The 133405-nt window shown below is 45.9% G+C and overlaps 1 protein-coding gene across 1 annotated transcript; it reads right to left on the reverse strand.

The window, feature by feature from the left end:
* Positions 1 to 18504: 18504 nt before the first annotated feature.
* On the reverse strand, positions 18505 to 96140 carry adgrl3.1 (adhesion G protein-coupled receptor L3.1; the record flags this gene model as incomplete). The annotated part of the gene is made up of 23 exons (XM_079219251.1): positions 95941 to 96140; positions 82910 to 83019; positions 75516 to 75530; positions 73582 to 74370; positions 59691 to 60131; positions 58731 to 58834; positions 57654 to 57839; positions 56355 to 56393; positions 48809 to 48992; positions 44511 to 44633; positions 44132 to 44337; positions 41925 to 42101; positions 40719 to 40928; positions 34399 to 34619; positions 31332 to 31398; positions 30301 to 30392; positions 26855 to 27023; positions 24914 to 25042; positions 23782 to 23875; positions 21634 to 21762; positions 20894 to 20911; positions 20048 to 20350; positions 18505 to 19079 (listed from the first exon to the last, which is right to left on the reverse strand). The coding sequence occupies exons 1-23, from the start codon at positions 96129 to 96131 to the stop codon at positions 18505 to 18507; spliced, it is 4572 nt and encodes a 1523-aa protein (XP_079075377.1). The 5' UTR covers positions 96132 to 96140.
* Positions 96141 to 133405: the final 37265 nt, after the last annotated feature.

Genomic DNA, 133405 nt, shown 5'->3' on the forward strand with positions numbered 1-133405 from the left:
CAACGATGCCTTGCGGTCAACACGTCACACAGATTGGTGCAGTGGCAGCTTTTGTAAGCTCTTCCTTCAAGGCCATTTACGGCCAACACTGTCTCAAGCAGAAAAAGCTGAAAATGTGATTTCCGCAGCCTTGTCTCCTAAAAATGACCTTCCTATAAAATGAAACTGCAATGTGAATTATGTTTCAAGGGAAACCCATTTTGTCCTGGACTACGTTTGCTTGTGACATAATCACAAATTAGTTTCAAACGAGTCCGCTTAAGCAGGAGGTCAGAGTGGTGGAGGAGTCAAAAAACACAGATGATTTTCTTGAACCGAGTAGTTTTTCTGCAGAAATTTAACCGAGTACTTTTGCTCCCTCGACCTAACCAAGTACCTTTGCTCAATAGAACTAACCGAATACTTTTACTCCCTAAACCTAACCGAGTCGTTTTCACAGTAATATTACCGTATACTGGCCATTTTCTTACTGTAGAATTCCTATACAGCATGTTGCTGTGAATCACAATGCAGTAATTTTGAGAGGAAATACATCACAATCCGTTTTAACTTTACTTTCTCACAGATGTTAGGTTAGCTATCACGCAGACAGAGGGGGAAAGCGACATTGTTGTCCTCCGTTGTGTTACACAAAGATAACACTAACTATAATGTTGTGTGCCGATGGACACTTGCTTCTCTCAACACAATTTTGGAGCAAGAGCTACAACATTTCTGACCAGAGTCCAGACTTCAACTTCAGCAACAGCAAGGTAGCAAAGCTCATTGTTATTCCTTCATGTTTCCTTTTTGCCAGGCATTTTTCAAATGTACATTAATTACAGGCAGCACAGTCTTCTCAAGTAAAGTCACTGTGTAACGCTACGTGACTTTAAGAGGGAAGTAGGGACACTTTCCTGCACTAGTAAGCTAACGTTAGTGTTACTAATATGACCAAACTATAGTATTTGTTAATTACATTGTGATATAAATCATTTGGCTTTGTATAGTTGATAAATGGAATGCGTTTAGTGTAACTTGTAAATTAATTGGAATCGTTTATGTGTGACGCCGTCGCCGTGTACGTGTGTGTGTTGGTGAGCTAGTTAGCTAAGGCTAGCTCCGTTTGGAGAAGTTTCGACTCGTTTCTCTCTTGCTAGCTACCGTGCGGCACAACGTGGCACGAGTAACGTTACCGAGCACCACTGAAGGTGAACCAGAACGTTGTGAGTGAACCAGAACGCCACAACAGGTCAGACTTTTACACAGCACATCATGGCGTGTGTTTTCTGCGCTACATGGTAGCAGACTGCACCAGCTGGTATAACGTTGAACATTGTTGCTAGTTTAACCCTTCTGTCGTGTTCGGATCTAATTTGACCGATTTACAACTTTAATAAATCATAAATATTGTATTTTACATCAGATTGCCTCAAGACCTTAGGACAGGGGTGTCAAACATACGGCCCGAGGGGCCGGATTCGGCCCGCCAGGGGGTCCAGTCCGGCCCGCGGTCTAATTCTTAAAATAGAAAAGATTTAAAATTAAGAAAAAATAAAAATCACTTAGCTGGGATTCAAACCACTGATCCTCTGATTGAAAGTCAGGCATGCGAACATCTGGAATGTTTCCCAACTGCAAGGGAATCTGCAGAGGAGAGACAGGTAAACAGTGGGCTGATGTCTGAATTTTTGTTTCTAGTTTAATGTAGAAAGACCTTAAAATAGGGTTTATCATGCAAAACCTAAAGATATATTGTCATTATGTATGCGTTATTATGCTATGATTTTACTGGTCCGGCCCACTTGAGATCACTAAAATGAGTTAGACACCCCTGCCTTAGGATATCCTCCACACTAGGCATTTGAACATATAACATTGCTGATCACATCCCCTCCACCCCCCCTCTCTCTCTCTCTCTCTCTCTCTCTCTCACACACACACACACACACACACACACGCACACACAGCCCCATATATAAAGTTGTACACATTTCAAACTTCAAACCATAAATGCAGGTGTTATGGAAACCATCTCTGTCCTGCTTCATGTGCCTGTCCCCCCACGTGAACCACACCTTCCAGACTAAACAATGCTTATTTTCTCACTTTCCCCCTAAATACACCAGGAACATCAAAGTAACGGTTTCTTTCATGTCTCTCCTAATAAATACAGTACTATTGTCTGTTTATTTTGTGTTGCAGGAAACCTCCACCAGGCTGATGTTGAGGCCCAGGTGTTCCTGCTGAGCGCTCCCAGGCTCATCATGCTGGTGAGATCCCAGTACCAGACAAAACACCACATAGGCTGACATCGTCAGTAGTAGAAACATATTGTGGTATTTCTAATGGGGATCTTTTGCTCCCAAGAACTAAACGAGTACTTCTCTTTCACTTTGTTTGAATTTTCTCAACTTGAAGCCATGATGTTTCGTACTAAACCAGGCCTGGCCAACCCGCGGCTCCCGAGCCGCATGCGGCTCTTTGCCTGGTTTCATACGGCTCTTGCGTTCATATCGAAGTTTTTTTTTGTTTGTTTTTTTAAAATCTTTTTATTGATTTTGCAAATACTTTAGACCACTGGTGTCGAAATCAAGGCGCGACGGCTTGAAAGACATGAAATCGCGGACCCGTTTTCAGTCATTTGCGACCCGTTTTCAGTCATTTGCGACCCGTTTTCAGTCATTCGCGGACCCGTTTTCAGTCCGTCAGGACGGTCATTTTACATGGGCAAAAAAAAAAAAAAATCCTGTGCTTTTATTTTGAAGGGATTTTTTAATGCGGCAGAGTGCAATTTATTCAATTTCAGTCATATTGATGTCATGTGTTGTAACTCTGTTACGTTGTTCATTCTGGTCACATGACATCTATTGCTTCTGTCCATCCGGGGAGAGGGATCCTCCTCTGTTGCTCTCCTGAAGGGTTCTTCCTGTTTTCCCTGTGAAATGGTTTTTACTATCTTTATTTGGGGAGTTTTTCCTGATCTGATGTGAGGTCCCGGGACAGGATGTTATTTGTACAGATTGCACATTTTAATTTGTGATTTTGGGCTATATAAAATAAACTGAATTGAATTGAATATTCACACACTCCTCAATGCTGCGTTCACAACACACTTTACTTGCGTGAGTTTACACATCGGACTATTTGTGATAGTTTGCTTCATTCCCAACCTTTTTTTTGTTATGTTCAAAAAGGCTGAAGTTATAACATTATTATGTGTGTTGTATTACCTTGTATCCTTAAGAAGCACTTTTGGGTTTTTAATTGAGTGTGAAAGGGAATATTTCTGTTTTGCATACTGTGATACTATCTCAGGTTCAAACCTAGGTGCCATATTTTCATTAAATCAAATTGAGAAGTTGAAAATGTTCCTCGCATTGGTCGCGGCTTGTCATTCAGGGTGATGGTGGGTCCTGCAGCCAGATCAGTTAAACCACTGCCCCAGACCACATGCATGTTCTTAGAGTTATGTCCTTCTCAACTGTGACAAAAAAGCTTTGAACAAAGTTAATATAATAACGTGTGTTAACCACATGTTTCAAGACGTTTCAAGACGTTTCAAACTGCGACCGTAATCCGAGAGTAAACATGTTTGCGAGTGCATTTCAGTTGAATGAGAACGTAACGCTGCTACACTATGTACACTGCTTCTGTGTGGTTGCTTTGTATTCATTGTTATTATCTATCACCGTCTGAAAGTCCAGCCAGGTTAATTTGAATAGCCTAATATGCTCTCCCAAGAAGAGCCTCCCAAGAAAAAAAACAATTGAGCATCAGGGAAAAAATGGAAGTAACCTTAGGGAATGCAGTTCAAAGAGATCCCCTCTATGGACATCATTAGGAGCAATATCAAAGTTATTACAATTCATCCAGAGGGCAACATGAATGTTTGTGCCAGATTTCACAGCAACCCATTCAAAATCCTCAAGATATTTCAGTCTGAACCAAAACTGTCAACCTGCTGGTGGCAACACGCTCTCATCCCAACTCGTCAAAAGCTGACGCTTGGTTAGTGGCCCCGCGCTTCAAACTATGTCACTCTAGGTTCCCCTCAAGCGTCAGTTTTGGATGTGTCGAGGGACGGTGGTTCAATTTCGGCTCGTTACAGCATAATGTATTTTCAAAGTAAACTTTTGTGTGCACAGGAAACATAGTTTCGGCTTGGTTTATGCATAGGGTCTTTTCTAAATAAATCTGTGTTCAAAGGAAACGTACAATTTCTGCTTGTGACGTCTGTAGTGTCTTTTCAAAAATAAATCTGTGTTCACGGGAAATGCATAGGGTCTTTTAAAAATAAACTTCTGTGTTCACAGAAAACGTAGTGTCTACTCGTTACATACATGGTGTCTTTTCAAAATAAACTTCTAACGTAAGTTTTTACTTTTTCTTTTAGGTTGAGTTGCGCAACAAAACTACTTGTAGACTTAGGACAAGTTTGTGGTTTGGTTTAAAATAAGTATGGGTTAAGTTTGTAAGTTATGCATGGGATGGACAAAGTCAGTTGGCTTTATCCTCTGGGGACCATGACCAGTGCAACGCATCATGACAATCCAGCCAATGTTGGTGAGATGGATTGATAGACTGATACGTCTCCCGAGCCACATCGCTAGTGTGGCTAAGAAGTGAACAAGCCTCAGATGAGCAGAGGAGGCAATTAAAAGATACACCCCCGTCAGATAGCTATATGAACCATAAGTAGAAAAAAGCAATTAGAAAAAGAAAGACATTAAATTGTGACAGTATATGTTCATCTAATTATATAACAAAGGAATTACAAAGCAACTTTGTACTGTCGGTATTTCTACTTCTTATTTCGACATCTGTTGAAGACATAAACAGGTCACATCTATGTGGAAGCACCTGTTTCCTTCTCATTGGTATTCAGCCCGGTCTCCTCAGACGGATACAACCGGATGATATTGGTATTCAGCCCAGCCGTCTGAATTCCGGGTATCGGTACACAGCCCAGCAGTCTGCTGCCCCCGACCTGATGAGCTGAGACGGCTGTCCGTCCAGATGAGAGCTCGGATCCTTTGGGCTGGATTTGTTCTGATGACGGTGCAATCCCCAGATTGTCGTCCTGTTGCCAGGCCCTATATGATTGGATCAGCAAGCATGGATGAAGAACTGTGTGTGTCTTTGTGGATGTGTGTGTGCGTGCGTGTGTAGGTGTGTATCTGATGTGCCGGTGGGAGTTTGCATGACCTGAAGGCAAAAACCCCCGTGTTTCCCCTGCTGCGTTTCTTTCCTTGCTGGGGTTTAACAGTTTTCTTTCATTCTTGTATTTTCGCAAAAATAAGCTTGATACGTGGTAGCAACCATAGAAAAAAGTAGACTGACTTGGAATCACATTGAAAACAGAAGTCTGAGCTCAGTTATTAATTATACATTTGATTTTGGTTGGGAAATTGAGCTTGTTGGCGAGGTTTATAATTGATTGTTTACACCACAGAAACAAAATGGGTACATAACGAAAACAGACAATTCGTGCAAAATCCAAAGTTTAATATATATATATATATTTAGAGAAGGAGTTAAAAGGGAATAATTAAATATGTCATTATTTTAGTGGCTTAGCTTATGCTAGATAAATGACTGTCAATGAATGTACAAATTAAAATCCAGTTAATTTAGCTTCTCTAAGTTTTTTTCTCTGATTGTAAGCTTCTTAAGTCGCAAATATACAATTTTGGGAAACTGCAAAAGGCTGACAAACCAATGTGCACACCTTGGGCCCTGTTGCCAGAGCTTTTCATTTGAAATGTTCAACAATTATATTCTCATCTTCAACAGAAATGACCCGTGGCTAAGCCCCACCTCCTGCTGCTACTCCGTCAAGCTGTTAGGGCTACCATGGAGCCCACACTGTCACTAACTGCACTCCCTGAATTAATCCCTGGAAAAAAACGCAAAAGATTTCAGAAGGTTTTACAATATGTTTGAAGGCGTGCAGGATTCAGCAACAAAAACAGGTGAAAACGATAAAGATGGAAGCTAAAGCCCACGGATCACAGTGCAAACTATCAAACAACGTTTAACCACGTCGAGTTCTGAATCCACTAAACCAGCCTGATGATGAAGAAAAGTCTGAAACGACTGCATGAGAGTCTGTGGAGAAGAGCCGGATCGTTGTCGGACCCTGGTCAGAGCTGGCTGATGCGACGCTATGACTGGCCAGTCTGCATTCAAGAGGCGGGACTTAGCAAAAGGTAAATTCCTCCACCCACTTCTTTCACTTTCTTGGAGCATTTTCTGCAATTTGTTCAGCAAATGAATCTTCAAGAATACTATATGTGGTCCTGAAGTTTAACAGAAGCCGCCTCCTTGTTTTCCAATAAAACAACCCCGGCGCCCGTCCTTGAGAGGCTCTTCTCAGTCAAACAGCCAAGAGATCAAACGCCCCTCATGCCATCCCTCGACATACAGCGTTTGCATTTGTACAAAGCGATCCTCAATCAAAAGCTTGAGATACGCTTGTAGATCTGAGGGTTAGGAGTCCGTGTGCGCGCATGTGTGTGTGTGTGTGTGCGTGTGTGCGTGCATCCGAATGAGGGGTAATCGAGGCGCTTCATCCTTTAGTTTTGATAAGGGGACTAATGGTGCATGCGGTTGCTGTGGAAACCTTTGTTTGAACATAACAGTACAAGGATCTTCATTCCTGCACACAACACACACACATAGTCTCTCTCTCTTCCTCTCTCTCCCTCTCTCTCTCTCTCTCTGTCATATGAGAGCGTACTTCTTGCATCAGTGATTTGAAAAGAGGCAGGAGATACATAATGAAGAGTCCTTGGATGTTGCAGCAAACAGCCAGCTTTTTAATCCTTTTCCTGCCTTTGAGGGTTGCGTTTCGACCAACACGTAGCAGTATCGGGGGCTTGAGTCGGGCCACGTCTCGGGAGGATGTTGAACAAGTGCACACAAAAAAAAGCGTCACAGCTCATCAAAACACATGGCAAAATGAATGTAGTGATTGCACAATATAACCCAGACGCACTTTATCTTCCCGGGTGACCCGGCATTCACGCTGAGAGCGTGTTGGTAAATTGTTAATATTGCGAGGTGCATTGCACCTTATACATTTGAATGGTTCTTAAATTACATTTTAAATTTAGATGAGCTGCTCCGGTTAGCTGACAAATGTGTTGTCCTGTTCGCTGAGGGAGGGCTCGGGGCATCTCGCTCCCACGGAGGCAATTGAGGAAGGACCGAGCAGCCAATGGAAACGCACAAAACATATTTTTTCTTTCAGCATGTGCCTGTGTAATGTTTAAGTCTTTGGGCCGTGGAAATTAATTAACAGTCTTTCAATCAGGCACATCCATTATGGCAGATATTCATGCTAGCAGAAAATATCATCAAATTGAATGTTTGATGATGCTTCCCCAATTTCTTCTGCAAACTCCCAACATTTGCACAGACACTTCTCGCACAAAACCCCTTAACGGTTATTGTCAACAGCCTACTGTACCAGCCCCGGCCCACCCACCGCCTCTATGCAAATATCTACGATCTATGCAAATCATGCAGGTACGTGCAGGATGGAGATATGAGCCTGTAAATGTTTGCACCCAAAATTCAGCCCACATACTCAGGCAGCAGTGCACCCAAAAGCCAAACACTTTGTTTCCAGGATCCTTGTGTAGGTGCTCCGTATTCTTGCATTCACTGATTTATGTGAGCTAACTATAGCTCACATAAATCTCCAGACTGGAGTTTGAGATTCAGAGCCCTGGTGCTGCATACTGAATATATATATATATATATATATATATATATATATATATATATATATATATATATATATATATATATATATATATATATATGCATACCAGCATGCCCGACTTATTATGTTTTTCAAGTATGTGTTCAATCACTTAACAGAAAAAATAAATAGATAAATAAAAAGGGAAACCTTGAAAATGGGGCTGAATCAACCTTGGGCTTGAACCTCACAATACTCACTCAACTTAAGGTCTATTCACGTGGCGCTGAAGAGCGGACGATGTCAAGGGCGTCCTGGATTGGCGTCCGCGTGAAGGGGGGAAAGACGGACTAAAGAAATAAGTCTCACCGGTCAAATCTATCTCGCAAGGTGTCTCTCTGAGCCACGATGTGCTGTAGCCATAGCAACTGGCGCCCAAGCATCTCCTGAAAAGAAATACGACGAAGAAGAAGAAAAAAAGGATCGGTGATTCATAGTCCAACAACAACAGCCTGAGAATCCAAATGTACTGAGGTAAACTGCCACCCCCAGACAGTCGAGCTGACAGCTGTGAGGAGGCGGGGCCAAGCAGGAAAAAACAAACAAACAAGAACAATCGTCCTCCGTTCGCTTCACTCGTGGTCATTGTTTTCCGTTCGCCTCTCGTGATCTCCGCCGTGTTGACTCGTTGACTCTGAAACTGTATGATGGACAGAAGTAATAACTTCGTCATGCCGGCAGAGCGGAATGGCTTCCAGTCAGAGAACGGGGCCTTGCAGCAGCCCGGGGGCGCTTTTTTAGGGGTCGCTCAAACGTCACATTTTAATTTTTGCCCCCATAAATGCATCGTATTTGATGCAGCGTTCCTAAGGGTCTATTTTTTAAGTTACGCCCCCGAGATGAAAAATAGTTCAACTTAGTTCAAGGAGTAGTTAATCATTGTGGTTCAGGATTAATCGGAGCTTTACTATCCGTCAAACGGAACGTTTTACTTGCTTCACCCTCGCCGTCGAAGGACGTCGCAGCGTCCGCTTGAAAGGTCAGACGAGGACGAATCAAGCAAGTAAAGCCGCTGCGAGGGCTTCATGGTGCCGGAAATCCATTCATCTTTGTCAGTGAGACTTACTGCTAAATTACCGCAACTTCATCATCATTATCCTCATCCTCCTCATCGCAAGCCTGAATCGATGAAAGCGTCGCATCGGAAAAAAACCGCAGTGACTGAATTGTTTTCAATGACAGTGAAGCGTTTTGCATCGCAGAGTGCCACGTCTTTTTTTTATTCCACTCCATGCGCTTTCTGCAGGAATGCCCTGAACGCCTTGCGCTGAAAAATAAAATTCATCTCGTAGCGGGAGGGCTCCCAACATCATTAGCGCTACCCGGAGCTGTATGACGAAACCGAGCGTAGTGACCGTGAGCCGAGCACAAACAGCCGGCCTGGAGGGAAATCAGCGCGCTACTTGAGATGTCGGGTTAGTGGTTTTCATTCATTTAAAGCCCACTATCAAATATTAAGGTAGGGTACTGTTCATGGTTTGGGTCAAGCTAACGCGAGCGCTCATTCGTCGGTTGCCTAGCAACAATAAAGTAAAAAGAAGAAGCAAAAAAAGAGTTTGATGCGAGTCACATATCGTTCTATGTTCACCATTCGAAAGAATAACCGTCGACATCCAACTACAGCTGCTTCCCCCACGTTCAGCCACGCAGCAGTGCAACGGTCCATATTTATTTTTACAAAACCACGAGCCAGACAGAACATCCATGTTTACAGCCTTCACCACCCTAAAAAAAAAAAAAAGGTATTTTGTATAGAGCTGAGAATACCGTTCTGAATCATAACAATAAAGATTGGGATATTTTCATTAGCAAAAGTCCCCCATTCTCTCACACACACAACACACACACACCACACACACACACACACACACACACACACACACACACACACACACACACACACACACACACACACACACACACACACACACACACAGCAATCAGAGCCCTGCCTGCCGGGCCCACTGCATGGCAGCTGTGCCTCATTACCAGTCAACCAGAAGCAAGAAGAGGACACCTGTTGGGTGTGAGGAGACACACCCGTTCTTCGGACTGCGGTGCGACAGCATGAGGAGTTAAAGCACGCAGGTTGCTCTTCTGCATGTCATTCGCATCGCTCTGTTGCCAGGTAGCTTTGACTCTTCTCACTCTCCGCTTTCTTTGTTTCCACCTTTCTTCAAGCTTTTTTTTTGCGTTCATTTATCACGGTGTTGTTCTTTTCCCATCACTATTTTACGTTGAACACCCCAAGAAGCATCTGTCACAGTAAGAAGCTACTTCTGTCTGCTCTATTGCAGATATGCCCTACTAAGAAAAGCATTAAAACACAGTCACATTGCTGCTTTACCTGATTTAATACATCAAGGCGAACAGAGCCTGGGGTACTTGTGAGGGTTCTTACTGGATATTTAAAAATCATAGGCATGCCGATTCTCCATCACATTCTAAAATCACCCTCTCAAAGTATTTATTATTCATAATTATTATTATTTAATTACTCTTGTCGAATGCTTCTGACATCCTTTTTTATGGCTTATCTTGCGTTTCTTTCCTTGCTTGTGTATTTACATTTCTACGTCTGGTGCAAAGGAACCAACAAACCGACAGCTCATTGGACGACAGACGATTGTTGCGTACGTATTTCAAACTAGCGCACGCCGAGTCGAAGGCGAAGACGGAGTGAGCGCGGCTTCAAAGACTCTCCAAATGAAGACGTGGAAGATAAAGAGAAGCGGTGAGGAAATAAGAAGTAGAGGTTATCTCGGTTCCAGTGCGTGCCGTTCCAACAGGCGCTGCACTACAATAGAGAACACGTGGACAGAGACAGCTTTTCTTCTCTCTTTTGAGAGGCTTTTTACTTTTGTCAGCTGGGGAAATAAATAAAAAAATCACTAAAGTTCTAATGAATTAACTTTGGACCAGACCTGGTCATGCCATCAGCGACAATTCCTATTACAGCTTAGTGATGCATGCAATTACCTAGCATTGGTGTTTAAAATCATACCAATTATGTGTAATTTAATTTAATTATCGCGAGAGGTAGATCAAGAGCGAGGTGGAAAGGGCACAGAGGAGGCAGACGCACTGTTTAGCATCCAGAAGAAATATAAGTGGAACAGTCTGTGCATTGTTTATATTGGCTGGATAGAACACGCCTCCATTGTCAAGTCACTTTAGGCCTAAAAAGGGGGGCTTAAATGTTCAACTAAATGACAGCAGCTCCCCAAGGATGTATATTCAAAAGGAAGGTGGTGCGTCATCACAGGAAGTGCACGGCCTAGGGTTTAAAATGCACTCCGATACCTCGCCACAGCAAAAATGTGCCGCGAGACCTGGCGGTAAATCTCTTCGTCGGCCACATATTATTAATTGGAATTGGTGCTTCCTCATCCCAACCTTTTGGCTCTGCTGTGTCCTTTAGAATTAAGTGCAATTCGCACATTCAGGACGATGCAATCAGCTCTTTTGCTGGGGAAGCTGGCTCCGCTTTAACAGACGCAAATGAATCCATGTCAGGAAGTAATTTGACACGGGTCTGGCCTACTGTACTGGCTCCCCTGCAACTCCCCCCCCCCCCCATCCTGCCTGTCACGTACACTAGGGACTAGACCTCTCCCAAGCCATCCCGGCGATCGTCTAAATGTCAGTGTTTTCCGGGGCTCCTAATGCGTTCCTAAAATAGCATCGCCATCGCTGAGCCTACGTGGAAAAAGGCGCGCGCTCCAGAAAAAGGCACGGGGAGGCTGACTCACAGCAGAGGCAGCAGGAACACCATGCCATCCCAAAGCCAATTAAACATGCATGGGTGTCTGTGTGTGACCTCAAAAAAAAAAAAAATTTATTCAACGAATGGCCAGTCTCTTCCCCCGTCTTTCTCACTCTACATCTCACCCTTCTGTCACTCTTCTTCTGGAGCCCTCTTTTTTTTTTGCCAATTAGAGTGAATTATTCAAGGTGTCCTGCATGTACCTGTTGAATGTTTTTTTTCCAATGAGCACTCTCAGGTCGCAGACACGGCCGCGCAGGCACACGCACACAGCGGAGGGACCCCGGCCATTTCGGTGCGTCTTCGTAGGTCAGGGCGAGGCGAGAAGCTAATGTGACGGCCTGGAGGAAGACTAATTAGCCTCCTCTCGCGGCGAGCTCTCTAGTCAACTGAGCCACGGCCGCGTGACGAATGATGGAATTCCCGCACGGCACAATTAAAATCCTGTATATTGATCCAATAAATAAATTCCAATGACAGGAATTCTAGAATGTGAGGTCATGTGTTCCATTCCGTTGTCTTCCATCATTACCTAAACTGGACCGCCGGAACGGGGAAATGTGCCTCTTGAGCTTCATAATGCTTAACAGCGCAGAAGAAGGGAAATGGGATGGAAGTCTTGAAATGTCATACCGTATATGGATGGGCTGATTTTCCGCATTTAATCAAATTCAAACTCGGCCTTAAATGTCATAGTTGCCTTAATTAACGGGGACCACAATGTAATATCCGTTTCACAATGGGGGCTGCTTGATGCCGTGCCATTCATTCGCATTCATCGCCGACGGTGGATTGCACCCGCGCGGCAGGTTGCATTTTCTGGGGGGGGGAGAGGAGCGAGCAAACTGATCGGTGTCTGAGCCAATTAATCAACCTTTTGCTTCCATAAAGCTCAAGTAGGAGACGAGCGGCCTCTCATCGCGAGCCGTGAAATAGCCACGGAAAAAATGCAATGTACTGGTTTTGTGCGGATGGACGTGTGCCGTTAGGGATGAAAATTAATGCCAAATGGAAAGCCAACTGGGATCCTTTTTTCTTTGTGGTTGACACGCAAATAAAATGCATCCATGTGACTGAGCAGCAGACGGAGCAAGTGAGTTTTTAATAACCGAAAAAGGCCGCTCGTGGTATGTACCGCAGGACTTTCAACCACGAGACCGGTGTTCGACGCTGCGTTGAAGTTTTATGGTTGTGGTTTTGTTGCCGAAACTCTAACATTCATGACAGGTTTTAAACTTAACTATACATCTTCATGCTAAGCCCAACCATGATGTTTTTACATCATGTGTGTTGAAAAAGACGGACAATTGGTGTCCCTGCACTATTTCACAAACGGCATGTACTGAATTCAAACTAGTCTTCCTCACCAACTGATACCTGACTGAATTTCTGAAACATGAATATGTCTTCTAATTGTGCTCTGTGACATCCTGGCTTGCTTGAGCTCCTATTGCTATTTCTCAGCCTTGTCTAAAAGAACATTTGTGAACCTCTCAGGACTATTTTAAGCGACGAGCGGCTTTCCAGGAAGAATTTGCTGTCGTGCGCTCTTTGCTCCGCTTGGCTATTTTTTTTTAGTCCCTGCATTGTAGGTGTCTCATTTAGATTCCCCACCAGCTTGCCACAGTCATTAATTAATCATACACAATAAACACATTGATTTCCCCTTTTAATTCACAGCCCCTGCTCATCCTTGCAGCAGTCTCCTGCCTCTCGGTTCGGCAGCTGAGTCTGAGAGACGTGTCACCTTGTAAGACACACTGAATGCCTTCCCTTGAAGGAGGGAAACAGAGAGAGCGGGGAAGATAGCACAGCCAGGCAGCACTAACCGATCAGAGCACTCCAGCAGAGATATGACCCACATAGGCCGACGCTGGTTCAATCAGCCTGCTGCTGGCGGCGTGGCGGGGAAAGAGGGAGAGAGAGTGAAGGGGGAGTGTCAGGTGGCTCCAGTTAGTTAGAAAGTAAATCCAGTTTGTTCTCCGAAGAAAAAACCAATGCGCAAACATGCACGCAGGACTCATTATTTACAAAGCTACTACTAGATAAGTCAAATGTGTTCATTTGCTCGTCAATATATTTTTTCCAGCTGTTGTTTTTCCCATAAATACTTTCACACAGAAGCGTGGATACAACAAGGACAGTTTTACAGAGCTTTTCGTGCTGCGACTGAAGGCATTGTCCAATCACGTCGCTGGAAACAGGAGGTGAGTTTGTGGATCGACAGCGCGGAGACAAAGAAAGCTAACGCACACCAGATCCACTCCCTCCGGTCCTTCCTCTCACAATTAAAGAGGAAGTAAATTACTGCCACACACGAGTACCGCCGCTTCCAGCTAATGCGTCGCATGCGACCAAGGTGCTTGCCAATCTCGCCAGGCACTACCGCCAAGAGAAAGGAACCCAGAGGCGGCTCGCTCCTCCCCTCAAGAGGGAGAAAAAACTAATGGAAAGGGTAACTCGCCATCCCTCATGTGGGAATTACAACAGTCCACCCAGGGAATCATTAAGACTGGTTAGTGCTGGGCAACGCCAAGCCCCTGCTCCCCAAAGGAGGTCTCTACCGCCGCAGTACATTAAGCAGGTAGTTCTGTGTGAATGTTGAGTCGACAGACCGAGTGGAAGAGGCACATGTCTCGGCTAGAGTGTACCCTATACTGTATATAATGCCCATGATGCCATGGGGGACGAATGACCTGTGGGAGATACAAAGACCTGTTGTGTAAGGTCCAGTGAGGAGTGATGAAAGAGACCAAGGAAACGGTCTGAACAGCAAGAGAGCTGCCTCATATGAGTGATATTTTTGCAATTCTCGCAATTACCTTTTTAGTCAGCATTTGCTCAAGATTATAATGGGGAGGAAACTCTTGAACAAAAACGCAGGATCACCAGCCAGTTGTCATTCCTAGGGAGAGAATTATCGATGCTCTGTCTGATACCGATGGACAAGGCACCCTGTAGTGTAATTATTCAATTAAGTTTGTGATGTTTCTGACAATTCTTTTGTAATTATGTTCCGCTTTTTACGTTTTACTTGGTTTGGTTTAAAATAAGGATGTAAACTATGATGTTTTTCTGAAGTGGTATTGTTGCCTCAACCTCAGCAAAGACACGTTTTAAGTACGTTTTAATTCACAGCGTTTACCACGTGTTTACTGCGACCGTGCGTTTGGCAACCCGATGGGTGAGAAAGTGAAGCCAAGGGGTCGGACAAAGCCTCGCCATGTGAGGTTGGAACGAGGATGTGGATGTCCAAAGTCTCCACCTCCATGTGGCCACCACTCAGAGGCCAGGTTCCAAATCCGAATACAACCTGCTCGGAGGGTACTCAGTGGTATTGTTGCCTAAACCTGTTCGGAGCATGACTCCATATATGTCGAACAACAGCACAGTCAATAGCCCACCTCCTCTCTGCACAGGGGGGAGGAAAGAAAGGACAGGCATACAAGGCTGTGCCTTCCTCTTCCAAGGCGGATCGTTCCCTAGAGAGGAGGATTGTCTGTCCTTCCGGATTATTGGATTGTCCCCGCACATGGACCACCCTCGGCGATGCAAAGTGATCTGTGGGCCATTTTGCAGAAGCTTGGGGAGGGCACCTGAACAACCCAGTTGACAATGCTGCAGTCGTGTCTTTCAGAGACGGAGGGAAACGACATAGACATAAGCATATGGTTTCCCTCTATTTCAACAAGTCTCATAATTTAAACGTATTATTTACCAAACCAAGAGCACAGCTGTAGATTTGACCCTCGTTTCATCACTATCCAGAAGCCCAAACTAGAATGCTATACCTTTGATGGCTTTCATTATTCTTGAGGCGACTGGGGAGAAATAGACCCAGAGATCATACCTGTCCCATAATATGCACGATGCACAGGCGAACAAATGGAACCTTGGGTTGCGATACGCCTTGCTTTTATTTAGTACCCAACTGTTGTGTCATCGGGGTATAAATTACATTCTGCAAGGTGCATTGCTCCAGATGAAAACTGCTCCACCATTTTTGACCTCTGACACAAACATACGCCTATTACCACAACCCGCTCTCAACCGAACCCTCAAGTGACCACAGAAAACCTCTTCACAGGTGGTTCGTGTGAAAGTAATTATACTCATCAACTGATCCTTTGGGGTCAGTCCTCCATACATATTCAACATGTTAATAGATCGGAGAGTTAGTCTTAAAGGGACAGAAAATAAAATACATATTTTCTTACCTGTAGTGCTGTTTATCTAATAGATAGCTAATATGTAGATTGTTTTGGTGTGAGTTGCCTGGTTTTGGGGATATTTGCCACAAAGATGTCTGCCTTCTCTCCAATAAAATGGGACTATATGGCACATGGCTTGTGGCGCACATATACAAATGAATTTGAACAACTCAACAGCAATGTCTCGTTCCCGAAATTGTGACGCAGTTATTGAAGGTAACCCACAGACCTGGTTGTGATCAGTTTCATGGAGGAACTATTTTCTTTCAACCATCGTTCTTTGGCGCTTTGAGCGCGGCACGCTGAGCGCCACATAGTCCCGTTATATTTGAGAGAAGGCGTATATCTCTTCGGCCGATATCTCCAAAACTAGACACCGAAACAATCTGGACAGATGAATAGCGCTACAGTTAGAAAGACCAATAAATTGTGTTGATTTGTTGGTGAACTGTCCCTTCAATGCATTGGAGAACTGTGGCATAAACACTTGCCAGACAGACAAAAATGATTCCGCAAATAATTTGCTCAACATTAATCTATAAAGGTTTGATTCCCCATAGAGCCAGGAGTCTTATCCCTGAATGAAAGCGAAATGTAGCAAAGTGTCGACATACCAACATCAACTCATCTTCCGAAATGACTGCAGTGGAAATGAATATCTGAAGTGGAAACACTGTTGGGTTTAACATTCGTGTTGGAATGTTTGCATTCAATTTCAATAATGACTGATAAACACTCAAGAGGCGGGAAAACCGCAAAGCTATGTCAGTAATTTATTTGTTGGCAAACAACTTTCACTGTTACAACAAATATTAGTTATGAGATCATTCAACTTGGAACCCATACAAAAAGAATAAATAATTAGCAATAATATTGTAATTATAGTCATGATCATAATAATTTAAAAGAAAAAGAACCATAAAACAAACCCAGTGCCATTGTATTTACTCCTGTCTGAAGCCAGCGTTCTTTCCTCCAAGCCTGTTTTGCCGCCTTCAAACCAATAAACAGATAAATAAATAATTTCTCTCGGGGACATGGAGGGGGCTTGTGGGATACATGTGCAAGCTACACTTCATACACTTATGATATTTTTTTCTTCTTCTCCTAAATAAGTAAACATTGGCTTTCCACATTGGACAGTGCTACCGAGTGCAGAGTTTTCACATCTTCAGTTCACATATATACGGTGTGTTTATGGCATTCTTTCAAATAGCGGATATTTTCTTCCTTTTTAGTTTTGATAATGACATTTCTTTATTCTCAGCATTCTTCTTCTGTACAATCTCAACCAGCACAGCAAGGTAATATCAATTGGTAGAACATTTGGCAATAGAGAGGATATGCTTCATAAACCATTCTTGTGTTGCTCCAAATATCTGCAATCTCTGGTAAAAAAAAACAACCTTCACCCAGACTTGTGCCTAAAGGAAGGAAACGCTTTATTCAAGAACAAATGAGATGAGACCCACTTCCAGCAAAGACTAAATGGCAGCATTTCCATAGCAACCGCCTCTTTCATAACTTAGCCACTTCATTGCCCCTTTAGTTTCCCATCTACACAGTGGTAAAGTATATGATAATAGCTGATTTGCAAAATGTAAGTGACAGTGCTGTTGCTATAAAAGGACCAGAATGAAGTGTGCGTGGGGTATATGCGTATTAATTAAGGAATGCTTAAATGTCTCTGCATTTACGAAGGAACGACAAACTGTTCCTCGCTCGTTCCGCCATCTACACGTGGCCAGAACGCATCGACTCCTCGGACAAAAGTTTGGCAACTTAAAAAAATAAAAAATAAAAAGACTTGGTCGTACGCAACATTTGTATCTGTATCTGTATTCTGTACAATACATAGAAACAGTTTGTGAATTCTTTATAATCCTTTGATAACTGAAAACTTTTACAGAAGAAAGGAGAAGAAACGCAACCCATTCTTTTTTTCCTTTTTTTTTGTTTTTATCCAGTCTCTTGTGATATGATCTTCCTTCTTTGTTTTCGGTGAAGTACACAGTAGCCGCAGTCACTACCACTTGCAGGAATGTTACACCAGCCCAGACACAACTCCAGTTTAGCAGATACGAACGTGGAGGGGAATTCAGAACATCGGCGTGATATGGTTACAGTTCGGTCACCCAGTAAAATAGTTCTGGGGATGATCGGTCGCGAGGGCGTATATCGTACATCCTCCACTTGATTGGCAGGTAGTGGGGCGGGGCCTCTTCAAGGCCAGTTTATGTTGCGAACACCGGAGTTCTATACCCTGCTCTGAGGTGGAATCGTCATCCCAGCACGTGTCTTCAAGAGTGAGACGGAGAGACAGACGGACAGACGGACAGACAGGCAGCTCCTTTTTGAACCAGGGCCGGTAGTGGAGACTATACGCTATGATCTGCTAGAGGTCCATATTGGGGAACTTGTAGGGCTACGGTCAATCCAAGATTCCGTATCAAAGTGGCAGGTAGAGTGACATTACAGAGTCCCTCCCCCTTCCGCTCCTTTCCAGGGTTTAAAGTTCCGTTTCTGTTTGAAAAAAAGTCTCTTCAGCGCCGGCCTTTCGCTCGGCACCATTTGTGACAATACATTCAGTCCCCGCTTCCATCAGACCGGCGAATTCCCAACCCAATTGTCAAGAGCCACAGTTAATGTCACACACAGTATATCGATCCAGGGGTGGGCCAGCTCAGTCCGTCGGTCAACAACACAGAATGTTTTATCGTTGGAAAGTTGGAAGTGTGAGAATGGGCTGGGGAGGGAGAGAAGTCTCTGGATCGGCTCTATAGACTGGTGACCAGGTGGGAAGGGTCTATTGGCGGCTCCTCGGGTGACGAGTCGGACTCGTCCTTGTTGCCGGACACCATGTATCCATCGCTGCCACCGCGGCCCATGTGGTAGTAGGTCTGCAGCTCGTGGAGGTGATTCCTGGAGCCCAGGTTTGGCATGCTCTTGTAATAGACGTCGTCCAGCTCGGGAGCGGTGGCGCTCTTACAGGGCTGCAGCTCGCCGGAGCTTTCCTCCTCCCCGTCCGTTAAGCCGTTCACCTGCCCGTCCGGAAGGTCCGTCAGCACCGGCATGCTGGTGTACAGCGAGTCTCTGTGGTTGGGCGAATGCGTGTGCTCGTCGGTGTGCTCGTTGGTCAGCAGGGGGAAGAAGCTCTCGCTGGTCTCTTGGGGGATGCGCCGCGGCCGGGAGAAGCTGTGCGGCGGTGGCGGAGGCGGCGGGTGGCTGTCGGGCGGAGGGGGCCGCGGCGGCAGGAGCGGGGCGTTGGACTCCTCCCTGATGATCTCCAGACCCAGGTTCTCCTCGTGGGGGAAGGCCGCCGGGTTGTCCAGCACCATGGGCCCGTTGTCCTCTTTGCCGTTGCCCACGCACCCACCAACTCCACTGCTGCTGCTGCTGCTGCTGCCTCCCGCCATGCTCCCTGAAAATGAACCAGGCAGGAAGAATAGTTGCAGCATGTTTCCACAAGGAGCAGTGCTATGGCTAGTAAACTAGAACATATTCATACTGAAAGCGGATACAATGTGTCACGTGAAAAGGGGTTGCTCGTACGAACCCAAAGAAAATCTTCCCCTCAGCTTTTCGGCCCACAATTTAACCATTTTGGCTGAGCTCGCCGCGCTCATCCGCAGCAAGCAGCTGTTATAAAACCACTGTGCGCTCCCTGCTCAGCACCGAGCGGTAGACGGGCTAATTTAGCGACTGTAGCTGGTGAACATAGTGGAGCATTTGGAAGCTTATGAGACATATTTCCTTTTGGAGTTGGCGGAGATCAGCTTAGAGGAGAGGGAATATTGGACTTTCATTTGGCTAGAAACACAACTCCAAATAAATGCTGCTGTTTCTCAGTGTCTGCTGGATTGTAAATAGGCGACTTTACGTGAACAAGTTTTTAAATTTTCTTTCAATTTTTCAGTTCATTTTAATTTTTTTACTTTTTGCTGTTTTTTGCTGTTTTGTTATTAATGCTTAATGATTTCTCAGTGGGACTATCCTGGATAAATAGGATTTGAATACAAATCTATTTGAAAAAAGGTGTTCAGCTGCGAGCTGCAAGTGGCCCCAAAAAAAGTATTATTAGTTATTGCTGTTTTAAAGCCACTGAACACCCACACAGGTATTTTCAGATTAGACTGATTAGAGCAGTCATGTCAGTTACTTCATAGCTTAAAAAACACGTTTTGCAACACATACATGTGTGTATAAAGAGTATAACTGTTGCCAGTAAAACGCATACAAAGCACATACAATGCAAAGTTGGTAGCCTTCTCCTGGTTTGTAACATTTTGACTTAGCTAGAAGTGAAACCAAAGCAGTCACCTCCGTTGGCCATGCTGCTGTTCACCAGCTTGTTCATCAGGTTGTGGTTGCGCTCGGTGGTGCCCCTCTCGTGGTTGTTGAGGTATGACGGGATGTAGTTGGAGGTCAGCTCCTTGAGGATCTTCTTCTCCAGGGTGGTCTCCTTGTGGTTGCTGTGGGTGCCGTAGCCGCCGCTACGGTCCAGAATCTGGACGCAGTCGCTCAAGTACTCGCTGCTGGCCATGCTGTAGTTGTTGGCGTGGTTGCCATTGAGAGGGAGTGTATCCATCACACTGGAGTCCCTCGCGTTGTTGAGGATACCCTCTGAGGAACAACCAGTCAAAATAAAAAGTTATTTATGAGGATTAATTATTAGGATTTCTCAAATAAACTAATTGGAATCCTCACGAGATTTTAATTATTGTTTGATATCGTAGCGTGTGCTGTGAAGTGAGGATTAAAAAGTAGCAAGGGTAATTTTCTTGGAGGGAGAAGCGCTCCGAGCGTCCATAATTCTTTTATGGGAACCCTCAGATGTACTTTTTATTTTCTCAATTACTGCCAGCACGACAGCGACACGCAGAAGAAGAGTGAGAACGTCACGGCAAAATAAGTACTTTTAAAGTGTTTACACTGCCAGTAATTTTGAGAAAATTGCATCTCATTGATAACCATTTGCACATTTGATTAGCAATACTTCAGTTAAATGAGATTCAAATGTAATGCTTTTCTTGTTGTTGTATGTATATATTGTCCTGAAATGTTATTTCCCAGAAAATAAATCTGCGACAGATCTAATAAGACCGAACAAAAGAAGGAGGGAGAAGTCGATGTTATCGAAGCAGTGGTATTAAATTTAGCCCGTACTTGTGTCTCGGTACGGTGCTAATGGGCAGCATGAGGGAGAAGAGAGAAAACAAACAGACGTGAGTTCAAACACGGAGAGACACAACTTCCACAGCAACCGAATCAACAGTTGGACAGTAATTGGATGGCATGATGGAAAATGTCTTAACAAAGAAACCCTGTCTGTCTACTTCATATCAAAGTCTGCTTTCCGAGGCCTCATTGGTAACTTGCTATTATACGATTCATTAGTTCTTTAATACAGAGAAAAACATTCAAATAAACATTCAAAAAGACATTCCAAACATAGTGTGCTGCGTATACAGTAGACGTGCACTAAGCCAAGCAATGCAAGTCCCAACAGACGCACAGAAAATGGCGTTGGATACGAAGCGCATGCTGCATGAAATTGACCATTAACACAAAATAATGCAAACACATCATGGCTCCCAAGTAGCTTATAAAACCGCAACCAGCGACACATGCGGCGTGATGCACGTTTCCATAAATCATAGGGGGATTCTTGTTCCCCGTCTCCTGCGGTGGTAAGAGCCGCCCCGGTGGGTGTCCTTTGTGATTGAGATTGTTGCAGTGTGATTGATCGCCTCCACTCGGGAGCCACAATGAGGCGGGATCAGACGGGCGGCCAGAAAGTGTATCACAGGAGCAAAGCGCTTAACAATGAAATCCCCATGCAAAAGCAATGTAGTGCAAAAATAAAAAATATATATATATGTTAATAGTAGGAACATCAGGCACACCTTGGGTGTTGTACATGCCCACGGCTGGGTTGTTATAGACTGCCGAGTCCCCGAGGAGAGTGTTATAAGGATTGTTAGTACCATGGGGACGAAGGAGAGCATTAGTTATAAGATGATTAGCCGAGGCTCCTGGTACAGGCAGATAGAGAAAAGGGAGAGGGAGAGCGACAGACGGAGTGGAGAGAGGAGGAAGAGAGAGAGAGAGAGAGAGAGAGAGAGAGAAGAAAATTGACAGCCAAGTCAAGTGAGAGAAAGAGAGAAGCACTCGAGAAAAAGAACAAAAAAGAGGGCAGAGCGGAGAGGTTGAAGGAGAGAGCGTGTAGACGTTGCAGAGTGGAGGTAAGTGAGAGGGAGGAGGTAAAGAGAGAGAGAGGGAGAGGGAGATGGAAAGGTGAGTGTGTGGAAGAAGGAGGGAGAGAAGAGGACAAGTAAATCAAACAAGCAAACACAGTTTGAGTGTGAAAGCCAAGAAAAAAAGCTTGACAAGTCGTTCTCGCAGCCGCATACCAAGCCGAGGGAGGGGACGAGAGAGAGAGAGAGAGAGAGAGAGAGAGACAAAGACAGAGCAGTGGGGCTTGGAGAAGACTGTGCTGCAGTTCAATATGCTTGAGCAGAGCAGCAGCATGACTACAGGATAGTTAATGGCCAGAGAGGCCACAGTCATGGTGCGTTTCCTTCCCCAGGTGGAGACAGATCATGTCCACATGAAGACGCTGCAGAGGAGCAGAAGACGAATGGCCGCGTCGGGGTCGCGTCAGACGGCGCCCCGCCTGTCCCGCCGCTCTCCTCCGAAGCGTCTGTCAGGCGGCAGAGTGTCGCGGTGTTTAGCTCAAAGGAAACGCCCCAACATTTAAGTTGTCGTGGAATGTTTTAGGACGCCACAGGTTTGGTTCGTATTCGTGGGAATTCATTACTATTTGGGAAACGAGAAAGTTGGCCGGCCGCCCCGGACTTGACAGCTCCGAGGAGGATAAATTAGAACGGATGGAGAAAGCACCATCAGAGATAATTATCTGGTTAAAGATAAATAGGTACATCAATAATTAAATAAATAAAATAATAAATGGGTAGCTAAATTAACAAATAAAGTAATTAATTAATTAATAGATAAATACAAAAGTAAAATAATAAATGGAGAATTAAATAGACTAATACATTAACAAATTAATGAACAAATAAATACGTAAATAAATAAATGTGAATGCACTTATATACTTTATATATACGGTTCTAATTTCCACCCCCACACAACTCAAATTAATGAAGATTATGTTTAATATATAGTACGCAAACACATTTTACTCCCTCCCAATTTCAACAAATCAATCTCCCATCAGCCAATTCATTCCATCCTTTTATTAAGCCGCAGTACATGGACATTTAAAATCTACTGGCTAAGTAGCACCATACTTTAAAGTGTGAGGGAGGGTGGGAGGGGGGGTCTTAAGCCCTGCCTCGCTAAGTGTGTGATAATTCAGGAGCTGACACACACCGTGTCTGCTCAAGCATCAATCTGTCATGCTAACAGCTTATTAGTGGCCCGAAGGAAGCGAGGGCCACACCTCGACTTGGAGACTAACAAATGGCTGTGTGTGCGCGTGTGTTGCGTGTGTGTGCGCGTGTGTTGCGTGTGTGTGCATGCGCGTTTAAAAAATGTCTAGGTGTCTCTGTCCTCGTTACCCTCGCCCCCAGACAGCTATGCTGATGGAATCCATTCTTCCAGCGACTTTCTCTGGAGGGGCAGCTCAGAATACAGTGGGAATACAGCGAGCTGAGCCCGGTGCAGACTTTAAAAAGCTCTGTAACTCACAGAGAGTGAGATGGACACGCGGTACTTTCCTACCCATTTAGGCTACATTTGAGAATCGGGGACGCGACTCGTTTTGGGTCATATTAATAAAGTATTATTTCTAAAACTTGACACAAATGCTTCAAAAGATGACCCATAACAGTCAACCTTTTTAAAAAGTATTGAGTGATATTCACAGTCTGTTCTGCTAACCTTCCTCTCTCCAAGAACACAACACCATTATCAGGAGTGTGTAGGCCTCCTACCACTTTCCTAAATGCAGGAGCGTCCCCACCATTAAATAAAGCAGATATAGTGACAGTGATGAGGGTGTGAAAGCCGGGCTATCCCGCGGTTACCTCTGTTGAGCGTGGCGGAGCTGTTGATGTCTCCGGTGATGAAGGAGGACTCCTGCTTCCTCACGGTGTCGTTCCACATCCGCCTGATGCGACTCTATACGCGGGAGAAAGGATGCGAAGGAGAGAGAGAGAGAGAGGGGGGAAAGGGAAGGAGTGGACAAAAGACAGAGAGGAGTAGCAATAATGAGAGGGAGAAGGAGTAGAAGTAGAAGAAGAAAAAAAAGGAAGGAAGGAGCGAGAGCAAAGTCAGTGGAGGGAGAAGAAACGTGGCCAGAAACGTAATATATGAAGGTGTGACGTGCAAAAAGAGGGCAGGTAGAGAGGCAGTGAGGGGAGAAAGCAAAGAGACGGCCACAGGTGAGGGGAGGTGGGTGGGGGGGAATAATCACCCGTCAATGTGACTTATACTCCATCTGTCAGCATCAATATGTGAAGGTGTAAGTCAGGGTTTGGGCTTTCTCATTTCCACATGTTTTTAAAGGAACAGTGTGTAACACACTATGGAACCAAATACCCATAACTATGTTTTTAATCAGCGCATAATCACAGAAACTAAGAATCTGTGGTGTTTTAGTCAGCTTAGAAAAAGGCATTTATATCTCACGGAGTCCGCCATGTTGCATCAACATGTTGGCGAGAGTTTAACGTCATCTGAAGGTCGCGATGCGTTCTGAAACCCCGTACTAAACTATTAAAGGCCGGGGTATTAATAAGCCCCGATGTTACTGGTGCTTTTTATTAGTACTTTTTAAATGTTTTGGTGTCATTTATCATCTCACTGCTCTGCACACACACACACACACGCAGACAAACACACACACAGAGCGAGCAGAGAGGCCGCTGTGGTGAGGGGACCCAGGTGACATAAAGGACCCTCCAGTTGCAACCGCCCTTGTTAGTGCGTGCAATACAATATTTGGACTAAAGGAGGAGTTTAGCATCATTGTGTTTCCCGCTATCTGCAACCTCACCACTAGACGCCCCTACATCTTACACACTGTTCCTTTAAACTCGTCGTTTTCGCTCACATCGTTTCATTAGAAGCTAGCCCCTCCCCCCCCATGGCGCTCTCCGGCCTCACCTGAGAGTCTGCCGTGCTGTAGCGTCCAGGTGTGCAGGCAGGTAAGCTCACCTGTGAGCCCGTGGAGTAGCGGCCCGGCGTCCGCGACGTGGTGGTCTTGCTGGAGGAGGAGATGGACGTCTCCACGCTCTTGCCGCTGCAGCAGTGGGTGCGCAGGCATTTGCCGTACTCTTTGCGCACCTGGGGCGGCGAGAGAGGCGGGGCAGGGTTACGGACGGGCACGCGTACGTACAGTATGTATTCAAAAAGCATGACATGTTCCAATTGAACTCTCTCTAGCTGAAGCATATTTCAAAGATGACGCACCAGAAAAAGTCTGGAACGGCTTAACCTGATACAGCGACCCCCTTTAACTTCTTGTACTCAAATTCCTTGTGCAAACACTAACTCCACAGAAAAAAAGATGTGGACATTAACAGATTAACTTTATTACCCCCCCCACACACACACACATCAACATCCACCCCAAATGTTATTACTGCCACAAATCCATCTGAAATGTGTCTCCCTCTCCCCTCCCCCCCAGAGGGAGACACCCGATGCGGCGCGTACACACTGAACATCTGCATTTAGATCCCAATCAAGTTTCGAACAAACAGGGCCCGTGATTGCTTTTTAACAAGCTCGGCGGGCCGGCGGGGCGGGCGTGGTGTTTGCCGCGCGCTCTGTTTGAACAGCTGTGCGCTGAGCTGCTCCATGCGTCTTGGGAGAAAAACGGTGTTGGATCGCGGCCAAAGAAAACCTCAGCACTGTTCTGAGGACATCTCTCTCAGGACACCTGATCCCATGGCCTAACACATACTTAAGTGCACACACACACACACACAGTGCAATTGTTTACTGGTTGTACACTTAAAGAATAAAAACTCTCGCCGGGGCTGCAGCAAGACAAGAGTATTAAGCGTCTGATGAAGCATCTTTCCGTGTCCTACTCCCCGGCACTGACAGTGTGTGGGAGACTCCCAGAAATATCCCAGGATGTGTTTAGGCGTCCCTTGGAGTCCACATGTAATTCAAATACATAATTTATGACAGAAGTGATAGGCATGTGCTCACAACAACTCCTTGAGGCCAATCAAACGCTGAACATATATAAAAGGGATCATCTTTTTCTGTGGGTGGGTGATCTTTGCATCAATGTGAGCGAGGTTCAACATGGAAATCGTGCATTGAACCACCAAAACAGGCACGTGTGTCCTCTGCCTGTGTCCAGGTTTTGAACAAGCTAGTGCATGCGAGGGAACAACAAACTAAACAAAAGAAATCGCCGAAAGTGGCAAATTTACGAGAAAAAAAAAAAAAATTCAAATTTTTGAGATTACAAATTTGCGAGATTATTGAGTCGTATTTTTCCAAAAGACAAAGCAAAAACTCGGATCGCAAAAAAAAGCGGTATTAAAAAACAGAAACCAAAGTTAAACGACAGATGCCACATGGCATTCTCTCTCTCTCTCTCTCTCTCTCTCTCTCTCTCTCTCGCTCTCTCTCGCTCGCTCTCTGCAACAAACTCTAACAACATAATTGACCATAATCTGTGCTTCATAACACAAGCAGTGATGTCATTCATGACTTTATAATCCTGTAATTCTTTGATTTTCTTTTCGTAAATATATTTCCTTAATCTTATTATCTCCCTTCCCTTAGCTCTGTAATTACATTTTCTTTTCATTTTCACCAACAGTGGTCCTAACACGGTGTCCTAATTTCAGGCCTGATCTTGGAATTTGTCATTTTCTGTGGGGGGTACGACAGAAACACTGCTTGTTACCTGCTGCCAGGAGGCCAGGCAGACAGTTTAACGAGAGAGAGAGAGAGAGAGAGAGAGAGAGAGAGAGAGAGAGAGAGAGAGAGAGAGAGAGAGTCGAAAACATGAGAGCATCGAGCAGAGCCGCTGGGGGTTCCTGATCAAACCCGTGACAGCTCCCCTGGTGTTCAACCCCCCCGCTGATCAATGCTATAGAACGTGTCTGCGCAGCTTCGTCTATCGCTCACCTTCTTCTGCAGTATGCAGTGGAAGATGAAGATGAACATGCCCTGCAGGGAGTTGAAGATGGTGAAGAGGTAGGCCATGATGACGGTGCTCTCGTTGATGTACATCAGGCCGAAGGCCCAGGTGAGGCCCAGCAGACACAGCAGGGCTATGGCCCCGATCACCCAGGACCTGGAGGAAGAGGAGACACGGGTTAACAATGTCCTACAGTCTTGACATCTGCTACGTCGGATAATACGTTAAGTACATATTGCAATTTGTAACATGTGAGGCTTTTTCCTGGAGCGGAAAAGCTGTTCAGCCAAGTTTAATGCACGTGGGATCACGAGGCGGGAGAAAGTGGGTTAGCGAAGGGTTCACTCGGAGTCCCAACACCGCGGGAGTGGGATGGAGTAACACAGCGGGAGGTTTTTGCCCAAAAAGAATCCTGCTCTTACGAAAAAAAAGGACGAGAGAGAGACAGAACAGAGAGAAAAAGCGCACTCGATACCATCTCAAGAGAGGGAGGCGGAGGTCAGAAGCCGGCTGACGTCAGCCAGCCTCAAGCGCAGGGAGGGGGAGGGGGGGGGAGACGTCTTTACATCCGAGCTCCATCGCTTTGGAAGGGGTCAGAAGGTGGGTTTTCTTTACAGGCAGAAGTGGGTGCTGGAGTCCGTTAGTGCAACTGCGACTGTAACACTTTAATGGAACGGACTTTAATCCAAGTTTTCAAGGCGGTGAACCTCCGTTTCTTATAAAGCCTAATATGCAGGAGTGAGTCATTAGGGCCAAATGTCAGAGGAATGTGGTCGTGTCGAGGCATGTGTATGCATCGTCAGTCCCTGTCTGAGCGCGTGCACGTGCACGTGCGTGCGTGGGCTCCACTGGGCAGTAAGTAGAGGGACATTACAGCCATTATAAATGACATTTCATCGCTAAAGGTCACCGTTTTCTGGTCTGCCGAGGCCGCGATGATAGCTGTTAATTTGATTGGCTGACTGGACAGCGATCACCTCTCATGTGAGGGATGGGAGACGAAAGGGTGGAAGGGAGGGAGGGAGGGAGGGAGGGAGGGCAGGGGTCCAAGAGGAGGGAAGAGGGTGAGATATTAGAAGAGTTAGCAGGAAGGAAGAGAGAAAGAGGAGGAGAGTAAGTGAGCGAGACCGCCGGTGATTGATTCGATGTTGCCCTCTATGGCACCGCTCAGGCGAGACAGAACTTCCAATAAAGCTCGTCTGACGACCCTCTTCGATAAAGGGTACACTCATCCCTCACTTCTCCCCCCTCATCCCTCTGTTCTCCCTCTTCCTTCGCCTCTCCCAACACAGTTTTCCCCCTCGGTTCCCGTCGCGCCATTATAATATTTCAATAGCGCGTCGGGTTTATGGGTCAGAGGGGGCTCACAAATCACACATCAACACATAGTCCATTTCACAAGGCAGGTTAATGGTTAATTTAGGGATATGCTACGAACTCTGGGCGGGTTCTACGGACAAACACGACGGCAAGCAAACCGATGAAACATGTCTCCGAGAAGACGAGAAGGCATCCTGGGTGGAGGGAGGCCTTACCGGAGCCAATCCACAACAAAGACAACTTGTGGTGGCTTGGAGTCAGAAGGAAACAAAAGCAAGAAAGAAAATAATAAGACAAAAAGGGGCACAATGATGATGATGATGATGATGATTAACAAGTAAATGAACCGCCATAAAGACATGACTAATGTAGTGAAATAGATTAAAATCTACTCAGCCTTTCGTGTGCTCAAAGAGACAAACGAAAGTCATTAAGAAAGGGGGCAAATAAAATGCGTCATGATCTTGAGTCTTTGATTGTCCGTCTTTCATATGGGCCTTTTTTTTTTTTATCCAGCTCTCTCTGCTTTCACACAGAAGCGAAGATCAGAAGGTTTCATGAAACTTGCTTCCCACTTGGAAGTCCAACTCCAGACTGCCGTGTTTAAATATATATACGGCAGTAATCTGTAAATGATAAATCAAACGGGATAAGCCACTGCGTGATTTACACGACAGATTCCGAGCGGCGCCTCGGCCGGGCGTCGCGCTAAAGCCACGACACCCTGTTTGAATTAGATCGGGCCTTTTGTCTCCAGCTGCACTGGAACGAGACACAACACGGTCCTGATTGGTCGGCTTAGCAGACAAGAGTTCAGTGGGAATGAAGTCATATTTCAGTTCTCTGAGGGCGCTGTGAGTAATGACATGACTGGGAATAATAACATGATGGATTCAATGAGGAGCATCTTGAACTGATGTCAGACAAAAGTCTGCTTCATGTTGCCGCTAACATACAAAGGAAATAAATAAAAAATAGGACGACGAACATTGGATTTAAAGGAACAGTACGACACTTGGGGAATGCGCTTTCTTGCATTCTTGCTGAGAGCTTGATGAGAAGATGGATGCCACTCTTAAGTCTGCAAGATACAGAAGAAGTTGGAGCCAGCAGCTTGGTTTAGCATAAGGACTGGAAACAGCTTACATCTTGTTTGTTTGATTATATTTTATTTGCTATCCTACATGAGGTTGAGGGCAGGGCTGTTTCTCTCCCGGCTAACATGGTCTGGCACATAAACGTCCGTATATCCACCGCTTGTTGTTTTTACTCTTTGGTTACTTGTGCAGATGAAACAAACGCGTTCATTATTTGTTTTTTAAGGTAGGTCCTGGCAGGGGTATTTTTTGGCAACCATCAGGTCTAAAAAGGGAAGACAATGCAGAAGTGCCTTTAACTTGCATTCTCTCTTATAGCCACCAGAGGGCGCCTCCTCTGGTTTCAAAAATAAGTCTGATTGTAGAAGTCTCTACTTCTCTCTTGATTTATTCCCTCAGTGAACATTGTAAATATGAGTTTATGGTCTCAATCATTAGTTTCAAGTCTTCTTTAATACAGCATGATGCTCATTTCGTAAATTATGGTCCATTTAGAGTCAAATAGGCCATAAAGCAGGGTACGTTTAGGGCGGAGCTACCTTGTGATTGACCTGTGACCACAGCGCTGTCCAGTCTGAGAGTATCTGGGCGCCTAACTTAGCTCCACCTCTTGCTTCACTGGTTGCATAAAACAAGATGGCAACGGCCCAAAACCAAGATGGCGTCGGCCAGACTGTCAAACACGAGGCTTCAGAACTTGAATAGTCACAGCCACTAAACAACCACTTCTGTACAGTGTTTGATTCCAACAGCGTTTGGCCAGTTTTACCCTGTTTCCAGTGTTTATGCTTAGCTAACATACTGCTGGCTCTATATCAGCACATTGAACAAACATACACAAGACCTCTCCATCTTCTGATTTACACTCGGCACGAAAGCAAACAAGCACATTTCCCAAAATGGTGAATTATTCCTTTAACTCCCCCCACAAACTCACACACACAAGCATGCATAATACTAATAATAACACCGCACTCTGGCGTGACGGCAGAACTGCATGCAGACATGTTACTTACTTGATGTTGTCCAGACATCCAGAGTCTGGCTTGAGAATGGCCGTGTGATGGAACATCTTATAAAGAGCGATGCCGAGGAAGATTACATTCAGCTGAAACACACGGGCGCACAAGTTAATATTCTGCAGCAACAAGCCTAATTAAAGACACAATGTCACCACAACAATTCACTCGGTCAGTCATGCACACACACACACACACACACACAGTGCATATCCTTTTATTTCCCCCCATCCAGCAGTAATTGACTCGGGGACACAGTATCAGCCCACAATCAACAGCCCTTTATGTGCCCAAAATACTGCAGCTCGGGCATCGGGGAGAGAACAGCAGTCATTACATCCACCGAGGATCGTCGTTACGACAGGAAGTCCAATGCAGCCCATTCTATCGGCCTGGTAACGCACAGATAAGGGCGGTCTGACAACGGCTGTGTTCGTTCCCAATGGGCGTTCCAGTCGGAGCCGAGCGGTCCCACCTGCACCGCTCCCACTTAGATCAGCGATGGCCCGCCTGACATTGCCCTAAAAAAGTGTTTTGTTGCAGAGCGTCGGCGTGCTGACATTCACCTAATTGGGAAACATGTCCTCGTTGCTTTCATTCTCTTTCAGATATTCTGTTGTCGGCCTGTGTGTATGAGGGCCTCAGAAGAGTTTGTCAACCAGGAAAACGGTCAAACTGAGCTCCTTCCTCCTCCTCATGCTGTGTAACAGGCTGCTTCGTAATAAAGTAGCTAGGCCCGGCGGGAGGAAGCCCGGTGCCTGGATCAGCAAATAAGTGGCAACATGACTCCTGGAGAGTTCTTATCGTGATCTGCGTCTTTTTTCTCCATTCGAAGGTTCCCAGCTCGTTGGGAGGCGTGTCCACGAGCGGGATTTATTCAACCTGACACGCGAGGTTCCATCGAACACTTTATATGTTCCCACGCGGACATGTGGCGGTCTACTACTACTACTGCGCATATGGAGCGCGTGCATGTGTGTGTGTGTGTGTGTGTGTGTGTGTGTGTGTGTGTGTGTGGTGTATCTCACCATAATGATGAGCGTAGCAGGGCCTATAAAGCTCCAGATAAAGTACGTGTCCAATCGCAGCCAGCACCTAGAGAGAGAGAGAGAGAGAGAGAGAGAGAGAGAGTTAGAGGGAGAACCACCGTGCACGAGAAACAGACGGGGGGGATTAAAAACATGCTCCGGTCTCCAGATGGATGTAAGGTAGCAAGGATTTACCATCGGAGGACAGGGCATGCATCATAGTTACACACACACACACACACACGCACACACACACACACACACACACACACACACACACACAGGAGGCAAGGTGGGGAGAGAGAGAAAAATAGCACATCACTTTACGGCATTCATCAAATGAATCACGATGGAGGGAGGACAAAAGAAAAAGTGAGGAGAGAGTTGTGGGATGAAGTGAACAGACTAAACGCACATTACACACAGAAAGGGGAGGAGGGGGGGGGATGAGCGCCTGTGATAAATTCATCTTTACTCCCCCCCCCCCTCTTAGGGCACAGATATATGGATACGACACGGCCATCATCCGCACGGTCGCAAAAATATGACGCGATGCCGTTCATTTGAATAGTGAGTTATGAATGCAGCCCTCGCACATCACCGGGGCTATTTATGGAGTCTGGGAATGGGCTGAGGGTGAGGTTAAAGGAGAGAGGGGGGCATGCATGAACACACACACACACACACACACACATTCACTCAATCTCTGGCCACAAGGTTAGCATTTGGTCGGAGAAGATATACTGCTCTGTGCTAAATCATATCACCTCAACATCTTTACTCGTCAGTCGCAGCAAGCAGGTGAGGAAAAAAATACCTTCCCCCCCCCCTCCTCCTCCTCCTCCTCCTCCTCCCCCGAGTGCCCTCCACTGAGGTCAGACCCAACAGGGTTGCAGTGGGAAAGGCGCGGAGAGAGAAGAAGAAGAAGAAAAAAAAAGCCGGTGGAGCAAAAATGGCCGACTGATTCATGACCAGCTGCTTTTGCATTATTAATCTTTCAATTTCCAGCACATTAGAGAGCCCTCCATTACGGGTCCCCGGCCGTGTCACTGTATCCTCCATTAGGGCTCCTTTGCGAAGTCACTGCCACCTTCATTATGGGAGGCGAATGGGACTCAGCGCCACTGGCTAATAAGTGGGAGAGGGCGGGGGGTGCGTTATGTGACAAGGTGACACAGCAGGCATGGCAGATGATATTTCCAGAGGTTTTCGTCTCGTGTCGCGCCGTGTCAGACGTGACGAGTCGCGCCATTTTCAGGGGGGGGGGGGGGGGGGGGGACCGATGAGTGAGTCACAAAACGTATTTCTGGATTTTACTTTTTTTTTGTCCATTAACGGAAGAAAATGGATTGCTTGGGTGAATTTTTCTTGTTGTGCCTTTTATCCGTTTAAACTCCCACTGATTTGAGTGTGACTCAAGTGTGACTATTTTGATTTAGATTTTCTTACGCCAAACCTCAGCTACCGTCTCAAGGCAAGTCTCCCAGTCTGTTAGCTGATGGCACGCGAGTTGATTATTCATCCCGAGCTTGGCATTCAGACTCTCATGTTTTAGTGATCATCGCCACGATGAAATATTGATCTAAGTGGCATACGGATTGGCGCGGCTTGACGGTTAAACAGTGCTAACTTCAACCCCCCGCGTCTTCAGAACCTCTGAGATCTGATGTGTATCTTAGCGGAGAGCCACCAGGTCTGGAATACATAAGGCCTCACAGAGCACGTGAATAATGTAACAGTCCTATAGTGTGCTGTCATTATTTTATTTTGTCTTTCCTCCTCTTTCTATACGGAGCCGCTCATTTATTAGTCATCAAAGTGTGGGGTGAGATGTTTTTGCAAGTTTTGAAACGCAACATCCACATTGGTAATGTCCCCCATTACTCATTATATGCACATTATGCCCGCAACATGCATATGCATTTTTTTCTTCTTGTTTCTTTTCTTTCCAAGAGACCCCCTCCAAACGGTTCGCGCATGTGAAAGGCTTATTATGTTAACCCCGGTGTATTTATAGGTGGTCTATTATGCATGTGCTTCGTACTTCTCTTGGATCCGCCGCGTGTCTCGGGGTTGGACAAGTCAAGCATGCATGAATAGGCAACCATGCGTGCTCTTAATGCTTAATGTATATGCCCCCCGTCCCCTCTTGCTTCCTCTGGGTGGGAGCTATAGCATGGACGTGTACACACACCCTGATAGGCTATTCCATCACTTTATTATTTTTTTTCCCTGTTCACACCGGACGCGGCGTGAAATTTCGCGCCGCTATCGACCATGGAATAATAACCACTGGTTCTGCTTTATATTTGTTGTGGAAGTCCCAAACATGTGGGAACATGAAACGCCCTCGTATTTGGGTTCATAACATCATCCGTAGTCCCACAACAGCGTCTCAATGAAGCCGCTGTCAGCGCTGGTTCAGGCGGAGCAGCAGCAGTTTGATTCAGAAACGGGGAGGCGGCGGTGGTGACGGGCGGAGCTTCTCAACGCTGATTCTCAACGCTGATTCTCAACGCTGATTGGCTGCCGCAACTTTGTGTCGCGCGATTTCTCCGCCAGAGTTGGGAGAATTCAACTCACGCGAATTCGCTTTGTTCGCCCCAGGTCAAACGCTCTGTTCGCGCCGCCTCAAACGTGTCTATCCCGCGAATAAATCAACAATTCGCGTCGCAGCGCGTCTGTGGATTGACTTTACATGTAATCTGGTCGCGCCGCAAATTCGCGCCACGTCCGGTGTGAACACGGCATTACTCCTTTATTTTCTCCCTCAATCCGCTCCCATCCTTGCATCCCACCCTTTAAATCCTTCCATATTCACACATCCTCACTGCTGTGCTCACGCAGGCACTCTGCGGCACATCATCCCCTGCTTGTCCGCATGCCGCTCCCCCCCCTCACACACACACACACACACTTCTCCTCCGCCTCGCCGTATTGACTCCTCAGAAGTGCCACGGCTCGCGGAGTCCACTGTGGCAGCCAAAATGACAGCAGGCACTCCAGCCTCCCTTCCTCCCCCCCCTCTTTTCCTCCCTTCACGCTATACGCTCTCCTCCATCCTTACACTCGGTCGGTGCCGTAGCTCCTGTAGTCCACCGCCGCGGAGACGGCCACTATGACAGCAGGCACGCCGTAGCCTGCCAGGTAGAAGTACTTAGTCCTGGAGTGTTCGCTCTCGAACACCTCCACCAGCATGATGTAGAGCTGCACCCCTTCCAGGAACATCCAGGTGAACGCTGCCAAGAAGAAGAAATGGAGCAGGGCCGCGAAGACCGCACAGGCAATCTGGTGAGGGAGAGAGAGAGCGAGAAAGAGAGAGAGATGAGGGGATTTAAAAAAACACTCACACTTCACACAAGAAATGCACAGGAAGTGTTTAATCTGAGCGAGTTAGAAAGCAGAAAAAATATAAACACAAACAGTAATAATTTTTCACGTTAAAAGAAGGAAATGTGAGGGATTAAGAAGTGGGTCGCCAATACTGGAATAGACAGCTGAGGGAGGGGTGAGGCAAATAGAAAGGGGAACGCACAATCATCGCACACGAAAACAACAATTACAGGCGACAGACGGACTCAAAATCGCTTTATAGATAGCGGTGTTAGTTGAGCCCCCCTTTCACATTTCACTCCATGTCTACATCTTCGAGTCATCTAAGAAGATAAATGAGGAAATAGAAGTGACAAGTCGGTGCCGCCGCCGCCGCCGCTGATTGTCCACATTTCAAACAGAAGTGGAAAAGCACTTCTGTTTGAAATGGGCCGAGAGAGAAGGAGAGAAGAGGGGGGGCTCAGCATTGTTTAAAATACAATGTGATTTTTATTTGTATTCGTCAATGCCAACAATGAACAAAACTGAGTGGAACTACAGCAAAAATGACTCAGCGGCTCGGCGTGAAAGAGACGAAGCACTCACGAAATGTGGCACATTGTTGGGAAAGGCCATCGGTTTACATAATACTGGACAGTTTGGGGATTTTATGCCATCATTAGTGATGAACTGTATGTTTTAAGTGAGCTACATGATCATAATACTGAGAGCTAATTGTCCAATGTATTAAAAAACAAAACAAAATTGTACCATTGGCACCCACCTGTACCAAGCAGCGGTGACACGTTCACACTGAAAGTGAGTAAGTGGATTTTGAAATTGCATTGTTAGTAGCCAGCGGAAAGTGATGGATGAAAGGAATGTGAACGAGTTAGAGAGGCGGATGATAGAATACCGAAGAGCTTCCTGAATGTATAAAAAAAAGATGAGCAGCAAGAAAAAAAGAAATTGACAATGTTGGCGTTAGGATGGGAAGAAAAGAGAGGGCTGCGTAAGGAAGGCAGGCCGGGAGAGAGCGAGATGCGGCCCGCCACGTTCATGGCGACGTCTCTCCTGGAGCCAACCGACAGACTTTCATGAGTGAGGGGTTTGCAGCGAGAGACAATTACCTAATGTCTGAGAGACAATGAGTTTAGGGGGCGAGGGAGTCACTCATTTCCATTTCTAATGATCGCACAGTGTAGCTTACACACACAGAGGCGCGCGCACGCACGCACATGCAGGTAAAAAAAAAAAACAGAAAGAAACCGAGTGGCTGCTCATGCAAAGTCATTTCATCTTTCCCTCATGGAATTACTGGCTTAACCGTCTGCGAGCTAAGAGACGCCGAAGATGTTAATGGGGGTCACAAATAGTCACCGGTAATTAACGTCACACACAAGTATGGTGGCGCACGTACATGTGAAGCCACATGATCCCTCTCACGCAAACACACACACACACACGGACATACACACACGGAGAATTAAGCGAAACTCAGGGTCAAAGCAAGTAAATGATGTTTTCTCCTGAAGGTTGCTCCGCGGCTTCAGACGGCGGGTATAAGGGATACGGACGTGAGCACTTCCTGCCTCAGAGACTCCCAGTTCGTAATGATTCACACAGCTCACACGAAACAAAGGCTACTTAGCACTAAGACGTCAACAATGTCCTAGACTGCCTTGTTTCCAGTAAGACCATGACAGCACACATCAAGGTTTCCTACAGTATCTGTTGACTATGGTTGGTTACCTTGATCAGTGGAATTAAAGGAATATGACCCATATGACTTTTGTGTAAGTGCTTGCATCCAAGTGAGGTTTGAAGCACTGGTGGACTCAAGGTTTGTCCCCCTTTACGCTTGTTTGAAAGAAATACAGCAGTAGTGCCCTCTTGAACACCCCTATTGTAGACAGAATATGAGGAAGTGCCCTCTTGATTGCCCTTCTAGTGGAGAAAACACGATGAGGGGCGTTCTTGGATGCTCCTACTGTAGAGAAAACATGATAATGTGCCCTCTAAGGCGTCCTTCCAGTGGAGAAAATATGATGAGGTTCCCTCTCAGATGCCCCTATAGTAGATAAAACATGATACAGTGCTCTCTAGATGCCCCCTATAGTAGATAAAACATGATACAGTGCTCTCTAGGATGCCCTTACAGTGGAGAAAACATGATAAAGAGCTTTCAAAGGTGCCTCTTCAGTGGAAAAAACAAGATACCATGCACTAATGGGAGCCCGTAAATGGAGAAAATGTGTTGAAGTTCCCTCGAGGATGCCCCTATAGTAGATAAAACATTATAAAGTGCTCTCTAGGATGCCCCTATAGTAGATAAAACATGATACAGTGCTCTCTAGGATGCTCCTATAGTATATACAACATGATAAAGTGCTCTCTAGGATGCTCCTATAGTAGATCAAACATTATAAAGTGCTCTCTAGGATGCCCCTATAGTAGATAAAACATGATACAGTGCTCTCTAGGATGCCCCTATAGTAGATAAAACATGATACAGTGCTCTCTAGGATGCTCCTATAGTATATGCAACATGATAAAGTGCTCTCTAGGATGCTCCTATAGTAGATCAAACAATATAAAGTGCTTTCTAGGATGCCCCTATATTAGATAAAACATGATAAAGTGCTCTCTAGGATGCTCCTATAGTATATACAACATGATAAAGTGTTCTCTAGGATGCTCCTATAGTAGATACAACATGATAAAGTGCTATCTAGAATGCTCCTATAGTAGATGCAACATGATAAAGTGCTCTTTAGGACGCTCCTATAGTAGATACAACTATAGTATATACAACATGATAAAGTGCTCTCTAGGATGCTCCTATAGTAGATCAAACATTATAAAGTGCTCTCTAGGATGCCCCTATAGTAGATACAACATGATACAGTGCTCTCTAGGATGCTCCTATAGTATATGCAACATGATAAAGTGCTCTCTAGGATGCTCCTATAGTAGATAAAACATGATACAGGGCTCTCTAGGATGCTCCTATAGTATATGCAACATGATAAAGTGCTCTCTAGGATGCTCCTATAGTAGATAAAACATGATAAAGTGCTCTCTAGGATGCTCCTATAGTAGATACAACTATAGTAGATACAACATGATAAAGTGCTTTTTAGGATGCTCCTATAGTATATACAACATGATAAAGTGTTCTCTAGGATGCTCCTATAGTAGATACAACTATAGTAGATACAACATGATAAAGTGCTATCTAGGATGCTCCTATAGTAGATACAACATGATAAAGTGCTTTCTAGGACGCTCCTATAGTAGATACAACTATAGTAGATACAACATGATAAAGTGCTATCTAGGATGCTCCTATAGTAGATGCAACATGATAAAGTGCTTTCTAGGATGCTCCTATAGTAGATACAACATGATAAAGTGCTTTCTAGGACGCTCCTATAGTAGATACAACTATAGTAGATACAACATGATAAAGTGCTATCTAGGATGCTCCTATAGTAGATACAACATGATAAAGTGCTCTCTAGGATGCTCCTATAGTAGATACAACATGATAAAGTGCTTTCTAGGATGCTCCTATAGTAGATACAACATGATAAAGTGCTATCTAGGACGCTCCTATAGTAGATACAACATGATAAAGTGCTATCTAGGACGCTCCTATAGTAGATACAACATGATAAAGTGCTCTCTAGGACGCTCCTATAGTAGATACAACATGATACAGTGACCTCTAGGATGCTTTTCCAGTAGAGAAAACCAGATGCCATGCACTAATCGGAGCCCGTAAATGGAGAAAATGTGATGCAGGACCATAAAGGCGCTCTACATGTGTTCTGGTGCCCCACCGCATGCAGCTGATGCCCTTTTTATTTCATTTTTTTCTCCCCTGCCCCTCAGACAGCCTGACTGGTTTAAAACATTGGATGCGGACCATACGGATTATACTGGAATGCACACCATGTGCACCCTGAGGGTCGAGCCCAAACTGCGCTGTGCATCATTACGGACGGAGCTTTGTATGGGTTGGATCTTTTCCCCTCAAAGCTTAAGATTTTTGTTTTTGTTCCTCCTCATCTTCCGCGTTTTTGACTTGCAAAAGCGGAGCGCAATTCCACACGAGCGGCAGAGGCCATGCATCATTAACCGTAATAGAAAGTCCAATCTGGTACGGTTTGGGTAGCGGGAGTGAAACATAGAAAGTGAGCAATTAGGTGAAAACTAGGGAAGTCATTTTCGCTCCATTTTTTTTTGCACAGGCATCAATGACTGCAGAGAGCCCTGTTGGAATCAAATTGAGTCCACTTAAACCAGTCAACCTGCTACTCTGAAGAAGGCATCGGCAGAGGGCTGATCAGCCACTCGGTGCATCGAGATGTGGAGCATCTGCAGTCATGAACAGGCTTTACTTGAGTGCATAGCTGACTCAGAAGAATGAGGATCATTGTATTACTTCCTTGACATTTTGATGCACACAATGACACACATCCAATTCAGAGTGACAGAGACCCAGAAATAACCCCAAGGTTAGTCTGAATGTCAACATGCATCATCTGGACTGGCCGGGTCCGGCTCGTGAGTCGTTTACAACACACTGTATGTTGCTGGCTCAGGTTTTGAGGGGTTGAATTCATGTGAAACACATTCCATGTCTATAATGCATTATAAACATAGGAATAATGCGTTAATACCTGCTTATAGCACTGAGTAATTGTAGTTATAAGCACTCCTGAATATTCAGAAAACTTTATAACAATAATTAAAACATTGCAATATGTAACGATTTAAAAGGTACATTATCATACTATTTTATAATAGTAAAAATGTTTTGCAAGGATATAATACATTATCAATTAAAGTAAAAAATAAGAAAAAAATGTTTCATGTGTTGTTCTTGCATAGGTTTAATTATGTAATTTTTGGTTATTAATTATGTATATTTATCAGTGTTTATAACTGTACTATACTTTCCTCTCACTACAGCGCAATAAGCAGATTATAACACATTAAAGTGTGTTATTACGTTATTATCACACTAGGTAATGCTGCAGGTTTGGCAGTGGTGTGTGTGCACACTCTCCAGTCTTGTGTGAAACTCTAATATCAATGGTCAAACACAGGTTGAACTCCTCATGTGGGCTTTGTTTGTGAACGTTATATTTTTCTACAAACATCCCCCTCATAACCAACATGGTTCCGTGGCAAGAGATAGACTGCAGCTTCTTTAGCCTGAGGGGGGAGCACAGCATAAACATCAGCTAAACTACAACAAAGCAAATACACAAGCCGCACTGCATTATCCACCCAATAAGGAAGTCTCTGTAATATGCACTGTGCATTGGAAATCCCTTGCTCTGCAACTGGAGACTCCAAAGAACAGGCAACCCTGCATATTTAGGTCAACTTGCCAGTCAGGGAGTCTAACAACCTGACTGTGCTCGTAACCTTAAAGTCAGAGCAATGCTGTCGTCTGCGTTTATGCCTTTTGTCGGCAATCCTTACTGTGGAGTGGTTCATATGATATAGTTACTTTGGCTTTAGCTGAATAATATAAATTAGTTACTTTGGCTTTAGCTGAATAATATAATTTGGTTACTTTAGCTTAGTTAACTGACGTCCCAGGTCACATGAGGGCTCTAATGCTCAGTACAGTGATGATGTCACTGCAAACTGTATGAGCAGTGCAAACAAGCCAGCAAGCCTCCTCCCCTTTTTTTGACAACAAAAGTTGCATAATCCAGTCTAGTTAGAAGCTAGCTAGAATACAAAGATTTTTTTTTTTTTACAGCCTCTCAAAGAGGAATTTTCAGTTTATTCTTGGAACACTTAAATGTAGCAAATCTGTCATTTCTTATTCATGTGGCTGCGATGCGGTCAACCATTGACTGCAACCGCTTCCTCAGCCAGCGATGCAGTACGATGGGTGGTACTGGTCAGTTATGCTACACAGCATGAGTGAAAACACTTCAAAAAAGCAGCCTGTGTGTGAAATATTTGCTTGTATTCATCTATTCCATCCCCATTCCAACAACGATGGGACTAACCTACGGCTCGCTGCCAAAAGGATGATTTGCCTACCGGTTGATCGGCCCTGTTGATCCCCACCAGGAAAAGCGACTCGGCGATGAAGAGGCTGATGCAGAGGTTCTTGTGGATGGTGTTGCGGTCGCTCTGCAGCCCGCGGAAGAAGCAAAAGGTGAAGATGCAGATGAGCAGGCACACCAGCGACAGCAGGATCCCCACCCACGTGATGACGTCCAGGAGCAGGTCGTGCATGCTGTCCGCTTTCTGTGGCGAGAGAAGAGCTCGTTGTGGATTATTCGATTCGCCGTCATCGGCGATGTGTCGCTCGGGGCTTTTGCTGGAAACATACGTGAGTCATGCTGTTGTGGCACTGAAGCATACTGCAGGAACAGACAACACTCCCACCCCCATCCCCTCCCCTGACTGAGGTCTGTGGCTGAGAGTCGCAGAGCGTTCAGGGCCGCAGCGCTACGCCGCGTTGCACAGGTGTGCCGGCTCCATCCATCAGTGTCCCCCGGCAACCTGGCAGGCGGAGAGCAATGTTCAACACAGCGCCGCTGTGATGGATCTACTTCTCAAACCCCTCACACCGTGTTCACAAAAGGGCCGCCGAGCTAGCTCTGACCATGACCCCCACTCCCTTAAGAAGCAACACACGTCCCCGCCCCGCCCCCCGGAGGGAGCGATCGGGTGTCACGCGACACCCAGAGGTACCGGAGCCGATTTGTGAGGAAGGAACCTAACGCGACAAAAGAGAGGAGACAAAGAGGGCTTATCCCACACACGGCGGGACAATACGGTTTTCATCCACCGCCCACAGAGGCTCATGGGTATCGAAATAAACGGGCCCACTTTCACCTTCTGATCAGGCCTGTTCACAATAAAACAGGACCTGCCGCTTTTGTCTCCCTCGTTTCTGCTTTGGAACCTCCAGAGACTGAATGTTTGAAGTGCGGTTTTTCTTCTTTTGGTCAACCCAATGTCATCATCTGGCATGACAAATCAATTGTAAAAAGTTTCTCCTGCCAAGTATGATTACTCAGTACTGGAGAGTCTGGAGAGGTCTAATCTATTTTCCAGATGTTGTGGCCTCTTTTCTTTTCCTTCCTCCTTTCCCCCCACACTCCTTCCTTTTCTTGTTCTTTTTCTTCTTTTTTTCAGACCAGCCTTTTGCCAGCCACCGCTAATCGAATGATGAACAACTGACCCTTTGATCCTGCCCATCCCCGGCCTGGAAGGCGCCGCAGAAAGAACGCCTACCTTCACCTCAACGTGGGCCATGAGCACCGCGAAGCTGGTGAGGTGTGTGCAGGAGCAGCTGGTGTGTGTGCGATTGGTGGCCAGCAGACGACAGTCCTGTGTAGACCAGATTCCCGTCATGGTGCGCTTGGAGTAGCTCCAGAACGAACAGTTGGGATTGAAGTTCTCCTCCGAATGCTGGGGGTTGAGGGAAGAGGGAGAAAGCGAGAAATTAAAAAATTGAGAGAGAGGGACAAAAGGGAGGAGGGGTGGTGGGAGCAGAGAGCGGATACTTAGTCATGGGGAGGTGGGAGGTAGAAAAGATGGAGCGTTGGGAGAGCCAAGGAAAGTGAGAAAACGGTGGGAGGAATTGATGGAGAAAGGGATGGAGAGGAAGGAACACCGAGAGGGGAGTCAAGCACGCACAACAACAAAGCGACAAACAGAAGGGACGGAACGCAGCAACAAATAAACATGGAGCCGAGGCAGGAGGCGCCGCGTCCGTGATTGCTGTGTGAGATTCTGAAGTGTAGGAGCCGCTTGTGTTGTGTAAACTGATGGAGCTGTGTGTGCGTGTGTGTGTGTGTGTGTGGTTTTTTAAGTTACTCTCAAAATAAGCCAGTGAAACAGCGAGGATTTCTTTTGCTGCCAACAAGCTGGATCACCAACTGGATCAACATTTGCTTGGTGAATGAGCAACACAACATAAAAGTGTCGCATCGAGCACCGCAACGGATGAGGGGCCGTGCACTTATTCCAAATAGTTTTTTGGGGGGGCAAAGTCAAGCAGTGTCAAAGCAATTCACTAGTCTCATTTCAGTGTTAAGTGCAAGTCAATCGCGAGAGTTTCAGATTGCCACATTTTAGTCGATTATTATTATTTTTTTTTAACATAACTACGACCGATAGCTTTCATGATGTAATGCACAATAATGGAATATGCCCACAGCTATGAAAAGCAATTGAAATGTCCTAACTTGTGTGAGTCTCAAGAGTCTGTGAAAGGATTTCGTTATTCAGTATTGTTGTTGTGAAAGACCGAACCCAACAGTGCATTTGTCCATTGCTCAGTGCTTTCCGACTTCCCCGACCTGTCTGTGGCACTTAAACCCAAGCCGACTCATAACGTAATCCCAGAGCAGCTGGGGCGCTGTAGATCTCAGCAAACGTTACTCAGACAGGAGTAAATAGTGCATTTGCCGGGAACTATTCTCAGCTGTGGATTAACACACATTTGGTGCTCTGGTGAGTATTTATAGCACCAGAACGGCATGTGTGAAATTGAATCAAAATACGCCACAGTGGCCCGCGTTCATTCTGGTGAAGGAACAAGTCAACCAGTTCCACTGTGTGCCAAGTTTGTGTGTGTGTGTGTGTGTTTTTTTTTTTTACGTTTTTGGGTGGCAGTAGAGGCCTATGGCGGAGAGGAAGAAAGTATTTCAAGTACAAATAAAAAGCAGTGACAGTCCAGCTTCTGAGTGAAGGGAGCTCTTGGTATTGGTGGGCAGTCTGAAAAATACCAAAGGCCCTCTTATTGTATGTTAAACATTAACATGTTTTAAAACTCAATGGGTCATGTGACCTGTGTCACATGGCATGAGAGTACTGGCCACTTTAAACACTTATAAGACATGACAGTGAGGAAAAATTAATGCAAACATGTACTGAAACTGACTAATTGGGTTAGCAATTGTGGGTTGAATTCATTAAATCACACAGTACTGCAGTGGCACACCTGGTGGAGATATTCACTCAAGTGAGGGCACCTTTCTCGAAATATATTACATCTTAAATTTAACTCAATAACTGGGGAAAAAACCTGTGTAAAGAAATTGCAAATATAAGCTCTAATGCTCACAAATATATTGGCAAAATAGAGAGTAATGTGAAGCAAATAAGTACATTAAGGAAAGTGTAAACTGACAACAGCCTTATTGAGCCCTTCAATGTGAAAATAGTCACAAAGGATCCCCCTAAAGTCTTAGCGGTGCCGTTTAAACTGTGTACTTGACTGCTTGCCCTGTCCTTAAAGAGCAACTGATTTTGTGCTTTAACATTACCGACATGGAGCTTGACCCAGTGCAGCGCTCTCTATTTCTTTATTAAAGGCTTCCGCTGCACAGACACTATCAGCCTCGTCCTGCAACCTCCACTTTGGTCCCATTATCCGCCCCAAAAGTTATCCCTTCATTGATCGCAAAAACAAGTCAAGTGCGAACCCTCCTCACCTGCAGGTGTTTGACCGTGAAGATCACGGGCTCAGACAGGTACACCTTGTTGCTCTCCTTGTTGATGGACGCCGTGATGACCGGGGAGTTGACGATGACGGAGTAATTGGGGTAGACCGCCTCGCTGCTCAGCCGGACGCTGGCGTTCTCCGTGGACAGGTAGGCCCCCAGGTTCCTGTAGAGGACGAAGGCCATCCGGATCTCGCCTGCGGGGAGAACACACAGGGGATGGGGTCGATTATCGTGGGCTCGGAGCGCAACGATGACAGCAAGAGAGAGAGAGACGGGCGGATGTGAGAGAGAACACATTGCAAGAGGGTTGGACAGGGAGAAGGAGCGGGGTCACAGACATCGGAGACAGAGAGTGTGAGATTTCTACCGTTTCTGCCGTGCTGCTTGAGAGTGCTGGCTGACAGCTGGATGGAGTTTCCATGTAGCTCTGACTGAGGGAACGTCAGGTCGGCAAGGTTCCCCTCCGTGCTCAGCCTGGCCACTTCTAGCTCTGGAATACACACACACACACACACACACACACACACACACAATGTCAAGTCGGAGCGTAGCGCACATCAGGTTTGTTTTGCAGCCTTGTGTAATAACCATGTTTTCTCACTAAGTGCTTCACAGCCGAACAAAGAAAAAAAAAGGGGGGGAAAAAGCTGACAGACATCAAAGTGAAATAACTTTTGTCTCCAGGCAACTGGGTCCAACACATCGAGGTAGATAATCCAGCCTTTTCTCCCTCTCTTGCTCTCTCTCTCACATCGTGGGAATCACATTTCTCCATCCAGGTTCGTTAGCACGTTTTCCGATCACGGCGGTGTAATGTATTAGATAGAGTTTCTAATTAAGGACTAATTACACCTCCGTCGTATCGCTTGTGCTTGTGAGTGATTTGGTGATTTAGACACCGCTTTCGGGGTAAAAACAGCTCCTTCATCGAATAAACAACGCGGGGATGTGCTCGGATGGAAATGAGAGCAGAGGAGGAGGAGGAGGAGGAGGAAGATGGGGAGGAGGAGTGGACAGAAAAGGAAGTTGAGGTGGTGAGAGGAGGACGAGAGTGGCATTGGGCGAAGAGGAAGTGGATGCAGAGAGAGGCAGGCAGACATAAACACAGACACTGATATATGCAAATACAGCGAGGAAGAGAAACACTTGCTTAAGTGTCCCTTCCTTGCGCAGGAGCCAAACTAAACACACACACACACACATGCACGCGCAGTGGGGCGTCAAAAACACGCTGAGTCTAATCTAATTAAAGCATCCTTGTCATGACAATCCTCCTGCTCTGAAGAAGAACACACACTCGTTCATTATCGTTATCACACGTGTGCGCTGTTACCGCCGTGTTATCCCTTCAAATCATTGTTTTGGTTCTAATAATAAAACTATTTATTCCTCTGCCGGATACTGCGGCGCGCAGTCACACAAACAAATCTAACACGATTATATCACCTGCAGTGGCTTCTTTAAAACGTGTCATTCGAGGTAATTTATTCCTGTCGCTCAGCCTGCTCTGAAAGAATTGTGAAACGGGGGGTTGAGGGGAGGAAGTGAGGATGGGAGGAGAGGAGAATGGGAGGAGAGGAGGAGAGAGATGAGAGGCGGTTGTGAATAAAAGGGAGAGATAATCATGCTGGATCTGCCCACTGGATTAGCTGGGAGGGAAGATTAACAGCACAGAAAAGGAGAGGACGAAAAATATTCCGCTAAAAAGAAGAACAAATAGATGATTTCCTGTTTTTTGAACTTCCTCAGAGATGTGCTATAGCCCACATCTTGATGACTGTTTATGTAACCAGAGGATGGGGAGTGTGTGTGTGTGTGGGGGGGAGAGATATTGAGCTCAAGTCTGAAATTATGTAAGGTGAAATTGTGTAGGACGGCAGGAATGAACGAGACAAAGTCATGTTGTGAGGACTGTACAATCTGTCTGTCTGCGATAAGCCAAATAAAATAATAAACACTGTAATGTTATCGCCCCGCCGTGTGACTTAAATAGATGTGACTTCATTGGTTACTGATGCGAGAGTGAGCAACCAAAAAAACAACAACCTCAAAGCGTCATTCGACATTCCACCACCGCCGTCGCCCTCGAGCCACGCGCTCATCCGCTCTTCATCTTCCTCATCGCCCTCCGTCCTGCCGCTCCTCCTTCATGACTTTTCAAGCTCTTAATAAATGGGTCGCGAAAAGGCACGCGCCCGGTGAACGGCCCGCGATGGGGAGAAGAGTTTGCAGGGACGTTTTGAATTCTCAAATCAGAAGGGGAGTGAGCAGGAAGATGATGAAGGGGGAACGCGAGTGAGTGCAACTCCACTGGTCATGGGTGCGGATGAAAAAAGATGGCTCGCAGTTATATATATATAGACCCTCAACTAAGAAGCACGAAAAGCAAAGGGGGGCTTTTGTTTTCCGGCATTTCTGCCTCAAAACGATGATGGGAGGATCAGTGAGGAGGGATGGAGGGAGGAGAAAGAGAGGACGGGGGAAAGAGATGTGCACAACGCCATAATAACTAGCTTTGTTCTGCTTTGTCAATTCCGCCTACAAGCTGAGGGAGGCAAGTATGGGAAACAAATAAATAAATAATAATGACTGTCCCTGGCAAACAACTCATCCCTGCCTCAGGCCAAATTTTGTATCAGATGAGGATGGGTCCATGTGGATTTGACCCTTCAAACCCTCTCACACAGCAACGTGGACCTCTTCATTATGACCTCTCTTTGACAGCTTTACAAGCTCGCCGTAATCAAGCAGTCCCATAGAGCTGGAAATACATTTAGTTCATTGAACCTGTTGTCTTGGTAATGATACCAAAATGAATTTTAGAATCCATCCATCCATTTTCAGCCGCTTATCCGTCGCGGTGGCAGCCGGCCCAGCAGGCCGACCCAGGCTTCCCTCTCACCCGCAACACTTTCCAGCTCATTCTGGGGGACCCCGAGGCGTTCCAAGGCCACCCGGGAGATATAATCCCTCCAGCGTGTCCTGGGTCTTCCCCGGGGCCTCCTGCCAGTTGGCGAAGGAGTTCAAGTATCTCGGGGTCTTGTTCCCGAGCGGGAGATCGACAGGCCGATCGGTGCGGCTGCAGCAGTGAGACAGGCGCAGGGTGGCCGGGCTCAGCCTTGTGCTGCGTTCACACCAATTTTCGCGCTGCGTTTGGTGTGAACGCAGCTTTAGAGAGAGGGTGAGGATCTCTGACACCAGGAGGCAGCTTGGAGTTGAGTCGCTACTCCTTCGGGTCGGAAGGAGTCAGCTGAGGTGGTTCGAGCATCTAATTCGGATGCCTCCTGGACGCCTCCCATCAGAGGTTTTTTCAAGAATTTTAGAATGCAATATATACTCTTTTTTAGTATTCTTTTTTCTTAATTTTCTGAGCGGTTTCACATTTTAAAATTTCAATAATATTTTAGCACAAATTTGTAATTTTGCTCAGGCGGGGATAGACATCCAATCAATAGCAGCAGGTTAGAGCCTGTGTTTTAATAAAAGAGTTGTGACATTGATTAACCACCTTTCCCCAAAATTCTGATGGTTATGTATATGACCGGCGGTTCACCTTCTAAGGGTGCTAACAAGAACTCATCGAGAGGGTTCCACCATTTTATATTCCAAGGGTTTCATTTAGAACCCACACGGGGTTCTATGTGTGCCGGATTGTGGGCATTACCTTTTAACAATCCTTGAAGAACTCTTCCTTCCATAAAGGGCTCTTTGGATGAAATGGGTTCTTGAATGGAACCCTTAGTAAACAATTTCTTAAAAAAAGGGTTCTTCAGAAGCAAATGGTTCATGGGAAGAACCTCAGCTCTTCAAGAAGAACTCTTTTGGAAGCCTTATTTCTCTTTGTGCAAAATTTTTTTTCCACTTGTGAGTCAGTATATCTGACCCAAAATCTACACAATAGGATGAACATCCAAACACTTAATGCCGTGAACATGTTGATATGTTTATACAATCCTTCTGTGTTTAGCTCGGATTCCTGCGGTCACACTAGAAGCTAATCTTGCACATGTTGCTCTCTTAACCACCTAAGCTGTAAAACAATAGGATTATTTTGCCTCACTTCCATTCATGACCACGCGTGTCCATTCACATGTACAGAACGCCCGTGTGGAATTGCACACATGAGGAATGGCCTTACTGTTCGAGGCACTGTGAAGTTTCACAGTGTACTTTGTCTCTGGTTTGTATTATAATGTAAGACATAGATCTGAGGCGGCGGGCTCAGTAATGTCTGCTGTCAGCGTTGCCTCTTACTTTGATATTACATCATATTCTTAGATCTTTACCAGCTTGGTCTGGTTTACGTTATTATAGGATCACTAAAAGAGGGGAAAAAAAGAGAAAAAGAAAGGAAATACTGCCGAAATGAGAACACGTAAAATAAACCGCTTTCTTCTATTTCAATGTATTCGGGTAAAGTCAACAAAACATTAATAAAAAATGCTTTTGTTTCAGCAGAGCCACACTTTGCGCTCCTATAATTCCACACCTGAGGCGTGTCCAGCCAAAGCCTTTCAACACTCGGCCACTGTAGCGTCAACGGAGCAAATGGAGGTTTAAGTGTCCTGCTTGAGGGCAACTCAACGGGCTTCCTGACAGTTCCAAGGTCCAACTGAGTTTGGAGGATGGGAGGAACCACACAAAAAGAAGGGAAATTGTACTTACGGATGTTGTCAGTGGTCTCCTGCACAGTGTCAGTCTTGAGGAGGTTGTCAGCTAACATAAAAGCCCCAGTCTCCACCGTGTCGAGGAGAAGAGTGGCCGAGTGCAGCTGCCCGCTGATGGGCAGTTCCCTCCACGCCGCCTGGGCTCTGGGCTGCAGCAAATTATTCACCGTCTCCACCATAGCCTGGGGCAACAGCAGAAAAAACCAGGCGGTCACACGAAGGAAGCCACTTTTATCGCTTTCGGAAAATGATGCAAATGCAGAAATGAATGCAAACACATTCACAGTACAAACAACATTGTTACACCACAACGACTGAAGGCCGCAGACAGTGGGACAGTGACAATGCGGTGGCTTTTCATTTATCACGCTGATAAATCATGACGACCACAAAAAAAATGTCAGCGATGCGAAATGTGGCATTCCCATGCAGACATGACAAAGGCAAAAAAAACAACAACAGAAGCTGTGAAATAAAAAGTACAGTTTTGAAAAGTCACAGCATTCTTGTAGAGCATTGCAGGAACGCCCAGTGCCCAAACGGGAGCTCCGGAGGAGAAGCCTGCCAGTGAGGCGCGGAGGCTGCGCTAGCAAGCTAACGCTAAATCTTGTGTCATCATTTGTGGTTTTGATCATTAACGTACCGTACGTACTTGTAAAGACACACAGCAATTGATAAGACAACAAACCAAGATGGGCTTCATTCAGATGTTATGACACCGGTCAATCGTTGGCTAGGTGAGGACGTTTTTGAATGGAAGTTGAATTGCATGCTAGAAGCTAGCTTGTTTTGTTAAGATTAAGTTAGGCAATATACATTAATTACGTTGATGTAACACACAGCAATTAGTTAATTAGTTAGATGAATTAAGAATTTGACAAATTGTGAGTTAAATTCCACTTAGAGCAGAATGTACGTCACTTTTCTTACAAACAGGACAATAAAGTTACCGGAAGGAAAAAAACTTTTCGTTCTACGTGAACCAACGATCTACTTGGAACGCCTCGCCGCAGCTGCAATCAGACCGGTCTCGAAAAATCAAGCTAAGCTAATTAGCTGATTGCAATCACTATGTGTCTACACCCCTCCAAACCTGGTTCATTTCTGTCTCTTTTTTTTCTTAAGCAAACGGTCTTATCTTTGAGTTGGAAAAAGTTGTGCTTGAGGGCCTGAGAAGAAATTAGTGTTTTATCAGATAATGTCTGCTGGGTCGTATCCAGCCGCGCACAGCGGTCTTGAATCCAAAAATATTACCAAACGGGAAGATTTGGCTGGCGTAGATGAATCGCTCCCCGTGTAACAATACTTATTTTGTCTCCAGCTCACATTCCTTTATGCTCTTAAGAATTCACCTCCTCATTTTCAGACATGAACACCACACACACACACACACACACACACACACACACACGCTGAGACACACACACGTCTTAAAAGAACCCTGGGAGAGATAAAGAAACTGAGAGAGCCGGTGGAGAAAGGGGGAGAAGAATAAGAAAGAGGGGAGAGCCTTGGGAGAGCGATAAAACAGTCCAGTGAGTCCATGGTGACAGGCGTCCGTTGGGAACAAGAGAGAGGGGGGAGGGGGGGGGGGGCGAATACAGGTGCTATCAAACGCACACATCTCACACTGCCTGGCTGTCTCTTTATTTTCTCTTTCTACAACCTTAAACCACTGTCCCCCGTGAACACATTTCCATCCCTCACTGATGCCTCGCTCTTTCCGCTCTTCTCCCCCTCGAGGAGGATGGTGGACGGGATGGGTAGGTGGGAAAGAAAGACACGCAGGTGCCATTATACAAGCGAAGCCAGGGGTCGTCCAGTGGGGAGAGACATCGGTTTAAACCAACCAGGGGTCATGGAGAAGCGGGAGGGAGGAGGGGAGAATTGATGCAACAGGGATCGTCGGGATGTAAAGAGTGTGTTTGTTGTTGTGTGTGTGTGTGTGTGTGTGTGTGTGTGCAGCAGGTAGAGAAACAGCATCCCAGATAGGAATCACTGTCGACGGTGACTCATGAGTGTTAATGGCGTATGCTACAAAACGCGCGGCTGTCCTCTGGAATCAGAGCTAATCCCACCTGTGTGTTTTGGGGGCGTGTGACACCCACGTGTAGTTACAGTAAATATCACACACATGCAATGGTTGCTCAGCCAACGAGCTAATATGATAATGTCATGTCCTCTTTTAGCGCTCGCAGCTAATTAGCTGGGATGCATATCGGATGAGTTTGGGAGGGCTGCGTGTAAACAAAAACTAATTAATCAACTGCTTCAGCAAACAACTGGAATAAGCAGGAGTGGATATAAAGCACACACACACACACACACGATCGCACGCGTGCATATATATATACGCCCAGCAACTCGGTTTCTGTCTCCGTCGTTTTCACTGGATGGGACAAATGACGACAAACGCCTTTAAAGGAAAATCCTTTTTTTTTATGTTGCAGTTTTGCTAATCACTGCTAATCAATTAATCATTTGAGCCATGTGACTTATTGTTTTTTGTTTGAGCGATTCACCAAACATTCTTTGGGTCCAGATTTGATGCTCTTCTTACAGCATTTTGCAATATTCTATGACATTTTACTTCCAAAATGAGTTATCGATTCATCTGGAAAAAGAAGTTATTATATTTACCAATGAGAATAATCATTATTTGTAGCCCGACACTGGATAGAACCCTGTCAACAGCATTATGATGATTAATACTTTATGTATCACTGGACAATTCCAATGATAGCCTTTTTTTTATACTTTCTTTTGCCATTTAACATGCAAATGGCATGAATAAAAAGATTATCTTTAGTTGAAGCCCTGAAATAAACCAATATTTTATTCAGATTAGCTGAACTTTAGGGCTGGGCCTAGCACTTTGGAGAGCAGTACAGCCATGCAATGTAATAAAGAGTGACACCGCTGTGGGTTAAGGTCAGTATTACCGTAACTTATCATTGAGACATAGCGCCTTTAAGTCCCGCCCACACCAGAAGGGGAAACAATTCATCTCTCTCCATTGACTTTGTATTGAGAGCTGCAGGGATGACCTATTTTGTGTATGCCAACCCTCGGACGTTAGCATCGTACTGGTTCCCCTCAACAAGAAAACAATGGGATCAGTATCCATGAGGAGGCCGTGGAGGAGGACGTTTTTGTAGTCTCATTTAGTTACTTCAACCGCAACCACCCCTTTTTTATGACATTTAAAAGTGCAAAACACATTATGTTTTAGGACGAATTACTGCAGCACCCCATGTCGTGAAGGTGCACCTTTGTCACTTTCATCTCATAGCAAACAACAGACCCATGCCTCAAAGCTGCAGTGTGCAGTTTTAATAAGCTGCCGAGCCGAAAAACAGCCTTAAAAAGACACTCAGGATGCACATTAAATGTGCAATAAACATTTAGTCCACTATATTTTATTAAATTAACCTGAAGTATTGAGACAGCATGCAACTTACATTATGGAATAATGTGGATAAATAAGAAAGCTGTGCAGTAATAAGTTTGCAAGTGCCTCAACTGCAGCCGCTTGCTAACAGAAGCTAACAGAAGCTAGCTAGCTTGTCCCATCATCATTTCAGTTATCAATTGCACGGCCCGGTAGATTGGTTGCATTGTGTGACGCAAGGTTGTTATAATTCCCGGTGGGCGTGACACAGCCGGCCGGTTCTGGTTGTGTGTGCTACGCCGTGTGCAAAATCTATGGCTGTTTGTACACATTCTGCTGTTGAAGTGTCGGCTTAATTTATTTCAATAGCTTAATGTTATAATTTAACCTGCCAATATACTTTTTATATATTGATTTAATTACATTTATATTGAGTCTTATTTAAAAAAAAATCTGGTTGTGTAAAACATATGTAGTACAGGCTGCAGTGTCCTCAATACAAAAACAACAACATTGTTTTGTTGGTTTGGACAGTGATGTATATACTTTACCCAGAGGACATTGTCACTACCAGTACGTTTTTACACAAATAATGTCACTTGTACTGTGACAATACTTTTTACACCAGTGACATATTGTACATTTTCCATCCCTGCCCCAGCAACAATCCCACAATGCATTACTGATAGAAATGATGGCTAAAACTCCCAAGATGTATGAAACTAGAACTTCCTGCTGCTTCTATTGTGGGGAATGGTATGAGTTTGTGTGTGTGTGTGTGTGTGTGTGTGTGTGTGTGTGTGTGTGTGTGTGTGTGTGTGTGTGTGTGTGTGTGTGTGTGTGTGTGTGTGCATGGAGGAGCCCATATGCAGTGACATATAAATTCCATACATCAAGTGTTTGCGTATGTGCATGGGGAGCATGTGTGCTGGTATGTGTGTTGGCATTACAATGTGTGTGTGTGTGTGTGTGTGTGTGTGTGAGGGTGTGCACAAGGGGGGCCGGGAGAAGGCTTGCAGCGCATCATTCTGCTCCACTTGCTGTACAGTAGCAGGGCAGGGAGAGAGGGAGAGAGGGAGGAGAGGGAGGAGAGGGAGGAGAAGGAGGAGAAGGAGAGGGGGAGAGAGGGAGGAGAGGGAGGAGAGGGAGAGGGGGAGAGATGGAGGAGGGGGAGAGAGGGAGGAGAGGGAGGAGAGGGATGCTCTGTGTGGCTCGGCTGATACGGTGCCTCTGCTTTCTACTCGCCTACGTTCACTTTGATGTGTTTTAGATAACCCAAACCCCCACTTCTCGACTCTCATTAAACTTTTTTTCATTGCTTTTTATTGAACTTTTGATTATCTCACATTTTCAATTTCGTATTATTTTTTTTCATTGAAATTTAATTCGCTGGGGCGGAGATTGGGATCTGGAGAGGAAGAGGGAGAGAGATAGGTAAGGGAGAAGAAGGGGTGTGATTTCCTTGAGGTCCAGACATCTCCACATCAGAAACTCAAAGACGGAGTATACGTGTTTGTGTGCGTGTGTGTGCGCGAGTGTGTGTGTGTGTGTGTGTGTGTGTGTGTTTAAGCTCTGTTGCCTGTTGGTGACATTTCTATCAAGTATGAGGACTTGAGGGCTAAAATGGAGACAGGTTTTTTTTTTTAAGAGGTCTTCAAAGAGGGGAGAGACTCTGCAGAGACAGATAAGGGTGTCGTTTGTGTGTGTGTGTGTGTGTGTGTGTGTGTGTGTGTGTGTGTATGTGCATATGTGTGTGTATGTGTGTGTGTGCCTACGTATTACAGGGTAGGCATGTGCACTTGCCCACACACACACACACACACACACACACACACACACACACACACACAACAGACACACACGAGCGCCAGTAAATGGGGCAGAAGTGAAATGCTTTGAAGCGTTGGGGTAATCCAGCGTAAACAGCAGTGGCAAGACACACTCGAGCTGGGCCGTTCTACTACTCCCAACCACACACTGGCACACAGACATACAGTACGTGCACACGCACATGTATGTGCACATACACACTTGGTAAAATTACACCGTTTCTTTTATAGAAGCAGGGGTGTTTAGTAGTACGAGAAAAAGTGTGTGTGGTGGGGCGGGCAAAATAATAGATTCCTGTGTGTTTTTCTTCTTCTTCTTTCTTTCTTTCTCTCTTTCTTTCTCTTTCTATCCGCCTGACAGAGCTCTGAGAAAAGTGCATGTTTTGAAAATGTTTTTCATCAGAGGGAGCGGGGCTTATCTGTCAGTTGTTGTTGGGAGTTTGTCTCTTTCTGACAGGATCAGTTCGCAGCTAAATCAGGCTTTAAATTCACAGCGCGCCACGTTCTGACCCGCCGTCCATAAATAGAGGGCAAATTAGACATTGTCATTGAGCATCACTGTCTCCCTTATTGTTTTCTCTCTCTCTCACATTCCATTTCTCTTGCTGTGAATCTGCTCTCGTTCTCTGTTTAATTTGTACCCTCACCTCCTCCCCTTCGCCATCTCTGTTTTTTTTTCTCTCTCTCGCTCAGTCTACCTTGCAGACTCCACCTCCCTCCATCAATTCCACCCTACAGCGTGAAAGCCTCTCCACACCACCAACTTCATCATGAATAAATTGCCAATTTGGTATACATGAAACGAGTCCCCAGCTCCCCAAACGAAGCGAGAGAGGAGGAGAGATGAAGTGTGAGGGAGAAGGAGAGGGAGGGAGAGAAAGAGAGAGAGAGAGAGAAGGAAAGAGAGGATTCAATTATTTTTTTGTCTCTATTAAGAACCCAAACCTCCTGCCCACTCTTCCTCACTTGGCAATTAGTGCAGTAGATAATTAACGAGGAGAGGGCAGCACCACGCCACATCTCTAATCACGCCACATTTCTATCTGGGCAAGAGTAAGAGACTGTTGGTATAATTTTGTTTCACATTACTGAGGCTAATTATAGAATCGATCACTCCCGAGGTCTCTCCCCACTCCCCCTCTGCAGAAGAACCACAATGTGTGTTGCACAGAGGTTTTTTTTCTCCCCATTTTGAACCTGTCGCCACTGCTTGAAATGCAGCACAGTATCGGATCGAGGAGGTGCATCCCACCCCCCCCCCAAAAAAAAAAGAAAAAGAAAAAAGCAAGATGTGGTCGCGGCGGGACGAGATCATTGCCGATGATATGTTCGTGCCGCGCGTGCTTGAGCGCGCGTCAGCTCGCATATACTCCTAAGCCCATGTTCTGTGATGTGACATTGCTGACTGGTGCTGACGTTAAGACTTTTCAGGGGGGGAAGAGCGGGGAGGGAAAAAAAGGCCTGCATCAGGAGAAAAAGAGCTAGCCCATCAAGGGTGTGTGTGTGTGTGTGTGTTGGGAGGATGCAGGGAGACTCTGCAGTCCGTCGACAGCACACGGATGAGGGGGGCGGTTACCCCTTGATGTTCTGAATAGTGATTCTTCTCTTCTTTTTTTTTTAGCTGACCAGAAACATGCCCATGTGATGTTTCTGTTCAAGGTGTGAGCCTGTGGCGTCGACACGGACACACATCAATACCAGCAGACCAACGGGGAGGAAAATAAATCATAAATCAACCCTGTGAGCCTCAAAACACAAGCTAGTATTATTCTTTTTTGTTGTTGTTGTTGTTGATGATGATGAAGGCACCGTGACCAAGCAATATGTAACAGCAGTATCCATCACGCTCGCTTGTTTCCCGCTCCATTGAATGGAGATGGATAGGCGGGCCTGTTTTACAATTCCGCGGACAGAACTGCAAAAATAGATGAGCCATTATTGATATCGATCATGGCCTCATATCAGTGCCATTGATTCTGTGAGAGGGGAGGGTGGGGAGTGATATTAAAAACAAAAGAATGCGAAACCCTTTGAGGAGACTCAAACTTTCTTTTTGTTTAGTTTTTGTGTGTGGCACCAGTGATTCTGATGCAACGCTTGCGGCTCAATGCACAGCCGGCGAATGAACGCCCTCCTCAAAGGGTCGGGGGGTTTGCACACCGCGAGACAACGTCTACGGACAGCGTCGTAACGAGAGATCACACGCACCACCAACACAAGCTTGCTTTGCGGAAGCACATGCTGAGCGAGAAGGGGGGTGGGGGGGGAGGGAGAGGGAGAGATGGTGTGGCAAAGTAATCAACGGTACCAGGAAGTGGAAATACCTGTGTGAAAAACCTGCAGGACCTTTCTCTCTTCTGAAGCTGCAAATTCAAACAGTTCAGCTGTTAGTGATTTAACACCTCAGTCACACACACACACACACACACACACACACACACACACACACACACACACACACACAGTATACAAACTCCAGTGCACAACCATTCATTTAGATAACAAAAAAACACTTGTACATATTGTCCCCCCCCCCGTTTCATTCATCATCCCGAAACCGTCTTCCTCCAGATCGTTTTTCAGCATTTTTCCTCCGTTTCCTCCATAGATGGCAATAATTACCAGGGCACTCGTGCGTGATTGGTCGCATGCAACTTCCTTTGCAAAAATTTGCATAATAAGCGGGCAAATTACTCAATTAGGTACATATAATTGGGCCATTATTAAAAACAAGAAGAACGCTTTTCCTCTTCTATGGAGGACTTTTTCTAATGTATTCAACCCCCTTTTTTTTTTACAGGCCATTTGGTCAACAGCCAACTGCAGATTAATTCATTCCACTTACACATGTACACGCGTCACACATGTTGCCGATTTACTTGTGGGGGAAGGGAGAAATGTGTGACAGAGAGACTCGAGACGCTGAAGCTGAAAAAGGAAAAAAAAGAAGAAAAAAAAAGCCAGTGTAGCCGTATTAGAGGTGGCAGCAGCTGTCAATCTGGCTGCTAGAGCCCGCCCATCACCGCTGACCTCGGCACAGGAGATCGAGAAGCAGTCCGCCCATCCAGTCAGCCGCCCTCATTGATTTAACTCGCCCAGAGCTAAATTCCTGCCTCGTCTGCCGGTGTAAGTAAAGCAGATCTTCGCCTGGCTTCGGATCCAGTTTCCATTTCTGTGATCCCAAAGTGAGCACTGGAGCCCGCTCGGGCCACGGCATCTCCACAGCCGGGGCCTCGAAAGGCCTGACGGACTGCCCCCAAGCCTGTTTTCATCTCGGGCGCCGTATGTTGTAACGAGAGCACCTCCCACGTCAAGTCCGAGTTGTTTCATTAAATTCCGGGTCCTGATCTGAACGGAGATACCAAACACTGAGAGCGGTTATCTATCACTCGCAACTTGTTAGGAAGAAGTCCACCAGAAGAGGAGGAAATAGTCCATCAACGTTTATTTTTTCTGACTACAGCCTGAATTCGTCTCGCCGTTGACTTCCTCCATCCGTCCCCTTCTCGCTGATATCCTCTCATTCTCGCATCCTTCCTCGCGCAGCAGATAGATAAAACCCCTCCCCCTCACTCAATCACTCACAGCTCATCGACTTTTCATCATGTCCTCGAGGTGCGTACCTTGGTGAGGCTGCGGGCGGCGCTGTCCTTGCCCCCGGGGGTGAGGTTTCTGAGCTGGACGTCCAGCAGCTCCACCAGCTGGGCCATGGCCCGCACCGTGGACGGCACGTCGCCGGGGCGCAGGAGCCCTTTGGTCTGCTCCGCCAGCTCCCTGGCCACGATTGCCGCCGTCTCGCCCGAGCGGAGCTGGGAGCCAAACGGGGACGATGATGGGGGGGGGGGAGAGGGGAGGTGGAGGACGAATAAAGTCAGAGAATGAGGGATGGAAGTTTAAAAGACAAAAAAAAAAACAGAGCGAGAAAGTCAGACGGGGTGAGAAGTGAAGGGGAAAGTGAAAAGGAGGACAGCGAGGGGGAAGAAAGAGTACAGCAAACGACAGAGAGGCAGAGGACAGACGGAGTGAGAGAAGTACCGGGCAAGATGAGAACAAGGAGGAGGAGGAGAGTGATTGGGTTATTTGTGGGGGCGGAGCAGAAGTCAATGTTGTGTTTTTATAACCTTTATCATAAAAACATTTAAGGATACTTTACGGAGACGACTCCCGCTTTAGCACCTCTGCTGCAATGCCGATTTCACAGGGACTATATTTTCTTGTTCTGTCTTGTAAAGCAAAACCCTCAAAGCCTTGCGGCTCATGTGAAAACAGACACAACGCCGTAAATTGAAAAACTGTGAGGGAGTTATAACTTGGGCAGCACGTCTTTATTTTTCTTTTTTTCTCCAGAATAAAAGTATCTGGAAGAAAGCAAACACAGTAATGTTTACCCTTGCAAAATGCAATGCAATTCTCTTGATGCGTGTTGGCGTGTTTAGCGGCAGCACGGGCGCGAGCGAATGACCTTATTGGACGTTTCCGCTCCCCGGCGGCGATGTAAAGCTCCGGATCTCGGAACGAGGGTCAGGGTTAACAAATGAAGATGGATACGCGGCCGCGATCCTCCCCCGCAGCCGGAGCGTCTCCATGCGTGAGAACTGGCCCCGGGGGGCCGGGGGGGATATATCCGTAACACCCTCGTGCCCCGAAACCAGGGCCTCGGCGCGGAAGCTGCGAGGGCCGGCGGCGGCATTCAGACTTACTTTCTGCATGATGTGGTTGACCCATGGCGACGTGCAGTTGCTGAGGTCGGGGCCTTGGGGATCCCAGTAGCCCAAATGGGCCACGCACACGTACGTGGCCACGCCTTCAAGACAAGCAAAACAAACAGGGTGAGACAGCGCTGACATTCACCAGAGACACCAGGACTCCACTCAGCAGTGTGTGTGTGTGTGTGTGTGTGTGTGTGTGTGTGTGTGAGCTAGTTGAATAAAGTAGGAGAATTTACAATCAGATTACTGATTAATTTGTTCCCCTGTTCTGCTTTACATTCAAGCTAATGGCAAAATTCCAGCATGCTGTTTTTTTTTTTTGGTAATCAGATTGCGTTACTCTGAATAGGTTAGTGGTTACATTTAGCTACAGTTAACTTGTTAATCGTATCGGATTTCATTTTTAAAGAGACCTTTCCAACCCTGTGTGTGAGCGTGTGTGTGTGTATTTCAATCAATTACATTAGTCAATTAATTCATAGCACACAGTGCCTGACAGAGGCGTTTGAAATTAAACAACAGCCATTAAGATGAGTTGAAAACACTCACGCGATATGTAATGCGCTCCGTTCTGTTTTAATGTGTACAATAAATACATTGATCTGCCTACAGTGATTCATTGGAGATAGTAGCTCGGTGAATTTACATACAAGCAGCACGGGGAGTGCAGATCATCATCTTCAATGTACTTTACTCTTTGAGACTGAGATCATAATGGATGCAGTTTTGTTTTGCCTCTGCCTTTGTATTTGATGGCAGTTTCACTTTTTCCAAATTTCCAAATGAAACACCTCTAACATGGTTGGTTACAGTTGTATTTCTACAACACTGTGCCAAGGGTGTTTTAGCAAATAAGAACAGGTAGACTATTTCACGGGGTAAAGCTTTCTCGCTCGCTCTAACCAACCGTTCCCTGGTCCTGCGTGGCGATCTTCTCACACGTGTCCTTACCCAGCGTCCCGACAGGGCAGGGCTGCTTGGCCATCTGGCCCTGCTGCGTCCGGGGCCACGAGATGTCGGCCGTCAGCCTCGGATTGCAGAAGTCCTGGGGCGGCAGGACCGGGGGCTGCGGGGCCGCCGGTGGGTGCTGCGCCGGAGGGGAGCGGCCCCCGGCCTTCTGGTTGGTGTCGGGAATCTGGTTGGTGTCCGACGACGAGCCGCCGGCCGGAGCCACGACGGGCCGGCGGACCGTGGTGGTGGTGCGGAAGCGCTGGCCGGGGGAGGTGGTGAGGACAGGCCGGGGGGTGGTGTAGTAGGGAGGGGAACGGGTGGTGGTGGTGCGGCCGGTGGATGAGGAGGAGGAACCTCCACCGCCAACTGGACCTCCTCCTCCTCCTCCTCCTCCTCCTCCTCCTCCTCGGCTAGGAGGCATCATGGGAGGTGGGCGATAGTCTGAAGAGAAAAACACAGAGCCTTAGCGCTTCAACATGGTGTTGCACAGATTTATGGGTCCCAACACGACTGGAGTCCGGATGCTCGCGTGAGCTCCACATGCCCAGAGCGGGAGGTCAACATGTATTCCCAGGATGCAAAAAGTAAGAACAACAGTGTCAAAAGAGCCGCGATCAAGCAAACCATCTGTGTCAGCACCGAGTGATGTGAGCAACGGCCTTCAGCGCCAACGACATTACAGCCAAGGACACACACACTCATTTACACGGCGCTGAATAGCCGTGACAGGGAGTAGCTCGTGTTTCTGATGACTTCCCAATGTTACCGTTTCATCACACGTCAATGGAGACCTGAGCCAGATCCCGTTTGGAATTCTTCCAAACAACAATGTGTGGGCTGAGGTGGTACAATATAGTGGATGAATTAGGCTCGGGCGAAAGGATGAGATTATCGCTCAATCTGTATCCGTTGGCCACGATAAGGGTCCTCATGTGTTCACGATTACAGAACCATATTCAATCATGCAACGGCTGATTTTTGAGCTTTTTTCAGTCGCACCTTCTCTTTTACTCTCGCTTTTGTTTTTGCTTCGCAGCGTATCACACATACAAATAAAAATAAAGTAACAACAAGCGTCAGATTTTGTGTTTATATAAATGTAATTTATGGTCATGTTAGATTGCTGATAAATGACACAGTTAGTTTTTGACCGTGGTGAAAATGCGCCAACAAATGTGAATTTACACAAATATTTAAAAAATTCAAAACGTGGTAAATTTTGGAAATGATTCATTGCATTTTGACTTTTGGACTGAGGACTGTAGTACTTATAGTGACGAGGACAAAGCACTGAGAGAGAGAGAGAGAGAGAGAGAGAGAGAGAGAGGGAGAGGGAGAGAGAGAGGTAGCGGGGGAGGGAAGGTGGATGCCAATGGACTGTCGCAAGCAATGTTTCTGCAAGTTACGGATAATAATAATAATTAGATTGTCAATGTTGTGAAGCTTCTAATGATTTGGTACGGCCCTAATGATTACTCATGTAGACACGTAACTCCAGCAGGGACGATGTCTGTTGAACACACAGGCGAATCGTTTGGCGATTTCTTTGGTTTGAAACAACAATGTGAGAGAGAGAAACGCCCCACGCGGTGCTCAAGACGCCATCAAAGAGCTGCCGAACCAAAACTCCCATCAACCCCTCATCATCGGGGCTTTTGCGAAGGCACCCAGATATCCACATGACAGTCAACATTGGCCGGACTGCACCAGGGCAATTACTACCAGTGTATTGATCTTTGTTTGGTCTATTGAATGCAGCATGCCCCTGTGTTAAATAGTGCTTACTGCCTTGACATTGGGACCCATTGTGTTTTGCAACATGTCTCCAGTCCAAAGATATTTATAGCTATACGTGCTGTAGCTCCATCGTCAGCTTTTCTCTCTCCTTCCAGACGATAAATCCGTGTATTGTCGTTTTTCTTAAACCAAAATCAACAACCAACCAACAATTGGTCCTGCAATCGTGCACAGGTGCACGGTGCAGGCCTCTCCTATGGGACCGGGACACAGCAGCGGCTCTGGCTGTTTAACCCGGCAGAAAAAACATTCTCTCAGTGTCGTGCATGATTCATAACGCTTTGACATCACGCGAGGCAGGGAGGTCACTTAAATGCATATGACACACTCTATTATTGTCAATATTTCATTGTAAAAAGGCTCAATTATTCACATTGACCCCGTTCAAGGGGGAGGGCAGAGATAAAGAGCGGGTGAGGGGAGACAGCGAGCAGCGGTGGTGTTGGTGTCCTCTCGTGAACATGCTACGGCGGCGCGGCACAATCAATACCGCGGGATCGAACGCTGAACAGAGGGAAATGATCATTTCCAGCAATCCCTCACTTTCTCTGTCAGTTATGGTATCGGTCTTCAAATCATTCGGAAAGTCATTATGTGTAATAATGAAAATAGGTGGGACCACGTTTCCCCTTTAACAAAGCAGGAACAGCTCTATCTCTCACTGACAAACACTTTCATTATACGCCCGAGTATGCCGAAAAGTATTTTTTGAATTGACGTGTCAATTATACTCGAAATGAGTATGAATATCTTTAGGAATTTTTTTAATTACCGGAAACAAAAGTTGCGTTGGAACCTGCAGAGGCTCCGTATTATGATTATTATTATACAAACCTTAATTTGATCCGTTTCACACAAACACTACTAGGTGATTATGCCAAATCAACACAGCGCACTAAATACTGTATACTCTGCCCGTGGGCCTACACAGCTGATGACAACATTGTTTTGACTTCGTCTCCCTATTAAATATCCATAATACGTATGAGTACGCATGAGTACACAGAGGCAACGATCACGCGCACTTTAACGGGAGCGATATAGATTTCATAATCGGTGTGTTTAGTTCTCGGCTAAAAATACAAAGTAGAACCCAGCAGCGCGGCGCTCCGTCCAGGGACGGCTGAACCCCGGCTGAACTCCCCCTAAAAGCTTTTTTCCCGCTATCTCGGCGGCCGACCGCCGACTGTGAGTACGGCTTTCCTTCCATCTCTGCAGAGCGTGCAGCGTGGGCACAGCGCGCCGCAGGATTCCTGGGAGATGGAGTCCTTCGGGCTCTCATGCATTACAGCTACCGCCTCGCTGCCAGTTGTGGCGGCAAAAGTATGAACCCCCTCCCACACACACACACACACACACACACACACACACACACACACACACACACACACACACACACACCTACGATGTAGAAATGTCCTGTGCCGATCAAAATCACGTTGAATGGTTGTAGAATGTGTCTTCTCTCTCAATGAGGGTCGTGCTTGTACAGTTTGTAACTTGCAGTGTTTTTTTTATTTTTTTGGTGTACTGTATGTTGCTTAATTTGGGGTTTGATGAAATGATTTTCCCGCAGTGTTTTTTTTTCTTCTTTTGCTACGATGCCATCGAGTTGCTTTTGATGCTTTATTTGTGTTTCTTGCTTTGGAGGTGAAGGGAGCTGTGCGGACGTGTGGGAGTTTTCGGAGCGAGTGGGTGTTTTATATTGTTTACTGTGAACTGAAGTCGTCCCTCGCTGTGGATTTTAAGTTTAATCAAAGACTCACTCTCTCTCTCCCTCCCTCTGTCTGTCTCTCTGTCTGTCTGTCTGTCGGCTTGACTGACAGCCATGAAACGCTGCGTACGCTCTTGTTCTCTCCCTCCACAACCCAATAGAGTGTTTCCGTACCTAAACGGCGCCCCCCACCCCCTCTGTCTTGTGCGTTCTCCACGGAACGCTGCCATCAATCATGCGTAGCGGCAGTGGCCTAGGGACTCGCTGTCAATCTGTGTGTGTGTGTGTGTGTGTGTGTGTGTGTGTGTGTGTGTGTGTGTGTGTGTGCTTATGGAACGGCGAGCGAGTGTGTCTATCTGTACCCAAACTGGATGCTCCATTAAAGGGCTCTGCCACAACAATAGAAGTGTGTAACAATAGTGTGTGTGTGTGTGTGTGTGTGTGTGTGTGTGTGTGTGTTTGTGTGTGTGTGTGTGTGTGTGTGTGTGTGAGGTTGCTGTCATTTGAGAAAAGAAAAAAAACAGGCAGCTTTCTCGTGTTTCCACATTTACCTTTTTTTTAATCTAGTCTATATATTTCCCAGCACTGTCTTTTCAAAGCACGCTCACCCCCTCCTCTTCATCCCGTCCTCCTTTTTGCGTGCTCGGATTTGCAGCATTTTGATTTGGGGAGAAAAAAATAGAAAAAATAAAAAAAGGTCTTATAATGAATGTTGTGACGAATTCATCACCGGCATCACTCAGGACACCTGCGAAAGCCGCTGCAGGGAACTACAGGAACATGACATAACGGCTTCATGAAACATTTATAGAAGGGTGTGTGTGTGTGTGTGTGTGTGTGTGTGTGTGTGTGTGTGTGTGTGTGTGTGTGTGTACTCGCGGGGACTGAAACTCAAGAAGCCTTGAGTAAATGCGCCACGACAACTCCGCCATGTCGGCTGTGCTGTGCTCTCTCGCTCGGGACTGATGCGTGCGACACACACACACACACACACACACACACACACACACAAAAGGGGGAAAAAGACAGCTACACATTCGGGTCAGATTTTTTGCTCTGTGTGTGTGACGTGCACATGTGTGTGTGTGTGTGTGGATGACACATTTTGACAGATGTGTCGTCATATCGCGTCGTACCGGCAGTCGCGTGATTCAAAACGTGTCTCTTGAATGACCCCGTTCTACCGCAGAGCCGTGAGATACATCTTGATATTCTTTGCAGGGCCGGGGTGATTATTCAATACAACGTGTTGTCTTTCCATGGAATACAGATACCGTGATATAAATTATGACCCTGCCTAAGTTATTAACAAGCACATACTAGCTCAGATTTCTCTGAAATTCTAATAATGTTGCGCTAAAGTTCGAAATGAATTGAGAAAATGCTCCGTAGTTTGTATTTGTCAGGTATGAAACGCTGGGCAATGTGCTTTAAAATCGATGAAATGATACTCGTAAGTCAATGTGTCACAATATGGCCCAGGTATGCAAGAATAGATGATAGATGATAATATGCAAATCATGTGTAGGTGACGTGATGCTGACAGTAGAATCAATGGAACGATTCTTGGAATGTCGAGGACGTGAGAATGGAATCGTGAGGCCAGTGAAGATTCTCTTCTATGTGAAATAATAAAGACCCTGTATGTAAAATAATTATTTTAAAGGAATAATATATTATCGCTGTGGTCCACTGTTGCAGCCGGCACGACTCAAATATAAACCCTCAAAAAATACATTTTTAAATTACAATTTGCATTGGAATCGTTAACTTTTTTTGTCAAACAATACCGCATTGTGAGCATATCAAAACGATGCAATACCTCTAACAGCTGTTGAGCTGAACGTCTATTCTATTCTCCTGCTCAAATTCAATTCAAAGGAGAGAAAAAAAAAAGCCCCGGAACTATAATGGACCCGGCGGTGCGATTGTTTTGTCCTCTGCTGTTTACGAGGTCAAGAATAAACTTTCAACTTCCTCGTTGAAATATACGAGCGGTCCTTTAAAAAACAACTCTTCTTCTGTTCTGTTTGGAATGATTGAGAAGCTCCGGAACAGCTGGAATGTTCAGAGTGTTCTCCCCTCTATCCGGTTTGTTTTCCCGACCTGTAGCGAGCCCAGGGGAAGGTGAGACAATGGCGGCGCTGGCAGTAAACTTGTTCCCGGAGTTGTTCTCTGTCTGTCACCCCACCGGCGGGGGCCGCGGAGAAGCTGTCAGTCAGCCTGGGGACGCTGGCGCATGATCATCTGACTTGCAGACAGACGAGTGTGTGTGTGTGTGTGTGTGTGTGTGTGTGGCAGTGTTTTTTCTGTGTGGGTACGACTGCCTGTCTCCGCCTCTGCTCCGCTTGCCGAGAATGCCCTTGTTGACTTCTCGCTCTGTAAACAAGAGCGGATCGTAAATCCACAAGCGCCAAAAAAAGGTAGAAGACAGGGAGGATGAGGAGGAGGAGAATGAACTTCCCGCCTGGCAAGTTTCCCACATTGGCAGACGGCGAGTGAGAGAGATGGTTGGGGGCGCAAAAGAGAAGAGGGATTTGAATCAAGACAGAAGTGTCTATTATCCTGCTGCGGTCTGCTTCCTAATATTCTAAGATCATTACTTTCTTTCAGTTTTCCTTTAAAAAGTTACTGCCTCCTTGCCTCCCCACACACACACACACACACACACACACACACACACACACACACACACACACACACACACACACACACACACACATCCTGGATCCAGAAGGGTAACAGCAAAACGATAATCTGACTGGAGGGCCCAAAGCTTTCTAGGTTGGATGGTAGCGCAGACATTGAATAGGGCTGCATACTGCGATAACACACGGCCCCTATGGCTGGAATGCACACACACACACACACACACACACACACATTTGTAACAGACGCACTTTTCTCTAACTGGCGCTCAGAGCTCGCGGCGTGCGGCTCGAGCTCGCTGATAAGGCCGAGCGGAGCACTTCAAAGCGCCGATACTTGGGAGATAGAGGACGTCCTCGGCTACGCGGAGCCCCGCTCCAAAATGGCTGCCGGGCCGCCGTCACCGCGTCCCACCGGCTAACGTCTTCCACGCTCCAACCCCTTGCTGAGGTCAGAGATACCTGGGGCAAGTTTGCCGATTACGCGCTTTCTTAATAGCGGGAAGTTCTCTCTCAATTATATCATTTAGTTTTATTGTTTGTTTGCTTTCCTACTTAATGATGGAGGGAACAATCGGCATATTCAGTTGATTCATGTCCATTCTATGAGGACGACGGGCATGAATACACAGCGGGCATTGAGCTGAATCCTATTTCTGTGTTAGAGGGAGAGCTGTCGTGACCCTGTGGCTTTTTCATATTTCGCTCGTCATAAGTCATCACCACGGCCCATCATGTGAAAATTACAATTGGATCCATTTTGCTACGCCTCCCTCTTCACAACCACGGCTGCTCTCTTCTGTGTTGAGTTCCCCGAGGCTCTGGGTTTTCCCCTTCCACCCCGGTTGTCCTGGCAAGGCCCTGCTCAATTTTGGCACTTGATTTATTAACTTATTTTCTGGCAGAAGGGAAAACATGCCGCCGAGGCCAAATAAGCACGAAGGGCCCGGCTGGGGCGATCCAATCGATAAGAACTCCACTGCAGGCAGGGGACAGGGGCGCCGGGTGCACCGAGTTCAGTCTCCCCGCGGGTCGTACGCCATTTTGGGATTGAGGGAGACGGGCAGAGGGGTGAGACGACAGGAGGGAAAGGGGTGAGACGACAGGAGGGAGAGGGGTGAGACGACAGGAGGGAGAGGGGTGAGACGAGAAGAGGGAAAGGAGTGAGACGAGAGGAGCGAGAGGGGTGAGATGTCAGGAGGGAGAGGGGTGAGATGTCAGGAGGGAGAGGGGTGAGACGAGAGGAGGGAAAGGGGTGAGACGACAGGAGCGAGAGGGGTGAGATGTCAGGTGAGACGTCAGGAGGGAGAGGGGTGAGACGACAGGAGCGAGAGGGGTGAGACGAGAGGAGGGAGAGGGGTGAGATGTCAGGAGGGAGAGGGGTGAGGAGGGAGAGGGGTGAGACGACAGGAGGGAGAGGGGTGAGATGTCAGGAGGGAGAGGGGTGAGATGTCAGGAGGGAGAGGAGTGAGACGAGAGGAGGGAGAGGGGTGAGATGTCAGGAGGGAGAGGGGTGAGGAGGGAGAGGGGTGAGACGACAGGAGGGAGAGGAGTGAGACGAGAGGAGGGAAAGGGGTGAGATGTCAGGAGGGAGAGGGGTGAGATGTCAGGAGGGAGAGGGGTGAGACGGCGGGAGGGAGAGGGGTGAGACGGCGGGAGTGGAGACGAAAGTGCGTAAGACGCCATGCAGTCGGGTCAGCAGTCTGCTGGTGGACCGGAGTGTGGGCTCCCTTCATGTAGCGATATGAATTGAAGCGTTTCATTTTGGAAATCATATGATCAAGTTCTCATTCCAGGGTTAGCAACCACACAGTTGCTTTTTATGTATTTTGTTTGTTTTTTAACGTTTTGAATTCAAGGGTTTATTATACTTTTACAAACAACACATGGGAGCCGGCCTTCATTTGAGCTGAATCAAGTGGTGTCAGAGGAATGTGCCGAGGGTTTTGTCCTAATCAGGGATCTGTTGAGAGAGGGTCTCCACTTCGACCATTAAGTCCTGTTATTCCCCCCACTTTAGCCTGCTTCCAACACTTCCTGCACTGCTTAGCCTTGTCACTTGATTGCAATCTGGTGCCGAGGAAGGCAAAAAAAAAGGGAGGAGGGAGGTGGTGCAGATGAGTGGAGAGGGGCGAAAGACAATAGGAATGCCACGCTTGACTTCCTGAGGAAATGGAACTCTGTGATTCGGGCCATTAAGAGTTCGAAGGTGAACCTCTACATTTTCGTAACCTGACGGAGTGGGGAGAGTGGCAAATGGAGGTTATCTTGATATAACGGTGTATTTAAAAGATTACAACAGAATGCCAGCCTGTGATTACTCTCCTACTTCAGTCATTCCCAAAGACAGGAGATTTTATTTGGGTCGCCAAATGAATAAACAGAATTTCTTCAATTGTCTTTTACTTATAATTTGCAGTTCACCGAACAATGTTGGGATTCATCAAACGTGTTTCTCATCGACGTGGCTGGTCTCTTCTCACGATTTATATAAGGCCTATTGGGAGTTTGGGCGCTATACTTCGTCCTTATTTAAAAAAGTGGGTCCCCAGAACAGAAAGTTTGAGTTTGAGGACTTAGTAAAGTCCCGCCCCTCGAGGGTAGGCTGGCCAATCATAGCGTAGCATCGGTCAGTGACGTTTGCCTCTTCTACAAATGGCATAATATTAATTCAGTGTGGGCTCCACGGTAACGTCGCTCTGACAGCTTGACTGAGTAGCGTCTGGGGGCGGGGCTTAGCCGAGGGTGGATTGAGGACATCCATTTAAACACTTTCAATCTTTCACTCAAGTAATAAAAGGGCTGTGACATTGCATTTTTATTTGTGGTTACGTGGATGTCACACTAAATCTCATTACTAAAATAATTATTGAACAAATTGCGGTCAAGCTCTCAAATCATTGTAGACAAATGCATAAAGAAAAGAAAAGCCAGCGCTATTGGGCCTCTGAAGATCTTTTTTTTGCCTTAATTTTCTTGTACTTGGGTAATGTTAGGAAGCAAACTGGGAAGTTTGAGTTATTTTTCACAGCATAATTTTGAGGTTGGATGAAATAACACATCGGTGTGCAAAGTTTCGGTGAATTAGTATTATTATTGTATGTATCTTTCATCCCTGCAGTGTTTATATCTGCAGCAACAGTTTTTTTTTTATGTTTGCAAAATAATTGAAATAATCGTGCAAAGAACAAATGTGATGTAAGTTATTAGACAAAGTCGTAGTCATTATTATAAAATGCTTGTAACACCTTGTAAAGCCGTGTGATTCTGTTCTGATTAACTTCTTCAAACAGTGTCTCTATGTGACGGGACAGAAATACCTCCAGGGTTGCTCAGGAAACCTTCACAATTACGCTGCTTTCCTCTCGAATCCTCGTAGAATATGCAATCAGCTTGTCTCACCTGAACTTAAGTAGATCGTCAACCTTGAGGTTCATAAGGAGAAGGGCAGCGGGAGAAAATGAGGCCGAAACGAGGAGAAAATAAGTGTGAGGCCCAAAAAAAAAAAAGAGGCAGCGTGCATGAGTAGAAATCTATTTAGCTTCCTCCCTGTTTGCCCCTCCCTTCCCAAGGATGCAGATAACATGAATAATTTTGCGACTTTGTTGGGAAAAACTTTCTAAAGTGTGGCAAGGCAGACTGGAGATGATAAATTATTCAAACGTTTCATCGGAGCCATGCCGCTTGCGTAGGGCAGGCCTCTATAATATGCATGTAAGAAGACATGATGAAACAACTCCATAAACAGTAGAGAGCGAGAGAGTGTTTGGGGAGCGCAGGGCGGGAGGATGGGGGGGCGATACAGAGACAAGTAACTTTGACTCTGACTCTGTGTAGGCCCTCGCGCACGAGGCCTCCATAATATATACATCTGAGGACACTCAATGAAAAGGGTTCGTGTGATGTGGGAGAGGGGTTGGGCAGATTAAGCCAGAGATGAGGACGCCGGAGAGAGGGAAGAAAAAAGCGGGAAACGAGGTGTTAAAGAAAGATGTCCTGCCATGGTGAGCGCGCTTGTGTTTGTGTGAGGGACGAGGACAGAAGGGTATTCAACAGGCAAAGAAGAAACACTGTTCTTAAGCAAAGAGGAAGGAGAAATATGCATTTCAAAAAGAAAATGTGATGTGAGGGAATGCATTGGAGTAAACCTCTAGATTGTCTGTTGTCCTAAGGTGAACGGAACTCAGCTTTTTTCTTCTTCATTTCTACCCTGTGATGTTTAAATTCTGATGCTCAAAGCAAACCTCATGTGACGTTTATTTTCAATAGACGAGGGTTCATTCGAATTCACGGGATTCAGAGCATTGATGGAGCAGCAAACAACTACGTGCTTTGTAAAGATATAGTGGAGTACTGTCTTTCTTTGCGGAGAATTAATTTACAGAGCCAGACCGTCCGCATGCATGTACATTTAGTGCATTTTAGTGCGAGAAATCGTGGTGAAAAAGCATAGCTCCACCCCCACTTCCCCCTCAGGTAAACACTGATAACACTTAGTTTGTAGCTGCCGGCCACCGACTCAGTTGCCGCCATGTCGAGAGCTATATAGAGGCAATCCAAATGCTCCAAATCATGTAAATTGCTCCGTTAAACACTTTTTCTAAAGACTTATTTTTGCTTATTTGAAGAAATAGGTAATTTGATGTTGTTCTATTACAAGCACCAACACTAGAACGGCTAAAATGTAGCAGTACATCATTTGCAAAGTTAGGACTTAACTGAAGGTGTATCTAATCATGATGCAAACTGCAGAGTCCAAACAGTGTAAATGTATCCGAATGGTTTCTTTTAAGTGTCCAGTGAGCCGCCATTGTTCGCCAGTTGGACGGACAAAACCCGGTAATTGGTGCTCTCTGTGTTGCACGGCAGTTGCACTCAGTCCTGAGTGGCCCACTCTTCCGCCACGGCCCATTTCCTGTCTCATTTTCTATCTTTTAAGGAGTCCATATGAGCCGAAACAAAAAACAAGGTGAGCATTATGCTACATCAGTAATAAGTGGAAACCCTCCAAATGGCCCCTTTCCTTGGCCTGTTTCCTGAACTGAGTATGGAAAAGAACAAAAACAACAACAACAACAAAAAAAAACCAGCAAGGCTGGAACACGGAACATTTACCTTTGCAGTATATGCGTAGCATATTCAAACTGATCCTAAGGAGAAAAGCATGGACTCAATAGAGCAGCATATGGGGTCTGCATTCAACAACAAAATCAGACTTGAATGAATCGACTTGTTGCCGCGATTTCTGAAGAATGGGAAAATCATGCAGTTACGGCGGTTAATTTATTCCTTGTCTTCATCGAGTGAGGGAGCTGGGCGAGGGAGGGGAGTAAAGGAGCAGGGCGGCATTGATTGTATGTATTTATCTCCCGCTGGTCAGCAGTCTGCCTTGTTGCTGTGCACTGGAAGGTCATTCTCAACATTGAATCCCCATTGATCTCCTCTTTACAGCCTCCTGAGACACCCCCAGCCCTCCATTATGAGAGCGATCACACACACTCAAAGCGTGCACCAATAAACACGCATGCACGCTTGTGAATAGAGCGGCGCGAAACCCCGCGGCGCGAGTACATTAGCACGTTTTTGCACTGGGGCATGCACGTCATTATGAATGCATAAACAACCTCACGCGCTCACACTTTTTCCCAGCGAGGGCCCCCGTCTTCACACTCTGAACACTGATCGGTAGAAACCAAGTTTAGCGCTGGCTCTCTCCATAATTCCTTGTACTGCGCCTCCTAACTGCGTGTAAGAGCATGCATTAATTCAGACATCATTTAATAAGACACGCAGCCAGACTGCCTTGACCACTCCATAGAAAGGTGCTGAAAGGCAATTACGCCGGGCAAATAGCCCTTCAGGCTCCAGGGGCCTAAGCCGTTCCATCCAGAGGAAGGGAGGATGAGGAGAAGGAGGGAGGGGAGGGGAGGTGGACTCTAAACAGCAGAGTTGAAGGAGTCACCCTGGGTTACACAGTGTTCCTCGCCCTTTCAGTCGCACGCAGTGGCGGTGCATCTAAATGATTCGACCTGCAAACTGTAGTCGCGACCTCCTCCGACCCGGGCGGGAAATGGTTCAGAACTAGCCGTCAACACAACAATGGCACATTATCACCTCGTAAAACTATCGTTGCAAGCGCGTTAGCAAGCGGCTGCGTATGTGTGCATCGGGCAGGCCAAGGGGAGTAAGGTAGCACTTTATATTAACTACACACTATTTAGCATTAGTTAAGCATGAGTACACACTTAAGTCAACATTCATAAAGCATTGTTCCAACATGAACACTCATTAGCAACTCATTAGTATGCAATTCATAAACGCAGTTATAAATGTTTTATTCTTGATTAATAAGCTTGACTATTATGCATTTCATGATTGGGTTTTCATACTTTAGAAATATGCAAACCTATTAAGTAATTTATATATATTGCAAACCAATTATTAAGGACTTATAGATGATGCACTAATGGTTAACATGTGCTTTATAAACATGTTTTATATAGATTAATTCAGGTGGTTACTAGTTGTTAGTTAAGTATTTGTTAAGTATCATGTTGGAACAATGCTTTATAAATGATGAATATGTTTTACTAATGCTAAATAGCGTGTAGTTATTATAAATACAATATTTTCTCTCCTTTTATTTGCTCTGTTTTGGTCTCCTCCACCTACGACACAGTGTTTACCGGCTAGCTAATCTTTTCTGCATGCGACCCGCTCGGCATCCGAACAGCCGACAGTTCGTCAAAGCTTTTAGTGAAACGCAGCTGACTGCTGTCGCGTTTGAGGGTTAATGTGTGCGTGACTCCATTGGCAGATTTGGGTCCCTGAGAGGAGATGAACCTTTTCGACAGCAGCATCGTGTAACTGGGTCGCCAATGAAGCAAGAAAAAAACAACAACAACAGAGGTTGAAGTGTCCTCAGCCCGTCATCATAAGTGGATGTCCTGTGTGAAAGCGGTATCGGTTCCTGTTCCCTCCAGACACTCCTGGCTCCGCTCTTGAGGAGTGCATTACGATTAAAGTAAAGCGGCTCGGGGGTGGGGAGTGGGGGCGGATGAAAGAGAAGGCTGGCAAGTGGTACAGTAAAAGGCAAGAGGCATTTACAGTATGTAAGGCTCAGCATAATATCATTAGAGATATATTCCTTTAAAGGTGCAGATCAAGGCAGTCTTCACAAGTTATTACTTTGGTCGACTAAAGCCCGGAACGTTTTTTGCAACTCTGCAGACAATTTGAACGGCACTCGTGTATCCAGGACCATTTCTAAAAGTTTTTTCCCTTGGTTTGTTTTTTAATTCTGCAGAAACACGCAGACACCATAGGGGGGTGGGGGTGGAGCAGTCATAATTGAAAAATCGTGACAGCACAGATGGTGCTTTTCCTTTTTCCTCCTCCTTCAAGTCATTTTGCAGAATTAATTATTAGAGGAAGATTAGTGGCTGTAAGTATTCCTTATGTCACAACAACAGAAAAAAGCATTCATCATTGTGAATATTAAAATGAATGGATATTAAAAGCATTACCAATATGCCAGGGTATTCCATGTGAAGATTTAACGGAATCACATCAGCCTGTCCAATAAATTTAGCTGGGAAAAGTACTTTTTCCTTCTTTTTACCCATGGTACTCGATAGAAAACAGGTCATTGTGAATGGCAGGAGGAAGGTGGGGGAAGGGAATAGGGAATAGGGACTAGGGAATAGGGAATAGGGTTGAAAGTGGGACCTACCATTGTTGCCGAAGTCCAGCGAGTACTTGACCACGTGGTAGTTATTCCACACGTACAGCAGGTTGTCCCTGGGGTTGTAATCCACTGCGGCGATGTACTGGTAGGAATTCGGGAACGGTATGCCGACCGCCACCTCCTTGCTCTTATCCGTGTTGTACATGTAGTCGATTTTGTTCCCCGTCCCTTCATTGTCGTCGTCCTCGTAGACGGTCTTGACCACGTACAGGACTCCGCAGATCATGAAGGCGTTGGAGGCGGAGCGCTTGTCGTAGGTGGTGTCCCACGAGCCCTCGATGCGCAGGGTGTAGGGGTTGAGCTGGCTCACCACCACGCGCCCGTTGTTCTGCTCCGTGGCGTAGATCACCCACAGCCCGTTCTCGTCCACCGCCAGGTCGATGTCCGACTTCCCCCCCCAGCGGTACGGCGACGTGTCGTGGTAGTTGGCGTTGGCGATGATGGCCTCGCCGCTCTTGATGCGGGTGCGCAGGTCGAACTTGACGATGTTGCGGGTGCGCTCCTTGTTGAAGAACAGCGCGCCGTCGTAGACCACGAAGCCGGTCCCGTCCACGCGGTGCGGCAGCTTGTAGGTGGTGGTGGGACGGCCCGCGATGAAGTCCTCCTTCGACGAGTACTCCGTGAGCGTGTCCGTGCGGTACGGCGTCCAGGGCATGTAGTAGATCTTGTCCGAGGCCTGCAAAGGGTCTTTGCACCAGGCGCCCGACTGGTGGTCCGACTCGAAGAGGTGCTCGCTTTGGTACACTCCTCGCAGAATGCCGGGGCAGAGAAACACTGAAGGAGCAAACAGCAACGCATTAGACCCATCTTTACGCTTGTGAAATGCCAACCATTCTCTCCTCATCCTTTCTGACAGTGCCCGGGAAGCGTTTTTTTTGTGCCTCGTTTTATAAATGTCGAATTGTGTTGCAACTCGAGCTTAACCGCCAGTGAGTGACGATGACACGATAGGCTTACTGTGTTGTGATTCGGGTGTTGTATAGTTACTGTCATTCTTAAGAGCGGCAACAGCATGCCTCCCATTCAACAGATAATGCCCCGCTCTCGCAGCTAAGAGAAAAAGAGAAAATGGCACATTTTGTTCTGCTCCCCTCCCCTTTCCCTTCAATTCCCTGCATCTCCCTCTCTCCCTCCCTTGCTCCTCATTAGTCTCATAGCTGTTTCTTCCTTTTCCCTTCCTTTTCTATCTCTGTCAGGAGCAACCAACTGTGGAGCCGAACACGCCTTTTATCGCCTGCTGTTTCTGCAATTGTTACAATAATTCATTTCCCAGTCGGTTCGCGGTATTCCCATCTTTGAATACCGGGGTCATGTTTTTTACGAGTGATGTGGGAGACGTAGTAAATTCTGGCAAAGGCGGTGCGAACCGGAGTCACTGGGACCTTTTTTGTAATTTAACTGGAATGTTGTCCCATGCGCACCAGATGTGCATTGTGGTTTCCCCATCCGTCCCCAAGAACAATTTCCGATACAGCGAAAAAAAAAAAAAAAAGGGTGGGCGTGGAGGAATGTTGATTGAGTTTTCATTGGCTGTTTCAAAGCACTGGCACCATTTCCATATCATGGGGAAGCATTTTGAAATATTAAATGTCAATGCAGTTCTCTGTTCATTGGCCCCTCGTAAAAAACGTGCTCGACCCGCGGAGAGTTTGTTAAGTGACATTCTGCGCGATAGCATGAAATAATATGGGCGCGGAGTGAGTCTAATGAGAACCAGTGTTTCTAAATTGCCTCTATACACTGAGATCAAGCGGTCTTAAAATAGGAGTAGTGACTTTGAAAGGGATGTCATTCCACCACGAGGTACAAAACGCCTCAGGCGCTCGCATCAAAAAGTGACACCCACAACCCCGGGTCTTTTTTCCCTCTTTTTATTGGCGCGTGCGTGAATGTGGAACGTGCTCGTTTCACAGGCTTACCTTTTTGTTCCACTTCTGCACGAGCCATAGGCAGATAGATTTGAAGAGGGGGGGATAAAAAGAAAGAGAGAGAGACAAGAGACAAAAATAGATTAATGATGCAATCATAAGGAAATCATGATAATACAATCTCGGATCTTCAAAATCATTCTCATATTTCATCCTAACCTTGTGAGAGCGCCAGGATGCTCTCCATGTGTGATCGGTAACAGCATTACGTAAGCGTCTGAGGAGCGGGGCAGCTCTCTGACAGTAATGCATCTCGCATATGTCACAGACACACACGCACACGTATGAGCGGGGGCACACACGCGTGCCATGCAGACGCTGAGAGATCGAGAGGAATACTGATGGCAAAACCACCGTTCACAGTAGCTACGGCGACCCTATTGCGCGGGGCGAAAACAGATAACGAGCTCTTTAATGTATGCTAATAGCGGCAGGGCCACCGAAACCGGAAAATTGATCTGATCGCGCCAAAACGCTTCCTCGGCGTGTCACCCCGCCCTGCGCGCCTCCGTGTATGAGCCGACTGGGAGCAATGGTTTGCTTCAACACCCCTCCTCTCTCGTAACACCCAAGTGAGGGGGGGTCTGTAACATCCCAAACCGCTATCCCTCAGAGCTTCCCACAACGTGCACACTCGCTCGGAGGCCTCTTAAACATATGAATTCCATTCCACCTTGCTCCCTTGGGTGGGGGGGATGTGAACATGGCAGAAACCTAATCCTGCAGGCAGTGCCCTCGTGTCTCTCAAGACCGTTAGGGACCTGCTGAATGGAACTGGTCCCCCGAGAGAGGAGGGGAGAGGAGGGGAGAGGAGACGGTCCTCAAAGGAATACACATTTGGAAGGACTTCCGGATGGCACACATTTATTTATATTTTTATATATATATAGCACCAGCATTGTACGGCCTATGCATAAATCCTTTGAATCCAAAACTCATCAACAGCCTGGAGACGTGTTTATATACAAACAAGTGTGACGCGCAGAAACATGCAAGCACACACACACACACACACACACACACACACACACACACACACACACACACACACCTCGGCTGTTCGGCTCATGAAAAATGCATGGTAACTGGTGCGGCTTAGCACATCTCCCCGATAAATAAGCAATCTCTGGGAGGAGATCGTGTTAAACCTAAAACAAGCGTGTGTGTGTGTGTGTGTGTGTGTGTGTGTGTGTGTGTGTGTGTGTGTGTGTGTGTGCCGTTACTAGTGAAGATATAAAACGGTTCACCACAAGGAAGCAGTTCCCCTGTGAGAGAAAGCAGATAGTGTGTCCGTGCCGAGCATTGGAACGACGGATATTGATGTGGCGAACGCACACACACACACACACACACACACACACAGACACACACACGCATACATTTAAACAATACAAAGAGACGCGTTGTGGTTGAGGTGACGAGGATTAATGACACACAACAACAAGGACTTCGCATCACCTGAGATTCTTCGACAACCTTCCCAGACACGACAAGACGGGGGCAAAAAACCCCGCGCAGTTCAAGGTTGACAGCGGCTAATAGATTTCAAAATGAAAAAAACAAGTGTGGCGGCAACAAGTACACCAAATGGCAAACAAAATGTCAAACAAAATGTCATTCAATTTGTGTCGCAGCTTGTTGTTTCGCCGGATTAAGGGACGCCTCCCCCGCCGGTGACCTCATTGGGAGATTTGGTTTTGATCTCCGTGACAGGGGTAAGAAATGAACGGGTTCTGTTGTGTTGCTTCACAAATCGAAGCCGTTCATTTTTTCGGTGGATTTCTGGATTTGACAGAGTGGATATACAGCCGTAGGTCGGAAAGGTCGTCCCAAGGTCGGGCCGGAGCGAGCGAGGAGAGGCCTTTCTGACGGGTTAGCAGCGGGAGAGAGAAACGAAATACTACGACGACTCAAAATGTCCTCGTTTTCAGGAAAAGCTCCAACGAGAGAGACTGTCTTTGAACCGATGGTTTGCAGGACCACTTAGACTGCACTGTTGACGAGCTGCTGGTTTCCTTCCTAGCAGGGCTTTGGAGGAATATTAGAAAACAACAGCACCAACAGAAGCGCTCTGCTGTGACAGTGTGTCGCCTGTCTCGTTTTCATATTCGTTAAAAATCATCTAAATATTCATTAGTATCCGCGGTTATAGTTTCTTCCAAACTTTAATCACATGAACAGCTCGGATACCCCCTCTCTCTCTCTCTCTCTCTCTCTCTCTCTCTCTCTCTCTCTCTCTCTCTTTCCTTTACACAGCAGCGTAAACCCGACTGTGGCGCGGCGTAAAGACAATTAGCATTTTTATTGAAAGCATATGGTTTAATAAGTAGGTATTCGTCGAGGAGGAAAAACTGTGTGTGTGTGTGTGTGTGTGCGTGTGTGTGTGTGTGAGCGTTGGAATGCCCGTGTTCCCAGCAGACGAGCGCCCACCAGTCTCTCTGATCTCCGATCAGCTCAGCCCGGCTAAAGCCCAAGGTCATCCATCGGAACACGGACCACTTTCTCCCCCCGCCCCTCTCTCCATTATTCTATTATTCCTCTCCGTCCTCTCCTCCTCACTTGCTGCCGTCCTCGCTCGCCCCTTGTCCTCGTTCTCTGTCACGTCCTCTGTAAATCCCCCTCAAACCCAAAACCCCTGTCCACCTCTCGCGCCGTGTCCTTTTTTTCTTCATTATCAGCTAATTCATTCTTTCTGTTCTTCGTCTGCTGCCCTCGTCTAACCTATTTTCTCTCTATCTCGGTTTCGGCCGTCGCTCTTGCTCCCTTTTCGCTTCAGTCTCTCTCTCTCTCCCCTCTCTCTCTCTCCTTCTGTCTCTTTTGGTTCCTGTCCATCTCTCCCCCTCGCCGTCTCCGGGAAGCGTGCAGTCTCCTCGCATATGTGCACACGCAAACACACGCACGCACAAGGACAGAATCCTGGCTCTGGGCAAGTGTTTCCACGACAACACACACACACACACACACACACACACACACGTGGCCCTTTCTCATGTTATCACGATGAAGTTATTCCAAGGGTCCAATCTGACAGAAGTCTTTAATTGGACAGACAAGAAGGTGATTTTATCTTTTAATTAGCTCTCCTACTGAGCCACGTCTATTGTCTAAAATAGACTGCATGGGTATTGCATAACATATCACTGGCTTTTCTGATTAATACACTAAATGAGCTAGTAGGCTAATTGCTTCATAACGACAGGCGGAGAGACGGGGGGTTGTTCGCTGCATGAAGATGAGGAAATGGATAGACACGATCCCAAGCGTTCCCAGACCCCCTTTTTCTTTTTTCTTTTCCCCACAGATGACCACGAATGATACGCTGCTAATCGTCGTCTATCTTTTCTTCTTCTTTCTTTTTTTCTCCTGCAGCATTAGCGCATCTGTGGAGATTAAAACGCATCTGCCTCGGAGAAGTACTTTGTACAGTAGCGTGCTAATGTATTGGATATTTATAGTCCGCCCACAGTGCCATGAACAAGTATACACAGGTGGCTAATTACCGCCAGAGCTAGCCGGGCTAGTTTTGGCACACGACCGCCACGCAGTCTCGTACCGCACTTGATTTTAGCTTTGGAAAAGAGCCAAAGAAACCTGCAGTGTAAAAGGGAGGAGAGATGAAGAGCTGTGAAGTTAGAGCGAGCCAAAAAAAATCTTCAAGGAAACAAAAAAAAAGGAGAGAGGGAGGGGCGGGGGTGCAAAATTTTCCCCAGAAAAACTGAGCCGCACATAATTTAATTAGCTGTTTTACAACCCACTTTGAGATTTGTTTACAATATCCGTGTGGAGTGGAAACGTCCGTTGCTGAGAGGGGAAGCACATCCGCAGCATTAAGCGGCGTCTCTTTGGCGTCTCCGTGCAGTCGAGTGTCTGATAGCGACCTCAAGGGCTCAGAGGTCGGGGGGGGCATCAGGTGTTCCCACGCGACAACCAGCGCTACCTGCCGCGCTAAAACGTCGAAGGGGGAAACTACTTGACTTACGGACGTCCCGTCGAGCCTCCAGATATAAATGCGATGATTTGTTGTCGAGTGTTTTAGGAACGCGTCGGTTGGAGTGCGCACTCACATATTTCAGGAAGACGAGCCTCCCCCCCCCCCCCCCCGCTATTGATCCCCTTTTTGATTTATGGCAACATTTTGGAGATGCATCGCCGCTTAACGTCTCTTTCACAACAACGCCGCTGACAGCATTGATTTGCCGCGTGCAGCGCGCCTCGATCGCGGACGGGCTGGATCTCCGGTCTGACGTGTCAGCGAGCCTAAAGTATCTTGTTCACGAAGGACACGATTACGCCCCTTCAGGGGAAATTGATTTCATGAATATTTTAGGGATGCGCTATGAGGGGCTTGAGTTCGAGTTATTCTGAGACGAAACGATGTTCAGTGTGGAGTCATGGTGTCCAAGAACTAGTTGAGGGTTTGAAGTCAATTGTTGGAGGGGGTCATATTTTGAGAAAACAATTGCCAACAATCTCAATTTGCGAGACTATAAAGTCATACTAAATGTATGACTTTCAACTCTCGCAAATTTGAGAAGGAAAATAAATCTGATATTCTCTAAGGTTGAAGTGGCAACATTTATTCTAAAATCCCCCAAATGTACGAGAAACAAATATACTGGGGATGTTCTCAGAGACTGCGGCGAAGAGAAACCGCACATTCTCGAGATTATAAAATCATGAATTTTCCTTGAGAAGAATCGACCTGCAACGGCCCGAACGAGTTTCACCTATGATTTTTTTTATACTTCATATTTTTCTTTGCGACGCTGAGCGACATCTCACATGGCTGAACACACCCGCAGGAGGCCAAGCAGGTAGCGCATCACGCCGTGCTACCTGATCCAGACCGACACTTAGTCAGTACACCGACCTGCTAATGTACTGTCAAAGGCTCTCTCTCTCTCTCTCTCTCTCTCTCTCTCTCTCTCTTTCTCTCTCTCCCTCTCTCTATAATACTCCATCTCTCTCTTTCTCTACCTTCTCTTCCCGCCTCTGTTAGCTGAGCTCTCTAATGACTTCGGTGTTCAGACGCTGTCTATTTTTGCTGTGTGTGTGTGTGTGTGTGTGTGTGTGTGTGTGTGTGTGGACGTTACCCTGGCGGCCCCATTGTTTATCAGATCCGCATGCAACTCATCTTCCTTCACCCTGAGTTGTTCCTGAGCTCTACCGCTCCCTTCCAGCGTTTCATCTACAAGCTTTTTTCTTTTCTTTAAGTGACGGAGCACGCAGAGAAGTTTCAAACCCGAAAGAAAACACACACACACACGCACACACACGCCGACACACTCGCGTTGTGTGCGGCGTGCGAGTGCGTGTGCGTGCCCCGGGCGAGCAACGTGGTGGGGGCATTAAGCAGGTATCAGGTTGTGTTTCCATCTGCTCCAGAGAGGGCTCTGATAGTCCTATTATTTAATCTGCTGGTCATTCTAGACGCCAGGCAGGAGCCGTTTAGCCGGACATAATTGAATGCTTCAGTGTGGGAGATCACCTTGGCCGTCTGCAGGCATCGTCGTGCCAGGCCTGTCCGCTCAGACAAAACAGAACAAATTAAAAAAAAAGTTTCTGTGATTTTCTGCAGCTCGGAAATTTAAGTAAATAATAGGAAAATACAAAAATCTGTTAAATCCAGTCATTTGTTATTGTAGGAAGATGGAGGGGGAGGGAACACAAGTTTACCCAGTGCACATACAACTCATTATGCTTAAGGAGAAGCTAATTTACTTTGGTTTTCTTTTTCTCGAGAAGACACAAGGCAGTTGACTCGAAACAAGATTTCACTCCAAATTTCTTCAGAACGACCGCGCCTCAATCCACTTTCCATTCTATCTTTGGCAGAAAAGTAAGATTTACAGACAGCCCTAAATTGACTTTGGATGAATCCTAACTATTTTATCTCAACTCTGCATGTCCTCCTTTCTTTTATGACTTCCACCGCGGAGATGTTTGTAGCGAGCAAAAGAAGAAGAAGAAGAAGAAGAGACGGCAATAAGACGTGCAGTGCTTCACGTGTACAGAAATAGACACATTTCTGCTTCACAGCTCCCACGCAGCCTCTTGTGCTGCGTCTGCGAGCTCGTTCGATGTAATATGGAGCAGTTTGAAAGTATTCAGGGCGACATTAGACATGCAAAAACTGATTGTCATCTATTTTCATCTGAAGGTTATGCTTGGAATCTGCCACTCAAGGTGCAGTAAGTCTATTATTCGATTGAGAAAGTTTTTTTTTTTTTTTACTACATTCAATGCTTGTACTTTTATGTCCCTTTATAGCTGTTCTATAATTTTAACATAAACCATTATTATTATCATTCATTATTTTGGTAAGGTTTACCACAACATGTGGCAAAAAAAAATCTACTGTCACTGCCGCGTGAACAAAGTGAATTTGAATGCCTCTTTTGATAGAAAACTAGAAACCACTTGAGATTTAGTCACAGAAGTTGCATTTTTTGCTTTGCCGTTGGACAAATCCTCCAAGCAGGAATGCCGTGTTAAATAAACATCAAGGGCAAATAGACGTCTTTAATTCTCTTAGTCTCCACCCTGAATCCTCATGCATTTATTATGCAATGAGCTGTAACCTAGATTTTGGGGGGAAACTATGCTGGATAGAAATAGTTTTTTAAATGAAAGTTTCACAGTTGTTGGTAAATTTAGCAACTATGTCCCATGGACGTTTCCCTCCAGTGAATTCGACCTCCCAGTCTGTTATTGCGCGGTCAAAGGTCAAGTCACCATCTGCTGTCACTGGAGCCCATCCGTCCTTCCTCCCTCGGAGTTTCCCACAGAACGGTGCGATTAGAGTTTCCCATTCCCAAAGGGGATGTGACTTTTGATAAATCGGTATAAAAAATGTCAGGCTTAGAAAAGAAAGAAAAGGCACGTATTGAGATCTTAAAGATGTGATGATTTCCAAGACGTCTGCGTTGACATCCAGGATGAATGTTGCCACTGAAAGACATGGACTGTATTTAAAAAGTGGACGAGGTCACAGTAAGGTCATTCATTGGAGTGTGGACTACGGTCCTCATTTTCATCAAATTTTCGTCGCCATCTTGGTTTTTGACCTTTGCCATCTTGGCGAAAAATCAACCAGAAGGGTCACGAGAGGCTGCAGCTAAGTTCAACCGAACGCTGCATACGAAAATTTTAAGCAATTCAAATGTTACAATTGTGTTCTTAGATGAAAACAAGATCGCCCTTTGTTGGACCCATCCACCTCCCCTTCTGCCCGCCAGGTGTGGGGTTTAGAGGCCTTTATACGTATAAAGGGAAAAAACATGTATGGGAGAAATTACGAATTACAAAAATACGAATGCTGGATGAGACCAGCCTGACTCAAACATATAGCACAGAGTGCCATTACAGGGATAAGAGGTACTTACTGTATGGGACGCACTCATATTGGACCTCCAGGTACTTGTACGTGCCGGGACAGGGGTCGGGGAAGACGTCGGGCCCGGCCACCACCGCACACTGCGTACGGTTGTTGCATCTGTCAGGGGAAGCGACACACATGTTAGCTCAACACATTCAGATGCACAGACGCAGTAAATGCTCAGGAGTCTTTTTTTAAAAGGCCAAAGCACTCAATAAAACCCCACACAGACACGCTACATACACCGAGATGTATTTTATCCCCTCGTTCGGTTCACTGCACTCACCCTGACGCTCGAGTGTCACCGTGGGTTTAAAGGACCCTTTGGGTTGACAAAAGAGCCGAAAGTGTGTCCTTACTGGTACACCTGGAGTGGACATTACACTAATGGAATCCTTGAGTTGGAGCGAGCCCAAGGTGGCCCACAATGGCGACTGAAGAGCGGCTGTGGGAGGACACTTCTGCTGCGTGTGTGTGAGTAACAGTGAGAACAATAACCTATGGCTCCAACAGTATTTTGCTCCAGACTCCAGATAATTAATTTTAATTATCAAGTGTCCTCTGACACACAAAAAGTAAGTATTCCTCACTCTCGCTAACGCGTGTTGGCAGCACAGCGCGTGGCTGTGGGGGGTTTGTGGGTCCATGCATGTGTACAGTAGATGTGCGCCTATAAAAAATGCACACGTGACATTTATGTGATAGTAATTAAACATGCTGCGGGCCTCACAGCCCAAGATGATTTGTCGGCGGACGGCTGGAGCCCATAAATGATCACGACGGATGCTCGTGACGACGACGGGATGCTGCCGCGCGCCGAAGTGCCACTTTGTCTCAGTGACCCGTCCTGGTTTAAATAATTCATTGAAACAACGCGAGTGAAGAATTGCGTCACGTGTGGGGACCAAATGCCCCACTTCAAGAAGGCCGGCGAGTATTTTCTTTCAATTAGTACAACCCTCCCGCCTGTCCCTCTTTTTCCCGCCGCACCTGTCAAACAGACGACATTTACATTTTTTTTAAATTCTCCCATTGAGTTTTTTTTTTTTTTTTTTTTTTTTTTTTTAATGAGCGTGCTCAAACCCCTCAAGTCTCTTTTCTTACAGTATCGTTCCATTTTGCATAATGGAATATGCATGAGAGCTAATTTAATTTTAGGTTCAATATTCACTTAAAAACACAGAGAGCCAATGTAGCCACACACACACACACACACACACACACACACACACACACATTGGTGTGTATCGGTGGTCAAAGCGAGAGGCGTAATGTAAGTTCAAAAGGTTTTAAAACTCCTATGTGTCGCGCTGCCTGTCATATTCTAATAACAATACCCGCCAGTCTCCTCTCCTCCCTCCCTCCACTTCTTCTTTTCTCGCCTCTCTGCTTTTTAATTTCTTGCCCCGGTGCCTTCATCATCGGTCACCTGTCATCAGTGCGAGTTGTGGCAACTTTGCTCGCAACACGTGACCGACGGATGCGACTGGCTGGCCCACAAAGGTGAATCAGAGCGCACACAAACACAAACATGGAAAGGCCTCGCGGAGAGCGGGAACAAAATATCCTATCCAATATCCTGTAGTTATGATGTCATCACAACAAAAGTGCTGCCTCAGGCGTTGTGTGTAGGAATACATATGTCCACACACAAACATTTAGATGGGGGGGGGGGGGGGGTTCTTGGTATGCTTATAATACAAATAAATAAATAAATACATTTTAAAAAGCCGAAAGAAGAATGGAGGATGAAATAAATAAGCCAAATGACACAAAAGGGCAGCGAGGTCAAGAAGTGAAATGCAACACAGAAAAAAAAAGGAGAAGAAGAAGCAGGGACCAGACAGTGTTGGATAAAGAAGCAGATGTGTTTTTGAAGAAACTTTGGGTTGTTGCACTAGCTGTGGGTATTCGTGTGTGTTCCTACTTTATGCTACAGGCAACAAAATAAGAGAGAGAGAGAGCGAGAGAGAGAAGTCTGTTCTCTGGGACTTTCACGGTTGAGTCATGACGCACCAGAGGTTATTGACTGCTATTTAAAACAGAGGGTATGGAGCAAAGATTCGACATAATCTCGCTCCGCTATCGCTCCCTCTCCCTCCATCTATTTCTGTCGGCGCCACCTTTTATTTCTCCTCCCGTCACCCCGCACTCCTCTAAGCCAAGATAATAAACCAATTTCTCCCTCGGTCTCTGTCTTCATCCGAAACCCGCCGAGGAATTATTCCTCTCCGTTCCTCCGTCTCTGTCCCTCATTCCGACTGTCTGTTTATCTGCCTTAAACCCACTTAGCTGCAGTTTTTATTTTTTCCCCCAAAGTCACACCCAGATATATGCGGTGGGCCTCTTATTGCTTGCTTCCCCACTGTTTCTCTCCGTGTCCATCCTCCCTCTAATATCGTTCCTGCCTCCCCCTCGGGGCGTCATCTCCAGCCTCCCTCTCTTCCTCCCTCATCCCTCCATCCTCAGCAAAGCCTGTGCTGACGTCACCGCTCCGTCTGAGCCAGCAGTCTGAGTCAGATCCCAAAAAGACTCCCTCATGTCCCCAGTACCGTCTCCTTCTCCTTCTCACTCTCATTCCGACATGAAACATCAACAAAATCCACCCAATTTATCTCCTCTCTGCGTTTTGACCCACGTCCAAAGGAGACGCAGAACACGAACCGCTCGCAACCTTTTTTATTTTTTATGTCTCCCACCACATTCTTTCAAACCTAAATAGCTCCTAATTTCTTTCTTTTCCCCTGTGTGGTTTTTCTTGGTGTTGGCAGAAATGCTCCTTTTTCTTTTTTCTCTGTTTTTTTTTGTTTTAATTAGCATGACCACATCAAAACAAGGCAGTGGCCTGGATACCGCCTTCGCCTGCTGGCTCTCTTCCCCGCGACGCGCAACACGCGCGCCGACGCACAAACAAAAAGCCGCTCGCTAACAAAAGCCGATGCCACGGCGGGCGGAGAGAGGGGGCGCTGCAGCGGGGGCCGCCGTTGTTATCGCCTCTGATGTATTTTGTTTTTTTCCCACTTTGTTTTGGCAGACCTCCCTTCACTCCCGTCTCGGTCTCCATCTTCTCAGAACACCAACCGACTGACTGAGTGATGGTTTGCGAGTGCGCGCGCATGATGTGATTTGTGTGTGTGTGTGTGTGTGTGTGTGTGTGTGTGTGTGTGTGTGCATCCGGCTGCGTGCACGCTTGTGCTCTAGTGCAGATGTGTTTGGAAAACTATATAATTACAGAGCGGGTGAGAGCTGGGAGCTAATCCTCGTGAGCTGAAAGAGGTGTCTGAGAGTGAGTGATGCACAAAGCCTCGGCGGAACCCACATCCGAATGCAGTCGGGCCGCTCTGCTCCGCGCCGCCGCCGTCATCCGCAGCACTGTGAGTCCACGGAAACTCTCGGGAACGCTGGCCGAGTGTCGCAAAGTCGACTGGAAGTTCTGAAAGCATTCAACGATTCCGCATTCCGCAAATGTACAGTCTTCTAATCTAGAACGCCCGTGCTCATTGTGCGTGCTGTCGCTCAACATACTTTTGTATGAATAAGCACTAGTGGGCTTTTTTTTTCCTCGGATGCACTGAACTGTAATTGCAGGCGACAAGTTTTCAGTGTCTTCAAACTTGCATTCTCTCTACTGACCAGAAGGGGGCAACTCCTTTGTATAGAAGTCTATGAGAAAATGACTCTACTTCTCTCTTGATTTATTCCCTCAGTAAACATTGTAAACGTGAGTTTATGGTCTTAATCTCTAGTTTTAAGTCTTCTTCAATACATCATGATGCTCATTTAGTAAATTATGCTCCATTTAGAGTCAAACCATAAAGAGGAGTATGCTTTAGGGCGGGGCTACAAGGTGATTGACAGGTCGCTGCTGTGGCGTTTTGCGTGTCTTCATGTTAGAACTTTAACACTTTCACTGTGTTCTCACTCCATGAAAGTCATTTGTAACCAGTGTTACTAAAGGGTTCACGTCTTTATCAGCGTTCGGTTGAACTTAGCTCCGCCCCCACATGTCACAGAAAGAAAAGATGATGATGTCCAAACCTCCATACGTAATATCTACTGTCTATGATTACAGAACAGTGGTGTGACTCCCTTGAGTGTCCATTTTATAGGGATTTTTTTCTTATTTCACTTTTACATATTGAAGAAACCAGAGAACAGAGCTCATAACTCATAACTTTGCTTTATAGGCATCGCTGAGCATCTGTTAGCTTCTCTTTTTCAAATGCTACATTCAGACTGCAGGCATGAAGTGGCCTTTTGTGTGAACAGCACAAATCTTCAAATCAAATCTTCAATCTTGATTCGGCCACTTTCATGCCTCAGTCTGAACATACACACCTCAGTCATATCAAAAGAATTCCTGCTACTTTTACGATAGTCCAAATCGGTATTCGGCAAATCTGAGCTGGATGGAGTTTCTTGGTGAATACAAAAACAGAAGACCGCTGCAATACAGGGACAGTGAGGTTTATTATTATTATTGTTATAATTATTCCTCCACACATAACACCACATTAAAGAAATATTATGAACAGCCAGACAAACAAATCGTATCTGAACAAATTAATCCGAATTGAACTCCAAGGCTGGCAGTGTGAACGCCGAGATACCAGCAGGATGGTTGATATATATATTGAGAATATTGAGAAATCTATCTTGTTAGTCATGCAACAGGCGGACCATGCAAAACATTCTGTCTTTCTGCTGTTGACAGTGACGCATGCATGAAACCAGGAGGAGGACGAGGAAATGGAGATAGTTCAGATGAGACTGAAATGATTTGAAATATAACGAGCAGAAGATCAATGATTTTGTGTCAAAATACGAAAGTGTTATTCACATGTGGGGATCATATTTTTTTCCCTTTAATCAAGAATACATTTCGTTATTTTCTCTTCGCTGTATAGAATCTAGTGACCTTGAGGGATTATTTTTTGAATAACATACATCTGATATTTTCTCCGCTGTTTACGGTCATTGAATGTTGCTGCAGTTTGATTTGAGGCCAACAAAAACAGCAGTAGGCAGCACTTAGTTCCACAGATTAAACACAACTTGACAAGAATGAACGCTCGATGATACCGTTATAAATTGCAGCCTAAATTATCTAAAAATATATTTCCCATGGAAATCTGTGAAATATGTTCACAGATTGTAAAGCCCTCAGAGGCACATTTGTGATTTTGAGCAATACAAAATAAATGGAATTGAGTTGAAAAAAAAAAATACTGATAACAAAAAAAACAACTGGGAAAAATCCACTTGTTGGTAAAAAACATGAATTAGAATTCTGTAAATAACAAAAGGAAGAGGGGTGAGATGATTTCAGGAAACCCATTTGACATCAGAAAGAGCAGAGTTACTGTATCTCGCTACAGGATAAAAAGCTGTTAGGCTGGCCATACACACTCACCCTCTCTCTCTCACACACACATACAACACTTATGAGATTCCTCTGCTACTGCCCTCATTTCTGCTTTATTAGCTCCCTGATGTGGTTATACAGACACACACAAGTACAGTAGTGCATGTCGGAGACGGACAAATGGAGTGATGGAAACGATGGAAGGATGCAGAGGAACAGGGATGTAGTAAGTAATTGAGGAGTGACGCAGGAGGTTGTGATGGATGGCGGTAAAAGAAAAGGGAGGAGGAGACAGGTGTGTGTTTGTGTGTGTGTGTTGTGTGTGTGTGTGTGTGTGTATATACGTACGTCTACCACGGGGTAAAGCGCCAGCGCCACCAACACACTACGCTTATAAAGAAAATGACAGATCCGTCTCTCTTGTTCTCTTTCTCCCACACGCCGTCACACACACACACACACACACACACACACACACACACACACACTCACACCGTCACACACACACACACACTAACACACTCCCCTGCATTTCTGTCAGCTCTCCAGCAGCCTGTCAAATGAGCCACAGGTAAAATAATGTTGTTTTTCCCCACTGGGAAAAAAGAAAAATAGAAAAAAAAGCTTTGAAATGTATTACATTATTAATATTTTGGCTGGAGGATGTCATTCTCTCCCATTTTTCTCCTATTCTGAGTGAGCACGTCAAGTGCCATTGTACACACAGTATACAGAGTATACTGTGTGTACAATGAATACCGTATGTATTCTGTGTGTGCTTCCATCAGAACCCCCCACCCCCTTCTGAACCTGCCATCTTCCTGCCAGGTGGAAAAGAAGCGAGTATAATTACTTCCCGTCTGCTTTTTTCTTTTAACTTTTGCTGCAGTCGCCCTTGCAAAGTATACGCACTGCTGCAGAGCGGTGCGCGCTCAATCAGGACATACTGCTTCGTCACACTTTGACCTCTGACCCTCTTGCTCACACATCTGCAGCGCGGGGGATTGTGGGCCGGAGCAGCCACACGCGCATGGCGAGGCTGGCATACTGCGAAAAGAGACCGGGTGCAGTTAGAACATCCTGGTACTTTGGTCGGACTATACTAACCTTTTCCGGCATACTAAGTAGTACGGTATGATGGGTGTTGGAACGCACACTTGATATGTGAAGCATGTTAAAAACAGCGTATTTTGTTGGTGACGGTGAATCACATTTATATTCTATCTGCAGGGACATTATCTTTTAGCTTACTGAACTGTTTCACGAGAAAGGAAAAAAAGAGGGAAAAAAAATGATTGGTAATAATATTTGATGTGTTTTAACACACACACACACACACACACACGCACGCATTATGGCCTCTTTCTCGCAAGCGCGGCTCACGGCAGAGTACAGTTTTCTGAGCTACGCCATCCCTCCTCTCCTCCCCTCCCCTCCCTCGTCCTTCTCCTCTCCTCTTCCACCGGTAACCATGGCAACCTCCACGTCGTCCGATTCCAGGACACGCTCGGGGAGTCTTCCTCCCGATTCCACCCAGCAACATTCCTGCGCCGACATTCCCCCCCCCCCCATTTCTCCCCTGCCTTTTCCATCAGTGTGTCGCGTCGTTCTCCACCGTTTAACCAAAGACCACCCCCAACCCCCCGAAAGCTAAAAGACGAGTAGCGTGTCGGACAGCCGGGTTGTCGCTCTCGGTTGGGCGGGAAAAAAAAGCAGCGAGGCGCTCGACACGCCGCCCCAGACGACGGAGCCACGCCGCACCGAGACACTGTCTCGCAGGATTTAGTCAGACTCACCTCGTGATGCACACATCGAAAAAAGTGTACATGCACATGTGTGTCTGTGTGTGTGTGTGTGTGTGTGTGTGTGTGTGTGTGTGTGAGAGAGCAGGAGTGCTGTTACATGTGTCCTGGTTTAGTTCTGCGCGTCAATGTCAAAGTATCAAAGTCAGTCACTGTCTACGTGTCTGAGGCGCTGATTCACATGGTAGTCTCTGGATGTCAGGCTTGTGTGTGTGTGTGTGTGTGTGTGTGTGTGTGTGAGAGAGGAAGAGAGCCCGGCGTCTAGACCTTTTCCTCAAACGGTTCTCAGGCACCCGCGCGGTTTAGGCGCTCGGCGAAGCATGATAACTAAGGTTAGCAGAGCTGCAGCGGCGGGAGGAGACGGGTCAGACGCCGGCGACTTTGACATGTGGAAATACAGAGGCTCGGGCAGAGCGCCACAGCTGTCAGTCAGGGTGGAGGGGGGGCGGATGGAGAATGGCAGTGACATTTTTTGGGATGACGAGGCTTCAAAGAAAAAAAGAAAAGGAACGCTTGCGTTCGTTTGCTGTCACGTATCTGGAGGAAAGTTCCCGTTCGTGTCTTTCAGGGCCGACTGTGTGCCGGAATCTGTCCATCTTTAAGCGTGTCTGCACTTCTATGTTCTCTCTCAATATATGCATCTTTGTGTGTGTGTGTGTGTGTGTGTGGGCCCTAATTACCGCACTGAGCAAGGGTGACAGTTGGGCCCCCAGGGTGCCGCAGGGCATCTCCTATAACCGTGGTGACTGTATGAGGGTGGAACACACACACACACACACAAACGCGGGTGCACACACACGCACATTAAGTAGGACATTTCCAGATATGACCTCATTCAGCGGGGAAGCAGGGTAGTTAATGGAGAGAGGGGAGACGAAGAGTGAGCAGGCTGAGACGAGAAAAGTCGGGAGCGATAATAACGAGACATAATTGTAAATATCCTGGTGAGTCCACCTCTGCAAGAAATCACACACACACACACACACACACACACAGCTGCAGCCTCGGCACAAACCTCCAATTTAGTAGATAATATTGTTTTTCTGTTCTTGGAATCACTGGGCCGGAATAATGATCAAAAATGTAAGATTCATGTATGGTTTAGAGCGCTCGTTTCTCCATCTGTGTTTACGGAGACAGATGAGAATCAAGTGTGTGTGTGTGTGTGTGTGTGTGTGGGGGGGAGGCGGGGGGCGGATGAAGTGCAGGTATGCGCTGGAAGAAAATACACAAAAAAAGGCGGCAGACTGTTTGACATAGTTCAATGGTTGCAGTGCTCGGCCAGCACTAGATCACATTCTGTGATTCAAGTGGTTTTCTATAATTCAGAGAGTCAAAGGAAAAGAACTTCAGAGGTTTTCTTTACAGTCTCCCGCGTGAAAAGGTTCAAAGGTGCGGGTGCGCGCCGAAAAATGCATGCCTCTGCGCGCACATACTGTACACACACACACACACACACATGTTCAAGCGCTAGCACACTAGCCCGGTTGCTTTGAAGGCTGCGACTCGGTACCAAAGAGACAGGCTGCCAGAAGAAGTTGACCGGGGAGCTGATGAGAAACCCGCTCAATTTCTCCTCGAGTCCGTTTCGTGAAGGAATGCGTGCATACTCATTGGCGCGTGTGCACACGGGGCCGGAGCAGAGCTGTGCGTTTTGCAGCGATGGTGCGCCTATAGGTTGCCCCCCAGGGAGGGGGGGGGGGGGGGGGGATTTAATCCTGTAACCAGCTGTGCATTTGGTCAGGATGATGCTAAGATATAGAACACATGCGGCAACATGTAGGCAACATGCTGCAGCCCCCTGCACTTTAAGCCGCAGACCCTCACCTTTCCCCCTGAACTGGGGGAACATAAAGAAAAAGTGAATGGATGGGGGACAAGAAAGGGGCTGATGGAAACGAAAAACAGATGGTGAGGGAGAAAGGAAAAGTGACAGAGATGATGAAATACAATTTGCGGAATGAGAAGAGAAGAGAGAGAAAAAGAGGAGTGCCAACAAATGTATATATGAAGAGTGACAGATAGGAGAATAATACATGTAAGATGCTGTTATTTAACACTTCCAAAAGGAAGGGAGATATGGAGGGGGTGATGGTAGCTCCCTGGCCTTGTCTTTCTTGTCAACCTGGTTTCCCTTTGCGTTGGGGGACTTCTCCAAAAGGGGGAAAGGAAGGGAAATATGGAGCAGGAGAGAGAGAGGAAGGGGACGTGTGCAAACAAGGTGACAGAGGTGGTAAGGAGGTGTTGGGGGTGGGAGATGGTGAGAGAATGCGCTGAAACAGCGAAGCACTCAAGTATCGGTGAAAAGACAAGGAGCGCATTGGGAAGCAACTCTGTGGAAGCCGCCAAGTCGCTTTTATGTCAGCGGACCGCTAGGCCTGCCGCCATTTTGGCTCCCAGACCCCTTCCCCGTGTGCCGTTGAGCAGGCCAAACCTTTCCGATTCTTCTGTTGTCTTTCCTCCCGAGAGACACTTTAATGTGCGCTCAGCCCAGCCACACCCTCGGCTGCAGCCAACTCGGCCGCTTTGAGAAAAAAAAAGATTGAAAATTGATACCATTTTTTTCTTTTGTGGAAACACATTTAGAGTGCAGTTGAGCTTGAGCCACTGGGGTGAGCCTAATAAAACAATACAGATTGGAAACATATGCACATTTTCTTAATGTGCAGGAGCCGAGATCGGGAGCATTTCAATCTCTTTCAACGGCTTTCAACCATAGAATGTGTATAAGAAGTGGACGTAGTCATCGTGACGACACCCATTGGTTTGTGGACCGCCTCTATGAAGCCTCGAGTTCGGCGAGTTCGGCATCTTGGTTTGCGGCCGACGCCATGTTGATTTTTGTTGCAGCCGATGAAAATATTTGACCATATTTGGAATATGGAGGAGAGACGTCGAGAAGCTGTATACGTCTCTGTTAGTAGCAGTGACCTGTCAATCACAGTAAGCCTGCCCTAAAGCATACCCTGCTTTATGGTCTGTTTGACTCTAAATGCACCATCATTTACTAAATGAACATCACGCTGTATTGAAGAAGACTTGAAACTAGAGATTGAGACATGGACTCATGTTTACAATGTTTACTGAGGGAATAAATCAGAGAGAAGTAGACTTCTATACAATATGAGAATGCAGGTTTTAAGAGATTTTCCCATCGGCAGAGCGGGAGGTTGCTTTCTGCTCTCAATGCCGGGGGCTAGCTAGCGGCTCACGGCTAACGGTGCTAACATTGCAAACACTATGAAAACTTTGGCGATGTTGCGGACAGAGCTAAGGGTGGTAACCGGAGCGTTGATGCTACACTTCCGCAACATCGCAGTCGGTCGAGATGGCGCTATCAGCTGTAACCGCCGCAGAGCGCCGGCCACGAGCTAGCCAACGGGGCAAGCTAGCATGTGCTCAAAGCAAGGAGAAGCTCGGATAACAACAAGAGGCAGAGTGACTTCGTTCCCTGCTCAGATAGACATTACTATATTATAAAATATTGGTGTTGCTGCTATATTAATGCTATGAATGTTGAATGCAGCTGCTTTAAAAAATAAATGTAAAAACCTTAATAACATCCAAGTGAGCTGCAACAGACGTTAAAACAAAGAATGCTCAGTAGCCATTTTGAAATAGAGGCATCTCAGTTCAAAACACGATAAAAACCGAGTGAGTCATTGAACTGGGGCCGGCATATCGCTAAAACAGATTAAGCAGAACTTTCATGGCCGCGGCTTCGTTTCCCCTTCAACCCAGGGTATCCCAATGGGGAGATAATCTGGGAAATGCAGCGCTATCAGGTCCTCTCTAGGCTGCCTGAGAAGCCTTGTGAGACCCTCTGGAGATATGAGGCTTTGATATCAAGACCAATTATGTGGTATGGGGCGTGCACACGCACTCACGCACACACACATACCCGTCCACCCACCCACACACACACACACACACACACACACACACACACACACACACACCCACCCACACACACTCCCTGGCCTTGGAGAGTGGTGGGGAGGAAAACAAAGGGAGAATGTGATACTGAGGAAACACTGGACATGCTCTGATTTTATCAGCCAGTTGAGCCGGGGCTCTCAAAAACCAGAGACGGTGCAGACGTAGAGGGAATGAGGGAAAGCAGACGGGCCAGAAGCACACTGACGAAAAGGAAGTAAGGGGGGGAAAAAAGAGCTAAAAAAATGAATGCAAGAACACACAAACCTCCAATACGGCCAATACAAGCATGAGCACACATAATGCCAGTGCTTTAAAACGCATGAGCATTGCAGCATTGTACGCACAGACACAGAGAGACGGGCTCACTCGCAGCATCTTGCAACAAACACATACACACGCACAAACATGAAATGTGTGTGATAAACAGTTGTTTCCGGTCTGAGTCACCTCCACGGAGGATCCCCTCAAGATTAAGTCTGGCCTCTGGCTCTGCTAATTGGAGCTTAAAGTCTGGTGCAGCCCCTGGGCAGGGTATGCTGCGTGTGGCACACGCTGTGAGTGTCTGTGTGTGTGTGTGTGTGTGCACGCGCGCATGTGTATAAATTATGGATGGCCAGGGCCGCAGGAGAGCCGTGGCCACACAAGCTGCAGCTGGCGGAGCGAGCGGAGAGAGAGGAGGCCGAGCCAGGCCAGAGCAGTCGCAATCGGAAGCGCTGACACGCGACAGAGACAGGTGGTTCGATGGAGAGCAGGAGAGAGAGAGAGAGAGAGAGAGAGAGAGAGAGAGAGAGAGAGAGAGAGGAAAGAAAGAGATGGAGAAATAATTGGACAGCAGGAGAAGAGCACTCAAAGTCAGGTGACGTGTGAAAAACAGAGATACTAATGGTTGCATTAGTGAATTATTTATATCCGGACGTTCTCATTACACAGAGCATTGCTTTCCCCTCTATTTTTGCTCTGGCTCAATCGGTTCCTTTCCTACGTTTTGCTGAAAAGGTGCTGCCACTGTCACAAATTCATGAATAGTTTTGCAATTTCTCATCCCACGATACCTTACCCGTATGGGCAAATATATCAATATATTAATATATGTCGATATTGTGATATGAGACTAGATTTCGCCTACGATTTTGTAGTAGAGTCTTTTCCTGGTTTTAAAGGCTGCATCACAGTAAAGGGATGCCATTACAAGAGTGTTGTTTTATTTAATTTACCCACTTGGTCATTGTATTCACATTCTTGCTGACTATTTCATCAAAAATATCAAATATCAAAATATTGTGTTAAAGCATACAATAGTCAACTCTACAATTTCGTCTCAATATCGATGTTGAGCTATTTGGTGCTTAATTTCTTACATAAAAACCTGGCATGCATTGTAACCCCTGTTCAGCGAGACACTGCTGATCCTCCAGAGCCCTCTTTCTGGCTTCGGTTGGCGCTGTCAGGAGAGGAGGCTATCAAGCGGGCCAGCTTGTAGAGGAAGTGCTACTCGAGTAACTCCCATTGTGTGATAAGGTTTCTACAGCTGTACGGCCGCTGTGCCGCATCAACGGGAACCGAGCGGGCGAGCGGCTCACGGGTCACGCCGCTTTCCACAGAATTTCCATTGCCTTTTCTCCTCTTTTTTTTCTCCACCCCCTCGTTACACCATACGTCTGACAGCCGTTTGTCCTTTCTATGCCAGTGTTTGCTGTCAACTTTGCGCGAGTAACGCTGAAGTTGACGTTGACACTTTACCAGGATGTGTGGCAGACACACACACACACACACACACACAGATACCCTACTGTCGTGGGAGTGAGAAAGACTACTCGTCGCCTCCTTTTTTTTCGACTTGAGGTGCTCCCCTCCCGTCTGTGGAAGTATCAGACACGACGCAGCACTCACACACACACACACACACACACACACACACGCACAAGTACTGACCTGAGCGACATGATCTTGTAGGCGTCGGGCAGGTAGCAGCGGGTGTTCTCCATCTGGGCGGGGTCGGAGTCGCAGATCTTGTCGTCAGTGCGTCCGTAGTTGGCGCTCTCGATCATGATGACGTCGGTGCCCGGGCAGCGCAGCTCGATGGGGTAGGACTCGCAGGACAGCTCCCTCCTCACCACCGCCATGGGGATCGGGGCACGGCCGAGGGCTACACACACACACACACACAAAAAAAAAGTACACACACTATTTGTCGAGAGGTCTTTTGAAATATACTCACCGGAGGACTAAATTGTACAAGCACATATTGTGTTCCACTAAGACTGCGTTTGTACCCTTGTCATATGGACTAATTATCCGCACTATCTGAAAACAATAGCACCACAGTCGAATATTCATAAGGGCACGTCCACTGTCGCGAGTGAGGCAACTTGGTAATTACTGTTTTGCAGTTAGCAGTTTTAGACATCACTCCGGATACAGAGTAAATTGCCTGGCAAATTTCAACAGGCATTTAGTGCTGCAGAGATTAATCCAAAGACGGCGATGCCTCGTTATTCTCAGAAGTTCCCAATTCGATGCAAACATCCACTCCTGAAGCAGAGTTAACATGTCATTAATTCCAATGAGATTGGAGCTTCTGATCTATCACTGATCTTTTTTTTCCGTGCTGTTGCTTTGCTCCCTTTGCTTGTTTGATGTTTTCAAGGCGCTCGGATGATGAAACATCTGCAAGACCAAACAGCAATCAAGCTTCCATTGACTCATCAAGTCGAGATGTCTTATGACCTGAATGTCTGCCGATGTTCACGAAAGGGAAACGGCAGCATGCGACAGTTCTCACCTGTGGTGCTCTTAAAAGGTCCCAAGGCAATAAACACTGCTATCAACAAAAATGCCACTCATAATAATAATAATAATAATAATAAAAAATAAGCGCTTCAAGAGAAAACCCCTCTGGGATGCCTCACCTTGCAGCAGGTGCCGCTGTCAGACCTTTTTGGCTTGTCATACCGGCAAAAGTACAGGTGACACAAGTTTTGTTTCAGGATGGCTCAGTTTCATCAAGTGTGCCAGTAAGATGTGACACTGAGCCAGAACACGCCCTGGACCCCGAAACCCTGAATGCAATCTTTTTTCTTTTCTTTTTTTAAGTTATCAATGACACCTGTGCTTTTCCTGCTGTGACAAGTCAAACTGTCTGCTGTGAAAAAGGTTCCGTCTCGGCCATAATGTGATATTGATCTCATGCGGTTCATCGTGTCGAGTTTGTGCTGGCTGCGGTGAATATTAATTTGAATATTTCCTTAAAACGTGAACTACAAAATGGGCTTAATGCAGGATAATGAACGTTGGAACTGTAACAAAGAAACGGGCACTTTTTCTCCACGCTCTGTGGCCGTGCTCCAACGTGATGCCTTTTGGGAAGGTAGTAAAGAAGCTAGAAGGGCGGCTCAAACGACCTTTACCAGAATCCCCACAATTATGTTTGCTGGGAGACACATCGTTTGTGCCAGCAGGCCTCACCAGAGCAGACACCAGGCTGTCATTCACAGGTTTCACGGTGGCGGTGAGGCTTATTCCGTGGAACTGGAAGAGCCCACATACGCCCACGCTCATAGAACGCTCAAACTCATGACAGAGACAGCTGCGTTTGAAAATGTGATCGCCAGGGTCGAGAACATTCCAAGCAAACCTGACCGAGCATGGAACAGTCTGATGGTCTATTTTACTTGTGGGTGGGATTTGCGTGTATATGTAAATGTAGGTATCCGTGCAAGGCTGTGATGTGTATTTACAAGTGAAAGATAAGTAAAGGGGGTCTTGTAAGTGGTGAATGTGTCCTTTGTTGTTGTTTTTCTATTATAAATATGTTTTTTATTATATTACTGTCTGACAAACCAAACTTTTGTATCTATGTATTATGTTAATAAGTCAACTAGTGTCTTTATTATAGAACCGTGCGATCGGGCGTGTGCGTGTGTGCGTGTGTGCATTGCTTGAGTGAGTGTGCACCTCCGTGTCTGTCCACGGCCAATCTTACTTTTCCGGTGCAGAGTATTTTTTTGGGGGGGGCGACCAGTTATGGCTGCATGCTCAAAAGGACCTGTAGTGGTTGCAGCGAGTCACATTTCCTCATAACGCCTCGTACAACCTGTTTTATGCGGCCATGGACCACCTGCTGAATCCTCACTCACGACTCCTACACCCTGTCACCTGAGTGATTACAAAGCTGAGTGCTTCGCCGACCCCCCGAGCCGCTACTCTGCAGCAAGAGACACAGCGGGGTTCTGGGGGTCTGGACATTGTGTTTGGCTAACCGCTAACCGCTAACCCTATACAGCTGTGGTGGTTGCAAACACACCGAGCGGAGATCTGGACTCATCTGAGTACACATTCCTCGTGAGAAGATAAACAATTTAATTGAATGAACTAATTAAAAAAATTAGATAGCAGATGTATTATTTATGTTTTTTCATAAATGGGTGAAAGGGTAATACTGGAGTCATTGTATTACTTTCCTAACGCTCCCCATGGATCTACATTCTGTTATCTGCTCTTATCTGATCTGTCTGAGTAGTCACAGCCTGATATTGCTTATGCTTCTATGCAAAACAAATATTATATATATATATATATATATATATATATATATATATATATATATATATATATATATATATATATACTGTACCAGCACTGACGATACGCCGTAATGAAATAAATGGAATAAGTGTGTCTCTTCTGCGCGGCCTCATCCTTTTAATCAGGTGTTTATGAACACACTCCTACATGTTGTCCTGTGATTACGGGGCCGTGTGTTGATGCTCCCAGGGATTTGTGTTGCTGTGGTGCAGCCTGGATGTTGTTATTCTCTGTTCCTGAGAGCAGCAAGTCCTGGGAGCGCCAGCCCGCCGTCCCCTGATAGAGAGAAAGGTTATCAGCCGAGGTGCTCACTTGTGTCGCTCGCCTTTGTCATCCCCGAGCGCGGCTGCTTTTTTATTGTTTCGTTTCATATTCGCCTCATATTGTCACAGGCTGCCTCCTACCCAAGGACCGCGACCGATAATATAAGCTATATCTGGCGCAATAAACATGATATGCGTTGTCCCTGTTGAATAGACAAATAGAATATATTAAGTCTGCCGTTTGTGGCGATCGGGACTGCTCGTCACTTTCCTTTTTATTGAAGAATTCATCCTGTCAAGGCCTTTCCAAATCATTTCTCAAAAGCACACGCGCACAAATACGAACACACACACACACACACACACACACACACACACACAGAGAGACACACAGAGACACGGGCGGCGAGCGGACGACCGCTCCGCAATCAGGCCCTCCAAACATCCCTGAAAAGCGAAGCCACGGCACGCCACCACCTCTCCTTGCTCGCTCCCTGTCACGATAACCATAGCAACCCTATCCTCCCTCCCCCTGGGCTCCCTTATTGGCTGGGGGAGCGTCATGGTTACACGAATGCGGCAAAGAATCTGAATGAGCTCGATGACACCCAGCTCTATTTTATTACTGCCCTTCACCACAACACAACACAACACACACACACAAACACACACACACACACAAACACACACACACACACACACACACACACAAACACACACACACTCACGTAAATGCCGTGAGTGATGACATGTAGAGGCAGAAAACTGCTCGCCGCTGGTACCTGAGGGGACTACATTGATAATGGCAGGCGCTAGCTTCGAGATAAGACTAATTTAAAAGTGACATTTACTGAAAATGTCCTTTTTAATGACAACACACACACACACACACACACACACACACATACATCACTGTAGGCTGTGATTAGACTTTAAGTACCCATTCAGATGTGTGTCTCGTGGTGGCTGAAGATTTGAGGGACACTGTGTGGGGGTGTGTATGGGTGTGTGTTTGTAGGGAAGTGCTTAGGGCACTGGGTCATAACTCCGTACATACATGTGTTAGTTTCTTAGTTCCTCAATGGGCGCGTCACGTCCGCCTCCGTGAGCACGAATGTAAATTTGTGAAGAGAGGGGGGTTAACCGAAGCGTGAGCGGATCAATACGCCGTATTGTACGGCAGCTGTCTAGACTGGCTTTGGATCAGATGTCGTACAGTGTTGCCTTACAGGGCATAAAGAGAGCATTATGGCACACACACACACACACACACACACACACACACACACACACACACACGATTCAAATAAGGGGTCTATCTGTATTCCAATTAAAAGCCACTCTGCCTTCATAAGCCGCAGTTAATGCTCTGTCCTGTCTCGCCTGTCACCGGTTGATTCATCTATTTATATCAGCTGCCTCACCTATAAAACATGCACTGTTTGATTCTGTCATTTTTTCTTTTTTTTTGCTCCTTCACACAAACAAGCATGTGCAGTCACGTAGCACCTCCCGGTACGCCTTCTCACGCTGCCGTTAACGTGTGAGCCGGCGAGTGCATGTTAATGTGTCTGTCATTAGTCGTGGAGAGAGCGGCTGACAGAAACCTGGCAGCCGAGGACGATCGTATTCAGACGCTCCCATCCCCTCGGGCGGTGGGTGGGTGGGTGGGTGGGTGTGGAGGGGGGAGCTGAAACAAAAGGCTATCGATTTTTACATTTGGGCCAAGAACGAGAGACTTGCGAAGGTGGTGGTTGGATGGAGAAGGTGAGAGGGAAAGGGGAGAGAGATTTAAAAGGTGATCTCTCACTCTGACCGCCAAAAGCAGTTTGGCCCGGTGTTGGTGTCTGCGATGGGAAAAAAACAGAGTTTTGATATTTGAAAGGATCAAGATATTTTGTCAAAAAAAAAACAGAGTAGTATATAAATGGTCCCTGTTCAGCAACTGAAGGCTTGTTGGACTTAATGTCTGATTGGAAAACCATTCGCACGCTCAAGTCTGCAATTTCATTGAGGCAAACTTCTGGTCAGGGACCCTCCTCCATTGGGACTATTGAAACAGGAACCCGACTAAAAAAAGCAGCCTCAATAAATATTTCAGATGGTTTTCCAATAATCGTCCCAAAAAAAAAGAACACATAAATGAGCTACACCGTAGCACTGGGGTTCTTTGTTAAGGATGACCATGGGCATTTGAAATGTATTATTCCACAGCTCAAAGTAGTCCCCTAACACATGCACTATTTATGTCTCTTTGAGTCACAGTTGCTAAAAAACTACAGGACCCAGCTGCTTTAAGGAGGAGAGCAGGAATGAATATAACCTTGGATTGGAGATTCAGAAAGCAGAGCTTAAACAAACCCAAACAGCCAACGCCAACGGATACTTGTGGTTTGGTGCATTTGAGCTCTAAAATGTAAAGATTTCTATTGAACATATTTACATTATAACACTGTTACGATCAATTGTAATCTTGTAAAATGTAGTTTTTGGTGATAAACTTAAATACAGTTGTTTGAAAAATAGATATTATTGTGATCCGTTTAACTTCTTAACACCAGCTCTAAGAAGCTTATAATATTTAATCACAAAACTACTTAATTAGTTTTTTTTTATTAAAGCAAGTGTTTAAATAAAAATGCTATAATTCTTTCTCAAATCATTTGAATTGTGTTTAATGCAAATAACCACATGAAATTAACAAAGCACAAAAGATAGCATTTGGAATGTTTGACAGTTTTCATTGACTTTGGGGACGGTTGAAATCATTTTCTCGTACGGTTTCAGTATGGTGGTAAAAAAAGAAGTCTGGAGCCTCTCTGTCATGTGTAGTTCTTGCAAGAAAATTGCAATCTGTGCCTCTCTGACGGATTGAGTCACGGAAGAATGTTGTTTTCTTTTGTGTTTTTTTGTCGAAAAGACGACAGCCTCACCTTTCAACGAGGTGAAATGTCCAAATAAGATTTTATGTGACTTTTAAAGAAAAAAAAAAAAGAGGAAAAAATCCATGCCTTCCTTTTTTTTCTTTTATTTGTCTCCACGTAACCCTGAAATGATGACGAGACATCCGTCGGTGGGACAGACGTCGCTGCTCGCTGCTGTGTGTCCTCAAGCTAAACTGTCTTTGTTTCGACTAATCCCCGCTCAGTATAAACAGCTCCATTTGCATATGTCGACTTATTCTTTAGACATTGATGCAAATACCTTTGACTGAAAATCATCTCGCCGTGTTGAGGCAAAGCCCTCGGTGTTTTTGTGTCTAAGTGGCGGCCTGTAAGCACTTCCTGTTGGTGTGTGTGTGTGTGTGTGTGTGTGTGTGTGTGTGTGTGTGTGTGTGTGTGTGTGTGTGTGTACTTCTGTCTTTTAAAAAGAGAATTGGTGTCCTCCTGCGGGGGTGTACAGTATTTTGGCGTTTAAAGTATATCATCTGTGCACATGCACGTCAGCAGGTACAAGTAAATGCTGAGAGTGTGTGTGTGTGTGTGTGTGTGTGGGTTTGCACATGTTGCGGCAGTTTTTCCTCCACAGCAGCGTGATTGACAGCAGCCATTAATAGGATTAAGTCCAAGTGGGCCAGAGCTCCCTGTAGGAGTCTTCAAAGCCCACCGTCACCGAGAGGAGGAAACATACAGACAGCCTACCGGGGCTGCATCTGCACTGTGTGTGTGTGTGTGTGTGTGTGTGTGTGTGTGTGTGTGCGTGTGCGTGTGCGTGGGTGTGTGCGCAGTCTGAATGTGTGTGTGAGAGTGACGTTAGGAGTCAAACTGTGCAATCATTACATCAATTTGTGGTTGTTTGGCAGATAAAGTCAATCCCAACATGTGGAACCAAACTATATAGTATGTAAAAAAAAAAGAAGTGTTTTTGTCTGCTAGTGCGTGTGCAGATTCTTCCCAAGTGACCAGAAAAGTGCAACTGTCTATTTCTTTTGAAGCCTCCAACGCAATAAGCCTTTATCTTAGCAGACATCAAAGAAGACCCTTTTCTTTTTAAGCGCTTCAATTAGCCGTGAAAGTGAGCCACCATGCGCAAAACCTGGAGCCTGAAACCAAAGCACCTAAATTGTATTCCAGCCCATCGTTAATTGTATTATTTACACCTGTGCGTTTAGTTTTTTTTTTACCTGTGACTGGTTTTACCAGCTCCACTGCGAGGTCGGGAGTGTCGCATACAGTTTCTCCGCTAACGTTAAGCTAGCTAGTTGGTGGCCAGCATACCTAAATAAAATAAAACAACTGGCTAGCTACAAATTAGCCTCTCATTTTCTCTTTCAGCATTTTTACAATTGAAAGTAACAAAACAATGTTAAAAAAGCGAGGTCCCGTTTCTTACCAATGGCGATGGGAGCAAACAAGGTCGAGACGAAGAGCAGGCATCTGGTCCACATGACGTCTGAGGTTGACCTGGAAGTAAACGCGGCGGCGCTTCCTGCTGAGCCCAGACGGTCTTGTGGTGAGCTGTTTTCCTCACAGCTCAGTGTTCCTGAAACCATACAGGCCCTGCAGAATGGACAGAGGGGATTTGTTCACTTGGATGCCTTATCTCATGTGCATTGGACATATTATACACTGTGACACGTAGCTATGGTCTCTGTACAATAACACACCGCATTCATACGCCTAAACCTCTCAGCTGCAGCATCAGGAGCAAGCATTGGAGCTCGACTAATTATATTGCTGTTAGATACAGGGCCAGTATGAGCAGGTTTAGACTGAAGGGTGTATGGGTGAAAATAGGAGGTCCAGCAAAATGTGTATAGATGGATGCGTGTGTGTGTGTGTGTGTGTGTGTGTGTTGGTTTTCCAGTGTGATTCATGGGTTAGTGAGGGGTGTTAAATGAGGCTAGCTGCTAATATAGGACACATATAATATATACACACGAGTACTCTATACATATCCACAACTATCCCCATATATATACATATATATATATATATATATATATAAACACATATAATTGTAAAAGAAAGTGTACAAGAGACGAGGAGGGAAGAGAAAATAAATGATTATGCTAGCATCTTTAGCATGGAGTTTGAGCTCGCTAGTTAGCGATGCTAGCGTCTTTAAATGCACATGACAAACAACACATTGCTATGGTTTGTATTTTCAGTGCCGGCCTTTTAGTCCAGGTAAACGGGCGGTGAGCGTCACTCTCAATAAAGCATTCAGCCTGTGGGCTACTTCTAGCGGGTATTAATAACCTAGCCAGTCCTACGTATCTGTCTGTCAATTGATCATTGTCCTCCTCTTAATAATTATTATATAATTGCTGTGCACTTTATTTATTATTTATTTATTCAAGTTTTTTTCAACTTTAAAGGTGCTGCCAGAGCAATTTCCATTCCTACGCCTGTTTGTAGTGAATCCAACTTAACTTAAAGTTGAAATAAACTGAAATGTCAAATTGTAATGCAATGCCAATGTTATGCAAAAAGAGCCCCGATATCGGAATAATATCGGTAAATCAGACCGGAAATGAAAAAAAAGGTAGATCGTTAAATCTCTAATCTCTAAATTGAACAATTTCAACAAATTGCACAGATGCACTAACAGTACACCAAGCACAATAACCAACAGCAGCATTCTCTAAAAATGTATCTGTCAGATTAAAATAACGAATCCAAACGCCTTAAACATTGATCAAGTTGCTACACTTTCGAAGATTATGCGGCGAAGGGAAACATTTCCCTGGCATCCTGCTTCTCTATTTACTTCTGACAGATGGATGCTTTAACAAAAGCAGCACTTTAAGGTCAATGCAGCTTCCTGCAGACATGTTCCAGACCAGACAGTAATCAATAATTATCTTAAATGATGCAGAGAGCATGGAATGATTAAGAAGCATATGTTTGGTATCGAAACCCTTGCCCAACTTTCGAGTTAGTAGAGTATCAAGTAAACTCGATGTGGGCTGGCGGTTCATAGAGCATTCCTTTAGGGACAATTCATCAGTGTGCTATATTTACATGTTCCAATCAATGAAAAGTAGGAGTTGAGGTCGATAATCGTCAAACTGATCCCGTTAATTATGCATGTTTGCACGCTGCTGGATGGCAGACATTGTGCATTATGGAACTGACGTTAGCTGGGGAACTATTTTTTTCTCCGTTTGAGACGCAATCAAGTAGTTTATCCATCGTTAAGTTGTCCCCAAATCGTCTTTCATCGCCCTCAGAGTCTAAAAAAACAATCTTGCATTGTGCCGTCTAGCTGTCGAGGAGCTCCTTTTGGCAGCATTAACAGCTCCGGTGCCGCTAAGGCGATGCCGAATTTGAAGCGCTAACGTGACAAATTTGTATGAATAAATGTTTCACAGGACGACGGACCTGATGCCGAGTGATCCGCGGGAGTTTGCAACGGCGCTGCTGCTGTCAGTGTCAGGTTTTACCACCACTTCTGCATCCTGCATCAGCATCGCAGTGTGAAATGTATTGATGTTCCGATCTAATTGTTCATTTCATGGTCCATCAGCGATAAACAATTAATAGCAGGGTGGTATTTTGGAGTGTTTATAGCGGTGACAGACTGGTGAGCATCCCCTCTTCCTCTCCCCCTTAAACTTATTAAGATGACCAGCGTTGCTTATCCGACAATGAACTTTCTTTCTTTTTGCAAAAACCCCAAATCTGATGTTTACCCGTTTTCTCTGTTAAAGGCAGAGTTGTGCATTTGCATCATGTTGTCGGCAGAAGGGTCACTGCATCACATTTAGTCATTACGCAATCGTCCCAGTTGATGTGGAACAAATATCTTTTTCCATGGGAGCAGTTCAAAAGGTAACAGCAGTCCTGTTTTGTGCCTAAATGTTCACAGTTCTCAAGGGAACCCAGCTCCGGATATAGAGCGTCCATGTCCGTGAGTGTGTGTGTGTGTGTGTGTGTGTGTGTGTGTGTGTGTGTGTGTGTGTGTGTGTGTGTGTGTGTGTGTGTGTGTGTGTGCGTGTCAGGCCAAGAGAGACTGCAGAAATTTGCAAAAGCCAGGGACAGATGGAGCAAAGCTGACAGCCAGAGCCATGGGAAATGCATCATGTGTAACAGAGACTATTGATCAGTGTGACCATATCATTTTTGGCCCAGCAGAGACTGAGACAATAGCCGGCTATCTCCATCACGCTCACGCTGCCAGGGCAAAATAATAAAAAATATCTGCGTTGGCGACAGTTATTATTGGATATTATTGTAAAAGCTACAACTACTGCTACGATAATACCATATTTGTTGTTTATAGAAGCTGTCTCATTAGAATGACAGGGGCCTTTCCATAAGCACTAGAGAGCCACGATGCACCTTGTGAACATCGACAATGACAGGACAGATATATACCGACGCACCCAGAGGCATCTCTGGGTCTCTGGAAACAGACCAGAGACGGAAAGCACGAGAAGCTATTATTATATATATATTTTTCATGTCAAAATATATCCTTGAAATTGAAAAACCATTTAAAATGATTGCGATTAAAGATTTGATTAAAAAAACAACTTAAAATTAGTTTGAGCAAAGCCAGAGCGGTTGTAGGGAATTCTTTTTTTTATCTTGCATATAAAAGGTCGAACTATATTTCATCCATTCAGTCCTTTTGTTTAATTTTCACTAGAAGGTCATTTCTTTGGGGTTCATGTTCAAAATACAACCTCTGATTAATTTTTTGTTGCACAAACCAAAAAACAGAAGCAAAACAGATTGAAGAGGCGAACCCTTACGGACACATTCCACTTTCCCAATTATCAGGCGGCGCGACTGATTGGACGATTTCATATCTCCGCTAACCGTTTCCCCGACGAATCCATAAAGCGATCGAATCGCAGTAGACGTCATCCCTCCCTCCCCCCCCCCACCCACCACCCCGCTTAAACAACTCAACAGGCTCTTGATTGATTGGTCCCTAACTCGGTTGAACGCGCGCCATCTGACCAGCTGTCTCCTGAGCCGCAGACACAGGAGGCGCGCGCTGACATATGGCCGGACGCCACCAGCCGCAGCGCTTCCACTGTTCCATAATTCAAAAGCTATTCCATCACCCCGCATGCCACACCGCCATCAGTTAATTAACCCTCTCGTTTCCCACCATCCCTTTTACCAGACGATAGATGTGCCCCCCCCCCCCTGGAGTCGTTTCTGATTTTTCGTTTTACAAGAACTTCTCCGATCCTGAGCGAGCCGCGTCCCGGCGGAGGCCTCCCCTTCCCTGGCAGATGAGCGGCATCTGCATAAAACCGAGCAAAACACAATCTAATATGCAGCACCAGACCAAAACAAATAGCCCGTCCCCTGGATCAAAGTCGTCCACCTGCTGTCTCCATCCGCCTCTGGCCCAGTTACATCTGCTCGCTAGATGGCTGGCAATTATTCCAGAAACATAATCATCCTTTCAGACTGTCTTTGCCCCCGAACTTTACAGTACGTGAAACTCATCTGTGGCACAAAAAATGAAAAGAAAAAGATGATTTTTGATCAGATTAGTGTGATCTTATCTAGTAAGAACCTGTTATTTAGTGCACTGTGATGAAAAGCTGCTCCCCGAAAGACGACTCGCTTTTCTCTATTCTTCATGCCCCGAGTCTTCGTTTCCTGCAGGGTCGGCATTAACGGAGCTGTTGCCGGGGCCACTGCACTGCACAGACTATATTGCATGCATCCATGGACTAATTGATGTCGGGCTGATTCTGTGCACCGAGGGCAGCCTGACCCTGTGTGTGTGTGTGTGTGTGTGTGTGTGTGTGTGTGTTTGTCTCCTAACGAGAGAGTCCTTCCTGTCACAGCACTCCTCATTCGAGGATTCTCTCTTTCACTAATGAGTGCTGACCGGACTGGGCTACTTTGTCAGCGCACTCACACACCCACATGTTCACACACACACACACACACACACACACACACACACACACACACACACACACACACACACACACACATGCTTATCGCTAGGAGTCCAGATGCCCTACTCCCTCAGCCTCCGGGCAGAGAGTCTCAAATGTGTCCATGCAGCGTTAGTAGTCCATGCTGTGTGTTTGCCTAAAAGAATACCATGTGGACATGCCTGTGTAAAAGCGTTTACACACCAAGGGATCGACTAAAATACACTTTCATGTGAAAGCTATATGGCTTTTATATGGCCAGGCGAGAACGGAAGGAGTGGTGTAGCAATAAAATGGTCTTGGACTAGCTTCTGTGTTGTTGTTTTGGTAAATAGAGGCGTAATTTGTCGATGCTACAGTTTGGAAAATACATTGAAATACATGAGAAGTGGATGTAGTCACCCATTGGTTTGTGGACTGCTGTTTTGAAGCCTCGAATTTGACTGTCGCCATCTTGGATTTTTTTTTTGCAACCAGTGAACGAAAGTGACCATATTTGGATGACGGAGGAGTAGTGGGGTAGAAACGATCACGATCAATCACCTTGTAGAGCATCCCCTGTTTTATGGTCTATTACACTCTAAATGGAGCATACTTTACTAAATGCACATCATGCTGCATTGAAGAAGACTTGAAACTACAATGTTTACTGAGGGAATAAATCAACAGAGAAGGAGAGGAGTCGCCCCCTGATGGAGAGAGTAGAGAGAATGCGAGTTTAAAGCACGATTGGCTTGACTTCAGAACCGCAGGTTGCTGCCTGTGCTACACAAAGCCTTGTATTGTGCACTCCATCTGTATTCCAATGCTCTCACTAATTAAGAGCGGAAGCAAACAAGGTTTTAAACACCACATGCTTGTCATTAGTTAAACCCTTCAAATATGAAAACAAATATTATAAATATTAGTAGTCAGTGGAGGCATTTGACGTGTTTTTCCAAAAATAGACTGACGCATCTTCAAATGATGTATTATATTGTATACATGTGCATTCAGACGTAACGATTTCTCCTCATTTAGTTTTGCTTCACCCCCCAACCCCATCCCCCACACTTTTCAGCCTCTTCAGTTGTTCATTCTTTGCTCTGTTGGAGAGAATTCGGAGCGGAACAAAGCTCAGGGGGCCGTGCAACGTGTTCAGTAAAATGGCATGTGTCCGCCGAGCCACGGTAAATTACCTCCAGTTGGCTTGCTAGGGTAGGTTTAACCACCGTTGATCGTTTCTCTCTCTCTCTCTCTCTCTCTCTCTCTCTCTCTCTCTCTCTCTCTGTGTGTAGGTGTGAGCTTGTGTGTGTGTGTGTGTGTGTGTGTGATGGAAAAGGTTGGACTGAGGCTGTGTGGGTGAGTGTGAGTGGGTAGTGTGGCAAATTATCATCAACGCAGGTAGACGGGCTTGGAGAATTTTGATTAGAGTGACCATTCACACACGTGCACTTGCGCACACGCACACACACACACACATGCACATAATAATAATAATAATAATAATACTTTGATTTTATATAGCGCTTTTCTGAATACTCAAAGACGCTTTACAGAGGAATCATTCACCCACTGATGAGAGGAGCCACCATGCAAGGTGCCACGTCAGGACTATCAACCATTCATACACCGTAGGCGCAGCTACATGCACATTCCAGGTAGCTAATTTGTCAGTAAGGAGCTGAAAAGATGAGTAATCAGGATAGCCTGGTGGGAGTCTGGCCTGTGCACGGACTCTAATGAGAGACGTCAGCAACACACGCCCTAACGCAACAAACGCACGACCACAGGAGTGATTTTGCGTAATCGGGCCCAGCGCTGATGACGCCGATACTCAGCGGCGAGTGACCCCCCCCTCGGCGCGACCGGGGGCTTGGTGGTGGTGGGGGGAGTAGGAAAAAACATACTGTCAGCTCCCGACAATATGGATGTCTTGACATGTGGGCCCACAACATGTATCCGTACTGTTGCATGCGTCGGGGTGTTTTGGGGAGTCGAGGAGTGGGGGGGGCATACAAACCCCCTCGAACTGCATTAAAATCACAATTAACAATGAGTCAATGTCACATGTTCGTGCCGACCGAAACCTTAACTCGACAAGACAAACAAGTCACGTCAGCTTGTGTCCCTCATTTCCAACGTATACATTCTGCTGGTGCAGCCAGATGCAGTATGGCTGCTCCCACTGGCTATTTTTCTAACGTGTGTGTATGTGTGTGTGTGAGGGTAGGTGGGTGAGGGGCCGGTTCACTGCAGGAATGTGCACAATTGTCACTAGGCCCTGAAGACAAGTGGCCCGGCTGGCGATTTATTCCATCCAGCGGCTGGTTGTAAATCCTTTTGTGCGGCTTCGCAGAGTGTAGCCTTAAAGGTATAGGTCACCCTCCACATCAGCGTGACATGTTTCGGTCAGTGTGCCCTGAATTCTAGTCGTGTGTTGAACAATAGATGTAAAAAAAGAAGAAGTAGTAATCCCCCTATTTGTTGGTTTTAAATGTCCCTTTATGCCCCTTTTTATAGCTTTTATTTATTGCGTTTTAACGTGTCGTGATCATCATTTTTGGACTGTAACAGAGGGGAGGAAAGGCTCCGGGGCACGGGGAAACATTCTCATTTTTAAAAAGGGATCCGACCCTTTAAAATCATTTCCACTCGAAAAGTAGTTCAAAAGCTCTCGGCTGCGCACCTCATCCTCTCCCACCGCGTTAGACATTCTATGCCCGTCAGAAAATTACATCTGGGGAGGCTCCGGCTTTGACCGGACCGCTGCTGTTTCCGCACGGCTGCCTCTGGCTGCTCCAGAGGACGCTCCCAGAAATCTGATGCGGCCTTGAAAAATTCCGCCGCCACGTTTCACGTTTTGATTCCTGCACCGCCTGGCGGCTAGACACCACGCTCTGTTCTGCTCCGCTCTGAACTTTCTAACGCTCCGGTCTAATCAACTCTGCGCTCCCCTCCCTTCCTCCCCCGTGAGACAAGATGGGCTAAGGCGGGTATGTGCAAAGGGAGAACAGAGGGAGGGAAGGTGGGGGAGAAGAGAAGCGAGGGTAGATAGATGAGGTCAGGAAGGAAAAAGGCTGAGGATGATAGAGATAGAAAGATGGGATGAAGGAGGAGCTACAGAGGGGATGGAAACAGAGAGGACGGAGGGAGGCAGCGGCAGAGATAAGGAGTGCCAAAAGCGATCAGAGTGAGCCGAGGAGAACGTTAAAGCAAGTTAATAACCTAAGGCATTTATCGGTTTTTGTCTTCCCTATACCCTCAACTACTGGCACAAAGATTTGTAAAATATAACCTGTAGACATCAGATAGTGGTATAAAAAGATCAAGTACGAGCTGCGTAGAGGCCTGGGATGGGGTGGGTTTGGATGACTGGTGGGGTGGGATGTCCAAACATGTCCTGTAACTGGAAAGCTGTTGGTTGATGCAAGAGTGGTTCCAACAGAATATGCTGCAAGTCATATAATAATGGGATCTATCTCGCCATATAACAGTGATGACGGACTAGAAAACTTAAAACAAACAGGTAAAACCAAACTGCAGTGACTGCTCCGCGGCTAGTCACAGCTAGCTTGCGCTGAAACTGATTGACAGATTTTTTTCGACATGATTCCTGTCATTGTCATCGATTTGGATGCTTCAGTACTTTAGTACCTAGGTTTGTTCTAAACCACAAAAATGAGGCAGCAGACTAAATCATAATGGATAAAAATCTCATCCCGCTAAATGCTAACTTGCCGATACCTTTAAGTTGTCCAAACACACGGCGCAGCATCAGACTTTTTGTGTGCCTGCAATTCACACCCTTTTTGTCAACCATCTTGATAGCTACTGCGGTCTGCTGCTGCAAGGCTCTGTAATATTTCATTAACATTATTATTTTAAGCAAATTCCATTCTAGCAAATTGTAATTACTAATCACCCTTTGTCACGTTAGGGGAGGTTGATTCATGCGAGAATCATTGGCTAATGACGACGCCGGGCTAAAAAACAAAAACAAGGCACAAATAAACAAATGAACGCACGGAACCAAAACCGTACCATATTAACACACACACACACACATAAGCACACAGTCATTCGCACACGCATGTGCAGCCTTTCCTTTCTGTGTGGCAGTGCAGCTGTGAAACCCTTATGTGGGGTAGTGGGAGGGGGGGAGGGGGTTAATGGTTTACAAAACTGCCTCTGATACGATCAATTATGTCAGCGAGAGATGCAGTGAAGCTGATTCCACTGCCACCGCTGTTGTCCCCCTCCCTTTGATTCATCTGTCGTCTCCTTCATGCCACCCCACCGCCGCCATCTCTCCTCCCTCTCCCTCTCCCTCGCCGTCACCGGATTCCGAACCCAGTACTGTCACAATGGATTCCGTCAAAGCCGTGCCTTAAAGCCAGCGGCGGGGAGAGGCAAAGTTTGTGTGTGTGTGTGTGTGTGTGTGTTTGGCGAGAGAGAGAAAGTTGTCCTGTACAGTACAGAGAACCGCCACCTCAGCAGCGAATGACGCCGCATCCAAGAGGAGGCAGCCGTGCAGCCAGGATACGACACTCGTGGCCTAGATTTAAACCCTCACGAATGGGCTCGTTTAGCGGGAGGATACACTCAAATGTTCAAACGTATAAAGCATTTCTTTCTTCAATTTATCAATGTATTTGATCAGTTCCGTTCCCTTCTCTCGATTTATTGTCGTCTCCTGTTGTTATCCTGCATTCTAGTCCCGTTTTACTTATCTGCATTTAACTTCTTCCCCTTTTTTATCTCCTCCGTCCCCATCCGCCCTCGTCAAATCCAGCTCCCTCGCGTCGCTCGGTGAAGAAGATTAAAAGATGTTTTGCCCACACCCTTTGTTCCCCATTTCTAAATCTGAACCTCACATTAAACAGACCTGGGAAGATTCTAGACAGACGTAGATAATGAGATTCAGACGAAGGCGGTAATTTCTTGTTTGTTTTTCCTCCCCCGAACGCCCGCAAACTCCCAATACGTTCCAAGACATGGAAACTTTTCAAAGATTTGTTCCGAATCAGCGAATTAAAGTTCAAAAAGTCCGCGAAAAAAGAAGTGATTTCTGCATAAGACATTAGGACCAAGGCTTGCATGGCAGAGCGGATATGAACTGTGTATATCAGAGCTCTGAAATATTTATTCGAAAAAAGGCCTTTCTAGGGCGCTTACTGGGCCCTGTTCATAATTTAATAATGCATAAGCACCAACGCTGGTATATAAATATAAAAGGCGGCACTTAACGCGCGATTGTCTATCTGCTGAGAGAATGTCATTGGAAATCTACCTGGGAGGAGAGCGCACTCATTTGCACACTGTCACCTCGACGCAAAAGAAGAAAAGCAGCTTTTCCCTCACAGGTAGAGCGGAGTAACGCTACAATCCTTCTGAGTCACTTTGGAGGCCGAGTAGTGATTGTGTGTAAAAAAAACGTCTCATGACAGATGTCCACAGTGATTTCGGGAAGAATATTTGCCAGCACTCTGTTCGTTTTGTGTTAGATTATTGCGCTGTCACTTCTCACCGCAGATAACAGAAAAAAAGAGACCAAAATCTCAAGCGAAGATTCTCTTCAAAGCTTGCTGGGATTGAAGAGGTGCAGCGGTGGTGATTCGGTGCGATAAATGTACCTGGGACATTACAAATATAAAGAATGTCTTATTATCATCCCCTGCTGGGTTGAGGCTGTAGTTTTAAGCGTGCAGGCATATCATTGGATATTGGCTCATGGAGAAAGCTATAAATAGCATTCTCGTGTTACCATACATATGTTAAAGACCTCTTTTAGAGTCATTTACCTCATATGCATTGCATCCACTATCCTCATAATGATATTCAATGGTGTTTGAAATGCCAGCCTGTAAGAACCGCTGTCCCGTGATTGCGAGGCGACGTGATTATTTTCCACACCGGCCCAGGATGATAAGCCGCATCCATCACTTTCCCCCCGAAATGGCACAAAAGCGGATGATACAATGGGCTCCGGCGGGATGTATGGGCGGCGACTCTGAAGCAATCAATGGAGACAGCAGAAGGTAAACACAGTGCTAAATGTCAGCTACGGTGATTGCGCCCGCCACAATATCATCTCGGGGCGGGAGACCCAAATAACCAAAATCAATAATCTAATCATTTCTTATTCAAATCACGCACGGTAGAGGTCTGGATCTTATTGCACTTTCATATCCCCGGTGTGCAGATGTATTCCAATCAACAACCCCGAGCAGCCAGATGCATCAAAAATACTGTAATTCAGAGGAGCGGTGGGTGGACCGCAAACGTTATTGTGCTTCTCCATCCTGAAATAGACTTTTGAATGTTTATTGTTTCCCGTATCTGATGCTGATGTACATGCAATATGCCACACTCTATATACAGTACATGTTTATTTGTTGGTTTATTTAACGCTATTGCAATAATACCTAAAAGGGCTTTTCATCACGGTGTGCTTCAAATAACTTTTGTGTTTCAAATATGACCCATGCTATATTATATATATCAATAAATCAGAATCCACTTTATTGGCCACGTACGCGTGCACATTGAAGGGATTTGATTTCATCTCTCTCAATGTACTTGCGACGGATCATAAAACTCACGGTTCGGATCGCATCACGGATCAGAGTCAGGTCGGATCAGCACAAAAAAAAAGGGCAGCAAATATAACTTTGACAGATCCCTGATCACATCTATACAAATTGATGATCATTGATGATTCATATTGTTGTCTGAATATAGGCTGGTCTACATTCACGGATAAACAGTGTTCCGTTACACCACTCGTCAGTGTATTTGAAATTTCACATTAATTATATTACAAATATCAGTGTGAGTTTTTGTCTCAGAAAATGTAATACTAGAATGTTAACTTTACGATTTTAGAATGTTCAGTAAATGTTATAGAATGCTAAATTACAGTTCAAGCATGTTAGATTACAGTTCTAGAATGTTAAACTGCAGAATTTTATGTAACAGTTCTAGAATCTTAAATTAAAATTGTAGAATGTTAAATTACAATTCTAGAACATTAAATTACAGTTCTAGAATCTTAAATTACAATTGTAGAATGTTGAATTATAGTTCTAGAATGTTCAATTGCAGTTCTAGAATGTTAAATTACAATTGTAGAATATTAAATTACAGTTCTAGAATGTTAAATTACAATTGTAGAATATTAAATTACAGTTCTAGAATGTTACATTACAATTCTAGAATGTTAAATTGCAGTTCTAGAATGTTGAATTACAATTCTAGAATTTTAAATTGCAGTTCTAGAATGTTAAATTACAATTGTAGAATATTAAATTACAGTTCTAGAATGTTAAATTACAATTGTAGAATATTAAATTACAGTTCTAGAATGTTAAATTACAATTCTAGAATGTTAAATTGCAGTTCTAGAATGTTATTGTAGAGTTCTAGAATGTGAAGGTACAATTTTATGCTGGTAATTTACAGTTCTAGAAGTTAATAATTCTAAAATGGTATCAAACAATAGTATTGTTTATTATAGTAATTTGTTAATAATAGCAATTTTATAATTATAATTATGAATATGTTTCTACAGTAACCCAGAACGAAATACAAACAAACAGTGGCTCTAGATAGAGCGACAGGCTTAACACAGTAGAAGTTTCAGTTGGCTGCGTTCAGCAACCTCCACGCTAGAGGACGCCTATTCCTTTAATTGAGCATATAGTAAATGTTGTATCTTCTTTTGCTGCTTAGATCTCATATTCAGGTTTTAGATTCCCTTTCAAAATGCAGGTTCTGAAAACACAAGTTGAATTTAAGGGTCACAAAGTGATGCCAGCTGGGTAATCTTATCCTCCGACAGCTAAAAATGCACACAGGAAGCACATTCATACCATTGAATCATCTTTGATAATGAGTGGAATCATTCATTTACTGTGTCCTCGTGTATTTACCGTAGGTTTTGACATTTATAGTCTTTCTAAACTTTTTAATTCTCCCAAATGCATCAAACGAAAGGTATCCGGCTTTGCAGTGCCTGCGAGGACGGACTCATCGGCGGCTTGTAAATACTTCACCAACCGGTGTTTTTCCCGGGAATCCATGCTTGAAGCACCCGAATAGAACAACAAACCTCTACAGTACGCGATAGGGATAATTGAACCGGTTAACAGACACGTGCAGGGGGAAACATCTGTGGGCGCATCTGCTCCATCATCACGCTGAGCCCGTTGGAAGTCTACGCTCGCGGCACACCTTCGCTCCTGCTTCACACAATTAGCGCCGGTCCACAAGCAGAACGGCCGCGGAAACCAGACGAGGCAGCGGGGAAGACGGAGCAGTAAGTGCCGTAACTTGTTTTTGCTTTGCACAAATAAGGCCGGCGTATCCTTCCAGGAATACGCCGGCCCCAAATAGCTGCTTTTCCTCCAAGTTGTTGACAAAAAGCATCTCTGTGGGCCTGTTCCCTGTTGTCAAGCCTCTGCACTCAGGTGCCAATGAGTGTGTAAGTGGTGTGAGTCTTTTGTTTATACCTTCACGTCACCGTGTGTGTGTGTGTGTGTGTGTGTGTGTGTGGTCGATCAGGTGTGTGTGCGTCTGCTCCCCCGGTGGCCTGCCTCAATCCAAGGAGGGGAAGAAAAAATAAGAAGAGTGCACAAGGGACAGACTGGTATCTTTAGCGCAGTCAACAGGATGCTCGGCAACCAGGCAGCAGACGACGCTCGAGTCGCATGTATCGACAATAAACGGCAGATCCAGGATCAGCCGGATTCGACTGGACTCGTTAGCCGACGCAGCTCGAGTCGTGAGCCTCGTTCAGAGCGGCTCATTGACGAGGAGGGAACTTAATTCGTGTTTGCTCGAACGGCTGATGGGGGGGGGGGCTAAATATTCACCTGGGAGCGGGACCGAGCTGCTCCACTGGAACGGCGGAAAAATGTTTCGTGTAGCAGGGGTCGCGGCCCTGCGGTGGGAGTTGTTTTTGGGGGATTTCAGCTACTGTGTACCACTCGGATTTTTCAAACTGTGACCTTTCAGTCACAAGCTCATTTCCTCCGAGATTATCCGCTACCACGGGTCAATGCGTGTCCCGGTGGGGCCCGACGAGGAGACGGGCGTTCTGCTACTGTTCACGGCCCGAGATGTGCGGCCCTTTAAGACCCATCGGTTTACCATCGCTCGACACTAAGGAAGACATATAAGTCCTCAAATGGAAAAGGACCGGTTATGAAATCATCAAAACAGTTTTAGCTCTAGTTTCTAATTTATATATATATATGTATATATATATATACATATATATATACGTATATATATATATATATATATATATATATATATATATATATATATATATATATATATATATACGTATATATATATATATATATATATATATATACGTATATATATATATCTATATATATAGATATATATATATATAGATATATATATATATATATGGCACCTTTTCAAGGTGTGAGACCAAAACTTCAATCACTAATGTTGCTTTTAATATCTTCACATTCAAGAACTCGGTTGCCAGTTCATTAGCTACTACTACAACCTATAATATAATACTGTAATAGACAGTGTTGGTTTTTACAAGACGTGTGGGGTCATTTCAGTTCATATCTATAATGCATTATAAACACACGTATAAAGTGTTACGGCATTGCATAATTATAGTTATGAGCACTCATACATATTCTAAATGATTTATAAAAAGAATCATAACTCATTACAAAGAATACAATATCTTTATCATTTCTGGTCACTCCCTGACATATAAAACATTATAATGTTTCAATAATGCAATAGCATCACTTACATAAATTATTATTATTGTTGTTTGCTTAAAGTGTAGTTTAAATTAGTAAAATGTTTTTGTTTTACTTAAAGCATACAATGATAATTTAGAGTAACTTATGATCACGTTTAAATGCACTGTCAGTGATTGTAATGCAATATATGTATTTCAACTATGTACAAAACGTGAAAATGGTGTATCGTGTTATCATTATTGTTATAAAGCGTTATGAATATTTAGGAGTGTTTATAAGTGTAATTAACACATATATGTGTATAATGCATTATAGAAATGTGTGTCATAGAAGCGCTGCGGTTCGCTTTGTGGTGCTGTGGAATTAAATTGCATTATGCCGTGAACTTTATTGTGCATTATTAAATGTTTCCATTATTTTGCCCTTTGTGCAAAACCAAAACTTTGGTATGTGTTGATTTATCAGCCAGCCCAGACACATAGATTGGTTGATCAACTTTTTTAGGGATGCTTCGTGGTTACCCATGGCAACGCTCTTCTCATTTCTCAACGTCCTCCTCCATTACAGTATCTTCCAGGTCTAGTGTTTCAGAGACATCTGCCTCATGGCCGGCCCTGGGCGCGCACACGTGCGTGTGTGTGTGTGCGTGCGTGTGTGTGTGTGTGTATGTGTGTGTGTGTGTGTGTGTGTGTGAGCTTGTGGCCATGTGGATTCGCTGGTGTCTGTTTGTGTGCACACATGCACGTATGCACAAGGGAAGACAGCTCAGTCTTAATTGCACAAACCCATCTGCTGATTCTGGAAAACAGGCCTGCATCTTACAGACACAAACGGTTACTGAGGAAAAATACACAGGCACATAAACACACACACACACACACACGCAGTCTTCAACTTGGACCCACGAACAATCTGGCCCCTCTGGCAGCTGTGTGGACGGCAATGACTGGCATGGTTTACAATATGGACGCCATTGTCTTAGGACAAAGGCCTCTCCACTCAAGGCAAAGGTCACATTATAAGACAATAAGCCTGTGTTCAGAGGGTGTGTGTGTGTGTGCGTGTGTGTGTGACGTCATGTGCAATTTGTGTAAGGGCTGCCTCAGCTAGAATGTATTATTAGTACTTAGTATTTAGTATAGTATTTTAATATGATTAAGTCCAACATGTTTCACTTCTAAAACGATGGGCTTAATAAAAGAGACAGAAAATGAAACATGTCTTCATCCCGTTACATAATGTTCTGTTCTCACCTAGTTTTGCGTTACATGAACCCCGTGCCCAGATGAGGCTTTCCTCTGCTCACCGTATCGGCCCGTGCATCTGTTTGCCGCGCTGCCGCTCCGGCTCGCTTTACATGGAATCGCTGTTTAACCCGAAAAGGAGAAACTGATACGGATCACTTTTCAATCCGCGCTCTCATTAGCAATGTGGAAAATAAAAGGCTGCGTGTTTCGTGCGTGCCGAGCGGGAAACACCTGTTCCTCACATCCCCCCCCCCCCTGAACATGGCGAATGATACGTGCCCCTTTCCTGTTGTTCTTTCTTTTCACTCATTGTCACGGCGAAATAAAGACAAAACGCAGCGCCGTCATCACAGAATTAGATTTTAAAGCGAGCATCCTGGGTTCATGCGAGAGTCGAGGAAGGAAAGCCCACTGGGTGACACACACACACACACACACACTGTACAGGAAGTGCATTTCAAATGGACACACAAACTCGCCACCACACACACACACACACACTTTTTATTTATTTATTTTCCTTATTTGTTTTATTGTGTTTTTACTGCATCATCTTAATGTGTATTTTACTGTGCTCTCTGACATGTTTTGGCCCCTGTTGTTGTCAATCTGGTTTAATTTACATGTTTTCCTTGAGTCCTGTACAGCACTTTGTGACCTTTGTCTCTGATAAGTGCAATATAAATAAACTTTACTTACTTTACTTACTTACTTACTTACTTATACACACACACACACACACACACACACACGCACACACACACACACACACACACACACACACATACTGATACATTCAAATTAAGAAAACTCAGATTTAATTAGGATTGACATATTTTCAAGCCTCAAACAAAAATTTAAAAAACTCAAACCCAAAAAATGTACGACGTTGACAAAGTTAATGAATAAAAGAAATTCCAAACTATTCTGAAAATACCCACATGTGTCCTTGTGTATTTCTTTTTGTTGTTGTAGTACACTGAAGTGAAAATGACCTTAGCCATTAAATAGAAAAAGCTTAACTAACTAGATAGAACACTGCCACACACACACACACACACACACACACACACACACACACACACACACACACACATAGCATCCTCATTCACATTACTCTGAGGCGGCTCAATCAATTACAAAAGGATCCTGCATGAAAACATGGCCTCAGGGTTTTTTTTTTTTTATCCAGCAAAGATGCAACATATTTCTCCTCCCGTTGGAGAAAAAAAACAACCCTGCCTGGCTGTCGATACCCGAGAGCCGCAGCCCTCCCCCCACCGCCAATAAATTGAACGTGCGATTCATCAGCCCGACTCTAGGAGACAGTATTTCTAATTAAAAAGGAGCTCGTAAACTCAACGTTTTACAGGCCCGGCTCAGCTTGTAAATACACTGTAAATAAGTTGCAGTGAGTGGCTTCATGGGCGGATGAAGGGCCGGGGATTTGCGGTTTGACTCCCGTTGATGCGTTCGAGTAACGGCGGGGCCGATTGCAATTAATGTGCCGCGTCAGTTTCTGGTGCTGCGTTTTATTCTCCCTTATGTTCTTCGAGCCCCGCCCCCCCCCCCACACCCCCTTCACCGCTAGATTCCCACGCTCGTCGTGTTCTCTTTGGAGCTCGGAGGCTCACATCTGATTGGATTACCGGTTGGAGAGGACATATTTTGTCGGGGCCAATTAAGAGCGCTCCTGTGGCATCACAGATGGAGAACTGAGCTCTCTCTGCGGGGAGGGGGCTCATATTTGGGTTCTAAAATAGCATAATGCATACTGAAGAGTCTGCAAAAACAACACGCCAGGTGTGACTATCCCCCGGGCCTCGATGAGCCTGCTGTAAGTAAGAATGCATCCTGAGTCAACATCCCTGGCTTTATGTGTCTAAAATGGTCACGGGGGTTGGGGGTGAGACGCGTGGACATGTTCTTACCCGTTGTGGTGTTCTTTGCTTGGTCAAAGTGAAATGAAAACCCCCAGAGAATCACATCTCAATGGCGGCTGGACGTCCGAGTCCTGCAGAGGCAGACAGAGAGGCGGAGGAGACGGAGCGAAATGGGAGCAATAGAAAGGGGGAAAAGAAGAAGAGAGAGGGGAGGGGAGGTTATTCAAGCTCACTGAACTGAAGTCCCTGTCATTTCTTCACAATAGAGATGGATAGCCGTAATATGTAGTGAGCGTGTGGGGTGCGATGTGAATAATGGCCCCCCACCTCCCTTCCACATACACTATGTGTGAACAGCCACTCAAACGCAAGAACCAGCCACTTCCGCTTGTGTGTGCGTGAGTGTGTGTGTGCGTGTGTGTATGTGCGAGGCGCGCCTCGTAATGACCTCTTAAGTGTCAGGGTATCAAAGTCTATAATGGTCCATCTCGGCGCTGGCTGGCGGTTTACAGCTTAAAAAGCTCTCTCGCGCCATGATAACTGGTTTATATGGGTGGCATTTCACTGCCAAATGCCAGAGACACTTTTCGGAAAAGGGAAATTGTTAGCTCTGTTACACAGAACGCAGAGTGGCAGTTATTCACAGTTAGAATGTCTCTGATATCTTTTTTATTTTTTTCCTATCCCTGCCCCCCTCCCCCCCACACACACACACTTCCACATCTCCCATTCTGCATCGTCCCGTTTTCCATCCTGTTTTTTTTCTCCACAATATTCTCCCATCTGCCTCGGAGACACATTTTCTGTGAGTTTCTCTTCAACTCCCCCTACCTATTTCTCTTGGGGGTGAACTATGCAGCCTCATCTCACCAGGGTCAGTACGTGTGTGTTGTGTGTGAGATTGGACGTGGTTGTTTTTCTTTTCTTCTTTGCTGTTTACTGATGGGGACACGAGGTAAACGGCGTATATCAGTTTGGCCTTGGATTTTCTTTTGTCCGCGTGCTTTTCATTCATTGGTATTTTATATTAAAAAAATAATGTATATGCGCACAAAAACAAGTGCATCAACATACTATAATAGCACACTTACACACACATACATAATGTCAGAGCCTGGACCTTTGTGGAGCTTTCAGGCAGTGTTGTAATTGGGCCTATTAGCCGGTGCAGGAGGCCGCGAGCAATATCTATACGGGCGGGCGGGCAGACGCTGCGACAAAAGAGGGATTGACCGCATCGCGTTTGTGCACACGCATGCGTTTGCACATATTCACGCGGATGAGTGTGCACCACCCGATGTAACATGCACACACACACACACACGCGCACTACAATGCGGGGGAATTGCCGGAGGCAATGGAGCATCGACGAGAAATAAGTTGGGGGCTAAGCTCCCCACACCCCACACACCTTCCCAACCTATGCAGCACCTTCATTCATGTCTCGCTGGCTTCCCCTCCTGGAAACGCGGTATGCATTATTCACACGGAGCCGGTCGACAATGGAGGGGATCGATGAACGAGGGATAAGAAGCGGGGTTTGGAGGCGCAGGCCGGGTGGTGGAGGAGAGAGCTTGTCGGAGGAGCGGGACTACAGGCGAGGGGGAAGAGATTTTCCATTAGGACTCATTTACGTGAGGTGGGAAAGGGGAGATTAAAGACGCAGCCGTCGGGAAAGGTCGGCGCATACATCATTCGTTCCATCACCGATGAGGAATTCTTCACCAAATCCTGATTTGCTCTGTTTGCCTGCTGTCTGACGGCTCACACGTCTTCAGTTTGGGAAGCTCCAACTGGATGAAACCAAGTGTTTTATTTTGCCCAAAGACACGCCAACCGGGTGTTTGGTTCCATTTCAGCAGATTGCGACCCGCTAGCTTGTTTTTTCAACAATGTTGGGCTTAAAAACTAAATGCGCAGGCAGGCTGAAATTCAACTGTGGTCTTCCGTCAGAAAATGCGGCGACTTAAACCAAGTAGGAAGCCGCCATCCGCTAGGCCAGGGGTCACCCTCAAGGGTGGAGAGCAACACGGCTACTTTTTTGATACAATCTTCCCGGATTATACATTAGCTCTGTGTACCTTTTTAATAATTAATATCATATATTTGATGGGCCACATATATTAGGAGACTGCCAACTGATTACTGTTAATGATTCCTCGTTATCATTGCACGCGAGTTTAATGACATCTCTAATTATCAAGAATTTATCTCCTTCAACGTTTGAAAGTCACTCATTTGTCACATTTTTTCTTATGGAGCAAAGATCTTTTTTTTTCACAGCGAAAAACGGAAAAACGGCCACCTTGGAGCGCTCGAGAAGTGCTGCGTTTTTTTCCCCGCTGAGAGCTTTTGATGAAGTTGCGGTGATACGGAATTTCTGCGGAAGTAAAGATTTCGGCACACGGTAGAGTACAAGCCCCGGTTGAGTGGACGTCTTCCCTCAACTGTGATTAGACAGATGGGTATGTTTTTTCTGTGACCGAACAACTCTACCGGGGACTGGTGCTATTTAGAGAACACGCCGACGGGCGACTCATTGGCTCCCTGCAGGCGGCTGAGGCGCTCACGGGCACCGCGTTAGCTACCTCGCCGCTATAGGCTAATTTGTGCAGTATAAAATGCCATAGGCATTGAGAGCCATTATTCTTAGAGCTGCTATGTAAAAACTGGATTATTAGTATTTTTTTGTAGATTTCAGCACACATGAAGGATTTGTGCTTTTGTTTTTTGGCAGATTGTGTGCGCCGAGGTGGCTCACGCGGATACTGGTGTGGAAAAGAAGCAGCTTTTTTAATATTCTGGACTGTTGTAGTGTGATTTGAAAGCACTTTCTAAATAACAAGATTCATGTGACTGCTTGTATTAATCGATAAAAAAGTAGCCATGTGGAGTGGGCTAGAATATTGAGGATGTGATACATCAAGATGCATTTGCCATTTGAAGATTCCACCACGAGATACAATCTTTCTCGGACCAAAACCATGTCATATTTTAAACTGTGGCGTCTTCTTTTCTCTTAGAATTTACAAGACTAAGTTGGAGAAACAGCAAGCAGTACACAGTTATTTTCTCCTAATTTTACTTTATTTTTTCATTTGTTGCTGCTGTTGATTTTACTCACCATGTCAACATTTAAATGAAATATCTATAATGATACCAACAGATAGCTCAATTTTCCTACCGAGACTCTTTTTTCTCTCCAGCAGCCGCTAGCTGGCTATACCGTTTTGAGCACAGGGTTAAGACTGAACACCGTTGGAGTTCATAAGAGGAGATGGCAGCCCGATTTTGATTCAAATGAAGGTGAGAGGGCTCCTCCGAGAGCAAAGACGAGGTCGACGGGCAGATTTAGATTGGAAAGCTTCCCTCGTTGGAAGAGCTAGGGAGGAGCGCTGGCTGAGAGGGTTTTGGACGGCGAGTAGCCCGACTAAACAATACATGGACGTGATGAGGAGCAGGAAGAGGTTTTTTCTTCTTCTCTTCTAATGTCTGTGGAAACAATGTCTTCCTGACAATAAAAAAAGAGCAAAACAAAGACGTAAATATATGCATCACGATGGATGCTGGCTGTTTTCTCACAGTAAAACAATGCTGTTTTCTATTATGAGCATCAGTGGTTGGATTGATGTCGCCACCATTACTCACGAGCCCTCTGTATGTAATTAACACGACTCCGTAGTACGCTGTTATGATGTTTTTTTCATGTACAGCCCTTTGTAATTACGCTTGGGAAAACAACGGAATGCGCGCCACAAGACGCCAGAAATCGCGCCGATGCCTGTTGGTGAAGATTCATGGCGGCGTGTAGCTCTGCGACGCCATCCTGTCTTTTAAAGGGGGGAGCCCCCCCTGCCCCGATACGTTCACACTAAAACCACAATTCTCCCCCCTCGGGGTTTCGACAGATTCCATATAAGCATGAAGAATATGGAGCAATAGTGTGTAGACGGTCTGCCCAAGCGTAAAATTAAAGACTCTTGTCTATGTGCCCGACATAAATCTTTGGAAGCGAGAGAGAGAGAGATGGGGGGATGAGAAAGGGAGGTGTACATGATGAAACAAAAAAAACCTGGTTGATTTGTCTGGTGATTGTGAACCGATGAACTGTAATCAACTGTACTCAACTCTGGACAATGAGACGTTTCAATCCATGCGTGCACACACACACACACACACACACACACACAAAGAAAAAGACGCCAACATATATCGTTCGACCCATAAGAATAGCTTACAGTAATTGCCTGACATGGGTTTTACACACAGATTGGTTTTAAAATACCAAATATCATTTATCAAAGGCTGTCTTCGGCACACCCTCTCTCCGGCGTAAAGGTCCTCGCCCAATTCCCTCTCATCTTGATACATGTGATGGACGCCGCCTCATCTATCATACGCGTTCCGTCCGAGATAGAGAGACAATCAGGGGGTCGAAAACTCACATAAGCACACTGCAGGAGAGCAGGCCGCACCATTTCTTACATGGTTAGAAAGCCGACGCGTGGTCGGTGTAAGTTATGGCTGCGGCCCCACAGGCCAGAGCGGTGCTCATCCGTCTTGGCGTGACACTATCGGGGGGCTACCTCGCAAAAACACGGAGGTGGTAAAATGGTTTTATTGCAAAGCAGGTGAAAGATACGTCAGGGACGAATTGACGGGTGCTGAAACATGCCGTGCAAGGGGCGCGGTGCTTTTTCTTTTTATCTCAAATGAGTGGCAGTGTTATCTGCAGAAAACTGAAGCACACGGCTCCGCTTATTTTTGGAATGTGCTAAATGAGACAAAGGTGTTCACGCGGCCTCTAATTTGTTTTGTGTAACATCTTTACTGAATGGTTTTGTTGTTAAACGTACTGTAAAATGATATTTACTCTTTGTCAATCATGTGCAATGTTATTGACTTTGAATCATGCCATCATAATCTTGCTAGTATAATGTTAGCTTTGTGCTAGCCTTATGCTAATCAGTATTTTATTTTTAAATCTCTGTATGATTTTGGGACACTGACATGGCTAGTATGCTCCTCTTGTTTTTAAACCTACTGTTACATTATATGTACTGCTTGTCAACCAGACTTGCTAGCATTACGGTATCTTTATGCTAGCATTATGATAGTTTGAAGTTTTTTTTAAATCTTGGTAGTGGTTTGGGGGATAATGAAATGGCTGGATAGCTAGCTAGTCTTGTTGTCTAACATACTATTATATATACTGTTAGTCGACTGTGATAACAGTCATTGACTGTGAGACTTGCTAGCGTAACGTTAGCTTTCTAGCTCGTAGCTGAGCCAAAGGGTTCTCTGAGTGGACGACAAATACCTCCCGTTGCCAAGTCGTAGCCAAGGTTGGTCCTGTTTACATGGAGCAGTGAACAGCGTTTCCATTACAGAATAACCTTCTGGGATGCTAATGACTGTTCCAGGTATTAGCGAACCCCTTAGGGTTGCCAAGGAAACAGAGTAAATGGCTTGGGAAAAACTTTAGACTTTGGTTGCAAAATGCATGAAAATATAAATCAATGGTCTTTTTTTAATTCTTTGGCAAGTGATCGCTGCGCGTTGGACGGTTCTGGCCTCCACATCGTCCATCAATTCCTGATAATTGATACCTCGTCGGGCATTGTCCATTACTTAGAGGCTCGATAACACGAGGGGAGGAACACAAGACAGCGCAAATGATGTACACATGCATTATCAAGCCATTGATCACAACTACATCTGTTAATATCTCGGTTCCATCAAGCATAACCATCTAGTCGCCCCTCGCCCTCTTTTAACCTCACCATCAAACTGAGCTCCGGATCAATACTCCCTGGCACATATTCTCTCTCTCAAAGACTTGGAATGAAAACGCCATTCGATATCACTCAAGATCACAGCTGTGCCACCGAACAGGAAACAATAAATGACAACGGTATATATTTAGATTTTTAAATTCGCCATCAAACAACTAGTCGCATCACATCACAGCACTTTGAGTTGGATCTTTCTGCCTGGTTTATGCTGAAAGGAAGCAGATGAACGGGGAGTGGAAGATGTATGTAATGTAGTTAAAGTAAAAGCCCAGTAAGCAGGAAATTTAAGAGGGGCCTGGGGATGATGGTATTACAGCAGACGCTGATTGTGGACAATCTGCTGAAGAAGGAAAAGATATGGAAAATATCATTGGATGCAATATGGTGGATATAAGAGGCGTGTGAATGTATGAAAAGCCGGAAGGAGGTGGGGGGGGGATATTGCAACAAATTAATAATCCGCAACAAACCTCTGTTGTAAGTTGAAGTAAACGTTACACGAAGTACAATGTCTTTGCAATCGAAACCAGAATTCCCCTTTCCATTGTCTCAGTGGACCAACCCGGTCCTTTCATTCCAATCCGTCTCCCATAACAATACTGCATTTCCCGAATCCTGCTGCAGGTTTCCTCCATTGATAAGAAAATACTGTGCCACACCGCGGCACCGGGGAAATGTATGCCCCCAGCCCGGCGATGACCTCATTGTTCACTGCCCCATAATTCAAATCTGCTCCGCCGTGTTGCATCACAATGTGTGCGTGACTCATTTCCGAGCCCCCTATTCTCCCAACGAGCCCGGGCCTCCACAGCAGGCCACAGTCGAGCGCACAAACGACACAAGAACCCCTCACCCCCCACCCTGACTTTTACGATTGCGTAATGGACAGCTCGCGCACACAAACACACACACAAACACATGTGCAGGCGCGCTGTTTAGCTGGACTGTATCGGGGAAGAGGGGAGGAGGAGGAGGAGGAGGAGGAGGAGGAGGGGGGGTGCTATTGTAAATGATTTCCTGCGGAGACCAAAATAATCGGCGGGCCTTGGAGTGAGCTTTCTTACAATCACTCTGGCCTTGTACACTGATTCTCCATTCAGCTCCCTAATGGCACTGTGTGTGGTGTCACTAAATATACAGCTGCCGGCTGCGTCGGTTCGTGGCTCTCTCCTGGTGCGTGAGCTCATAGGTGTGTGTGTGTGTGAGACAGGTAATTGATGTGTGCCGCATTGAAGTGTGCTTAGAGCGTCTGTGGGACGAAATGCATGCACGCGCGCGTGTGTGTTTTCTATCGAGTGTTGACAGCTTTGAGTGGGGCGCGGGGAGGTGAAGGGCACAGAGGAGGAGCTGTGTTGACTGCAAGAACAAGTGGATTTTTTTCTGTTTTTCTTTTCTTTGTGAAAGGGGGATAACGACGAGGGAGTGAGTGAGGTTTTCAAAGAACAATGGGACGTGTGGATTCGGGAGCTAACGTCGCGAGCACCTGCTTAAACATGGAGTTCAGAGACAAATCGAGTGTACAATGAAAGAGCGAGCGCTGAGGCTTTTTCCCAAATTGTATTTTTTTTTTTTACGACTTGAGTTGCAACACTCACAAAGTTATTGCAAACTGTGCACAGCGTGGCTCGAGGCGAAATTACATTGGCGGGCTAAGAGGAACGGTTTAGAAAATCAATAACGTTGCATACAGCCATCTTTCTCAGGTGTGTTATCGAGAATAATTGTATTAAAAAAAAGAAATGACATAGCTGTACCCCTTTTCACTGGAGCACATCACAGCGGCACGGCAACAAAACATCGTCTTCACTTTATATAGCCCTCTTCACAAGTGTGTTACAAGGTGTTTTTCAGCCAATAAAGCCACGACAGATAAAAGCCAACGATGACGTGAAGCCGGACCTGAAATATTCAGGTCCAGATCGACTGGTCAAAGCAAAACAAATCAAAATCAGTCTTTAAAAAAAAAAGGAAAAAAAACACTGTTGTGAGATGTGACATTGATTTTTCACCACCTAAGTCTCTCTGATTGATCACTCCAAAGAAAAAGGCAACGAGATTGTGAAGTACGAGCCATCAGTGTGTTTTTATCGTTACAGGTTGCCAATTCATTACGTTCAATATCTGTTCTCTTTGGGTGTTTTTTTTCTTTTTATGGTAGAAAAGTAGCAGGAAGTACAAAGTGGGGACGAGCCAAAGACATCATCACATCGGCACATTTTGGATGTGCTAATAAATGGCTGGTGGTTTTGGGAATTAATTTACACTGATTGATTTCTCAATCATTTTTATGTGAGGTGGATCGCAACCTGAGGTCCTTAGGCTTTCTTTAATTTGGCTGTTACGAAACGCTGATTAAAAACAAGATGCAATCAAACCTTTGAGGGCTTTTCCGGTTCAACAGCTCTGCTTTTGCTTCTTGTAGCAGTTATCACAAGAACACATATTGTTTTTTGTACTATCATTAGAATTGTTTTTGTTATTACAATCATTATCAGAAATGTGTGGGAGAATGACAATGAGGGTTTCTATAAATCATCTACTATGAGGGTTGTCCAAACAACACTCCAAAACAAATTAGCCCAACAAAAACTGCATATTTCCAGGATATATTAGTTGGGGCTAGGTAATGTCAAAGATATATATATATATATATATATATATATATATATATATATATATATATATATATATATATATATATATATATATATATCTTAAAGGAAACATATCATGCTCATTTTCAGACTGCGAGTTCAGACTTTCATTATGGGGTTTGGACGAGAACATGTTTATATGTTTTAATGTTCAAAAACTCTCTATTTGGAATGCTCTGCTAGGCAACAGCCAGGATCCACATTTACTTCCTGTCAGCTGAATATAAAAAAAAAATACTTTTCTTTAATGGCATTGTATTCTATCCTTTATTCTTTTGATGTCTGCCGTGTAACTGCTGCTCATTTTGATAAGTGCAATATAAATAACCATTAATATGATAAGATATGCTTTTAAATCATTGCACAACATGCCACTAAGAACCTACAATCTAGTCTTAATTATTACAATGACATGGAAAATGTGGATTATTTTACAAAACATGTTTTTTGTCGTCCAAACCAAGAGCCAATCGGCTCTTTGATCAGGCGACAGCAGAGGCGTTTCCCATCATGCCGTGGGTCTAGCCTCCGTCTCGTGAGATCACCGCCGCCCACGTAAAATCCAGACGGCTCGTTTTAAAGGCAAGGCGTCTGATTGCCGGCTTTGTGTTTGTATTGAGCTGTTCGAATACTTTCACAGCTCGACCTGCTCTATAACAAAGAAACGAACATCTCACTGTTTTACAATACGGGACCTTTAAAATAAAAATCTGTCCATCCATTAAAGCGTTTATAATGATTGAATTCTGTGCCAGCGGGTTACAGCGCGAACACTCTCTGGAATGTCTTTCCTTTTTTCTGACCGACACTTTAGAAACACCGGGTTCGAAACCTTGGCTGATTCATCGCCACAGTTTCCTGCCAAACAATGCAAAAAAAAAAAAAAGCAGGATCGCAAAGTGCATCGCCCTGAAACGCTCGTGCCGTCTGAGGTCAACAGACGGCACGAGCGGTCAGGCCGCCAGTCTCCACCCCCCCAATCCGTCCCAAAATACAGACGGATAATAGGCCGTGGTGGTTCGAGCGGAAAGCCCTCCAACCATTCCACATCTAGGCAGGAGTAAGACATCTCTCTCTGGAGGACCGTAGTAGTCGAGGCCATAGGAGCAATGAGTCGGCGAATGCTCTGAGATCTGACAGCAGTCTGGCTGGTCCCCCTCCTACACGTTCTTCAGCATATATCTAATCACGGAGCAGACCGATGGCCCTCTCGCATGGCCTCCATCTCTCATATCGGAGGCAGGCCTCGCACATTTAGGGAGAGGTGAACTGAGCCGACGGAGGGCCGGGTGTCTCTCCTTTGAGGTTTAGGAAAAAGGTATCGGAGGAACGGGTGGCCGAGTGCTTCGGGTGGACGAGGAAGACGAGCCGAGTGCTTTTAATAACGGGAGAGAGATGTCATCCGGCGAGAGGGGAAGGCCTCTTCTCTGAGCGAGGTTAAACTCGGCACACGGCGGCATCAAATCCGGCGACTCGGCTTTCGGCGGAACTTTATGTTATTATTGCGGAGTTTCAAGACTTTTTCCCTCCCGGCGTAAACCGAGAGATTGACAAATGTATTTATTTCAGGGAAGGCCAGCAGTTGTCTCCATGAGCACAGTAAACAGCGCCTTCTGTTTATCTACAAGGCTCTCTGACACGCAGACCTTTTACCTCGGGAACTGCAAATTCTTGAGGAAACTACGCTAGTTTGAGTGGTTCGGGGTGAAGGCGGGCCCCTAGGTTCCTGCGCTAAAACTGATTTAATTGCACAAAGTGTGGAAGTTAGACACTCTGATAACCCCTGACGGTGGAAATAGAAGCTCCAGCGTTCCAACGCCGATTATTTGCCCACTTGTCTTAAGTGTGTAAGTATGTGTGTGTGTGGGTGTGTGTATGTGTGTGTGTGGGTGTGTGCCAGGGTATGTTTTAAGTATCTGGAGGTTTGGATGTTTAATCTGCGATGCCCTCATTCAAATCGCACGCCGCTTCCATCACAGGGTCAGATATTGTTCTCGGAGCCGTCTCAAGCCAAACCAAATATTGTGTGAGATCAACAGCTCCAAACAAAGAAAGTCAGCCCCGCTTGGTCAACGGAGCGAAACAATCCGAGTTAGCACCATCATCGCGATCACCCCTCCCCTTCCTCCCCTTCCGTCCATCTCCAACAAGGGGCTTTCGTCTTCCTCCTCGCATCATCACAAGTGAAATGAATCGGTGACCTGATTAAAGCGAGGACACACAGACCTGCCGTCAGCAGAATGCTTTGATTGCTGCCGCTGCACGTCACAAAGCTTCAGGTGCTTTTTTGTTTATCTATTTAAAACAAAGCGTCCGCACCGCGTGGGCGTCTTTACTCGACGTGACCCGAGGTGCTCTTTGACAAACACGGCCTGCATTCGCACTGCGATGTCGGAGGGCCGTACTGAGAGGCCGTCCTCAGAGGCCGCCCAGAGAGGTCGTCCTGAGAGGCCGTCCAGAGAGGCCGTCCAGAGAGGCCGTCCAGAGAGGCCGTCCTCAGAGGCCGCCCAGAGAGGTCGTCCTGAGAGGCCGTCCAGAGAGGCCGTCCAGAGAGGCCGTCCTCAGAGGCCGTCCTCAGAGGCCGTCCAGAGAGGTCGTCCAGAGAGGCCGTCCAGAGAGGCCGTCCTCAGAGGCCGTCCAGAGAGGTCGTCCAGAGAGGCCGTCCAGAGAGGTCGTCCAGAGAGGCCGTCCAGAGAGGTCGTCCAGAGAGGCCGTCCAGAGAGGTCGTCCAGAGAGGCCGTCCAGAGAGGTCGTCCAGAGAGGCCGTCCAGAGAGGCCGTCCTCAGAGGCCGTCCAGAGAGGTCGTCCAGAGAGGTCGTCCTCAGAGGCCGTCCTCAGAGGCCGTCCAGAGAGGCCGTCCTGAGAGGCCGTCCAGAGAGGCCGTGCATCCAGAGAGGCCGTCTTCAGAGGCTGTCCTCAGAGGCCGTCCTCAGAGGCCGTCCTCAGGGGCCGTCTTCAGAGGCCGTCTTCAGAGGCCGTCCTCAGAGGCCGTCCTCAGAGGCCGTCCAGAGAGGCCGTCCAGAGAGGCCGTCTTCAGAGGCCGTCTTCAGAGGCCGTCCTCAGAGGCCGTCCAGAGAGGCCGTCCTGAGAGGCCGTCCTCAGAGGCCGTCCAGAGAGGCCGTCCTGAGAGGCCGTCCTCAGAGGCCGTCCAGAGAGGCCGTGCGTCCAGAGAGGCCGTCTTCAGAGGCCGTACTCAGAGGCCGTCCTCTGAGGCCGTCCTCAGAGGCCGTCCTGAGAGGCCGTCCAGAGAGGCCGTCCAGAGAGGCCGTCCTCAGAGGCCGTCCTCAGAGGCCGTCCTCAGGGGCCGTCGTCAGAGGCCGTCTTCAGAGGCCGTCCTCAGAGGCCGTACAGAGAGGCCGTCCTGAGAGGCCGTCCTGAGAGGCCGCCTGCAGGCCGTCAAACAGCCACCCGGAGCAGACGCAGGACGGGACAGCAAAACACAAGCACTGTGGAGGTCGCATTTTTTTTATCTTCTTCTCCCAAAACGAGTTAGCGACTTGTCAGGATTTTGGACAGCAAGACCCAATATTTGTTTCTTCTCCTTCCTCAACCATTTCAAAACCAAGAACATCACTTAAGACACTAGCAGATGGCCTGCTGAGCAGATGATTTAGTGATATCCATCTCACCCACACAACATGATAATCTCCTTGGAGACAGGTCGGCGCTGTTGAAGGGAACGCCGCCGAAATGGCAGCGAAGGCAATCCATGTCAGATCGCCGACAGATGACTGCCCAAACTGACCATCTCCCCCTCCCGATCGCCCGCTCCGGGGAGCCACTTCTCTCACATGCCAACCTGACAGATGAGCAGACATGCTGTCCACCTACAGCGCCCACAATCCGCCCTGTGTGTGTGTGGAGTTTGCACACACAACTATTTATATTTGCTGCTTCGGATGGCAGGGATTTGAGAAAAAATAAATGAATATAATATATATTAAAAGAGGAGGAGGCCGCCACCCAGGCAGACACAGCAGACAACCACTGAGGGCTGCTTTGATTGCAAGATACATGCATTTACTGAGCAGCCCACTTAGAAAAGATGAATCATGTAATTCATCGTCAGCGCGGAGGCACAATAAGATCATTAAGTGTATTTTTGCAAAGGGGGGTTATCGGCTGATGAAAGCGACTCTACTGATCTGAGGCGAGGTGCTGCTGTCGGTTCAGGTCAAGATTGAAGAACTGTGCAACCTTCAGTAGATCTCAGTTTCACATCAAGGTCATCTGCACCCCCTACACCACACACCACACACACACACACACACACACACACACACACACACACACACACACACACACACACACACAACACACACACACACACACACACACACACACACACACACACACACACACACACACACA

This window comes from Taurulus bubalis (genome assembly GCF_910589615.1).
Source record: "Taurulus bubalis genome assembly, chromosome: 6".
NCBI lineage: Eukaryota > Metazoa > Chordata > Actinopteri > Perciformes > Cottidae > Taurulus > Taurulus bubalis.